The sequence below is a fragment of the Chelonia mydas genome, chromosome 22 (assembly GCF_015237465.2).
Source record: "Chelonia mydas isolate rCheMyd1 chromosome 22, rCheMyd1.pri.v2, whole genome shotgun sequence".
NCBI lineage: Eukaryota > Metazoa > Chordata > Testudines > Cheloniidae > Chelonia > Chelonia mydas.
The window spans coordinates 14,648,340-14,774,704 of record NC_051262.2 but is presented as its reverse complement, the minus strand read 5'-3'; the positions used below and the strand labels follow the sequence as shown (position 1 = coordinate 14,774,704).

The 126,365-nt window shown below is 44.9% G+C and overlaps 1 long non-coding RNA gene across 1 annotated transcript; it reads left to right on the top strand.

Annotated features, from left to right (window-relative positions):
• The first annotated feature begins 12,907 nt into the window (after positions 1 to 12,907).
• LOC122463584 lies at positions 12,908 to 111,621 on the top strand. Its single transcript, XR_006287068.1, has 4 exons — positions 12,908 to 13,130; positions 45,661 to 45,765; positions 111,089 to 111,200; positions 111,542 to 111,621. It is a non-coding gene; the product is annotated as an uncharacterized LOC122463584 (long non-coding RNA).
• The last annotated feature ends 14,744 nt before the right edge of the window (positions 111,622 to 126,365 follow it).

The window sequence follows — 126,365 nt, the reverse complement described above, 5'->3', positions numbered from 1 at the left end:
GCGTCCAGCCATTCTGTGGTTTGTTAGATTTACATCCTCACCGAAGATTGGATCTTTTGTAAATTCTCTGCACATTAGCTAGTAAATGTTACCTTTTAGGCTGCTATGCACCCCTCACTGTACCGTTCAAAATTAAGGGGTTCATATCCTGTCTTTAAACGCTTCCATATTCTCAGGCATCTCAGGGCAATTCCGTATCTCCTAATGAGCATGTAGAAAAGTCTGCTTCCTCCACCTCTGCTGATCTGCACTGTGATTAAGCATCAAAGAGGCAGTCACATGATGGGGAGTAGCTGGGATCCCCAGACTGGCCTGTGTTGCTGTTTGATAGCTTGTTCTGAATAGATAGTCCACTCTGAATTCAGCCATGCCAGAAAGAGGGGCTGCCAAATGTGTTTTGGCTGGGGCATTCAGACATATGTTAAATTAAAATTGAAAATTAGCATTATTGGTCCCTGCATAAATGAGAGGAGGGGGAGAGGACTTTCACTTCTCTATTATGCTGGGCTGGAGGTTGTATAAAAATATTCCAGCAGAGGATAATTGACCAGAGCTACAATCCCAGCATCTAAAAGAATCTGGATTTCAAACTGTGTTTGTGATGGCGATGGGCCTAATCCAGCTCTCAGCGAAGCCAAGAAGAATCTTTCAATTGACTGCAGTGGTTCTAAATTGGATTCTACAGGCCAGAGCCTTAAGTGATGTAAAATAGCACAGCTCTACTGAAATCAACACTGTGCACATTTACACGAGCTAAGGCTCTGGCCCTCTGATAATTCGGAGTAATGCTTAGTTTTGTATTTTCTAAGCAAACATTAGTTAATTAGCAACGTTTGCATTAAAGATGCACTTTTAAAAATTAAGCTTCTTTATATTGTTCCTGTGTGGAAAGGCAGGTGCAGAATGGGAAGGGTAAGAAGGACGATCTAATGGATGGGGCAGTGGATTGGGATTTGTGAACCTTGGACTCAATTTCCGGCTCAGCAACAGGCTGACCCATGCATTGGTTCCTCCTCTGTAAAATGGACAGGGTACTTCCCTACTGCATGGGACTGCTGTTTGGATTAATACCCATTAATGATTGTGAAGAGCTCTGATACAATGGGCCATGTAAATTCCTGGATGGAGAGAACAAGCTTACAGCCAGGTGGTGACAGCACCTTCCACCACGAGAAATCCGACTGACACCAGTGGGGTCAGGCATGGACTAAAGTGCTACTCAGTGTGAGAAAGCATCTCAGTAGTTGGCCGTTATATTGGTTAATTGTGGCATAACTATTCTTATCTCTTCTATCATAAACCCTCTTACAGACTGTTATCCAGTGGCCAACTAGATAAAGATCAAGAAATATTACCCAGTTGGCAGTGGTGATAAAAGCTTCCAGGGTTGTGCAGACTACAAGATTAATAGATTTTTAAGGCCAGGAGAGGGACCGTTATGATGATCTAGTCTGAATCCTGAATGACACAGACCAAAGTTCCTTACCCCTAATTCCTGCATCAAGCTCATAACTTCTGTTTGAGTGATAGCATCTCTTTTAGAAAGACTGCCAGGGATGGAGAATCTGCAACCTCCCTAGGTAACTTGTCCCAACGGTTAATTATGTTCATTGTTAAAGAAGCTATTCACATCCACTGTGCTAGTGGGGCTTGAGCTAGCGTATTAACAATAGCAGCGTGGATATTCCTCTCAAGCCGAGCTTGTTCAAGTCTGTCTATCTGGGTTAGGAGACTCGTTCCCAGCTGCAGTGCAGAAAACCCTTCATGGGCAAAGTTCCGGTCAGAATGAGTAGTTTGAACTTGGCTTTGAAAATGGGCCTTGGTGAGTAAAGAAACTGATCAAAGCAGCTCAGAGAGCTCTCCTGAAAACAAAAAATTAAAGGGAATTAAAGTCAAGACAGGTCCCCTTCCTCAACTCTCATTCCAGAGTCACGTCCATTTTGTAGATCAAAGGGCTCATTTGAAAAGCTGTTCTCCCTCCCAGCCTAATGCGAGTGATTATTTGACAGTGCAGGGTATTTCCTCTGGAGTAAGTTTCAATTTCCATAGAATTAACCTTTGGAAATTTAAACTAACAAAACCCATGTACAAAGATGACATTGTGATTGAATTGGCACTTTGCTGATTAGCTCTTCTTTCTTCTGAGGCCCATGCAGTGATTACGATAGTGGACTTTCATTTCAACCAGACCCCGTCACATGAAGTTGCAGTACCTGAAAATGTTTGCACGGGATGTTCCCTCCTACTTATGCCCCCAAATCATGATCGGGGATGACTGAACCATGCTGCTCACTCCCTCCACTGGAAGACCACTGGCTTCTCCTGTCTCCTTACCCCTTAGCAGGAAATTCACCACTGTGGACAAAGCTTTATGCATCACTTAAGTAGGGCTGAAGTAGGAGCTGAGTGCTCCATATTCCTGGTGTTGGCCCTCTGCATGGGGTTGAATTTCACCCTGAACGAGAGTCTAATTCTTGCATATGCCTCCACAGTTCGCTCTTTGCCTTTTCCATGGGGTGACTGGTCCCAGACTGGCTTTCTCCTTTAGAGATAAACTCTCTAATGAAACTGAGGTTTAGACTTGTGGCTGCTGGTTTGCTTCTTGCCTTGCAAGTTGTTGCTCCATGTCAGCTTGCAGGTGAGGGCCTGAGGCTTTCTCTGGGTAAGTGACATCCTAACTCAAATGCAAACCCCAGGGATTCTGCTGGCCACTTCACTGATGTCTACGAATGAGGGCTCAACTGAGTTATGTTGTTTATACAACGTACGTGGCTTATGCTGTATGGGGAAGTATTGTAAACCTGAGCACTTAGAATAAAAACAGCACGGAGTGCAGGCCTCTGAATAATGCTGCATGAGGAAGCGAGGGCTGTCTGAGTGACTGGGAGTCACAAAACCTTCGTTCTATTCCCAGCTCTCCCACTCATTTGCTCTATGGACCTTGAGCAAGTCATTTAACCGCTCAGTGCCTCAATTTCCACATCTGTCCATAAAATGAGGATAATCCCTACCTCCTAGGGGGTCTCATAGGGTTTAATTAATGTTTGTAAAGAGTTCTGAGATCCTTGGATAAATGGCGCTTTGTGAGTCTGCAGCAGGGTCATTATTTTAAGACTCTGCCTCCCGCTCACTTACTGTCGCTAATCTTGTTGCAGCTAAAAGAGAGAAATTCCTGCTGTTCTTCTAATACATTTCGGCAATGATTTGAGACTGTCCCATAAATTCCACACCTTCTATTCATAGCTCTGATTCTGGAAACGGCAGGAAAATGCCCTCCTGCCCGGACTGTGCCTTGCCTCATGCCACTGATAACAGCTCCATTCAGGCACTCAAATAATTTGTACGCGCTATAAAAATCCTGGCCAGACCCAGCTTCTCACCACTACATAATGACCCGACGTCAAGGAAGGCCAATAATAAATCGGACCCTCCTGGTCCTACACTGGTCAGAAGTGTACTGAAGGCAAGGAAAGCTGTTTCTATTCACAGTAGAGCAGGTCCTTCTTTGAAAGGTAAAACTCCATTTATTAATTTATTTCCCTCAGACGTTTCTGAAGAGCTGGTTGTTAGGAGCTTTAATTCGGGACTTGCTGTCACCTCTTCAACAGTCCTTCCCCTGTTATCCCCAAACACAAAGACACCGTACGCAGCCAAGAGGCAGTCACTGTCCCAGGAGGCTTACAATCTAAACAGAAAGACGGACAAAGGGAACCATGTACACTGGTAGTCTATGCTAAAATTTCCTATTATTTCTGTTTTTCCAACTTCCCTCCTGACTCCCCTCCAATGTGTCTCTTTAGTCCATCCATTTGTTAGCCACTTTGTCTGCTAGACTGCAAACTCTTTGGGGCAAGGCCTGTCGTTTCCTATGGGCCTGACTTTCCAGGGTGCTGCAGATATCAATGGGGCTTTGATGCCAGAAAGCACGTAAGCTCATGAGTTTAAGTCCCATTGACAACAATAGGATTGAAGCATGTGCTTAAAGTTGAGGGCGTGTTTAAGTGCTTTCCTGAATCATTGTACTGAGCACTCAGTACCTCTGAAAATCAGACTCTAAATATCTGTACAGGAAGTTTAGCCTGGTGGGAGACTCCAGATACTACTCCAGTCGTAATGATAATATTTAATAATGGAAGCTTTCATCCCTAGGTGTGAAGTGAACGCAGCTATTGGGTGAAATCTGGGTTCTGCTGAAGCGAATGGCAAAACTCCTCATTGATTTCAAAGGGGCCAGGATTTCACCCAGTGTGTTATTGTCTGTGGTTATTGCAGCAACCATTGATGCTGACAGCATTTGACGTTAATGTCTACTGAGCTTTTATTAAACCCCTTGCAAAGAAAAACAGTGGAAGCAAAGCCTCCAACAGATACATCAGGGTGCTGTTAATACATAGGTCTGCTCATGCGAGATATCATGGAACAATATATTGTTTTAACTGCATAAATTATGAACAAATTCAATGGGAAAAGGAACCTGGCATTCCCTGCTGAGTCTTAGAACTTTCTTTTAAACTGTAATTTACCCATGATTTTCTTTTTGCTGTTAATGGGCAGTATAGTTCTTTCAGGTGCTGTAGGATTTCCTCCCCCCTCTCAGTTTATATTCTCTTGTCATCCCATTATTATTACATTTCTTCACTGCCACTTGAAGACACTCCTTATACACATTTTCCAGTGGCAGATGCATGAAATGGGAGATAAAAGACAATGATTGATATTTTCAAAGCAATGCAGGGGATGTAGCCTTATATGTTCCCTCAGTTTTAAAGGGCAGATGCCTGGCAAAATTCCCCTCCTTTGCAAATCTCAGGTGTACAATCCAGATCACCAGTGGGTAGGTTATTGAATCCACAGCCAGTAATGCAGTGACATTCACAACCAGGACTGGTGGCTTCTGAGCCATGAAGTTTTCATCTACCCGATGCTCTAAGCATTTTAATGAATTGTTGTGCTAAGTCAATTATACAATTGTTATGTTGCTGGCTCTTGGACTCAGGCAGGGTGACATTCAGCCCCGTGCATTGAGCAAGCACGAGACAGTTGTGCTACTGAAATCCCACTTACTCCCTGTGAAGGGGTTGTGAGGGGCAGGCGATGTCACCCAGTAAATAGGGTGTTTGGAGGTTATCTGAATTTCAATGGCACTGAAGCAGCCAGGCTGGTTATTTCCCTCTCTTCTCTTTTCTATTTTTATACTTTGATTCATCGTCTTGATGCAGGCCAGAAATGCACTGCAGTCATAAACCGGCACAAAGCCTTTATTCCAGTCCCCACCCCTGCGTAAGGACATGAACCTTCAAGGTGAAGATGACAGCGTGATGCACAGATTTGTCTCATTTTAAGGTGCGCCACAGAAGCCGTCAAAGTGGGAAGTGAGCGATGCTAATATTGACTTAGGTTTATTTGTATGGAACCTGATCTGAATCCACATGCAAATCCAGCTATTTATCAAGGGGATGGCTATCCCATTATGAGTCCATTCTCCAGAATCAATATTTGAGTTTAATATTCTGTATACAGACATTTGTAAAATAAACAGGCCTGTTTGCCTTGGTCGCCAGACCGTTGGTAACAGTAACAGACTCCCAGTAAATCAGATACATTGTTTGCCTTTTTTATTTGTTTTTATCCTGACCAATCAAGATCATGAAAAACTTTTCAGGAGAGGAAAATAATTGGCTTTAAAAGCCTAGCTCCCCATCTCAAAGCTTGATTTAAGTGAAGACGCGCATATGTGAGAGGTCAGCTGATATGAGAGATAAATGCAAAGTAGCTGCGTTGCTTGTAGAGAAGGAGATGCCAGATTTTATCTCTTGCACTCAGCTGGGCTTGTTAAGTCCCTATGTGAACTGTGCACCCAGGACATTTCTTATAGGAATACCCCTTGGTGGATAAGAGAGTGCTTACCCAGAACATTTGCGGGTAACAGTGGGTGCTGGAGGATTCCAGGCCAGCAGAATAAATCTGTCTGTTCTAGGCACTCCATCACCATGGCATCTGAACCCCTCACAATCTTTACTGTATTTAATCTCACTACACTCTTGTCAGGTAGGGAAGTCAGCTTAGTCCCATTTCACAAAGGCTAGGCATAACTCATCACTATACTAGGCTCTTACCTGGGTTTTTGCCCAAGCCCCCTACCATCCACACAGAAAATCTCTGACCTGGGTTTGGAGGTGCTTTCAGGCCATCTAGCTTACTTGGCTGGGGTGTGGGTGAGAGCCCAGGCTCCACTTCTGCTGAGGCTGGAACTCTCCCACTTCTCAGCAAGGATGCAAGCAAAATCCTTCAAAACTTTGCTCCGTCTGTTGGGAAGGGCAAACAAGTTCTCCTACCATTGACAGGGAAAGAATCCTAGAGCGTCTCAGCACAAAGAACCGGGACATGCCGCCAGACACACACAGGCAAGTGCAGAAACAGCAAGGACATGCTCACGGGGATATGCCTTTGCCGTGGGCATGCTCACACCCTGGGCTAGGCTAACCTAGGAGGCAATCACCTGGATTGACCATGCTAAGGGACTTGTCCCAGGTCACCAGGAATCCTATAGCAAGGCCAGGTTTCCTGGGTCCTAGGAGGATAGAGCTCTAAACACTAGACCAATCTCTCTCCATTTCTGTGCTGACTCCTACATGGCTCTGAGCTCAATTTCATCTCAGATCAAGATTCCCCTCTGGCTCACACAGCCTCGTTACTCCTTCCCTTTTATCCCTGCAATCGGTTTCCATATCCAGCTGTGGTTATCTGGGCCATGAGGAGTCCAGAAGGACCCCTAGTTCCAGTTGTGAAAACATCTAATGAAGAGAAGGTACCTTGCCCAAAGAGCTGACAGTCTAAGTGGAAGACAAGGGACAACAGGTGGATGCAACAAACAGGCAGGGGAGCACAAGGTTACAGTGAGACAGCTTGGGTTACTAGGATAAGCTGTGTCCATAGCGAAACTCATGCTTCAGGTCTTAAACCAACCTCTAACTACTAGAAATCAGGGCAACTTATCCCACAGCTGCTACTGCACCTTCCTCTGAAGCATCTGGTGCTGGCACTGGATACTGGACTAGATGGACCTTGGTTCTGATCCAATCTGGTGATTCCTGGGTTCCACCAGCTGTCTAAGTATTGTCACAGCCTTTCATTATTTAGATTATGAGCTTTCACTAAGTGTTTGTACAGCACCTAGCACAAGGGGGCTTTGATCTCAGCTGTTGCCTCTAAACTCAGCTTTAATACAAATAATTCAAAATAAAACTGTAACAGTTTCCCTCAGTAGAAGAGGATGTTACACAGGAGACAAAATCTTCAAAAGGCTTCTCTTTTCCCACCACCGTCACCTCCATCTAGCCTGGTTTCACCTCAGATGGCTGTTTTCACCATCTGGGTACCATTCTTTATAATATTCCTCCTCTGAGTCTCTGCACAATACACCAGAACTCAGATTACAGAGAGTGGGGTATTTTTTATCTATAAGGGATCCATGAGCACTGTGGTAGTTGCTAAGGTAATGATGCTTTTTCCCCATGGGCAGTGGAGTAAGTCGATAAGGAATCGGGACTGAGTTACAGAGTCTTTGGGCGACAACACCCACTCATCGCTATGGGATGGAGGGATCTTCCTACACATTTAAGTAGTTAAAAAATAAAACTAGTGTAAGTTACTAAAATGCCCTCCAAGAAGATGCCCTCAGATGGACCTCCCCCACACCACTCAGTATTGCAAATCTTGCCTCCACAAATGCCCATTGATCAGAAATATTTTGCTCAGGGCATCTCCATCTGAGCTCTCTAATACCAGTGTGAATCTGGAGTAACTCAACTGAAGCCAGTGGACATATATCGGTGTAGATCTGGGGTCAGAGGAGAATCAGGCCCCAGCTTTTAATTTCTTCCACTGATTTCACTTGCAAATTATATTTATATATATATATATATATATACACATACACACACACACACACTTTTGTTTTTACTTGCAAGCTACAAAGCTGTCTGCTGTCTAGGCAGATGGTGCAGAACATATAAAGGGGGTCAGAAGAGTAAACCAGCCAAGTCCTGCTGGACTCAGAGTCTCCTTTGTGTTGTGTTTCACCCACTGAGTCCCCTGTGGGAATTGATCAGATACTGTTTACTTTGACCAGACAAATGTTTCTTTCCAGGTACCGCGAACTGAGCTATTAGGGGGCCTGTTTAGAACTTTAATGTTTCTGCCAGTTCAATCAAGCAAACAACATGCAGAGTGCGGAGTAACAGGGCCCTGTTCTCCACACCAGCAGCCTTTTCCAGTGCAAAGGAAGATTAAATGGCATTTATGCTCCTCTCAGATCTGCTCTGTGTTTTCCAGTAGCTCCATTGGCATGCTCAAGATTTAAGCATCCCTGCCAATTTCTGTGCAGGATATGAGGCTGCCCCTTCAGGGGACTGCCCTGGCCAACGCTTACAATGTATTGATCTGTGGTTTCCAGCTAGCATGTTGGTGAATCCCTTTCTTTTTTCTGAAGGGGGAGGAATTGCCTTTTTCTGATTTTATTGTTCTAAAAAGCAGCAGGTGTTTTTTGTGTCACTACCTCTTTAGGATAAATGTATCTGCTGTTTCGCCTATAGCTCTCACCTAATAATCCTATGAGTTTATACTGTAGCGTCTCTGCCTTCGTTTCCAGGCTTTATGCTGCTTTCTTATGCAAAGAAGAGCCAATAAATCCCATTTTATCACCGAGTGCATTGACAATGAATTCACATCCAGGCGTCTTTACAGGCTGTTGGCTTTAATTTATTGCATTTACTCTGGGAAATAAATAACATTTTCCAATGTTGACTTTCTCTTGTGCAAAAATAACATCATTTTCAGAAGGGCTAGAGCTTGACGTAGAAATCCTTTAACAAGGAGCACTTATTCTTATAATTATATATAGCCCAGTAGCATCTGGAGGCCCTGTGGTGCTATGACTGGACATGCACATAGGCTTGTCTATAAGGAGAATAGCCTGCAGTGGCTATGCCTTTCTAACTCTCCATGTGGACGCTGTTTGAGTCCCTTTGTGTGTATTAGCTTAAGGCAGTTTGGAAGTTATCTTGTTCCTGTATGCAAGCCAGACCAGTGAGGGGTTTTGCCACCATGTGCCATGCAACCTGGAGTGCCTCACAATGCTTTGCTGTTGTAGCTCCTAACTTGGGTCGCTCACAGTCAGCCTGCCAGCATGCAAGTCAGACCCTGAGTGTCTGTCTGGAGCCACAGCCCTGGTCCAGCAATTCTGACCCCAGCAGCCTGTCAGTTGCACACCAGCCAGACTCTGACTTCCAGCAGCTTTAGTTACTACTTGCAGGGTAACCCCAAAACACTCCCAGTCCTGAATTTTCCCAAAAATGTGTGTTCTGCACTGTCCAGCCCTCTTCTGGACAGTTCAGATATTATAGGTCTGTTGCCCCTGTAATGGGTGAAGCTAAATCTGTCTGCTACTTAACTGGAGTTACCAAACAATTCAGTTTAAACACAACCCTGGGTTAGTTTTCATTAAAGAATAAAACAAGGGTTTTTTTAATGACAAGAGATAGATTGTAAGTGAGTACAATTATAAGGCATTAAAGTCAGAAATGGGTACCAGAGAAATAAAGATAAAACAAACACTTAACAAAGTAGACTTAGTTCAAGGTAAAATCCTTACCACATGATCCCAGCAACAGGGCTGGCCAAATTCTCAGGTCAGAACCCCACCCCAAGTCCAAAGACTGGTTCCCCTTTTTTTCCCTTTGGGAAAGGGAAAGATAGATAGGGAGAGAAAGATAGATAGAATCCTGGGGTGGTTTTGACCCTCACTTTTATAGTCCAGTCACCCTTTGACATGCATTTTCCTGAGGGTTACCTTCCCACTGTAAGGACAGAGACATGGAGTATAGTGGTGAAAGAGGGTCCATGTTGTTGTTTGTTGCAATGCAGATTGATCTGTTCCTGCCCCCTATCACTGCCAAAGAACTGCCATTTGACAGGTGACTGCCAATCAACTTTGATGACACCTGGCTAGAGGCCTTAGCTTGTCCTTTGTCTCTGAGGAATAGGGTCACTCCTTGCTCAGACTTGTCTGGAAAACACACTTCAGTCATAATTTCACTTTATGTCCATAATCTTACCTGTAATGTTGCTACACACATTTCACCATGATATTGCTGACCAGCAGGTTATTAGTTTTCAAATGCTACCTCACAAGGCATATTGTGTACAAAGATTATTACAGTGGTGTGTAGGGTGTGAATACAGGGTGCATTTGGTCACAGAGGTGCATTAAGCTAAGCTGCCGGAGGGCATTCTTGTGCACAGTAAGTGTGTCCCTGCAGGGAGTTAGTGTGGAGTAGCTAGTGCACTTTAAGTTCACACCCTCACTCACAGACAAATGGTGGAAGAAAGGAAGGATTCGATCCCCATTTGATGGCTGGAGAACCTGAGGCATGGAAAGATGAAGTGTCTATCTCAAGGTCATACACTGAGTCTGTGGCAGAGTTGGGAAGCGGACTTAGTTCTCTTAAATTCTAACCAGTGCCCTAACCATGAGACCATTACACTTCCTCAGTGTGCCAGGACTGGGAATTTGCCTCTCTCTTGCTAGGCAGGGTCAGGGCGCCAGAGTTGAGACTCTGGCCCTTCCCCTCTTTGGGTAGTCTGCGATTTTATGAAAGACCCTTGTCGGTCCTCAGGTCCCAGATCATGAATTCCAATTGATACTTGTTGCTCTTCTTGACGATTTATTTGCTGATGATAGAAAACTCCAGCAACTCTCCAGCTATCATGTGAACAGTGTAAGTGAGTCCATGAACACTGAACTCTTTATATACCAACTTCTTAATTGAGACTCAGGAATTAGACCCAGACACCTTCCACTGGAAGGTTTAAAACTTTTTCAAATTGCAAAATCTCCTGTGACCCAGCTGTGACTGCTCCTGTCAGAGTCTCCATTCAAAGCCCCTTTATCAAGAGGAGTAAGGTTTGCCCCTTGGTCTGGCTGGGCATGGGTTTTGTTTGTTTCACGGCTGAGAAGGGGAATAGAGTCAATTTGAAAGTGGTGGAAGGTGACAGAGTATCATCATCCTAATAATTACTAGTATTTCTGTAATGCTTAGGAGCCCCAGGCAGAGATCAGGACCCCAGCGTGTGAGGTGCTGTACAGCTACAGAAGAAAAAGAGGGTCCCTGCACCAGAGAGCTTATGGTCTTGCTAATAATGAAGAGTTACTTCATAAGTAGCAGCAGGGCTGTCAAAGTTCCTTCCCCACTCTGAACTCTAGGGTACAGCTGTAGGACCTGCATGAAAGACCCCCTAAGCTTATTCTTACCAGCTTAGGATAAAAACTTCCTCAAGGTACAAACTTTGCCTTGTCCTTGAACCCTATGCTGCCACCACTAAGCGTGTTAAACAAAGAACAGGGAAAGAGCCCACTTTGGGGGGGAGACTTCCCCCCCAAAATATCCCCCCAAGCCCTACACCCCCTTTCCTGGGGAAGGCTTGATAAAAATCCTCACCAATTTGCATAGGTGAACACAGACACAGACCCAAACCCTTGGATCTTAAGAACAATGAAAAAGCAATCAGGTTCTTAAAAGAAGAATTTTAATTAAAGAAAAAGTAAAAGAATCACCTCTGTAAAATCAGGATGATAAATACCTTACAGGGTAATCAGATTTAAAACATAGAGAATCCCTCTAGGCAAAACCTTAAGTTACAAAAAGACACAAAAACAGGAATATACATTCCATTCAGCACAGCATATTTTACCAGCCATTTAACAAAAGGAAATCTACTGCATTTCTAGCTTGATTACTTACTAACTTAACAGATGTTCTGTAGAGCATTCCTGATCTGTTCCCAGCAAAAGCATCACACAGACAGACCCTTTATCCCCCCCCACACGCTTTGAAAGTAACTTGTCTCCTCATTGGTCATTTTGGTCAGGTGCCAGCGAGGTTATCTTAGCTTCTTAACCCTTTACAGGTGAAAGGGTTTTGCCTTTGGCCAGGAGAGATTTCATAGTTCTGTATACAGAAGGGTGGTTACCCTTCCCTTTATATTTATGACAAGGGCAAACTCCCCTCACCAAATATATACCAGCCCTGACCCACAGAGACAAAATCTAGTGGTAAGAGGCCTGTCCAGTCCTATGGTGCATTCAGTCATTGGCTTCTTTAATGAAATTTCCAGCAGCAGGACCCGTGAGTGATAATTGCAAGGATACACTTGGTCATCCAGCCTCTAGGAAGTGAACTGTGGCCTGCCAAGTCACTCCACATTGACTAACAAGCAGCCATCAGATTACTACAGCATGAGGATGCTACTGCCTAAGGCCGGTTTGACCATGCTGCATACAGCTGAAGGTTTTATATCCCATTCCCTATCTCCTGGGACCTCCAGTCCTGCCCACAACCAGGGCTGGATTACAGCTGGCAGCCTAGAGATGAAAGACTCCCAATATTTCATTTGTAGCCCCCTGAGCCCATCCCGGCCTTCCTTCTCCTCAATCACTCTTTCATGTGCAATAGTGTGCCTGTCTGAGTTAAAAGTGCAGCTGGAAAGGTTGTTGTTTCTCTGCTTTTAGATGCTTTTTTCCCTTTTATGCTTTAGCAAAGAAAATAGATTGCTTCAAAGGGACAGGAAGAAAACTCTGTATCACATAGGGGTAAATATTGAGTGTGAGCTGCTGCTAATTAGCCACACAGAGTCCATTAGCATTAATGGGACTTGTCTGTGTGGTTAATTCCCTCTGCAGTGCTCAGGCTGACTATTTAGCCCTTAGTCCTTACTGAGGACAGGTGCATCTTGTTTACAACAAATCTTATCTATCTATCTGTATCTGTAGTATTTCTACAGAGAATTTTGAAAGGGTGCTTCAGACCCCAAACCAGTGAGAGATCTAGAGAGCCTTTCTCTATCCCACAAAGCATCATGCACCAAGTTCATCTCACGGTTACATTAGAAATGCAACCCCAGGGGAGGTAATGAAAGAGAAGATAGATTAGTCCTTCATGAAACTCTTTCTCCATGACTTGTTACCCAGTTCCCAGTCCTGGGCTCTGTCCCCTTCCCCCTGCTGCAGCTGATGACTTTCTGAGCACTTAAGGCAGTGCAAGGAGCATAAGAAAAAGTGGCAAGGATGAAAGGTAAGTTGTGTTTTCAAGGATTCTGTTTCCAAATGCATTTATGTCCCCTGAGAGTCAGTACTTTCCTTCAGCTGACATTTCTGTCTTTACCATGGTGCTTTACTGCATCCAACTGCATGGAGACGTACAGTGTGGGAATAGTGTTTGGGACACACACCTGGGAATACTGGTCTGGGATGAACAGACTGGGGATATTTTTACTGCTAATAACATATTTGTCTCTAGTCCTTTCAGAAACCAAACTCCTTAGCTCACTCTTCTAACACAATCCACACATTCAGCCAAATTCACAGCTGGTATAATTCTACTGATTTTGTTGCTAGCAGAGAAATAGGCCCAATAACGTACCTTAGTAGCATGGCCCATGTAAGCCAATTAATGCTGTGCATTGACATGAAGTAATTAGGAGTCCTGAGTTTTGTCAAAGAAAGGGCTATTCTCCTTCCATCCATTGTGTTATAGCAGTGAGACTGGGCATCATTCATGAAAATACATGGGCTGGGGAGAGAAGCTGTTTCTTTGCTTTTGCCAGGCTAGGTGTGACCCGCTTTTTCTTCTTGCACTGGACAGATTCAGTGCTGTTTTTCCTAACGACTCTCTGTGCAGCTTGAATTGTTTAATGTTTTTAGTAATACACAAGATCATCTAACAAAGAAAGTAATTAGAAGAAAATCAATAGTTTCAATGCCTAACGGGAACCTACAAATGCAGGGACCCCTCACGGACACAGCTTTGCTCCCAAGGCTCTCTTTTTACCACACAGCAGTTACTTGGAGCATCTCTGCTCGTTCTCTTGTGTGGCGCTGCATTCCGTGACTCCGGCGGGAGGCATGTCTTTGTTCACGAGTCAGGAACCTTGGGCTGAGAACATGTTCGCAAAGGACATAGAGCAGAGTCCAGGCCTTAGAACCATGGCACTTTGCACACGTTCATTAGTGCTGAATAGCCTCGGCACTAGAGATGCATCCACTAGTGCAGCTTGCATGACTGTGATTTACGGGGATGACCGAACGGGAAGTGATGCTACCCTGGTCCCGGAATCCAGGTGATTGATTAATTAGGATCATGCTTTGTGAAGCCATTGCTAACTCCCTTGTCTTTGCTCACTCATGATTGTAAACCAGGGCGGAGGGTGTGGGGGATGGGACAAAACCCCCCTCCAGCTGATTTCACTTGCTTTGCCCTATAAAACGTGCACTCTGCAGGCAGCAGAGGTGAAAAGCGTGACCCAGATGCAACTGGCAAAAACTTCACAGTACAGGATAAATCATTTATTCATTCCTTTGGTAGCCACAGTAATCGCATTAATCGTGGTGGATTCGGGTGGTGCCCGCTCTGTAATTCCTATTGCTGTTCAGCATTAGTCCACTTAGTGTCCATTTACTGTAGTGTTTCCAAGCAATCGGTATTCTTGTCTTCCGTGTAAAAGGTCATGGGTTAGCACACATTGCTGAGAAAGAATGGGCCAGGAGGGGCACTAGCATTCTGCTTTCCCCTGGGATCTCTGCATTTCTCGTCACAGGGAAGGGGGAACAAGCCCCCGTCTTGGCTCATTGTAGAGAATGTAGCATAGGCTACTGAGGTCTGTCAAGGTGAGATACTGGTTCTGAAGCCTGTCCATCTAGCTGAGGTGAAACCCTGGAACCAGTTCAAAGCTCCTCCTCCTGACACTGCCGGGAAAGCGGGATTCCAAAGCAAAGTGGGATCCTGCCTGCTGCTCATTTGCCAATCATTAGCCAGAGCGCTATTCCCAGCTCACATCTTGGCTCTTAGACATCTGATCTGTGTGGGTGCAGGCCAGAAGACCGAGCTGAGATGGTCCATGCACAGGGGGTGATTCCGCTTTACACGAGGGTGACGCCACTGACATCAATGGAACTATTTTTGGTTTACCCCAGTGTGAGCGAGGGGAGGATCAGATATTACAGGGTTTATTTAGTACCTAGGGGCTTTGGAGGAGGGAGGTTCCAGGTCTGAGGGTTCTTTGCAGGGGGCCTGCCTAACAATTGCAGATGACCCACAGAAGGAAGAGTCTCTGGCCTATGGTTACAGGCTGTCCTCATTTCACACACAGCCCCTAGAACCAAAAGAACCTCTCTGCTCCCACCAAAGTGGACATACTCATAAAACAGAGGGAGACCCCCCGCCAGACAGGTCCATATTTAAAAGCCATCTGCTCCCACTGATGGCTGAGGGCAGAGTCCAGCCCTCAGGATATGACTAAGCAATGGAAGTAGGGTGTGATGATGCTATGTTTGCACCTGCTGGGAAAGGCTGGCAGGTGGCGTTTCGTCTGTGGGTCCTGATAGAACCAGAATTCTCCTTCCCCAGCCTCTGTGTGCCAGCTCAGTCTAACTATAGACATAGGCGCTTAATGTTTTTCAGCCCCAGCTTTGACCCTCTGGGCCTATGTCTCCAAGCACAGCGTCCCCACCCGCGGTGTCTCCCGCTGCATATGTTCCCGGCCACTCAGAAGCAACTTGGTTTGTTGCTGTCCTTGGCGTGCTGGGTTATCCCAACTCCAAGACCCCATGTAAGCAGGTTGTCTGTTCCCAGGTGTACCACCCCAGGCACACAATTGCTGCGGGTGACAGTGGTGTGGGAGGAAGCTGACATTGATAACTCAGCATTGACACTGGACAGGGAAGGCGATTCTCTGACCTCCTGCCCCCAGTCACCAGCAGCTGCTGCGAGGTGGTTTCCTATCAGAGAGGAGACGGGCAGTAAAACTGGCATGCCCTAAGTTCAAGTGCCGCTCTGAACAGATGGCTTCTCTGCAGCATCCTCTCCAGGGCCCACCCTGACAGACATTTTGTGAGTGTACTCTTCCCCCTTTGGGACTGCACCACCCTGGCATCTCCCAGGAGCTTCCTTGGGCTGCATACAGGATTCGGTCAGGGCATTTAGAGTAAGCTATGAGCTCTGCACACCTCGCCCGCCCTGTCTTCCTTGGCACCTGGTTTAATTCCTTGCTGTGTATTCCTGATCCGCTCTCCACAGCGGGAAGGATAGAGGCTCCCTGGAGTGAGGGCTGAGCTGGAGTTCCTGCCAGGGGGAAGGTTGCATTAGGAGCAAGGCTTGTATAGCGGACTGGATGCCTGTGAAAGGCAACAGCCCTGGAGATTGGAGCCCTGTCTCCAGAGCACAAGCAGAGGCAGTGCAAGCCTCTCTCAGTGCTAGCCCGCATCAGCCAGACACAGAGGCCTCCTCTCGGGCAAGAGTGGGAGCTCAGCCTCCATTCATGTCCTCACTGCCATGCCATGCTCAGCCTCCATTGTAAACCCTTGTCCTTGGGGACTTTTCTGTGGAGGAAATGTATAAAATGAATGCTATGGTTGTAGGCTGGCTGCAAATTGAATTAAACCTCCTTCTGATCTGTGTAGGTGGTTAGCACCAGGATGTAAAATTGACTAACAAGCCACCCTAATAGTAGGCATTAGCTTTCCTAACAGGTTATTATTTGACCATGGGGTGCTGTGTGCGAACACCCACAGCTTTCTCAGGAATTAGGAGCGTTTTAGGGTCTACAGCTGCATCTCAGCTTGCTGATTGCAGAGCCCTGCACGGGCTGCTGACAATGACTTTGTAACCACTTGTGTCCCATGGGGGCTGAGATAATCCGAGCTGCCTTTGGGATTTGGACACACAATTCCCATTCAAATGCACAGGCCTCCATTTCTCCTCTGCAGCTTTGCATCTCTCAGCTGGGATGTTAGTTGACTATCCCTGCTCTAAAGCAATTCATGTCCTCACTACAAGGGAGCAGAGCGGCGGCTGGTGGCGATTTTCGTGCCCTGGACACTTGTCTGTTAAGAACCAGACTGAGACTTCAGACAGGTCACCGATTTGCACCAGCTTAGTATCTGGCCCTATGTCTTAAAAATCATGTTTAGAAGCCGGGGTTTTGTCCAACTCCTTATGTTGACTCTAACGAGACACTTTCCGGCTCGTTAGAACATTAAAAGGTGGCTCTGCTTGGTGCTGCCCAGATACAGAGTTACAGGCCACGACAGCTAACGAGGTGATTTCACCGTTCCCCTCACCCTCCGTCCTTTGGAGCATCACTAGTAATGGCTTTCATTGCATACACAAAATGGTGAGCTGGGATTCTCAAAGGGAGTTAGGTGCCCAAATCCCATGGGATACCTAACTCCCCTAAAACCCTTTGAAAAAAACCTCAGCCTTAATCTTTTGATTCCCTGCTCCATTCCTCTGAAATGGAGACCCATGTGAGATACCAGGCTTCTTGTGACGATCGTATGTACCAGGACCTGGAGGTGCAAAGCGTGAAGCATGAAGAGACAGTATCCCTGCGGTTCTCCATGCAGTGAGGGTGGGAAACTAAAAGCAGCTACAGCATGCCAGCAGGGGGACCACGGTCCTGGGGATGATCTTTTCTTTTGGGTGGGGGACGAGGACTCAGGAGATCTGGGTTCTTTTCTCAGAGCCCCTGACTGCCCAAAAGCAGAAGGCTGCTCTAGGGATCAGCACTGCTGTAGTCGGCTCCTGTAGGCAGGAGGGTAGATGTTTGCTGCAGCAGCTTGCTGATTGCAGAGCCCTGCACGGGCTGCTGACAATGACTTTGTAACCACTTGTGTCCCATGGGGGCTGAGATAATCCGAGCTGCCTTTGGGATTTGGACACACAATTCCCATTCAAATGCACAGGCCTCCATTTCTCCTCTGCAGCTTTGCATCTCTCAGCTGGGATGTTAGTTGACTATCCCTGCTCTAAAGCAAAAGGAGCCTTTATCTGAGATGCAGCTGTAGACCCTAAAACGCTCCTAATTCCTGAGAAAGCTGTGGGTGTTCGCACACAGCACCCCATGGTCAAATAATAACCTGTTAGGAAAGCTAATGCCTACTATTAGGGTGGCTTGTTAGTCAATTTTACATCCTGGTGCTAACCACCTACACAGATCAGAAGGAGGTTTAATTCAATTTGCAGCCAGCCTACAACCATAGCATTCATTTTATACATTTCCTCCACAGAAAAGTCCCCAAGGACAAGGGTTTACAATGAAAGCGAAGCTCGTCATGGGGCGGTACTTCATATACCTGTTGTGAGGTGAGCAGGCTGCCCGCATGCAGCTTACGGAGGTGTGTGACACTTAAACAGAGCTGGTTCTACAGGTGTTGCCACCTATGTCCTATTCCAATAGACCTGAGCACAAAGTCTGCAGACTCTAGACATCCAGGCAGGACAGAGTTTCCTTTCAGGGGGATGAAAGGCAACAAGGAGGTCTGAGAAGGAAACAAGGGAAGGATAATGGAAATGTAGACATGCCCTAAAAGCCTACTGCACAACTTCCTCTTCTCACGTTCCGCCTGCCTCCAAGGCTGAAGCTGGCTCCTGCGTCTGTGTTGCTGATGGGATGGCAGCTGGTGGAGGAAGGCAACGTGGCCTGGCTCAGGGAAGTAATAGGATCACCCTTACTTGGATGTTAGAGCAGTCTGGAAAATGTCTCCCACTTGCCTGTGAGCAGCAAACGTGTCGCCCTGCTAAAGAATGAGGGAGCTGTCCCAGTGCCTGGTGAGGCCTGGCAGCATGGCTGGGTGTGCAGTTGGGGCTGACAGTTCCATGCCTGTGATTTATCCATTCCCAAGTGCACTGGGGTGACCCATGTCGTTCTTTTATAAACATGGCAATTTAGAAATATTCAAACGCACAGAGATCTGCACCTACAACCCTGAAAGGGGGTACGTGGAAGCAGATGCATGTCTTGCCCTAAGCAAGGGCTGAAAATGCAGAGCTTTCATTAAGGTCTCTGATAATTAGCTGCACTTTCATTTCAGGTTCCCTCTCGCTTAGGAGGTAACACATGACCGGCTTGCCATCCAAATGTCACAGGCCTATGGGAGGCAGGGGACTCCCTAATGACAGCTCTGACAAAGACACAGATGTTGGATAAGTGTCAGTGCCTTGTCTGAATAAGGAACAAGGTGAGCAAAATGTCAGGGAGAAGCGAAGACACAGTTTTGCTGTTTTTCAGTGGGAGCAGCCCTGGAGAGTGAGCGGGGTGTCAAAAACCCCGGAGAGGCTTGTGCACAATTTTGCTGCTTGCTCGCTCTCTGGTTCTCCCTGAGGCACCAGAGTGATGGAGCAGCGTTGAATGTGCTGCGGTATGCAGAATACATTTGAATTGCCAAGCACCATGCAAGCCTTCCTCCATTAAGCACTGCTTCCACCCCCTCCCCGCATCTATGTAAGGACTAAACCTGCCATCAATGATATGGTGGCTGCCACAATGAGGTTGGAGGGGAAGGGGTTGTTCTCACATCAGTGCACATGCACCTGCCATGAATGTTAATGATCGTTACATGCACAGCTGACAGGATGCAACCTGCTGGGGTTGGGAACAGAGGACTGTGCAATTCACATTCATTGTGCAAAAGGAATCTGATCTACGGGACTGGTTTGCAGAAGGGCTTAGCATCACCAACTCCAACTAAACTCCATGGGAGCTGCTGGACTCCAATCAGTTCCATAAAAATCAGGCCCTAGGTGTATTACTGCTATGGGAACGTATTTAGCCATTGGAATTGACCAGATTGCCCTGGATTTTGAGTATTTTTTTTTAAAAAAAAACTTTCTAGGGGAAGATACCCCCACAGCCCGTTCCCCTAAATAGTCTTCACCTCTTTCCACTTCATATTAAACTGTGCTATGTTAACATACACTCTGTGTATATTTCAGAGGAAAAGCAGGAACATCTCCAGCAAAATGCAGCTTGATGTGTTTGTTTGCCAAATGGTGTTCGCTTCTCTGCTGAGATGTGGTTATGAGAAAGTTATTTTGTTTAAATAGGAAAAGGCTAGAGCAAGCCGGAAAAAAGCATTTCTATTCCATGGGAAAGTCAAACACTGGGGGCTAGGGATAACTCAGTGGTTTGAGCATTGGCCTGCTAAACCCAGGGTTGTGAGTTCAATCCTTGAGGGGGCCATTTAGGGATCTGGGGCAAAAATTGGGGGATTGGTCCTGCTTTGAGCAGGGGGTTGGACTAGATGACCTCCTGAGCTCCCTTCCAACCCTGATAATCTATGATTCTAATTATTATTTTTTGTTCTAAATTGCAATGGAAAAAATAGAACCAAAATTCTGAATGTTTTTTTTTTTTTTTTTTGGATTCAGGACCACTGAAACATTACATTGTAAAATATTGACAGTATATAAATATAAAATATACTATAACATTAAACTTAATCTTTTAATATGATGGAACAGTTTGAGTTGAAACACAATGTTTTTACCTTTATCAAAACCTAATGTTTTGACACTATTGAAACAAGAAAGACACTATTCATTTAAACATTTTCCCCTGCTCTGATTTAGATGGAACAAAAGTTCCATTGAAAACTATTCATTTGTTTTCAAGAGCTGGTTGAAAGAGACTTTCCTGCCCTGCCCTCCTTTCCCCCCTCACCCTCCCCGAGCAACACACCCTCATGTGGTTATGGCAGGCTGAGAGAGAGAGAGAGTCTGTGAAGGCACCTGTGTTACAGTACGAGCAGCATATTGTGTCTGACAAGCACATCCCACCTGTGCTGCGGGTCCCTTTTCGGAACCAGGTACCAGTGACTGGGAAGGGACTTTTTTTCAAAATTCCATTGTGTAAAATACCTCTTTTTTTTTCAGAGCAAAGTTGCTTAAAAAACCCACCTTTTTGCTTAAAGTAGCCGATGGCCCAATCTAAGGTGCTGCACGTGACACTGTGATAGAGGAACGCTGTGAATATTTCACTGTGTGCGCTTGCAGAAAGCTGAAATGCAACCCATTTTCAAACTTCCCCTCTTTCTCCACCTCTTCCCCCCCCCCCTCCCCCCCCGGAATGCGACTTGCTTGTCCCTCAGCACCCAGTGGTGAGACATGCTGCCTTCTTAATCTGTGAAGCTTTCGAACAGTGGCGGCCAGGGAAATCTGCTTGCCAGAAACATGGTTAAGGGAAGTGTCCATTAATCTGAGAGCCTGCTGTGCCAGATCCGTGTGAGCATGTGCTGGCCACATGGTCTCGTTTCACGGTGGAGACATTGGAATGTATGTGCCAGATGGGTCACTAGAGACCAGTCGGGGCTCTATGAGTGTTGGTGTTTCCCTGGGATCGACATCCTCTAGTTCTGGGGGACCCCTATCCCACCTTTCCCTGCTTTATGCACTTGTTTCCTCCAAGATCTCATGTCACCATGACCTTCCTGAGGCTGAGAAGGGCAGAAAATGAACGGAGGGGGCCCCAAACGCTAGGGAGCTGGGTTAACAGTCACTCCATTCCCCTTTTCAGTTGGAGATGGCTCAGAAGAACCGATTACTCAGGGATCAAACAGTTTTAGTGAACCCTAAATCTCCCATGGCAGTGCCGCCCTTACTGTCAGTCAGCCACAGGGGTCACTGCAGAAAGACAAGATGTCCTGGGCATGTAGCATACGTAGCATTTCATGGCTCTGTTAGCAGCTCAGCCAGCCATTGCCTGGATCTGACTCTCTGGTGCGCTATGGAATGCTGCACCCCAAACTGCATCCAGCCCCAGAAGCTGTCGTCTAGGCAAATACTGAAGCCCTTTTGCTGACAGTCCTGCTGGTACATTGGACGTATCTTAGATTTGTAAGCATTCATCTGAGTCCATCACTTCAGCTTCCTCATGTAAAAGCCAACCCTATTGCACATCTCTCTAAAAGAGTTTTCCCCAAGCTGTTCTGCAGCTTCCTTAGCAAGCTGCAATGTGATTTCTCCCCCCCCTCCCGGGTGAACATTGTTTCTTCTCAATGGAGCTGTGTGCCCTGGCCGAATGGTGCATTAAACAATGTTTTCGGGCAGCTATTGGATTTATTGGATTAGGCCACCAACAGGTGTTATAGCCATTTGAGATGAGAAACAATCCTAGCAGGAACAAGGTTACCTAAAATTCCCATTAAACTGGGGCAAAGAAAAACACAGCACTCGAAATTGCTTTGCAATCTGCAGAATGTCAGACTAATCAATATCAACTGAATGCTACTTCATTGTATGAATTCCTTTGTCATGTTTGTTTTAGACACGAGAGGGTAATTAATATTGATTTTGCTTCCTGACACAAAAAGTTTTCTTTATATTCACTGGATGGATTTCTTTTGTCTACTCCCCAAATTTAGGAGATCAAAATATAGAAATTTAGGATTGACTTTTCTCCAGACAGCTGCAAAAAGCCCTCCCATAATCCCATTGTTAGGAAAGAAAACAGGGTTTATAAATTAGTACCATGGGTTCACCCAGCCTGCAGAGGGTTGGGGATTTAGGACCAGATTTTTAAAGGAATTTAGGTGCCTAAAGATGCAGATAGGTGCTTAGTGGGATGTTCAAAACCACCAAGGTACCTAACTCCCATTGCTGTCATTGGGGTTCATGCCCATCCCCCCCGACTAATCAGCTGCCTCCCTGATGGTGAGATAAAAGGCCAATATGCAGCTTAATGTAAAGAGCTGTAAGGTGGAAAGGGACAGACCTGGAAGGGGGTTTGCCATATCAGCTGGGTGAGAATCCTGACTCGGGATGCCTACTGTGGAGGTGGTAGCAGAGGAAGCTGGCTGAGGCCGTAGGAGGGGCCAGGCAGCAGGACATAGGTTAGCTGGTTTGATTGGCTTTGAATTGTGTTTGAATAATGAATGCATCCCTGGGAAAAGAGACTGAAATGCAGGGGGAGTTTCACCAATGTGCTGGCTAGTGATTTGGCCTGCTGGCTTACATGAGTGGGGAAACTGAGGCAGAGGCAAGGCCTGATTCTGAGTTTGGGGAGAGGCTGTTACAGAGCCTTTCAAAGGGATTTGGATCAAGCCCATAGGGAATATGCTTTTGGCAACATTTGGCCAGGTAAAATTTGAAGCAATTTCTTTTGCTCGTAGGGGATCTAGGTCCGAGGTAGTGAGATGACCATGCTTGGATCTGTTTAGATGCAGCTGGATTATAAACCACCAGGAACCTATTGCTTGCTAAGGTCCTGATCCAAAGCCTGTGGAAGACAATGGGATTTGGCTCCGGCCCCAAACCCAGCACAGAGATCCTGGGAGCATGCGCTGGTCATTTCTCTTTGGAATGACCCACCAATAGAGTGGGTGGGCCATATTCTCTTTCCCTTTGCTGGATGCAGGAGTGGTATAAAAGTGCCTTTGTGTCTCCCCAATTCTGGTGCAATGTAGAGCCTACACTCTGTGCATCATGGCGCTGGCTGACAACAGCTCAGTGAACTCCAGCCATGCCAGTGCCTCCTGCTACCTATGCTGCAGGCTGTGCCAATCCCGTTTTACCACCTTACAATGGAGGTCTCCTCCAGGGGGCATGTCCTGGCCTCTTCATGCTGCTGTAGTGACATAAAGGAGCCACAGGGAAGAATCAGGACCGGTATCCGAAAAGAAATTAGGAGATCGCTTCTTGTTTGTGTGCAATTCCAAGGCGGCATTTTACTCAGTGCTGCTGAAAGAAGATGCTTCACTCCCACCTATGCATATTCCCTTCCCTGCTGTGACTGACAGGGTTAACACAGCCTGATTAGCAGTTTGATGGCACAGAAATGTGAGTAGCAAGAGAAACTTCTGCACTTTCTTAGTGTCACGATTCATATTCTAATGTCGAAGAGTTTTCTCACCTGGCAACGCAGCCAGGTTGTGTGACCTGATTTCTAATCATGGATGTCAAGGTTGCTGGGAGCTCCTGTTGCCTCTACCAATACATATCTGTGGAAGAAGAATTTCCTATGCTACCTACTGAGGGGGATAAACACAGATCTCTGCTGGGCATTAATCCTGTAGATAGAAAAATGTGTGCTCGGTTCTTAAAGTGGAGCAGCAGAAAGGTCTTAGCTTTGCACTAAGAGTGTAATTGTCACCATAAAACAGTGCCCTGGGGTGGAGGTGACTGGGAAGATCCTAAGGTTCTAAGAAGATGAATTTTGCCTAGGACATCCTTTGGGATCCTATGTTCTCCTTTTCATAACACAGAAGCAGAACCCATGACCAGTATTTTGGTGGCCTGAGTCAAACAGACACTGCTATCGTGGTGCTAAATCTGGCTCATTCATCCAGATCTGTGGTTGCGTCCTTGAACATAAGGCAGGGGTGAAAGTAATATTAAATTCTTACTGTTACAGGGGCCCGACTCCGGGCCTTGGGCGGAAGGGGCGGGTCTGGGGTCAGCCTCCCCCAGCCAGCCCATCCACACTGCCTGGCCTGCGTCGTACTGGCCCATACCGGCCTACTTTCATCCCTGACATAAGGCCTGACTGTAATGGGGGATGGTGGTGTCCACTGGACATTATCACCTTTCACAGGTTGGAACCTCAGTGGGGAGTGGGTTCACCTCGTGTTTGGATCCTTGCCAGTGGTCCAGGGAGCAGATTAAGTTTTGTTCCTGCATTAGCGGTGCTGTGACTCTTCTCCACTGAGTCTGCCACCCTTGCCAGGGAGTGGAGCCTGGAACCAAAGCCAGGTTGTGCCGATCCCTAAGCATGGAGCTTCCAGCCGTCTTCGGATTTTCAATGCGTTCAGAATGGAACTCCTGATGAAGCCGCCTGTCGTAACTTTCTGGCAGCTGCCTAACCTATAGAAGTTGTCAGAAGGAGATGAAATAAACTTGCTTGCTGCAGACTGTCCTGCCTCCCTTCATTTTAACTCAGAGTGATGGATGATTTGGTACCTGTTGGTACCTTTTGGTACCAAGAAGCAGCTGTAACTTTCAGAAGCTTAAATACGATGAGAACCTGGAAATGCCACGTCGTCCCACCCACAGAGCTGCCAGTAACCGATAATCTTAGTATCGTGCAAAACATGATACCAAGATGAACTGATTCAAGTTTCCAGATGAGCATGTGAGATAGGTAAGTGTTAGCTTCCCCAGCTGTAAAGTGGGAATAACATGATGCATGATGCGTAAATATGGCCATGTAGCAAGGCTGGCATTTTCAGAGGCAAAAAAGAGCAACTGGGGGCCTAACTCCCATGGGTAAAGGGGCCCCTTTCTCTTTGTTGTTCTCCGTCCAAGTAAAGCGGCACAATGGGATAAAAGCCCACCGTGCCCCTCCATTATGTCTCGTACCTCTGCTTAGGGACAACAGGACAGTGTGAAGCAATATTGATGGCCATGAGTACAGGTGACTGCAGTGCTGCAGTGACACAGAAAGAGCTGGAAGCTGGCATGGAGGTTACTGGGCTGGAACTATGCAGGCTGACACCAGAGAGCTGGGATGTGGGAATCGCCAGATCTTCATAGACATGCCTGGGGGATTAGCAGAAACCTAGGGGGAGACAAAGGCTGAAGGCAAAAGAAAAACAGGAAGCAGAGTAGACTGTAGCTTATCCCTCACTTTGCTGATCACTCCCAGAGAGCACTGCATGTTCAACAAAATGTAAATTAGAGACACTGCAGAGACAGAGCATGAAAGTGTAAACAGGGGGCTGAGACAGGGACATTTGAATATGCAGGTGATGTTGCTATACTGTCTCAGTCTTCACCTGGGGACCTGATTCTCCATTGCTTTGCACCTTTAGACCAGGCATTTCTACCAGTGCACAGTGAGGGTAGAATGCTACTATTCTGACTGAGGAGCATTTTATACTCACTCTGCACTGGTGTAAATGGTTTCTCTGTTGCCTTGCACCTTGTGTATTAGGCCCAACGGGGGTGGGTGTGTGTGTGTGTGGAATGAGAGTGTGGGGGGCAACATGTGAAGGAAGGGGTTGGGTGTATAAATAGTGCGTGTGCTGGAGGGGGAGGGAAGGAGGTGTTTCTCTGTGTTTTTACAGCACGTAGTACAACGGGATCCTGATCCAGGCCTGGAGCTCCTAGGCATTACCCCAATACAAATCATTATAAAAGATGTTTGTGTGCGAATTAAACATCTGCTACATAAAGCCCAGCTGTGTATGGAACAGCACAAAGTGACTCAAGGAAGTGGATTTGGATGATAAAGAGCTGGAAGGGAGTGGGAGGTTTATACCTGACAACTAGGGAGAGCAGGAATTAAAATGCCAGCACTGGCCTGGAATGGCTTGCTTCTGTGCAGTAATATAGAGTATTACAGATGAGAGCGGTAACAAGAGCATCACTGTACCCAGAAGAGAGAGACCTTTCAGACGTAGACTTGGCTGCTAACCATGGGGCTCATGCAGTCACCAAAGGAAGTGAGAGAACCCTGCCAGGTGAAGGGATGTCAAGCACTGTGTCGGAGATGAATCACACACAGTGTGCATATCGTCACTGTGTTTTCAGTGCAGGACTCTCCAGTGGGCATGCGGGTTACCCGCTTCAGCTCCGCATCCATGAGAAGTGATTACAGCCTCTTCCTGCGACAGGGACTCAGGAGGGGGTGAACATGCTGGTTATGCCCTGGATGGATTTCAAGAAACCGCAGGGAGAGGAAGGATAATCCAGTGGTACTGGCCTGCAGCTTGGGAGATTCAAGTTCAATTCCTTGCTCCGGCACAGACTTCCTGTGTATCCATGGGCAAGTCACTTCGTTTTTCTGTGACTCAGTTCCCCATTGCTAAATAGGGGTAATAGTACTGCCCTGGCACACATTAAAGATCATAAGGCACTCAGTTACTATAGTATTGTGGATCATACAGGTACCTGAGAGAGAGAGAGAGACAACTTCATAGGCTTCGCTAGGCAAAGCTGGCTGGCTGGTTGCTTGATGTTTATGGCACAAGTGGAAGACCTTATTACTCTCCTGCTCATTGCAGGCCCACGTTACCATGATGATGTGCCAGCCACACCCCTCATCTCCTCTAAGGTGGTGACTCCTTTGCCACACAGCCCGACAAGGCTCTGAACAGTCGGAAAGCAGAACAGCCAACGGGATGGGCAGCCACAGGAATCAGTGGCAGCATGAGTTCTGAGGAAGGTTTGTGAAAAACGGCAACCCAGGTCCACATGCTGCATCCACAGGGCCAAGCTGGTGTTGGAGGTGCTGAAACTGGGTGGGTGGGTGCTGGACTTGTTCTTCACGGATACTCTACCCGATACTTCCAGTTGCCTTGGAGCAGAGAACTCTAGTGGTTGCACTCGCTCCTGGCCCCCTGCCTTGTTATTGGGAAGGGCACTGAGCTGGGGGTATCTTTGGATCAGTCTTGCCAGGATGATTCTACATCACTACTAGATCACCAACTGAGATGCGTCTCCCGTGCCCAGAAGACTCCTATATCTCAACCACAGGGCTCTGTTCTTGGCCCAGCGCCATTCAATATCTTTATCAATGGTCTGGAAGAAAATATAAATTCTGGTAAAATGTGCAGATGACACAGAAATTGATAGAGTGGTTAGTAACGGTGGGGTCAGGTCAGTTATACAGAGCAACCTGGATCACTTGCTGAGACGGGTTCATTTAGACAACATGCATTTTAACATGGCCAAATGCAAGGTTATACATCTAGGAACCAAAAATGCAATTCATGCTTACAAGATGGGAATGCAGGGGCACTGAAAAGGACTTAGTAGGTATGGTGTATAACCAACTGAACATGCGCTCCCAATGTGGTGCTTTAGCGAACAGGGTGAGTGTGATCCTTGGCTGTATAAGCCAAGGGATATCAAGTAGGAGCAGGGAAGTGGTATTGCTTCTTTCTATGGCATTAGTGAGACCATTACTGGAATACTCTGTCCAGTGCTGATATCCACGTTTTGAAAAGGATTTTGAAAAATTGGTGAGGGTTCAGAGAAGGGCTAAAAGGAGGATTTGAGGTCTAGAAAACATGCCTTAGAGCTAAGAAACTCAATCTATTTAGTTTATCCAAGAGGAAGGTAAGAGGTGACATAATCACAGTCCAAAAGTACCTACAGGGGTAAAAAGATTTCCAGTAGTAGATAGCTCTTTTGTCTAGCGGAGGAAGACAAGGAGATCCAATGGTCTGAAGCTGACGAAACACAAATTCAGACTAGAGATAAGGTACAATTTTTTTTTTTTATTTGACTGTAATTAACTGTTAGAACAATGGATGTGATAGGTTGCCCATCACTTGGAGTGTCTAAGACAAAACTGGGTGTTGTTGTTAAAAGAGATGCTGTAGCTCAAACAGAAGTTATGGACATGGTGCAAGAATTACTGGGTGGGGTTCTCTGGTGTGTGCTACGCAGGAGATCCGATTAGATGATCTGTTTATGCACCTATGAATCTGCCTTGTGGCACCCCCTCACTCGGCTCTATATTTCAGGTCCTGTAAGAGATGCTTTTCTTTTAACAGTAAAGTCTGAGCCCTGCCCTGTAGGCATGTGCAAGGATCCCTTTCCCCCACAATGTGTTTCCTAAAGCAGGGCCTGGGTATATTTCCTGGAGAGTGTGGGCCCTATTTCCTGCTAGCACCAGTGCAGATGTTAGCTACTGACAGGGAATGATCGGGTGAGGGTAGGGCCTTGGCCTTCCCTGCCTTTGCAAGAGTCCCCAGGTAGGGAGTCTCGCTAAGTCAGCCAGGATTCCGCTATGGGTTACCCCTCCTGGGATGCTTCTGGCTGTGTAGGTCTGATTTGAGCTCTGCATATGTAAATCCTTGCCTCCTAGGGGATGGATGGATGGATGTGATGTAAATTCCTTCAGCAGAAAGCATGATGGGAGGGCAGGGGTTATGTTAGCAGCTCAGCTATGTCAATCTTTTGCTCCTCTCATTGAAGATGAAATGACTGCTGCTTTTTCAGGACATATGTCTCTGACAACACTTCGACTTCACTATCTGTAAAGCCAGAAGCAACCTGGGGCCCTTGCCCCATCGCTCCCTGTGGTGGAGAGTAAAACCAACCACTGCAAAGAAGCCTTTTAGCTTTACTGGCCTTATTCTCTCTGATGGGTCTCTCTGCACCTTGATGTAGGCAGCTCCCTACTTCTGAGGCCCTTTCTCAGAAATTCTTCATATAGATGTGTACCAGATCTCCACGCCCTATCTTCTCCCTTCCACCTGGCAAGGTGACGCTCCTGTGACATTTAATCATGTCATATGCAGCTGGACTTCCATTTTTGGAACATAATGTTTTTGCCAGAACCCCTGGTTGGCCATACTTTCTATTTAGGGTCTGTTAATAAGTGGCTCTTAAAGGTTCAATAAATGATGAATAACTGTTATAAGCATGTTACAGGCGCTTATTATAGCCAGTTATAGGTCATGGGCTAGATCACCAGATTCTAGAACAACAATTAACCATTTCTTAAAGCATCTATTATTCAATTTATTAACTCTTTCTAAACTGTTCATGAAGGGGCCTTTTCATATTTCTGTCCTGTTTCCTTTTCTCAGAGCCTTGGTTTGCAGACCTTTCTGGGACTTAACACAAGAGTGTTAAGCCTGCTCTAGGCTGCGCCTGTGAATTTCACTTCCAGTGTTTCCCTGGAGGAAAAATATCCCGCCTCAAAAATAAAAATAATAATCATAATAAAAAAACGTCCTTGTTGTTGCATGTCCCCAAGTGACCTCTTGGCATGATCCCCAGCTTGGCACTCATAGAAATCATCTATTCATATGTACAAGGTACAAAAGGTAGAGCCTAGAAACAAGTACAAGAGGAAAAGAGGACGGGGGGCTAATGAAAAAGTATTCTCTTTTGTTTCTAAACATCGTTTTCATTGTGTATCTGAATGGACATTTATTGTCTGTTTCCATAGCTACATGTAGCAAAACAGAGGGAAAGCAAAAGTAATTGAAAATGCTGGCGCTGGCATCAAAGAAAATATCAAGATAAAAGCTGTGCTAAAAATGGGGACAAAGAGAAAATGAGGGAGAGAAAATGGAAGAATAAACAAAAGCTGATGTTACATTTATCTCCATGATACTGTTAGCCTTTTGGTTGGGAACAGCACCTGTAGTAGGCAAGAATTCACACCTACCATATACATTTGTTGCTGTTAAAAGATTAGTACCCCAGCTGGGTGCTCTTCAGAGATGCCAGGAGAGCCAGGCCCTGACCTGGAGAGCGTACAATCTCCAATATGCAAGGCAGACAAAGGCAGGAGTATGATCCCCATTTTACAAATGGAGAAACTGAACCCAGTGAGATTTAAGTAACTTGCCCAAAGTCCTGCAGGTAATCTGTCTCAGAGCCATGGATTGAACCTTAGTGCCTTGACTCCAGTGCCCTAACCACAAGATCATATTTTTCCATGCTCTAGTGCGTGCATGTGACCTGTTGCAAGAGCATACTTATCCCAAAGGCTTATGTCTGGACCTGGTTCTGCAGGGAGGACAGCATAGCAGCAGAAGAGCTAGACCCTGAGCTTTGTCAGAAAGGACCCCCCCAAAGAGGCAACAGCACCTGCCAGCTCTCAGACTAATCCTCTTGCATTGCCTAAACAATGCAGCAAAGGTACTGAAGGCAGCTCTCATTTGGAGCACATCCTCTTGCCTAAGACAGGGCAGACTTACGCATGGGTGAATGAACAAGGAGCAGAAGCCAGCTGGATCCAGAGAGCCTGGCTGACCTTTGCCCTGCACCGAGTGTAGTCATTTACAGGAGGGCAAGGTGAGTGTGAAAAGCTAGTATGGGTGTCCCCCTTAAGATTTATCTGTTGTTGTTGTTAATTATTTGTATTACAGTCGCACCTGAAGGCCTCAGCCAAAATCAGAGCTCCATCGTGCTAGGTGCTGCACAAACACACAGTAAAAGACGGAAGAGCTTGCAGTCTAAATAGACAAGACCGACAAAGGGCAGGAGGAGAAACAGAGGCACAGAGCAGAAGTGATTTGCCCAAGGTCACACAGAAGGGCAGTGGCAGAGTTACTGGTCTCCTTTCTCTATTCTAAATTTAACAAGTGTTTTGAACAACAAACCACTCCTCCACTCTTTTCCCCCCAAAATCAACCCACCCCAGTTTAGTAGAAAATCTTTTAGTCTCTCATTTCTATATATTTTGAATGGCTGGCCAAAGAAGGCAGGGTATATGGGTAAATACTGTGCAGCCAGGATTTAATTTCAGATGCAATGAGTTGAAAAATATTGTATAATGAGTTATAGATCTGCTTTCACTGAGCCCCGAATGTGCTGGCTAATGAGTTATTCCTATTTATTGCACAGTTGTGCCTGTGCTATATAGCACAGTTTGTTTAATGCATTACTGCTGCCTTTGTGCTAACGCATCAGGAGAGAATGCAGATGATCACAGGCTGCTAAATCTTTCCATTCCGTGTCAAATAAAAGCCAAAGATCATGCTGCAGCTAATATTTCAAATAATGAATCCAACAAGCTGAAAGTGCTCTATTGTCCCTGGGGTATCATCTCTATATTTCTTACCCTGGAAATGCAAATTGCCTATACCAGGCTCTTCTGTCATGACTCTGTCATTTCAAAGTTTACTGTAAATGCAGCGTGCAGAACCTGTAACTTTTCAATGATTCCCAGAAAAGTGATTCCCTTCTCTTCTAATCCCTTTGGGGCATAGCTGTCTTTCTGAAGGTGCTTATGGCCCTCCTCACCCTAGGATCTGAGTATTGTAGTGCTGAGAGCAGAAAGTGCAGAGGGGGCAGGTTTGTTTCTAAAATAACATTATTTGATGAGGCGGGTTGCTGGGGGCTTTACCAATATTCTGTGCAGATTTTTAACAGCAAGGGTGATTAATCATTGGAACAAATTCCCAAGGGAAGTGGTAGATTCTTTTATCTCTTGCTGTATTCAGATCAGACAATATGCCTTTCTGGAAGATGTATTTAGTGAAGTACAAGTTATTTGGCTCAGGCCTGGTCTACACTTGGGGGCGGGGGGGGGGAGGTGATCTAAGTTATGCAACTTCAGCTACGTTCAACATACTTACCATGGTGTCTTCACTGCGGTAAGTCGATGGCTGACACTCACCTGTCAACTCTGCCTGTGCATACTCACCCTGGTGGAGTACCAGAGTTGACAGGAGAATGTTCGGCAGCTGATTTATCGCGTCTAGACTAGACGCGATAAATCGGCCCCCCCGCCGCTGGATCAATCGCTGCTTGTGGATCCAGCGGGTAATGGAGACAAGCCCTCAGTATAGGGGTAAGTGGGTGGAATGCTCTGCTCCAAAGTCAGACTAGACGAGTTAATGATCTCTTCTGGCCTTCAACTCAGTGAAACTGGTTGAGGTCCTCTGCCATATGGTTTATCAGCTCTTTTGGGGGTAGGGACCATCTTTTTGTTCTGTGCTGGTACAACACTAGCCCAGTGGGGTCCTGGGCCTTGACTGGAGCTCGTAGACCCACCAAACTGCCATACAAATATTACATCATAATAGTAATTAATAATAAAGGTGGCTGTGTTTCAGAGATGCTGCGTGCCCAGCGCACAGCTTCCTGGGTGAAAGGGGCTACACGTATGGAAGACGTTTACAGGATAGTAGTGGAAGATGCATTGGCTTTGGTCTTCCCTCCTCTGCGTTCCCATTAATACGTTTTTATCCACCCGCCCCAAGAACTAGAGACTTAAACGTGCTGCTTGACAGTACAGAGAAATCCTGCCCAGGTACTATCCTCCCTTCTAACTCCTTACAAAGAAGCCATAAATTAGCTATGTGGCTGCTTGCTTAATCTGTGGAATATAAGGCCACTCTGCTGATCTCCAGATGGGATCACTAAAATTAACAAAGCTTTTCTAAGCCAGGCTGACCTTACTGCAATGATCTGCTCGAAAGGTCATATGCTGACTCACAGGGTGGTCACCTCTAGGTCACACTTAATAGCAATACTTTCCCCTTATCTAGTGCCTTCCGTCTGATCCCAGATTTTCTGACATAAATAGGTTGACTTTCAGTCTCCCCTCTACGGGAAGGTCAGGATTATTACTGTTTTATGTATGGGGAAACTAAGGCAAAGAGCGGACAAGTGATTCACCTAAGCCAGTGGCAGAGCCAGGAAGAGAGCCTTGACCCTGCTATGGCCTAGCTCTGTGCTTTAACCGCTGAACCCTGCTTCCTCCAGTTGGAGACATGGCTAAGAATTCTATATAACGCCCTATTGTTTGATCATAGCAATCCTTTTCTTGAGTGGCTTGTTGTCCCCTCAGCCCCCTTCTGACTTCAGTCCCTCAGGATTTGAGAGCGCCCCATGTATGTTCTTAGGCAGAGAGCTCATGTCAATGTTTCCTTTGGGCAGTATGCACACTGGAGGGAGGGAAAGGACACCTCAGATTCCCCCGGCCATCTCCTGAACAGGGGACCTGAATGTGTTTTGCGGACCAAACCCACCACAGCAGAAAGACATGAAGGAAGCAGCAGCCCTAGTCCAGGGGAATGAAGCGATCCACAAAATACGCTTGCCTTGAATTTTCAAATCTAGGTTTTCCAGTTGTCCTGGCAGGCAGAGAACATGGTGCTCTATCTTATCTCTGCAGCAAGGAAAGAGAATATTAACCTCTCCTACTTCATATTGTTGGGCCAGATCATCCAGTGGAGTAAACCAGCATTGCTTCGTTGTTTTCAACTAATCAACAGTGGTTTACACCAGAGGGGGGTCTGGTCTTTTTTTTTTTTTTTCTATGATCAAAGGAAACTACTACCTTTTCCTTCCCACAGTTGGTAATTTCTGAGCAATCCAAATGGAAGCCCGGAGAAGATTACCAGCTGAGCTCACTAACCTTCTGGTACCTCCTCTTCTGTTCAGTGCCTCGAGGGAAAGAGCATGCCTTAGCAGAAGTGCTATATAGACTGTAATTTAAAATCTATTAACTCTGAACACCGGTATGGCACATAAACTTAACTGGCCCTTGCAGTACTGCATCAAGTTCCCATTCCTAGTTATTCCTATAAATCACACCCGATAAGCTGGGATCTAATCGATGGGGGAAAAAGTATACCACAGCATTAGATTTCATCACACATGACTTGAACTATTACTTATCTGTCTTGTGTCATGAAAATTAATAATCTCCTTCTGCCCAATGCAAGGGTGTGTGGGGCAATGTTACCTAGACTGTATTTCTTGCTTTAAATGATCGATTAATGGTTTTTGAACTTACAAATGGTCAATTGCTTTTTAAAATTGCTATAATACTAAAAATACTGAAACTTAATGGGATTTCTTTTCTTTTTACAGTCTGCTTCTCCAGAACCCTTCTCTTAATGTCCTTTTCCTCAAAGATTTCTGCCTTTATTAGACCTCTTCCTGTGTCTTCATACACAAATGGCGAGCTCTTGGTTCTGACCAAAATTCAGAACTTGGACCAGTTCTAACATGTGTGCTCTGTTTTGAAAGGACCAGACTGAAACCCAATATTAGGATGTAGTTTCTCAGACAACATACAGTTGGCCTGTGGAATTCCCTGCCATGGGTTGTTGTAGAGGCCAATAACGGTTTAAAAAGAGTGTGAGGCCGTGTGCATGTTTGGGGGGTGGGGGGCTTAGCACAGTGGTGTCCTGGTTTATGATAAAGATGCCTACACACTACAGGAATACTACTAATAGTTAATAATTAGCTTTCTGCTATTTTTCATGTTAAAAATTAACAGGAAACTGTGACATATGCTGTATAAATCATCATGATAAGTTATTTCTATGTGACATTTATTGAGTGCAGAGCTTCCGGTTCCGTAAGCGTACAGGTGGGCAGCAATGAAAAACCAATTTCAAAATTACTCTCACTAAACTTTTTCAAACTTGGGGAAAAAAAAAAAGTTCGGCTCCTTTTTGGATGAAGGTCTGTCTCCAGCTATTGTCTCTTGTCTTAGATTTGTAAGCTTCTTGGGGCAATGTTATATGAATAATTCAGGCCTACCTCAGTTGTGAGCTGAACTGCTGGAAAGTGGGTGGAAGTTTAGACCTGTTCCAATCACCTGTCACAAATGTTGCTGAGGAGAGCTGCAAAAGGGAGATAGACTTGTGTTTGAACTTATCCAGTCTGTTGATCAATTCTGGCTTCAAGAGGAGAATGAGATCAGAAACTGGGCGTCCTTGGTTGAAAAAATAATGAGAGTGGAATATTCTGCCTGTCCCGCCCTCTTTTGAGGCCTTTTAAAAAGAGACTTCGGAGGGAATCCGATGGGGAATGGACTCTGGTGACATTCCTGGGGGAAAGGTCGAGGGGCTTCTAATTTGCTCCGGAGACCCTGTCCTATATTTGTGAGCATCCAAGGTATTGTAGCATTGTAACACTCAGCGCACTAATGGGACTTCAATGAGTTTTGATGAGCTAGTTATGTGGAACTAACATAATTTCAAAATGTTTTAGGTCTCATGTCTGTTGATTCTATCTCTTGTGTATCCTAACTTAATGAATACATTTTTAAACTTTGCACGAACTTTCTAGTTTTTGCCATGGGCCTAAGCAGGCTGAGGTCTCTGTACTCAGTACCCCATTCCAGGCTGGACTTTTCAGTGTTGTACAGTGACCGGGACATGTTAACCCCTTTGACAATCTGGGCCCATTTATGCCATCAAAATGAACCCAACATTAAGGACTGTGTTCTGTGTTTGTACAGTGTCTGGCACAATGGGGTCCTGGTCTGTGACTGGGGAATCATAAGTGCTACTGTAACCCACACGCTTTCTGGGTGTGATGCCCTCTGTCTCATCTAATGGCACTGAGACCACTTAGAGAGAAGACAGAGATTAATGAGTCTGCTCTACAGCCTTAGCTAAGGGTCATCTGGCTTTTAGCTCATGAGGTAGAGTCTCATGCACGAAGCTCCAGAGGTCCCAGATTCGATCCCGCCCGCTGATGACCGGGGTCTGTCAACGTTGCACTACCACAATCCAAATACTGAACATCAATAACAGCTATTGTTATCAACCTTACTTCCATTGTTTTTCATCAGTTCATCCTACTTGGTCCATCTTTCCTCAGACAGCTCCGCTGCCAATGTGATACGGTCAGCAAGTCTCTCCATTTCTCTTAATTCTTTTATCCCTGTCACCTAAGTTTCTGTTGAGAAGCCTTCTATCAGCTTGCAGTCCCGCGCAATTCATCAATTTAGACTCTACAGGAAATCCATAGGCCCAGACTCTAAAGTCAATGAGGCTATGTGAGATGTAAGGCACTATGCAATGGGAGGGGGGCAGAATCCAGCCTACGGTATTAAGAAGGATTAGCCTCATCAGCAACGTTCCTATAACCTGGCACTTGAAGAGTATGCAGGAAACTCATGAAGTGCATCTGAGAAATCAAAGCTGGGTGGGTGACTGGGTAGTTTGGGGGATTGGGACGGTGCGATGCAGCCTTTCCCTGCTAGGTCACACTAGTTCAAAGCTGATCTAGAAAAACAGCAAGTGGAAACTGTTGCATTTAGTGACTGAACGGTGGCCTCTGTGAAAAGAGCTGGACCCTCAGCCTGGTTGCATGCTAGGCCCTTGTCCTCCATCATTAAAACTGGCCTAGATTGATGTTTTGGTAGGCTCAGCAGGGAAAACAAAAAGGGAATGTGCCTGGGGACCAAACCCCTTTCTAACCCTTAGAGGGAGCTCTTCCAGAAAAGATGTGATAGTCATAGGCCCAGGCAGTCTGGGGACTTACTGTCCTAGGCTGTAAGTGTTCTGGGGACAAATGAAGGTCTCCAGTTGTCTGTTAGGCACCACCTAATAGAGAATGTCTCGTTAGCCACGTAAAGGTCATTGGGCTTAAGTAGATTTTATTAAACGTGTCAATCCCCTGGCTTTGGTGATAAAGCAAATTAAGGTCTCGAGCTGTGGTTTTATATTGCAAATATTTATCACATAAAATGCTTTTGACAATGCGTGCCGAGTAACTGGGTGTTTGCAGCCTTGTAAAAGAGAAACCAGATGTCCTGTTTTGTTCCTCAGCCCTTCTAGTCTAGCACAGGTTGGCATGATTAAAACTAACCCAGCTGTGAGTTTGTATTTAATGGACCATTATATACAGCTACAGAAGAGGAGATGCTATTTCACCTCTGGTTTTTTTTTTTTAATACTTTGTTTTAAAGCCAAATCCATATCAGTGCAGCTCAGGGGGGCCAGGAGACTTCTACTAACATAAAGAATAATTACAGCTATATAGCAGCTAGGGTGCAGGCACTTACAATGTGATCCCATGTCTGCACATCTCCAGAAGACACTGAGGCCAGATTCTCAGCTGCTGTGAATTGCCAGAGCTCCTTCCTTTTGCTGGAGCGACATCAATTTACACCTACTAAGGATCTGGCCCCTTGCGCCTCCCTCTAAACATCTCACACAAGCTTTGTTATGGATGAAAGGCAGCAATGAGCCCCGAAGAAGCTGTGCTTTCTACATGGGCACATTGTGGGGTTTCTGTAAACCAGGCTGCTGGCAAGAAGGAATGGAAAGGAACCCCTCCCTACGCTATGGTTTCCACAGCAGACTTGGCTAGACTGAGACAATCGGCTCAACTTCACTTAGCACTCATGATTGGTCTGGAGTGCTATATAGGTTTACACTTTAATCCTGTAGCTCTAGAGACCATGACACATGCAAACCAGTGATGAAGGAGTCTTGTGGTTACGATATTGTACTAGGATCCAGATGATCTATGTTCAATTCTTGGCTCTGGTCTAGATTTCTGAGGTGACTATGGGAAAGTTGTTTGGGGCCATATTTGTAAAGATATGTAGGCATTCCCATTGGCCTAGCACTCTTCTAAATTCCATTAGGTGCCTATCTGCATTGTGAGGCACCAAAATAACTTTAAAAAAAAATCAGGCCTTTAATTTCTCTGTGCCTCAGTCTTCCCACCTGTAAAATATTTCTCTACCTCATGGAGGCTTGTGAGGCCAAACCGTTAATAGATGTGATGTGTTCAGTAGCTGAGGGGGTTATGGCTCTCTTCAGACAGTGTTAGATGACAAATGAGTTACTCATGGGTTAGGAGATACAAGAAGGGCCTTCTCGTGCAGGCCTGTCTAGAGAAATTTGGGGGCCTGTTATGTCACGTTCACTGGGACCCCACCCCCTCCCACTTCACCCTATTTCAGATATTTTGGGGGGCCCTGAGCTCATTCTCCTTTGCCCCCCATCTCGCCAGCCCTGACCATACATAAAAGTGAGGAACCTTCAAGGAAGCAGAGACATGGAACTCTGGTGGCTGGGAAGATCATTCAAAAGTCTCTCTATCTTCCCTCCCCAGCATTTACTTTCTGTTAACGGCCCCATGACTTCATTAGCATGCACAGGACCCCTGGGGAACCCCCCAGTAACTTTAGAGACAACAAAAATAATAAAGACAAATGCAGCTTCTTAGGATGGTTGTGGATGCAGGAATGGACTAAAGGTGAAAATGTGGCCAGGGAAAGACCCCTTGTATCTGTGCAGTTGGGAAAGTGAGAGGAAAAAGCTGGGTGAAGGGAATGACCTGAGCTGTCTGAGCCACAGGGGCGTTACTGATGGGCTGGGGCGTGGTCTACACCAAAAAATTAGATTGGCATAACTACATTGCTCAGGAGTGTGAAAAATTCACACTCCCTGAGCAGCGTTGTTAAGCTGACCTAAGTCCCCATGTGGACGGCACAAGGTCAGTGGAAGAATTCTTCGCTACCGCCTGTCGGGGGTGGGGGTGGATTACCTACGCCTACAGGAGAACACCTCCCAGTGGCATAGGTAGCGTCTACACGGAAGCGGTACACCATCACAGCTGTGCCGCTGCAGCATTTGAAGTGTAGACAAGCCCTCAGAAATGAGCCTCGCCTCCTTCTAAGGGTCTCTCTACACTGCAGTTGGAGGTGTGATTGCAGCTTGTGTGGACAGACCCGAGCTAGCTCTGATCCAGCTAGATCAAAGCTAGCTCCAGTAACAATAGCAGGGTAGCTGGAGCATTACAACCCTGCCCAGGACACTGGGCACACACTTGAGTGGCTGGTGACTGGCAGTGAGGGGGGTGTCAGCGTGGGCAGGAGGAGATCACTACGGAAGTTCTGACGCTTCCCAGACTCCGTCTAGTCCCTCCTTCCCGTTAACCCCATTATGTCAGCATCTCTGAGCAAACGGAGTTAACCGAGGCTGTGCTGATTCCAATTAGCAGCTGCATGTGAGGCAGTCGATCAATCTGAGCCGCTCTAAGTGGCCTAAAGAGAACCATGTCATGCTCACGGCACTGTTACTTAGTCCCTCCACTTCACCCCTGACAGGAAAGAGAGGCAATCCCCTTTCCTGTGCTTAGCACTCGTGATAGGAGTAGACCTGTTATTTCAGAGACAACACCTTTTTGCACCATGGCAGCTGGCAGACGCCCTGGGCGGGTTTTACAAACCAAGCGGTCTGTAATTAACGACACTCCTGAAGCAGAGTGTTCATGGCCAGAGGAAATCAACTGGGGGAAATGGGACAAAACGGAACATATTACAGTACGTTCGTCATTTTGTTGCCTTCGGTGCAAGGTTTAAAACCTCCAGACTCCAGGTCCTAACATATCGTGATCAGGAAAGTCCATTTATCTTAGTCTCTCACCCTGGACCCTTCCGCATGGGCTGCTCATCCTTAAAGCTCACATGAATGCAGAGAGCACAGGCGAATGGGAAGAGAAATGGGACGTGGGTCAGGCAAACAGATACCTGGAATTTGGGGCTGGATTGTGCCTTTAGAGCCAGAGGCAGTGCATAATTGCATCACTCCAGAAGTAGCTGTGGGGAAGTGCTGTGACTCGGACACCACCCTAACGTAAAATTCCTCTCCTGCTTCCTCCTTGCTCCGGGGAGGGCTAATGGCTTATACCAGCAGCAAATCACAACACTCCTCACACCGGCTGCCCTGTCCTGGCGAGTGAATAGAAGGGGTAGAGCCCAGGCACCACCCATTCCTCACCAGAGCATTCTGGGGATGTGGTAAGTGGTCCTACGACACCGGCTCATTCCGACATGCCTGCTTCCAAGGTCTGGGTAGCACACAAAGGGTCATACAGGGAGTTCTCATTCCCCTGTGTGTTATCAAAGTCACAAGCCAGCCCTTGCAATTGTCTCTCTCATGAGCAGTGAATGTATAAGCTTTGGTCTCTCTCCTAAGAACCTTCTCGTTCCCTTTGGATCTCTACATTTCCCCTAATGAGATTACAAGTCTGGTTGATGTAGGTAATAGTGTTGATATAATACACTTGGACTTCGGTAAAATGGGGTATCAAATGACATTTTGATTAAAAATCTAGAACAGTATAAAATCAACATGGAACACATTAAATGGATTAAAAACTATCAGTGAGGAATCATCACTGAGTGGGTGTGTTTCTAGTCCTGCAGGGATTGGTTTTTGGCACTACGCTATGTAAAATGTTTGTCAATGACCTGGAAGAAAACATAAAATCATCATTGATAAAGTTTTCATATGATACACAGATTGGGGGAGTGGTGAATAATGGAGAGGACAGGTCACTGATACAAAACAATCTGGATTGCTTGGTAAACTGGGCAAAAACAAACAATGTGTGTTTTAATACAGCTAAATGTAAATGTATGCATTTGGAACACAGAATGCTGGTTGCACTTATGGGATGGGGCACTCTATCCTGGGAAGCTGTGATTCTGAAAAGGATTTGGGGGTAGGGGTGGATAATCAGCTAAATATGACCTTTCACCTTGATCCTGTGGCCAAGAGGGCTAATGCAATCCTTGGATAAACAACCCAGAGAATTTCGAGCAGGAGAAGAGAGGTTATTTTACCTCTATATTTAGCTCTGGTGTGAATGCTGCTGAAATACTGTGTCTTGCTCTGGTGTCAACAATTCAAGAAAGATGTTGATAAATTGGAAGGGAGGCAGAAAAGAGCCCCAAGAATGATCAAAGGATTAGAAAACCTGCTTTAGAGAGATGGAGCTCTGTGAGTCTATCAATCTAGTTTAACAAAGCAAAGGTTAAGGGGTGACTTGATCACAATCTATAGGTACCTACATGGGGAACAAATATTTAATAATGGTCTCCTCAGTCTAGTAGTGAAAGGTCTAACGTGATCCAGTGGCTGGGAGTTGAAGCTAGACAAATTCAGACTGGAAGTAAGGCATCAATTTCTAACAATGAGAATAATTAATCATTGGAACAATTTACCAATGGCTGTGGTGGATTTTCCGTCACTGAGCATTTTTAAATCAAGACTGGACGTTTTTCTAAAAGCTCTGCTTTAGGAATTATTGTGAGGAGGTTCAATGGCCTATGTTATTCGGGAGTCGGACTAGATGAGCATAATGGTCCCTTCTGGCCTTTTGAATTTTGGAATCTATAGATTGATGTTCCCATCCATTTGGGCTTCACCCTTGTCTCCATAGATGTCTCACGGTGGGCAGGAGTTCTGTTATTTCGGACTCCTCATCCAAATGCACCATCAATCATGCCTGATCTGCACCCGCTCTTGGAAATCTGGTATTTTTGTTCATTGCTTTTAGTTGCCCTCCCCAAGCATCTGAGGTTGTGTCTACGCTATGGAGGCTATATCGGCATAGCTCTGTTGGTGTAGCTGTGCGGGCATAACCCCGAAGCGTACGTGCAGCCTGCACCGACAGAAGGGGCTTTTCCACCTCCCTGGACAATGTTATCTCTGTTGATGGAAGCATTCTTCCATTGACATAGCACAGAAGCTGCTTCTCTGTAGCAGGAGTTCCTTACCCTTGCAAAAGCATACACAGAACATTTGCACACGTTTTCCTGGCCAAACTAATATTAGAACATCAAATGTATTAAGGGATGTTGAGAAAATAGAATGTGACACCACCACTAATTTCTTTCATGTGGCCCAACATGATTTTGCTTTTCTTCTGCAGTAGGGTGACAGTTTGCTATTCTAAAGAGATACTGAAATTGTAGCCAGCATCAATGATTCCAATTTAATAAGGGAACACAGTCCAGCCAGCACCTGGTCTAGTACCACACTCTTCTACTATCAAGGGCAAGATTTTCTAGGCAGATTTTAAACTGAGGGGTTAATGATTGCTAAAACAGAATTCTCAGCAAATCAGATCTCAGATGTGTTACCGTTTTTGACCACACATTTCCAAGCTTTTATTCTTTTCAATTTAACTGACCAAAGGCGGTGAGGGTGAGGGTGTGCGTGTGTGTGGGTGTGTGTGTGTCTTTACATAACTGATATCGCCATTTTTCAATACCACAACATACAAATCCATGTACTGACTGGTAGATATTATTAGGCAGTCAGAGCATATGGACTTTTGTACTCACTGAAGTCACCTCTCCACTTTATCCCATCATTCCACGTGACCTAACCCCTGTTTGCCAGAAGCTAGGAATAGGTGACAGGGGATGGAACACTTGGTGATTACCTGTTCTGTTTATTCCCTCTGAAGCATCTGGCATTGGCCACTGTTGGAAGACAGGATACTGAGCTAGATGGACCTTTGGTCTGACCCAGTATGGCCATTCTTATGTTCTATATAGACCTAACTTTTAAGTGTAGACCAAGCCTAAGAGTCTGCATTTGTGTGGGGGAGGAAATATGGGTGGTTTAAAAAGCGTAATCTGTTTCTCTTCATATAAAATTGTTAATTTCTCCAACTGTCCATGAAACTGCCTATTCTTTTTAATTTTAAACCAAATGTGAACCCTATATGCATGACTGACAGTTCACATTACAGACTTTTCATAAAATTCAAAGCGTTGGCCCAACTCTAATGACCTAAAATCATTCATCCAGGTTTCCCTTATTCCTATTCCAATATTTTTAAATAATGGCTTCTCACTATTATGTTAAAGTCCAGAGACCCCAATCACATCCCATTGTGCTAGGTGCTATACAAGGAGATAGGGTCCTTTGACCTGAAGAGCTAACAATCTAAGGACCCAAATGTTAAGCTGTCAACCTCTAGGCCCTCTCTCTTCTGTAAATGGCCATAACTGCTGTAAGTCTTTTTCTAAAAGTTTGTGCTAAACCCTTATCTGTTTCTACTTCATTTCCTAACATCTCCACCCACTCCTTCACGCTCTTTGGGTCAGATTTAAGTTTAGGTGCTAGTGAAATTTCAAGTTTTTCAAATGAAATAACAAGTTCCTGTCTCGGATTTTTGAGTCTCCCTTGGCAACTGTCTCAGCTCCGGGATTCAAATATGACCATTCATGGCCTCTTAATGGGGAGGAGGCAGTAGCTGTAACGCAGATGAAATGGGTGCTACCCCATCTAAGAACTCACTTGAAGTAAATTAGCTCATTTACTCTCCCCCAGCAAACAGTGTAATGTTCTCCCATGGGCATCACAGGACCAACAGGATTGCATCAGGAATGGGCCCAGGGAACAACAGCAGTGACTTAGTGGCTCACATACAGCATTATACATCCTCCAAACAGAGCAACAGTGTCCTGCTTTGAATGGGGTGTGCTGTGCATTCCCTTATTCCACAGGAATTGCAGAAGTGGATGGACAGCTTTAGTTAAGCCAAATGAGCTCTGTGGGCTTGATCCAAAATCCACTGGAGTCAGTGGGATACTTTCCAGTGACTTTTAAAGGGCTGTGGATTTGATTGTACATGCAAGGCTAGGTTAAGGTGCTGTGATGTTCCAGGCACATTGTGACATGAGATCCTCTGTGGCTCCCATTGCATTTAGAGTGGTGATGGCAGGGGGGAACCCTCCCCTCTAAGAGAAGCAAAGGCAGCATCATGGGCCACCTCTTCCCTGGTGAGGCTGGGGTGAAAGCCAAGCTGTATCTATTTGGATGCATGAACTGGGCCAGGTGCACTCTCTCCTCCTGCAATGCGCACAGCCTCCTGCTGGGGTGGTGGTGGCAGACGCCTCCTCCCTCCACAGGAGCAGTGGGATTGGAGTTAACACCGCATTGAGGTGAATGGGGCAGTTCATACCTCTCAGGGCTCTTTTTTTTTTTTTTTTTTTTTCAGGCTGTCTGCAGACTGGCAGAGGCATCATTTTATTTATTATTCCGCAGTCATATTTTAAAGCTTTTCTTCACAACCATGAAAGTTAGAAACTTCCTATTTTTCTAAAAATGAAAACTTACATTCTGATGTAATCACATGACTCCAGTAGCTCAGACTCTAGACATGGGCCTGTAGCATGTAAACCTCAATCTGACCCTGCCTGTATAGGGATATGCTCCCATGCCTGCAGTCTTCTTGCCTCGGAGCGCAGCAACCCTAACTGTCATTTCAGCACAGGTTTTGTACCCTCTTCTTCACCAATAGATTTGCCCAAATACGTGTCTCCTGGTGGGTTTGGGAATAACAAGAACTGCACAAACATTGCCCATCACTTTCCAAACATGCATTAGGGTTGGACTGCTGCCTTTGTGACTAGAGATCCGTGTTGATGCTGTTGCCAGGAGTGGTGGGACAGAAAACTTACTTGGAAAACTTCCTGACTGTGAAGTCCCACTGATGCTATCAACCTCTTTCTGTCGACTGGTGAAACATCTCGAAGTCAGCCATGGGCAATGCACTCAGGTGGGGCGGGGCAGGGTGGAGGGTGGAAGCAGCTATTACAGTAATGGTTAGACACACATTAAACGTAAAGAAGGAAACACCCCAGCATTCACCAGGATAAATCCACCCTCATCCCAAGGAGTCTCATTTGGGTGCTGAAGACAGCAGAGCATTCAGAGAGGCAGGATTTTTCATTTGTGCTGAAAAATCTAGCCCAGCAATCAGGACCTAACTAGGATTCATCTTGCCATAAAATGCATGCTCTCTTTGGTTGCAAATCAAACAAGTAGATCATTTAAATAGGAGCCAAAAGACTGGGGGGAGAGAGAGAGAATGGTACAGCAAGAGAGGTAGATCCTTGCCATGTGGCAAATCCCACCCGTTGCTACCTGAGTGCCATTGCACTGGTAGTCCTTTCCAGTGTGGTATCCAAAGGTAGTGGCATAAAAACCTACTATTGCAAACAGTTATAGGAGTTTCACCTTAAGCACAAGGGGTTGAGATCTGGGCTGATGGTCCCAGGTTCAAACCCTGCTGACCATCTCTGTGTGTGGATCATTTCACACCTGCATGGCAGGAAATGGTTAAGCAATTAGGACTGATGAGCAGTCACAGCCCAGCCTCAGGTAGGAATATAAGGCTTGAAGGGCGGAACATACTAAGGGATTATAGCCCAGCCTAAAGCATGAGGTCAAAAGCTGAATGACCTCGAGCATTTCATAAATGTCCATAATATAAGCAAAATCTGCTTTCCAAACTGCCAGCTCCTTTTTAAAAATGGGCTGTTTTTACGTCACATCAGCTCAACCCCAGGTGTTGAGCTCTGTTAGGCTATTTTCTTTGCATCTTTATAATGTATAAATAAAGCAGTCAAACAGACGCATTTTGTAATAGAACATCAACTCCCAAGGGCAGACCTGGGCTCTCCAGTTAGAGCTGGAAATACAAAACAGTGCAGGGCTGTTTTTTTGTTTCCAGTCTGACTGCAAATCCCAAAGAAATTGTCGACCCAACTGCGATGATGGCGTAATATTAAGAAAGTGGCATTCAACTATGACAGCATTTCAAAATGGAAAAAAACAACCCCTCCGCCTGCCCCCACCTTTTTCACTGGGGGCAAAGGCTTGGGGTGTGCAGTAGACACATTCGACGCTACACACATTTTGTTGCTGTTTCCTCTGGAATAACAAACCTTCATGTTGATAGATGGCTGCAAAGAGAACATTTTAAGCTGTCAGTTGATGGTTTTAAAAATTATTTTGATTATACAGAATTTATTTTTGAGACGAAAACTCAACTTTATTTTTTTTTGCAGCATTGTCAAGTTCTCAACAGACACCACGGCGCTGGTGTTAGCAATTGCTTTTCCTGGAAGGCCCAGGAGACAGGCAGAATTTGAACAGGACTGTGTACTAGGAGGGTAAGTTTCAAGATGAGAGCTCAGACTGAACACCCCCATTTCTGGCTGATAAATTCCAGCACTTGAGCTGGATTGAAGTGACAAGCGACTGATGATTCATTCCCTACAATAATATATTGCGTGCATGTCAGTAAAGGGGTGTGTGTATGTGGAAGGGGGGTGTTCGTGAACCATACAGTACATCCATGCTTATAGTATACAATAAGGAGGTTAGAATATACTAAATGTACTTTGTTATACTGTGCAACACAGAGGAGCTTGCCGTGCAGAACAGGAGAATTTCGAGGCGATATAAATATTTCAGATTGCTGTGCAGTAGTGTACACGTTTTCAGTACCTAACATACTATTTCTAGACTTTACTAGATCAGGAGCCTGCCTTCATATTTGTGGAGAAGTTGGGCCAGATTATCAGCTAGTGTCAATCACTGTAGCTCATTTGAAGTCAGAGATCTACACCAGCTGAGGATCTAATCCACGGAGTATAATCCACTGTTGTGTCTCTGGTCATGGTAAGTGGCAAGAGTTTCCTCACTGTCAAGGACGAATGAGCTGGATAGAAATGGGAGAGGTATCTTTTCACGATTAGATCGCCTGATCGAATTCTTCCCAGGGCAACGGTGGTGACTGTCTGTTGTGTATTTGGTGGTTTATGGTGTTTCCTGGTGTCCACATAACAAAAATACCATCACTGCTGGAAATAACGGGGAATGTGGCAGTGCCCCTGACACACAACCCAGCTACTGAATAGCTGTATCCCTAGAGGTGGTAGTTGTATGTTAGGGTCAAGGCGCACTGACAAACGTCGGCTGACAGGAAGAGAAGCTTGCACTATTGCTATCCTTTGCTGGATGAATAGAGGGCTTCAGTGTAGAGAGCTGTTAATCCAGCACCTTTCACTAGCACAAAATTGGAACAACAAAGGAGATGCAGGAGACTGAGTGTTCTGTGTGGATTTCTGACTGTATGCTATGGCTTTCGCCATGGCCCATGAAGAGAATTTACAGAGCAACGTGTGTGAGAATTCAAACCTGATTTGATTCCCCAACGCTCATTTCAGAGTAGCAGCCGTGTTAGTCTGTATTCGCAAAAAGAAAAGGAGTACTTGTGGCACCTTAGAGACTAACCAATTTATTTGAGCATAAAGCTTTCGTGAGCTACAGTTCACTTCATCTGTAGCTCACGAAAGCTTATGCTCAAATAAATTGGTTAGTCTCTAAGGTGCCACAAGTCCTCCTTTTCTTTTTCCCAACACTCATGAGACTGGAGAGCAGCACTTTACTCCTATATTCCTGCATCTGGAAATATTGCAAATTTTGCTTCCTTGTTAAACTGCTTCACGTGGCAGGAATCTACAGAGGAGATGAAAGCGCTACTGCTAACAGACAAGTACTTTAGTTATTGCCAGAAGGAAGCCGCCGGTGCTCAGACTAAAGAATCAGAGCCTGGGAAGACAGCAGTAGGACTATGACTGGGACTTCAGGATGGTGTGTGTTTGTTTGATTATAAGCATTAAGTAATAATGTAAAAATTACACTGGCTGTGACTGGGCAAACTGTGAAGGGTATTTCCTTGAGATGATTGTTGGGCTCATTACACCATTGATTTCAGTGGAGTAAAAATGGTTTAAAACCAGTGTAATGCAGCCAAGAATCTGGCCTATGGTCTTTTGCAGAAGGCTCTTGCTTTCTCCTTTAGTAGGTGCCAGTTTAGCCTGCTACAGTCCATGCAACAGAAACTTGGCCACAAGAAGAACTTAGAGAAACCAAAAGGAAAAGATTCCTGGATTTCAAGGCCATAAGGGACCATCATGTCCATTTGCTCTGACCCCCTCCATAGTGCACAAAAGAGGTTTAGAGGCAACTTCCAGATGGGATATGAACTTCTCTCACCTAGCAGAAAGATGTGAGGCAAGCTGACTACTAGGGTCTTCCGCAAGCTTAGATTGAAATCAGAACTGATGCTCGAATGCATCTTGTCACTTTTCCTTTGTGTCTTCATGTCCCAGCAGCTGTCTTGCATTTCACTACTCAACAGGTGTCACTGCCAAAGGTATTCCAGTGTGTGCACTCTAGATGAGGTACCGGGTTGCATGGATCTTCTATCCTACAGCTCCAAAGGTATCCTGCTGGTGTACGGCTCTCCTAACACATGCCTTAAATGTCCTCTGTGTTTATGAAGCTTTTAGTTGATTTGGACTAAGAAAAAGAAGACAGTGGGTGGCTAACGTTTTCTTATCGCTAGTCTGTTCTGGCAGCTCTGGGCTGTAGTGAACATTTGCACCAGTTGTGGAGAATGGATGGGAAAAGCCCTTGAGTAAAGAAACTTTGCCTACAGAATGTATATATGGAAACTCAGTTGTGGCAAATCACCCCCTGGAGTCCTGGCAATTCTCCACCTGTTTGGCATAAGATGACTAATGCATCATATGGCTGACACAGGAACTACAAAGCAATTTGGTCTTGGGCTCTGTGTGTATGGGGCTGGAGCATTGGGGATTTCTAAAAGTCAGTTTGAGGGAGAGGGAGGCAGAAGAATATTTATTCCCCAAATGCTTTCTTTTTAAAAGGGAGTGCTGGTGATACAGTAACAGATCCCCCAAATCTCGGCACTTTAGGTGGTCTTTTAGATACCATGGAGCCAGGCCATGGAGTGCCTTGAACTTGATTTGAACAGGACAGGTGGAATATGCTGCTGGTACCTGCGTAGCTGAGGAGACGCTCTGTACCAGTTGGAGTTTCCTAAGGGCTGAAGAATTCATAGCCAGTCCTCTTATTTATTTTCAAAGTACATTAGCAAACCTGTGGCGCTATAGAAATAACAGAATAACGGCCCACTGTCAGACTGGAGACTTGTTAGATGCCAAGAAATAAATACATGATAAAAATCGTGTGGGGGAAAAATGGGAGCTCACACTGCTGGCTGCTTACAAAGGCAGTCTTGCTGTGAGAAGAAGTGCTGTAACCCTGGAGGTTATGAATCAATCATAATTGCAATGCTCAGCGCAAGGTTTGTGATCAAAATCACACGTGTCTAGGATCTCTGGGTTTAGCTCACCATAGCAACCCAAGCCTGGGAGGGTTGCAGCTGGTCCAAGTTATCTTTCCCATTGATCCTTGGATCATCGTGAGCAGGGTTTGCTTTGCACTTTGCAATGGATGAATCTTGAGCATGCCGAGCGTTCGTTCCTGGGGCGATGAAACATAATCCCTCCATGTCTGCACCTCTTCTTCTGACTGCAGATGCAACCAGGCCCAGGTATGAGTAGACTGTATGGAACTGTCCCATTCTTAGCTTAATCTGGCTCTTTTTATTTAGGGACATCGTTCAATAGGTGCATCTTTAAAAATATAATAATTTGCACTTTTACAGCACCTTTGATGCCAAGATCACAAAGTGCTTTATGCATATTAATTAAGCTTAATAACAAACCTGATGAGGAGGACTCATTATTATTTATTATTTGTATTGTCATGGTGCCTCGGAGCCATTGTCATGGGCCAGGACCCCCATGTGCTGAACAAACACAGAACACGCTGTCTAGAGTGGTTCATGACCATGACTGCCAACCTCAGGGCAGACTATCAGAAAGCAGGGCAGACGCTCCAGGCCGATGTTACGATCAATAATTAGATTTCACCAACCCAGTACCAAATGTGAATCCCTGAAGCACTGTAACAATCTTACCATAGAGTCACAGTCAGTCACCTTGGGCACTCTAGTCTATCTTGCCATCCCGACAAGCTTGATTTAGGGATAAATGTCTCCTACACCAAAGATCACAGAACATTCACATTGCTCCCAGTCCAAAGAGACCTCTCACTTACCCCAGGTCAATTTGAACCTTAGCTCTCACATCAGAAACAACACTTGTGGCCAGTTCTGTAATAAACTAACTGAGGATTTATAACTAGGAAAAATAAATGAGTTATTTTACAGATTAAAGCAGGCAACATATATATGCAAATGAGTTACAGACTATGGTTCCAAAAGGGACAAAGATGTAGAAATCTGTCCACACTGAATGCCTTGACCCTGGCGTCTCTGCTTTTGTTTCCTAGCTCCAGCCCCGTGAGAGCCCAAACAGCAAAGAAATGAAGAATTTTCTTGTCCACGATCTTTATTTCTTTCTTCCAGAATTCAAGCTGAAGGGATGAGCTTTCTTGCATGTTGCACCTTCATGGGTAGTAGGACTATCAACCCAGTCTTTATATCGTGATGTTTCATGATGGGCCACTCAGTTTTGATAGTCCTTCTTGAAGGGCTGGGGAACCATTCCTCCTGCCTGGGTTCACAAGTTCAGAGCAGGCATTTTTACAGTTATAAAGCAAATCTTACATTTTATCTTATAGCATGGGATATAGACATTACAAGTAAGATGAATGCATGCAGCAATTTACAAGCATTTTGTAGAATCTAAACATAGGCTTTCAAGTCTAACAGCTATCGTGAACAATACTAACAAATAGGTGAGCCTGTCTGGTTTCAGCTCTGAATTTGTCAGTGGTCAGCTGACACCTACAACCTTGGCAAGAGCTGGCACCTGGTCTACCAGCATCACACCCTGCTCCAAAGAGTTTTTCCAGATGGAGAAACTGAAGCATGGAGAGGTGACTTGCCGAAGATCACACTGTGAGTCAGTGGCAGAACGGGGAATAGAATTCAGGATTCTTACTCCTGGCCCCATATCACTAGAGAGCATCCTGTCCGTTTACTGCGCAAGTGTGACTTACCATTCCTTGCTGCTTGTTGCCAACCACACAATGATACATTTCTATGTAGCTGGCATTGGGCATTAGGGCTATCTTGCAATTTCAATGCGTGTGTTTGTTTACATCTGCTGATTCCCCAGTCAGCTTTTCAGTTGGTTGGGGAACCTGGACTACGTTTATGCTTTTGTTGAGGCATGAACATGTTGGGAAAACATCAGCTGGGCTTCTCCAGGAGTGCCAGGAAAAGGGGTGAGCCTAGAAGAATTGATTTGTCTTTCAAAGGACAGGGAGCGAGGTGGCAGGAGAGAAGTGAAGCCTGCATACTTATTTAATTCTTCTGCCACTGGTGGGAACTTTTAGCTAATTGTGCCTAAGAGCTTATTAAAACATATCTGGCACTGAATTCTCCTTTGTGGAATTGGGACTAGGGCCATCTGCAAATGAAATCTGCCTTCCCTTTGATGTAATATGACTCCTTGGGATGCATTTCTTTTGAAATGTGCTACCCTGATGAGCTGTGTGTTTGGCTTGATTATTTTTTAATTGGGAAGAAAGAACTATTATAGTAGCAAAGAGAAGAATGGAATAAGTATGGCTTGCTAATGCACGTCAGAAGGCTAGCAAGGTAAAGAATTACAATGGACTGGACTGCTAAAATGATACTCATTCCAGGACTCTTCCTTGATATTCCTTGTAATAAGGTCTGTCTCTTGACTATTGACTGAGAGTCTTCAATAATCATACTAGAGAGACCTGTCTCCTCAGCTGCTGTTTAGTAGTGGATTAGCCAGAACATTTTAAAGGATCTGGCTGAAACCAACAGAAGTGGGTTGTGAAGCTGAGATGCTTCAGGGCATGAGCCAACCTCTAAATTTTGGGATTCAGGAAGAAACGTCACCTGGGGGACATCCCAGAACTGCAGCATTTCTTCCACCTTTCTCTGAGGCAGCTGGTGCTGGCCACTGTTGGTGACAGGATGCTGGGCGAGATGGACCCTAGGTCTGATCCAGTTTGGCGATGCCTATAGAAATCCAGGATTTATGGATGTATCCTTGGGCATGAGTCTCTTGTGCCTCATGCTGCTTTCACACGGCCCTAGTGTCAGTGTGGCATTGGTATGGATAGGAGCAGAACCACGCCCACTGTTTTTAACTAATCCTGTCATGTATAGGCTTTGCAGTTGGTGATTTTTCCAGGCCATACTCACTGCAGTGCTTAGACCCAGGGATTGGTATTTGTGCACACCTCCAGGGTAGCGAGCCACTCTCCATTAGGTCTCTGATGGGACTCCACCTTGGCAGCAATTATATAAGGGCTGCTCAATGGAACCATCAGAGCTATCACAAACTGGCTTCCTTAATGGTGTAGTATATACCAAGGGCCTGAATTCAAAGCCCGCCTTAGGCAATGGGAAAGACTCCCTCGGGCTGCAGTAGGCTGTGGATCAGGCCCCAAGGGAACAGGAAACAGACTCAGGGAGATGGTCTCTCCTGGTTTGGTCTGATGTACGGTGACGGGGTTTGGTGATGTTTCAGCTGCTGCTGTCCATGCTGTGGCATTCTGTGGAGAGAGGACTCAGGGGCAAGAGAGGACCCCAGTCTCCAGAGATCTCACCATTGCTGTTGTGATCAGCTTGGCAAAAACACACCCACCCACCTTTCAGTGAGTCCAGGTGGCCGGCTTCAGTGCCTATGGATGCAGCAAAGGCTCGCCTTAGCCTGCCACGTTCAGGCAATTTCATTTCCAATCTTTAAAGGAATTGTTGTGAACATTTCTTTAAAACATTCTGAGGAAATCTAACAACTTTTCAAAGTAATCTCTGGTTTACATCCGGCTGGTAATTCTAATAAATGTTAGAGACATTTGCTGGCATTTTCCACTATGGAGTTCTTTTTTTTCTCTCTCCTTCATAGCGGTGTCTTTAACTGCCCATTCCACACAGCTGAAAGCTATGTTTTTAGGTAATTTTTAAAAGTTCAGTATAAATACTTTAAAAATAAACACGAGCGCTCCATGTACATATCTTGGTTGTTCACACACTTAAAGTGGATGCCTTCCATCTCCATCAGGTACATATCACTGAGAAGTCTCAGAAAGATGCTCTTGTTTTTACCATAGCTTTTCCTTCATGTGTCATGGGGCAAATGCCAGTGGATAGGAAGAGGGATCATTTTCTCCACCTGAGTTATGTGACGTTCTCCTTGTGATAAACATTGGTCTAGCGGGAGGTTAGTCTTGTTGACCAGGCATTACCATGAGGTGTGGTAGGGCTGGGTTCAATTCCTGGCTGTCACAGATGCCCTGTGTGCCCTTTGGTGAGTTACTTAGTCTCTCTGGGTATGTCGCACTGCAATGAAACACCCGTGGCTGGGCTGCACTAGCTGACTGGCACTTGCGCTGGAGAGCTGTAAAATCGCATTGTAGCTGTTCGGGCTCAGGCAAGAACCTAAGCTGTGGGACCTCCGCAGCTCACCTGGAGGGTCCAGAAAGCTCAGGCCTGAACCAGAATGTCTACACCACACTTTTACAGCCCCAAGTCTGCTGACACAGGCCAGCTGTGGGTGTTTAACTGCAGTGGAGACATACCCTCTGTGTCTCGGGTCCCTAGCTATAAAACGGGGTTCACAATCCTTCTTCTCTCCCACCCTGTGTCTGTCTTGCCTAGTCAGATTGGAAGCTCTTTGGGGCCGGGACTATCTCTTCCTGAATGTATTAAAGCGCCTAGCTAATGGGGCCCTTATCTCAATTGGTGCCTCTGTGCATTACCATAACACAAATAATAAAGAGTCAAGAAACCGGCTTCTTGCATTTGGTTATTGTACTCTAGGCTGCTACTGAGTTGGCTAATTTACGCCAGGGTAATTATGTCCGTGCATAAGGGGCTATGTAGAATGTATGAATGCAGCTGCATATGAGACAGACAAATGGATGGAGGTGTGTGGGCGATGGGAAGCTTGACAAGTGACTGGCCAGCTTAGAGAGAGTTTGTGAGCTGCCAACAGGACAGGGTGAGAAAAGGAGCAGCAGGGGCAGAGAAAAATCCAGTGAAAATTGGAGCAGAGAGAAACAAATGCAGAAGAGAGTGTGCAGAACATGGAGCAGAGAGGGCAAAGAGAGAAGAACTCTAGGGAAGAGAGAAGCGTGGGCCTAGGGTAGTGGAGATAGCACAGATGCAAGGTCTTTGTGCACATCACTGTAGAGAGCTCTCAGCTCTATGTCTGAGCAGCTCTCCAAAGAGTCATGTATTCAGCACTTGCTCTCCCATGGGTTTTTGCTGACTCTCCTTCAACTCACTGGAGCAATTAACCTCTATGAGAATATAATTAGCTACAATTAGAAATTAAAACTCAGGGTATTAAAGCAACAGAGAGGCAAGCGATACAGAAAAGGTGCCAGGAAAAGGGGGAAGGTCATTCTTCTTCAGGGATTTGCTCCTTTTCTGGGGAAAGAATTAGCTATTGGAGAACAAACCAATGCAACTTAAGCCCAGTTCCCAAAGTATTTGTGACTTCTGGGCTGCTGCTTACATAACCAATGCATGGAGCCATTAGGTTCAGCAGATAACAAACAGCAGTTTTCATTTGCAAAAGCTGAGCAAACACCTGCCCCCGGGTTCAGTGGGAACAAACGTGGCTTAGCCAATATACCTTCTTCAAAGCTCACGGAGGAGAGCTTCACTCTTCTAGGAATAGTCCAGTCAATAACATTGCATGGTGCCATTTGATTTAGATCAGAGGTAGGCAAACTATGGCCCGCGGGCCACATCCGGCCCATGGGACTGTCCTGCCCGGCCCCTGAGCTCCTGGCCCAGGAGGCTTGCCCCTGGTCTCTCCCCTGCAGCTTTACCTTGCCGCGCCGCTGGCCCAATGCTCTGTGCTGCGCGGCTGCCTGTCTTGGTTGGATAGAGGGCAGGAGAGTTTGGGGGGTGGTCAGGGGTGTGGATAGGGGTCGGGGTGGTCAGAGGGCGGGGAATGGGGGGGTTGATTGGGGGCAGGGTCCCAGGGGGCAGTCAGGAAGGAGAGGAGGGGTTGGATGGGGTAGCGGGGGACAGTCAGGGGCGTGGGTCCCGGGGGTGGTCATGGGGCAGGGCTCCTGGGGGGGGCAGTCAGAAAGGAGATGGGGGGGTTGGATGGGGCAATGGGGGGCAGTTAGGGGCGGGGGGGTCCAGGGGCAGTTAGGGGACCAAGAGCAGGGGGAGTGGATGGGGCAGGGGTCCCTAGGAGGCTGTCAGGGAACGGGGGGGGGGGGGAGGGGGGGTTGGATGGGGCAGGAGTTTCGGAGGGGGGGGCTGTGGGGGGGGGTGAGAAGCAGGGCGGGTCAGATAGCAGGCAGGATCTGGGCCATGCCTGGCTTTTTGGGGAGGCACAGCCTCCCCTAACTGGCCCTCCATACAAATTCAGAAACCCAATGCGGCTCTCAGGCCAAAAAGTTTGCCCGCCCATGATTTAGATAATGGCATAGACAGTACACTTATAAAGTTTATGGACAATACCAAGCTGGGATGGGTTGCAAGTGCCTTGGAGGGTAGGATTAAAATTTCAAAAGGATCTGTACAAACTGGAAAAATGGTCTGAAGTAAATAGGATGAAATTCAATAAGGACAAATGCAAAGTACTCCGCTTAGGAAGGAACAATCAGTTGCACACGTGTAGGCACATGTAACTGTTGCAAAAAAAGTGAACTTCATTCTGGGATGTATTAGCAGGATTATTGTGAGCAAGGCACGAGAAGTAATTCCTCCGCTCTCCTCCGTGCTGATTAGGCCTCAGCTGTAGTATTGTGCCCAGTTCTGGGCGCAACATTTCAGGAAAGATGAGGACAAACTGGAGAAAGTCCAGAGAAGAGCAACAAAAATGATTAAAAGTCTAGGAAACATGACGTATGAGGGAAGATTGGAAAAAATTGGGTTTGTTTAGTCTGGAGAAGAGAAGACTGAGAGGGGACATAACAGTTTTCAAGTACATAAAAGGTTGTTACAAGGAAGAGGGAGAAAAATTGTTCTTGTTAACCTCTGAGGATAGGACAAGAAGCAATGGGCTTAAATTGCAGCAAGGGAGGTTTAGGTTGGACATAAGGGTGCTTAAGCACTGGAATAAATTGCCTTGGGAGGTGGTGGAATCTCCATCATTGGAGATTTTAAAGAGCAGGTTAGACAAACACCTGTCAGGGATAGTCTAGATAATACTTAGTCCTGCCATGACTGCAGGGGACTGGACTAGATGACCTCTCGAGGTTCCTTCCCGTCCTATGATTCTATGTGTTACGGATGGCTGCATGCACATCAGTAGAAATGGTTATGAGCAATCTACTAAAGTGGTGCAGAGAAAGGTAGAGGATTTTGATGTTTGGTTTTGTGATGATTTGGAACAAAAGCCCCAAATGTTGAAATTGCCAATGAATGCAAGTTGAAATGAAAACTGAAGCTAGGCAGAAACCAGTTTCAGGCCTTTGTTATAAATTTTCAGTCCTGGCTCCACTTTGAAGTTATTTTGGTGAAGAAGAAAAAAAGGGACAACGGCTTGGCAACTTTCTGCCAATATGGAGAATATGGAGCTTTTTGGTCCCTCAGCTGCTCTGAAAAACCTACGCCGGACCCACAAGAGAGAGCTGAATGCCTGCCAGTTCTGAAAGGGAACATAGAGTATCTGAGAAAACAAGGGGGTATTTTTGTTTTGCCTTGACAGGGACATGCTAGTGAATAGAATCACTCTGCCCTGAGTTGTCCACCCGTCATTTGAGAAACACAATTGCTTCTATCAGATCCTCTCTGAGCACCATTTTAATTTTTGCAAATTACTGTCAGCTGGTTTTCAAAGCACTCTTTAAAAAGGAAAGTATTTGGCAGAATGCAGACCCGTGCCAGTGTCCATCTCATAAAATGCATCCAAACTTTGAAGTGAAATTCACTAGTTTGCATGTACATCACATAACACATTTTAAAGCAAAGGTGGAGAGGGAGACTTTTACTGGCAGAGAAATGCAAGGGGCTGGATTCTGCAATCCTGGACTCCTGATGAGAAGTACTCATCCTCTATAATAGTCGTGTACCTCTCAAATGTTCTGTATTTCAAAGGAAATTACTCATGTTAGTCCCAAAGACCTAGATCCTCAAAGATATTTAGATGCCAAACTCCCATTGAAATCAAGATATTTAGACAACTAAATATCTTTGAGAACGTGGGCCTAAAGTTACCTACGTTCTGCACCAACCTGGTGTTTCACCCTACCCTTTATTGTTGAAAATTACTTATCTCTGAAAGAGAAGAATCATGCTACTGAGTTTGTGTGAAGTTTCCTGCACGGGTAATGTTTTGTCTCTCTCATTTTTTGGTCTTCATCAAACATTGCATCCCGCATTTGGCTCTTGGCGGACGGAGAATCATGAATAAACTCACTGCTGCCACTTATCTACTTAGTCAGCTCTTTAGCGCAGGGACTGCCTCTGTTTGTATAACACCTGCCACATTGGGGTCCTAAGCATTTCAGTAATAAATAATGATAAAATAAGATACATACTACTACTGATGAGGATGATAAGTCTGTACTTGTTGGTATGTAACTGACACTGGTTGATAAGCCAGTTATCCTCTGCTTGTTGTCTTTTCCTTTGCACAGCGCCAATCACAATGAAACCCTCGTCCATAATTGGGACCTCTGGGTTCTGCTGCAATGCAAATAATAAATAATAACAATAAATGACTGAGCTGATTCTATACTTCATGCACTATTCAGCAGGGGCAGGGGGTACGGAATCCAGTCTCTTTTGACATTACTTTACTTGAAATTCCACGTAACATTCTCTGCAGCTGGATTTTATTAAACATGTGAAGATAAAGTGAAGCACCTTCATGTATGCAAATGCCAAAAAACAATTTTAAACAAATTATTACAGAAGCGTCTTTGGAAACATAAGAAGCGAGTGGCGGGCTACATGCCTTGTGTGTTGATTACTGGTTTGGTTAAAAAAGAGCATGAGTAATGTTTTAATTTCCATATCATCATCCGGAGAATGAAACATTTTTAAAGTTGCCTTTGACAATGCAGGTCCATTCCTGTTATCAGCTTTCTGAATTTTAATTCTCTTCGGGGAATTTAGCCTTTTATTTCCTTGAGCTGCCAAGGAATAAGATATTGCAAAATAAATAAATACAATTATGAACCTCAATAAAATAAAAATTCTGTGGTGCAATGTGTATAATGCTTAACGTTTCTAGGGGGTCTTATACTGGAGGATCTCAAAGCACTTTGCAAAGACTAACAGAGGCCTGGTGTATCTCTGAAATTGCACCAGTTTAACTAAAGATGTAATGGTGCTCTGGTTTAAACAGGTGCAACTTTGTGTGTGGACACGGCATAGATTTAAACTTGACTTACATGAGTTTAATTTATTGAACGAGCTCAATCTAAACTGCTGTAAGACAGGTTTAAATTGGCATCAGTGTCCACTCATTTAATTAAACTGGCACAGCATTGCACCCAGTGCTTAATTTGTGCCAGGGCTTGCCAAGGCTGAACGCTGGCACCTCTAGGCTTGCTGCATCAGTGTAAAAAATTGCTTGAACCCCGGCACCTCTTTCATTACAAATTAAGCACTGCTTGCACCTTTAGTTAAACTGTGCAATGTCTGTGTCCTGACAAGTCCGCAGTCTCACAAAACCCTGCGGAGGGAGGCTTGGTAGATGAAATTCACCCCTTTGCAGAGGGACAGCACTAAGACTATTCTGAGGGGTTCAGCTGGGTTTGTCCTGTGCCCTCTGCATGGAGGTGAATTTCACGCAGCATTCTCTCTTCTGAACAGATGTGGAAATGGAGATATTGCGACCTGTCTGTGATATTTAAATTGACTGGATTTTTTTTTTAAATAAAGCTTTAGTTCAAACAGGAATTGTCTGGCAGAAATGCCATGTCCTGTGTTCCTTTCTCATCTTGGAATTGATGATTATCTCACAACCGGTCAGTGGCAGAGCTGCAAATGGAACTCAGGCATCCTGTCTCAAAGTCCTCTGCTGTAACCACACTTCCATTCTTCCCATGTTGCTGGGGAGTTAGTTCGTTGTGGTCAATTCTTGGCGTGGAGACACACCTCTGTGTATAACCTATAGGTCACCTTTGAAGCGCTGTCCATTTGATCCAAAAGAGAGACAAATACTATTGCACAGAGTTCCCAGCGTGTGCAGAAAATTCTCCAGGTCTTATCAAGCAAGCAAAGGATAATAAAAAAAGAGTAGGGCAAAGTCCTAATGGGATCACTGAAGACTATTTCTCAGAACCAATTAAGTGTGTGAATTCCTTTCCTGAGCAGATAGGTATTTTATTAGAAAACAGTTTTTATGAAGATCATGAAGTTTTCCTTGCTAGTGAATATTTTTAAGAAGATTTTGCTGGGGATGCAGCCATCACGCTCGAAAGAGGAGATTCTTGGAGGGTATTTTTCCAGAGCAGCAATTCAGTGAAATTGCAGGAAATGGAAGAAATCATAGTGGTGCGTGAGGAGGGGGATGAGGGACTGAAACATAAAGGCTGATTCAGGGTGCAGGGATAACACTTATTTGCATTAAAAAAGAAAAATAGCTGCTCTTTAGTTCTAAAAATATTGCTTAATTTTGTTTCGCAAGCCCAAAGGGCCTGATTCTCCCACTGCTCTGTGCCATGTGCAGTCCCTTACACCAGTGGACGGTGAGTGTGAAATGCTATTGGATCAGAATGGCTGAACAAGGGGCAGGACAATGGGGAATCAGAGCACAGAGGGAGGCCTGACCTGGGTCCTATCTATCGCTGAAAAGTACAGAGCCTCAGTTCTCACAGGGACTGATACACCATTGCTCTGCTCCTTGTGTCATCGTTTTCACTTGCGCAGAGCACAAGTAGGACATTGCAATTTGGCAGAGTCTTATATCCACTTTGCACTGATGACCTTTACCAACAGAAGTGCAGGGCAATGGTGAATAGGGTGTGTGATATCTGGGCCCTACCATGGGCTCAGGATAGCAAAATCAGGATCCTGGCTCACACACTGATTAGCTGAAAGAAAGAAAACTGCCCAAGCTTCAGGGCTCTCTTTACTTTAGCTGTTCTGTTTCTCTGGTTGGACCAACTCATCTGTTCACAACAGCAAAGTACACAGGTAGAGTGTGTTACTTCGGAGACCAGTGTCAGGTCCCAGTGCATTCAGGGGTATACACTGCCTTCCTTTCCCTCAGAATTCCAGATTGCTGGCTGCTCTCCAAGCACACTCCGCTGAGCAACCTACCATGGAACTCTGCACTCCCCTCCCCAAGGAGGAGAATCGATGCCTTTTTAAAAAAGTGAATGTTACATGACTGTGTAATGTGGTATTGCGGTATTGCAACCATTGTTAGCCTATCTCTTGGCATCTAAACCGAGAAGTTGTCCAGAAAGAAAGAAACGGCTTATCAGGGGAATTTAACCCAGATCCTCTGGCTTCTGGCCAAGGTTCGTTTTCAACTGAGCTCTGCTGGCTGCAATCCAGGGATCTCTTGGCCTCATGCACAGCTCGGGGCTTTATTTCCTTTTTCACTAAACATACAATAATTCCACATTTCTCCAAGGAGCTGTGGAAAACATGCATTGAACCAAGAAAGAGATCCATTGGGGAAGGTGGAATGAGGTGCAGGGGTGGTACCTCAGTTAAGATCTTCCTTCTCCCAAAACAGAAGGGCAAGGTGGGGTGACTTCCCTGCCTCTGATGGTGTGTCATTGTCTCCCCCCACCCTCCACTTTTCTGGAAACTGCAGACAGGAATTGTAGCCGCTGCCTTCCTTGCCTGAAAAACTGTCATGGAGCACGTTTGCTGCTCTTCATTCATATATTCAGTGGGGGTGGGGGTGGTGTTTAAAATATGTTTAGAAGCTTCAGAGTGCCCTTAACTGCGTTGTCAACTTATTTCTAAGTGCACTGAGTTGGTCCCCATTCTATTAATCTTCTAATGTCCCTATTCAGCCACCTGGGAAAATCCAGAAATGCGCCACTTAGCGAATAGTCTCCTCTGTAGGCACAGGCATATAAGACACAAGATCAAAGAGGCATAGGAGATGGTTTCTCCAGAGTTGAATAATTCTTCACTGGAGTATACATAGTCACCTACCAGTGGTGTGAAGCCGAGACCTCTTTGTCCATCCGTCAGAGGGACTTTTTCCAGAGCATGAAAGATGAACCGTGTGTAGGTCATACAAGGGAACCGCTTTCTCGTTGTTCTTCTCCCCAAGAGCTTCAGAGTTTGGTTGCAAATTACTATAGTTTTGATCATAGAGAAATGAATGTGTTAGGGAATCTCAGGTGAGTAACACATTGGAGATGGCTTCTTTTCCCGTTGTTACAATTAAATGTGTGGTAGCCTGACCCCAGCCTGGTGGGGGTCTGTACAGTGTAGAACTCCAATAAATGTTTCTTCCAAACCCTCAGCTATAAACACATGGCAATTCAAATGGAACACCAGGCACAATCTCATGCTGATTAGCGTCTTGCCCAGAAAAGAAAAGATCCTGGGGAAAACGGCAGTGGCACCTCTGTTGGTAACTGCTGACAGTGTTTGAAATGGAATTGTGTCTTTTATACAGTTCCAGAGAGCTCCTTTGCAATGTGGTGGCAAGATTCTCCAGATGCTGGAACCCTGCAGCGTAATTACTGCTGATTCACATGGGCAGGTGGTGTTGATTAGACTGAATATAAGCAGGGTGTGCAGAGGATGTAGAGTGAGGAAACTAGGTGGGGTATATAGAGACAGAGTGAAGCTAAGGGAAGAGAGCAGCTAAACCTAGGACTGGTATAGTTTTATTTTTGGTTTGCCCAGGCAGCTGAAAGGGGGGTGACTTTTGGCTCTTGTGCTGGAGTTGGAGCTTGCATCATGTTCATGTGCACTTTAGGGCTCTTCTTCCTAAAATGGATTGTATGAGGGACAGGCCTGGGAGCTTCCTGCCTTCCAGTCTCAGCTATGATGCTAATTCTTGGCCTAGGAAAAACTATTTAATTTCTCAGTGCCTTAGCTTCAACCTGTGGTGAACTGGGGGGGGAGGGATGATTCTTCTCTAGCATGCAGAGAAGTGGGTGAAAAGCAATTGTGTGTGTGTGTGTGTGTGTGTGAAATACTCCAAAGATACCAACTGCCATTCACAGGTAGATTATCTTATCAAAGGCAAGACTAAAACAGTGATGACAAATAATAAAGCGTCTGTCATATTCTTGAGGAAAACATGATGAAACTGTCTGAATCTGAAATAATCTGGAGCTTTTTGGTGGTTCATTGGAGCAAAGTTGTATTTTATACTTTAGCTAAAAAATATTTTTCCTTTCTTCCATAGTAGATCATTACCTGCAGGAGTTTGGGGGCCAGGGGAAACTTTAATAGATCTAATTGGAGCCATTTGGATTTTCCTCTGCCCTTGTCAGTCTTCTACACTTTCAGGATAAACTCTGTGTAGCTCCTTTCTTCAACTATCTGAAGTTATTAGATGACAAACTCAGTACATAAGGCTCCCATACCAGTCAATGGAAAGATGCCCCCTGACTTCAATGGGCTTTGGGTCAGGCACTTTACAGTGTGTCTGGGAGTAGTGGGGCATGATCTCAGTTCAGTTTATGTCCAGCCTATTAGGAGGTATTTAGCCAAATGACCTTTTTTAGTCCTTCATGACTGACCCCTTCTCAGCAAGGCCCTGCTGGAGAAAATCCACCCCAATGGATGCACACAGAGCAGATTGGCATGTGCTAACAGACAGCTAAGCACTCAGTTAAATAGCTTGAGCTGAACTATGAACTTGCATTGGAAAATGACCAATACAAAGAGCAGAGACATGTTTTACTTCACACTTACAGACCAGCGGAAGTTTTTGGTAAATTTTACCACAATGAGGAATTCATGGGGAAACCTGTGACATCAACAACATTATAATGAGGGATCTGTGGGTACTTCCAAACAGTCAAGGTCTTCTCCCAAACAGGATTAGAAAATTACTTTGCATATTTCCAGCCCACATGTTTGTTTTTCTGAGGTGGTTAGCACAGGTCAGTAATAGGCGGGCTACATTCATAAAAGGAAAAAACCCAGTGACCTTCAGTTTGAGGCAGAAATTCTGGATGAACTCCTCCTGATTCCTCCTGTTCCTTAATGCACACTGATCCTTATACACAGCACCGTACTACAACCAGCACTTCCAAAGCACTCAGTGCTTATCAGTTCAATAAAACGTTCCCATTTTGCTAACTTCCCATCAGCTCGCTCTGAAGGCAGACACATTTTTATTTTTCAGTTGTTTTGCAGCAGCGTAGAAGGAACGTACTTAATGAAAAGAGGTAAGAGAAAAAAGCCAATGTTCAGTGTGCTGGCCAGAGTAGTTTTTTGGCTTTGTTGCCTTGACCATACGATACAGCCAGGTGTTTATGTGATGGGTTTGATCCTGATAGCAAAAGTTTCAATGGGAGCTATCGATCCTCAGCAACTTTCAGAAGCAGCCCTTATGCTGCTAGTGTCAGAGAGTCAGCAGAGTTGGAGGGAGAACATAGGACAGGAAGGTATTTCCTGGGTCATCAAGTCCTTCTCGTGCTGTCACAGCTCATCTTGTCATAGAATCCCAGTCATAAATATGTCAAGCTTCATCTTAAAACTAGTGAGGTTGTTTTCCTTCGGGGCTGTTCCAAAAACTCCTTCCTGTGGTAATGGGAAAGCTTCTTTTAATTTCCAGCCTAAATTCATTCATGGCTAGTTTCTGTCCATTTGTTCTTTTGTGAACTTTGTCCTTTAGCTTTAATTTATTGAATTTAAAATTAATAGACCTTCTCCCTCCTTGGTATTCATTCTCCCCCTATGGCCCACTGTATTTATAGAGAGCAATCAGATCCCCTCTCAGCCTTCAATTTGTTAGGCTAAACAAGCCAAGTTCCCCAGCTGCCTTTCATAACATAGGCTCTGCATTTCCTGATCAACCCTATAGCCCATCTCTGCACCTGGTTCAGTTTGAATTCATCTTTCTCAAACATGAGCGATCAGAATTTTATACAGCATTCCAGAAGCACAGGGCTTTTGGTTCTCAAACGGAGCATCACTCTTGTTTACCAGGATGTCTTTTTGGAGAGCATCTCCCATCATAAAGAACCTGCAGGAAATGCATTTCCAAAGAACTTGACCCCCATGTGCTGGGAGTCTGATGATGATATGGTTTATTACTTATGTTGAAAAAAGAATTATATTTATATAGAAGAAACTTGAGCAATGCTGACCCTAATAAATTTAAATCTTTTTAGTTAGTGACCCCATATTCTGGCCCCAGCATTCTGCAATGCTGGGCTACTTATTCACCTAGTGGGCAAAGGGAGCTTGCACATGGAAGAATTGAAAACTATTTATTATTAATTCTCAGAAATGATTCTAGAATGGTCGTTATGATTTTTGCCTTTAATAAAAGTACATGAACCAAAGGGCACTTGGATGGTTTCCTTGGGGTTATGCATTTTAGGTGCAATTTTCCAGGCATCTCTTTGCATAACTGGTTCAAACCTACCTGGTTCAAACCTTTTGAATATTCTTGGAAGCTTTGGCAAAAGGCTTAAATCAGAAACCAGCTCATCTCTTCCTTCTACTTACCTGCAGTATTTATAGTGCATCAGTCACCAGAGCAAATGCCTAAGAGTTACACCTTCATCTGTTCACTTGGTCCCCAGGATCTGTTCTCTGTTGTGTGCTCTTGGACTCTCATTCTACAACTTTCTTATGAAAATTTACAATTTCTGTAGTATTAAAAATTTCACTGATCCCTAGTTTTTCATTCCTTGAACAAATGGATACAAACAGAAGTGGTTACAGTCCAATGATGACTCAATTTTCAAACAAGAAAAGCCTCTTTCTGTAGCTTTGATTTGTATCCACCTATTGCTAAACTAGAGAATGGCAGTTTTGCCTTGCGCATGACCATATTTCCTTTCGGGCCTACCTTTGCAAAGTTTGTGCCTGTTGAGTTTTACTCCAGGTTCAAAGAATGTCAAACTCTCAAAGTAAAACTATTTTTTTGACACGTTCTTGCAGTAAAACCACTTGGCCAAGAGAACTCTAAAGGCTGGTGAACCTCCGTGAACTTCTTCACAAACCTGGCCTGGAGTTTGAGGTTATAACAAAACCTGAAAATCATGGAATTTCCTGTGATATTTGGGTTCCATTGCAAACCTCTTGCCCAGCTATACCTTGAGCAAACACCTTAGGGAGACCAATAAGTACATTTCTACAGAGTGATACTGCTTCCTAATGGGCAGATGCTTCATGTCCTTCCACATGTCCTTAGGTTTGAGGCAAAGTTGTGATCTATGGCCGCAAGAAGAATATGAACATGTGGCATTGAGACAACACAATTTTGGAAGGAGTGAGAGAGTTCTGGCTCCTCTTTGGCAGTTTTTGGCCAGTCCAGGAGCAATGCTGAAGAATCTAGTCTTGGTTCATCCCTCTGTGATGGACCAAAGCTAACGCTACAGAAAGAGGAGGTGAAATCTAATGTCTAAGCCTCATGTAAGGGCATTGGGCAAAAGAAAGTCCACTCCAAAAGTCTGAGAGGGGACTAACAAAAGGAACTGGTACAAAGATGCACCTTATAAATAGGACACAAGTTGATGGATCATTTCCCTGCAGTCAGTCCCCTTGGGTTTTTTCTTTTCTTGCTTTAATAACTTTCCCCTGAGCCTCACTAAGTCCTTCCAGCTCCCCAGTAGGCCAAGTTTGTTGACAGACACATTGTGACAGATGCTCATTCTAACCTGACACTTGTAATCCTCTGTGCATTAATTCACTAGGTTTTCCCAGCAGCCTCACTTGCTGGCTTAGCTGAGACTGTTAAAACCAGAGCTTGCTGAATTGCCTTCCGTTCTTTAGCTGGAAAAGTGAACTCAACCACAGGAGGAGCAGCAGCAGCAATAAAAACATCTCCTACTTTGCAGCAAATCTAGGAGGCAAACATCCCCAGCCAAAGCTATTCCTGAGTGCATAGGCTCATTGCTGCTTTTCATTTCGATCCCTGGGAACATTGCTGTCTGCAAATGAAAAGGCAGAAGACTGGACACAGCAGCAGGGAGCTGCCCGTTTTAATGCACACACAAGGGGCTCGAGGAGACGTTCAGTTTTTCTGGCAGCTCACAGGGCGTGGGTGGGTCCAGAAGACCCAGCATCTTAAATGCATGGTACATTTAAACAGTTTACAAAAATATGGTCCTTGTTTGTTGTTGTAGTTCTCATGGTTTGTCACTTAGATGGGACTGTATAAAATTTATACCCACTTAATATCATTTTTATTACATGGTTAATCACAAGGAAGAATAAAAAGGGATAGAGCCAGAATGCCTCTGTTTCATTTGCTTAATGGAGCGCTCAGAGTGGAAGAGAAAGCGTTTGCTAATCATTTATTTTAGCAATCTGAGTTATGTTTGATGGTTTCTGACAATGTCACCAAGGAATGTTACGCTGAAAGGTTTTAATCTTTCCTTTCGCTAAATATGAACAGAAAAAGGAATAGCGTGACAGATGCTGTGTCTGCCTCTTAATGGACACAACTCATAGCCATCTTGCACACTTACATAGCCCTGGTGGTCTTGAACTAAAAGCCATTTATACGCATAGCTCGACCCAGCGTGATCAGGCCCTAATGTTGAATCAAGACCTGTAGGTGCTATTGTAATACAAATAATAATAATGATTTGGCCTATGATTTTAGGGTGATTCTGGAGAGGTTTCCAGTGTTTCTGGCCTGCTCAGAATGGAGATATATAAAAATAGAGAGGAGATGGAGCAAAATGTGGTGTTTCTTCTAACCCTTAGAAAACAGGGAGAGAGAGAGAGACCATGATTTTTGATATCTGGAATCTCTGTCCTTTCTAACCAGCTTTTCTTTTATCTTTATTTTTTATCTCTTTTCTTTAATTAGATTGTCCAAACCCTTTAAAACTTTGGGAGGGAAGTTTATAAAGTAATAGGTTCTTTTTTTAACTACACCTTTGATTAAACAGTTTTTGCTGATCGAGACCGTAGGTCCTGACACACATTCTGCACCTCCAAGGAAAGTGGACTGCAGCATTTACCAGTCGATTCTGCTCTGAGCCCACTTCTTGAACGTCCCAGGTATTACTGTATCCCATTGATTATCCTCATTCCACCAAGTTTCTGTGATGCCTCTTATATCAATATCCTCATTTAATATGAGGCAATCTAGTTCACCCATCTCATTATTTAGACTTCTAGCATTGGTATATAAGCACTTTAAAAACTTGTCACTTTTTAGCTGTCTGTCATTACATGATGTAATTGAATGAGACTTTTTTTCATTTGACTGTTTCTCATCAGATCCTACCCATATTTTATCATCTTCCATCCTCTCCTCCTTATTAGAACATGGGGAATCTCCATTTATAGATCCTTCCCTAAGGGATGTCCAAACCACGTGCTCCTGTGCACCTGTCGGCTTTCCCCCAGCCCTTAGTTTAAAAACTGCTCTACGACCTTTTTAATTTAAGTGCCAGCAACCTGGTTCCATTTTGGTTTAGGTGGAGCCCATCCTTCCTGTATAAGCTCCCCGTTTCCCAAAAGTTTTCCCCAGTTCCTAATAAATATAAATCCATAGTGCCATAGTTTAGCAGGAGCAGGTATCCCGGAAATCCCATTCCAACTCCGCACAGGGGGATTAGGAACTATTTCCTTCCTCTTTCCTCTGCAGAAAGTGAAAGCTTCCAGCGGCAACTTCAAAGTTTGTACATGCTGCTCATTATCTCTTTATGAAGAAGCATTTGACATCTGCTTCTAATTCTTGACAGCAGCTTGTTCCTTGTGATCCGTCTGACTTTCTAAACTTGTGCAAGAGCCTGTTTGTACTCTCCTCCATATTTTTTCTCAGTCAAAAATATGTCCTGTAATATCAATTGTTTTCCTGAATCAGTAACATGTTCTGTGATACGTTCTTACTGTTTGGGCCCCAGGGATTACTCCTGGTTAGGGAAGTGCAAAAGGCAGCCCAGCTGGTAGCCAAGATGGAGAGATTCCAGGCAAACATAAGCTAGAGAGAATTTGGACGAACCTGCTACTTTTGTTGAATGCTGATTTATTGACAGTACCCTCTGCCTATTTTGAAAAACATGCCCTGACTTCCTTTTTTATTCTTTTATCTTAAATCATGTTTGGAAAGGGGGAAATGCTGCAGGGAAACCTCTGCACCTCATAGCTCATTACCAGGATGCAGGGAGAGTATCTATGCCAGCAAAAGGATCATTTATTCCCAAAGACATTTTAGAACCCTGATATCTGGGCTCACTCTTTGCACACTGTGATAAGTTATACTGCTCCTTCACAGGTTAACCTTTGATGGCTCCAAACAGCCATGTATCACTATTGAAATGGTTCTTTCTTGTGCTTACCAACTAAGGAATTTGCAGATTGGATCACAACAGGGGTCCATCTAATCCACTATCCCCTCTCTGACAATGGCCAGCAACAGATGCTTCTGAGACAAGTGCAAGAAACCTGCAAGGGGCAGTTCTGGAATAACTGTCCTAGGGAGGCTTCTATGGTGCAAACCCTGTGAAGGATACAAATTCCCTGGTGTTAGCGACTCAGTCCATGAGGTTCTCGTTTTCCCTCCATAAAGAAGTGAGCTGAGACAGCCAAGCTCGGTTCGCTTCGGCACACTTCAGTCTCATTTTCCCCTGCTTTCTTTGGCAACAGCTAAAGTTATTTTTTGTTGCTGGGCCTAAGTCATTCCAGTTCCAAACCTGGGCAGCAGGTGGAGAGGGGAGGAATCCAGCATCAGAGGCTGTAAACAAGAGTCTCTCCAGCTTACCATACCAGCTGGATGGCTCAAAAGACAAAATTAACATTAAGTATTTTAACTCCATGTTGAATTGTGTGTTGTTACCATCCTGTCAGTATTAATGCTGGATGTAAATTTGGTCTGCCAGTGGGCTCCTTCTAAGATGTCACTGGCTTAAATGAGGTTACCCATCTGCAAACTGGCTGCTGCTTAGAAGGAAACTCAAACAAGCTGATTGTTGGGAGGAATTGCAGGCAGCTGGGAAGGAACAAAACAGGCACCCATATACCGTGGTGATGGGTGCATAATTAGAAACTGAAGCAGAATGGGATAACAAATTAGAAAGAGGAGATGAATGTAACAAAGCTTCAGGTATATAAAAGTTAAAGTAACTACTGCATCATTTTCCCTATGGGCATCCACAGATATAGGCAGAATAGCAGCCGTGCCTATATAGTGAGCATACAGGCACTGGTAACCGCAATACTGTCTCTGCGTGTAGCTAATGGTGTCAAATTCAAAGTGAAGAGTATATTAGTACTACTCAGTGTAATGATTTTATGTTGTGTTTCCCAAGAGAAAATGTCTGGTATTAAAAGTGCTATTCAATATGAAGCTTGTATCACTGAGCTTCAATTATTCTGTACTGACGGAGAAGGGAGCAGCTCATTATAATGTTTCACCCGAGAAAAAAATAAACATTAGAGTAAATTACCTCCATAGTGTGAAATAGGAGATGGGCGTATGGTGGGCTCTGCCAAAGATGATTGACTTGCCACAGTCCTTATATCCTATTCCCACTCTCTCCTTTGACCCTTCTTCCATACAGTCTCCTCTACCCAGAATCCCCCTCCCCACCCTCTCTTTGGTCCTCCATCATCTCCTCCTTCAAACACACATCTTTCAGCAAGCCTCCATATCCTGAGAGGGAGGATGGTGCAGTGTGTGACAAACAGGGAGCGGCTCTGTAATGATCAATATTGTATGTTGATCTGGTTATTGGTGTAGAGCAGCCTGAATGGAACCTTGTGGGAGGAGCACAGGTTACAGGAGGCACAATTTTGGACAAGGCACTGGGAAGTCAGTCTGTGTGCACATGGCTGGAAGGGTAGCTGCAGTTGCAACACCTCTATAAATAGTTTGCTTCATAAAGAGCCAGTTTCATTCTAGAAACGTGGAGTCTTCTCACATTATTACCCAGGACAAGGTACATGAAACAACTGGGAAGTTTAATGTGACTAAATTGGGTTAAATCAACAATGTTGTTAGAAAACAAGCAGGAAAGTGAAACAATGTCTTGAGATAAGACACCCCTCAGCAAACACTTGGGGGTTGTTAAAGGACAGCGGGAGAGCCAGTGGCCTGGCTTGGCCTCCCGCTGAGCCCCGCCAAACTGGTTGTTGTTTGAAGAAGCTAGGCCTGCCTGGCTCCCCATTGCAGCATGGTAGGGCTTTAGGCAAGATAGACGTGTGTAAAATGTTTCTTTTAAAAATCCTTTTCTCTAAATGCTTTATTCCTATTGGTGTGATTAAACTATATTTTGGTTTAAGAAAGCAGTCACGCTCTATTTACCACAGGTCACAGTTGGACCTGCTGGGTAAGCATGGTAGATGGACCCAGGGCCCTGTCTACAAGTGGGAGACACATTTGGTTTTACCTCAGGAGAGATAAAGGCAAGAATCTTGACCCCTGAGTGAGGTGCACTCCGAGAAACCACGAAGGAGACTAAGGTTCAGGTATCCCTGAAACCAGGGCACTGTTTAAAGCAGTGCCTTGGGATTCAGGTGATCTGGGTACAATTTCCAGCTTTGACACGGACTCCCAGTGTGACCTGGGCCAAGTCACTTAACGTCTCAGTCCTGCAAACATGTAAGCAAGATGGAAGCCTTAATGTCTCTGTGCCTCAGTTCTCCCTCTGAATAATGGAGATAATGGTACTAACCGTCTCCCACCCTTCTTTTCTGCTGTGTACGTTGTGTGATTCAGGAGCTGTCTCTTACCATGTGCATGTACAGCAGGGCCCTGATCTCAGCTGAGAGTCGTGCAATACAAATAAATTACGGATCCAAGTATCCCTCAGGGAAATGCCTATGATTCTCATTTATAACAGAATAAATTGAAACAAGAAAGTAAATAAAGTAAAGCAGCCACCTCGTACTGACCGGGAAACATGGCCTATCTCACTGCTCAGTTACACAGTTTGCTGGTTTCAGAGTAGCAGCCGTGTTAGTCTGTATTCGCAAAAAGAAAAGGAGGACTTGTGGCACCTTAGAGACTAACAAATTTATTTGAGCATAAGCTTTCGTGAGCTACAGCTCACTTCATCGGATGCATTTTACACATGTCTTTAACTTTACTCATATACGTAAAATCCAGCATGTCTTCACAGGAGCTGGGACCTGTGTCTATAATGTCCTGTTTGTCTAGATCATAAACTCTTTGGGATAGGATCTGTGCCTTTTTATTTGTCTTTAGAGCACCCAGCATATTGCTACCACCTTGCAAATAAGCAATAAGGATAAGAAAGGAAATATGTACTTGACTTTCTTGGGTAGCTGGAGATAAACTGGCTGAGGTTTTATCCTTCCACCCATAATAAACATGGTAATAATTTTTACTTTCTGCTTTATTTCGGTTGGGAGCCGTGTACAATTGTCAATAAAAATAGACGCTATTAATCATGGAAGATAATGTCTCAGAGCAGATGTAACTGACAGCAAGGAACATGGGGGAGGGTTTGGGGGAGTCAGTAGTGGAGAGATGATTTAATGCTTGTGGTTTCAGAAGTATTAGTGGATTTCTAGCAGATAACTTCTACAGGCTCCTTTAATTTGGTATCATGCCCTTCTATGTATTGAAATACTTAGCGGTCTCCACCATAGTATCTGAGCGTCTCTCATGCATGAATTAATTTATGCTCAATATGTCTCTGTGAGGGAAGTACTATCCCCATTTTACAGATGGGGAACTGAGCCCCAGAGGTACAATCAGAACTGGAACAAGCCATTTTTATTTTGTCAAAATGAAATATTTTGTTCTATCAGAAACTGATTTTTTTTTCAACTTTTTGATTCACCAAAATTTTTGGCTTGACCCAAAATGATTTTCTCCCATCTGGAATTACCAATGAACCAAAAAATTCTGTACTCCTGAGTCCCAGCCCAGCACCTTAGCCACCACCAGCAAGTCCAGTGTCTTGGTGGAAGACTAATGCCCCTTCTAACTGAGTAGCATACTAGAATGCGACCTTATTTGAAAGTCAGCAAGAACAGGAGCCTTTGCAGTCCTCACCCCCGCAAGCCAATCCAAAGAGTTAAAGGGAGAAGGAAATGCTGAAATGACGCTGACTTCCTTGCAAAGGGGCAACAAAAACTATTCTCTGCAGCTGTTGGGCAACTGAAGTAGGTAACAAATATGATGTAGAGGTCAAATGTGTATAGCTCTTCCCCTACAGCCTTAATTCTATGAATGCAATAAATGATGGTTTAAAAATGCATTTAAATATCTTTCTTACTGTTGGCACTGGAAACAAACCAATGCTAGTAACAGCGCTAAACTAACCAGAGCAATTGCAGTGCAAACTTAACGTTGTCTCTTAGATTTGCAAAAGATGTTTTTCTCTTACGACATTGTTTGTCTCCATTTTAAAATATAATAGCCTGGCCTCATAGTCTGAACCCTGTGCACTGTTGGGGCTGAGAGATTAATCCAGGCCCTTTTGCTTTTTAATGCTGCTATATTGTTTCTGGAATATTCATGTGTCCCAATAGCCGGCTCCCACAGAACTTCTATACAGATGAATATGATATTGGAGCATACTGCTAAGGCAAGAGGAGCCTGACTGAGTTTTGCTTCCTGCAGAACATTATTCAAGTCTAGCGTGGGCAGCGGTTAGGTGGGGAGTATCTGAGTTTTGGTGCTAGAACCTTACACCCACTTCTAGCTGGAACAATTCTTTAGCATCTCTCAAGAGGTTAAAAAACTCACCTGAGCACATTGTGGTGTCGTCATTGGTTGCTATGGCAATGCTTGTGAGGTCACAAATAGTAGTTTACAAAGGACACCACAGGGACTTGATCCATATCTCATTAGAGTCACCAGCAATACTCCCACCGACATTAATAGGAGTTGGATCAAGGACCAAGACGAGAGAGAGCCTGCAAAGAAACAAAGATAGTGGATGGGATTCATCACTGCATTACTCTGAAGCCAGTGGAGTAAGACCACTGTCAGACGACAGCAGCCCAGCAGGGAGTCAGGCTCCTTGTTTCATGAAAATATGCCACAGTCCTAAGCAATGAAGGAAGTGAACAGAAAATGCACGAACATAAGAATGGCCATACTGAGTCAGACCAATGATCCATCTAGCCCAGTGTCCCATCTCTAACAATGGCCAGTGCCAGATGCATCTGGCAGTTGGAGATTTAGGGACACCTGGGACATGTGGGAAGAACTGCCTGCAAATTAAACAGTTCCTCAAAGTTTTCTATAAAGTTCTGGTGACTCTTTAATGCAGCACGATGAGTACAAGACACCCTCAGCACAGTGCAAAGCATCCTGGAAGAAAAATACAATAATAATTTGCATTTTATTCTTTCCCATCCTCTGCTTTTATATTGGATACATCTTTTATGAGAATTCTGTGATAATGAAATTTTGCTTTGGGAAAATTAATTTTCGCTATTAAAAAGTGACCAGGATTTGGAACTGTAATGGGTGTGAAAGACCAAAGCAGAAAATAAAATGTATCTGAATGTAATCATATTATGGCTTTCTATTAGAACTTAAATTATACAGTAAATAAAGTGCTTTGAAGGATGTAGTTCCCAATCCTTGAACTGAAAAGGATCATTGTGTCGAAGCATGATATTTAATGAACTGCTTTAATGGCTTGGAACTTTTGTGTTCATAAGCTGACAACTAAAATCTTAGACCCAGCATCTTCCAAGTATTAATTTTAAATGAATGTTAATAAAACTCCTGAGGATTCAAAGCTCACAAAGGAACAATCATATGTGCCTGTGGGGGAAGAGTTCCTGCGCTCTCATTCACAAAACAAACCCAGCCCACAGACCATGCCATCTGTGAATCACCTGGCAGCATCCAGAAATTAATTCCTTACAGGATTTAAAAAACAGCAGAGGGATAAAAAGAAAAAAATTCTCCCAAAGTTTGTTAACAAAACAACTCAATAGATTTCAATGCCACACGCTCAGGAAACGGCTGCCCTGGGAGAGACAGGAAAAAGAATCTGTAAGGTAGCTGTTGAGGTTCTGATATGTTCTCATCACTGTAGCATTTGAGCACCTTGAAAGCATCCTCTGTGAGATAGGAATTATCCCCATCGAGAACTGAGGAACAGGGCAGATTGACTTGCCCACAGTCATGCGACAGATCTGTGGCAGAGACCGGAACTGAACCCCAATCTCTGGAGTCCCAGTTTATGATCTTAACCCCAAGATCATCCCATCTTGTGAGCTGGGCTTTTTCTGCTCATATCAGTGATGTTCTTCCTGGTCAGTGTATGGGCGTGGGCACTCCATGGTACTATAGTAAATACTTGTAGTTCAATCACATATCATTATTGCACCCTTAAACAATCAGTCCCCTACTCATTTGCCACCCATGCAGCCCCCCTCCCTGTAGCACTGAGTCTGTGTCCAATGCCCTGCCTGGGTAGCCTGCAATGCCTTGCCTTGCCTTTGGTGCCAGGGAGTAGGGGGATGCATATTTCTCTGAGCCGAGTGATTTCAATACCAGCGTTCATTCTACTGTCTGCTTTATATCCCTTCAAACTCCAGCGTGTGGGCACAAGTGAGTGTGAAATAATATGTCCCGAGGGAGGCTGTGGAAGTTAAGTCTGTGCAGTTACTGTGACACAGGATGAGGCAACAAATCTGATACAGTGACCAACCTCCAGGAAGCCTCACTTCCCCATACGGGAAGATACAGCTTGGAATTAATGCCAACAAACCAGCACTGCTAGATCAGCCTGGAATCAAACACCATAAGGATAAAAAAATTACCACTCTGCTGAACAGTTATTCATCCAAACAAAAGCACCTTAATTCTGTACATAGAAAAAATAACATTGTATTCATCTGTGATGAATGTTTCTGAGATATTTCTGTCTAGTTCCCTTCAGCAACTGTACTGGCATCAGAATCCCAGCTCCGGAGAAAGGATGGGACAAGCCTGGTCAGTCTGTCGTGTTTGCAAAGCCCACTGGCCTAGCAAGTGCCATTTTGTCCTAGGAGAAGACCCTTTGCGTCTTTCTCTTTCCTCGACTCCATCTTCTTCTCTGTGGTTAGATCCAGGGTTTTGAACATCATGATCTTCTTGTGGTCTCCGTAAAGCTTTTCTGCAACAGGAGCTCCCATCTCCTCTTTCCCAAAGGCAGACAATGGGTGCACGGTCGTCTTTTTGCCATGGCAGGCAGAGGCATGGATGGCCCTGTCAGGTTGGAAGTTCCAGGCCTGTGGGCAGCATGGCAGAAGGCCTGGAGATGAGGCTGGGAGGGCAGGAGCACAGCAAGGGTGGGGAAGTTAATCAGTTTTGCATTTCTGTGTCACCTTTCCCCCAAGGATATCAAAGCCTTTGCAGACATCATCTTTTCTCAGAGTAGTGATGAATACAGGGATAAGATGGCAATAGGCAAACCCTGCCAGGTATGGTCTGTCTCATAGGTCTCTGGCTTGGGTTTGGAAATCAGGGTGTTTTCTAACATGTCCAGTACACTATCTAGACTGCTGTGGCTTTAGCTCCTCCATGGGTGGCAGGTTTCTCTCCTGAATTCCCTTGTCTCTTGTTCCATGCCACTGCACTTCCTGCTTCCTGATTATGCTCTTGTATTTACGACCAGGATCTGCTTCTCCAGCAAGGTTGGATGGGAACCTTAAGTGTTTCCTTTCGTCCTCTGCTCAGTCTCTGCATGTCACCTGCATGGGTGCTTGGCCGCATCCAGCATGCTGGTGTGCTGCACAAAGGGTGAGAGAAGTGGGTAGGTGATCCCAAGAGCAGGGGAGGCACAGAGAAACCCCAAGACTTTCCTAATGTGCCGGGGGGCGGGGGAAACCCAGCCTTTTATGGTTTGCAAGGTACAAAATGTGACATGCAGGTGAAGACCTGGCATTGCACCCGGCTGCCATGTAGGGAATGGTGATGCTGTCAGGCTGGTAGAGAATCAGACAGGTTCTTCACCTGGTCAGTTACAAACACATACTGCCCACACGGGCTCCTTTATAGCATAGATCTCTGTAACGGTGATTTAACCATGTGCTGTGGTAACGGCAGTTGTCTCGGTTTTCTCTCTCTTCGGGAAGTTGACATGTATCCTGGCCTCTTTCCCAGCATGCCCTATCATAGCCTACAACTCCCCGGCATTCTTTTGGATTACAAATCCCAGTGTGCTTTGCTGCCAAGGAAGTATAGGACATGAAAGCCTCCTCGAACCCTTCTCGCTTGCAGGTGTGGTGAGTTGCCCTCTTTTTGTCTTCCCACCTCAGAGATCCACCTTAGCTCGTGTTCTTTTGGACACAGATGCTCACATCTGCTTCAGTGGTTCCCAAGACATTACTGATCAGTGGTTCCCAAGACATTACTGATCAGTGAAGATGACTCCCTGGGAGCAGATGTTCCCTTGCCCATATTCCTCTTGTTATTTTCTGCAGTGAGGTGGTTGGTGGCTGTCGGCTGTTCCAAACTGAAGGGCTGTCAGCTAAATGAGTGCAGACACGCACACATATCCCTAAAAATAGCATGCAGCTCACCAGCCCCTGCATCTGTTCTGGCAACAATATACTCTTCACCTTCTCTCAGGTCTCCTCTTCTTCAGTTTCTCCATTGCTATTCTCCCTTCCCACCCACTTCTGGAAATCAATGCTTTGGGTGGGAAATAAACATGTGCCATTTATCTAAGGAGCATTGCCAACATATTCCTTGTAACGATTCCAATAGATTTGTAAACCCATGGGATTATTGGTGTAGACAACCACATAAATGAAATCTTATTTTAGTAGAAACTGCTCTGAGAACATAGATGGATTTCTGCACTGTAAAATGATATGATCAAACATGATTTAGTCACAGAAAGCGGAGCCTTGTTGGTCCATTATTAGAAAGGCTTTTTAAGCAATTACCTTCGAGCTAAAAGGTGGTGGGTTTGGAACTCCTGCTGTAAATGGCTTTCCAGACCCATTAGGGCAGGGGTTCTCAACCTGGGAGTCGGGACCCCTGAGGGGGTCGTGAGGTTATTACATGGGGGATGACGATCTGTCAGCCTCCACCCCAAACCCCGCTTTGCCTCCAGCATTTATAATGGTGTTTATATTGAAAAGTGTTTTTTATTTATAAGGGGGGTCGCACTCAGAGGCTTGGTATGTGAAAGGGGTCACCAGTACAAAAGTTTGAGAACCACTGCATTAGGGGCTAGCTCCCTCCAGAAGTAGCTCTGTTTTCAGTGCTGAGGCGGGAGGCAGCCCGGTGGATAATTTACAGATTGGTGAGGAATGTGTTTGTCATCTTCTAGTGGCTGGAGTAGAGAACAGGGAATCCACCTGCGATGGCCTCCAGCTAATGGGTGTAGTCCTATAGCTCAGTGGTAGAGGCCCGTCCTTTGGAACTAGGCCCTGTGAGTTAAGACCCTAGTGAACACCTCACTAGGGAGTGGATACATGTGTGTGTCAGTCTGATAGAGTTGTAAAGTTGCTTTGGGATATATGGGATGAAAGAGACTATTATTAATTGCCGATCAAAAGGAGAAAAGAACCCTAAGATGATGGCCGCTTCCCCCTTCTCGCTCATCCTAAGTGTGGAAGCAGCTTAGCTCTCACAGAAATCATTCTGAGATGAGGCTTTTGCAACGTGTGGCAGGAGCACATCTCAGGCCTGGAGCTCTCCAGCTTGTGAAGAAGGCTGAGTCCCAATGACATAGATTGTCAAGCTCTTTGTAAATCATCTCTACCTAATGGGAGTCAACAGTGCTATGTCTTCTTACGCCAGCTGAGGATCTGGCTTGTTGCTCTTCGTCCTGCCCTCCTTCCATCTCTTATTGTAAAGTTTTGACCGGGTGAACTTGGAAATGATTGAGTATCACAAGAGCCCAGGGTGCAAATCACTGAAATCACACGCAGGTCAGGGGAGATGTCAAGGCCCAATTCTTGGACTCCTCCAAAGGTCAGACTCTGCAAGCTGTGGTGTAAATGGCTAAGGCTGAGAACAAACAGACAACCCACTTGGCAATCCAAGTTCTTCCTCCGCTGGAGCTAAGGGAAAAAAGCTTTCTTCCAGTGCTGTACGTGAAGTAGCTGGACTTGGTGCTACCAGAGAATAATGCCCTAAACTCAGGCTATTGTTTTCTTCTGGGACACCAATGCCAATCAGTCTCAATGACTGGCATTTGGTTTTGTGGCCCCGGAGACAGAGACTGGTATATTTAAATCAGTCACACAGAACACTTTTCACCCCCTCTCACGACCCGACAGCAGTACATTTATGGGCTAATATATTATTGACAAGGCTGACTTTTATAAAAGTGTTCTGGCATAAGTGGTAATAAATGTGTATCATCTGCTCTTTATAATCCATTAACTCATTAAAATAATTGTCTTAATTTGATTGTTAAAGTGATTAATAGGGTAAGTGTTAAAGGAAATTAATACTCAAAGTGAAGCATAACTGCAGCCGAAAAATAACTCCCCGGAATTGGCGTGGAGGCAAGGTAGAGGCTTGTGGTTAATGAGCCTTGGGAAGTTAAATATAGCACAGTGCAGGGGGAGCTGGGCCAGTCTATGGAGCAGGCATGGGATAGCAAGGTGACTTTAACCTGGGACTTTTGAATCCCGTGCAGACCATGGTTCAAGCCCACTCAGAGCTGTGTGTATTGCCGACTTTGGCCAAAGGCCAATTTGCTTGGGAAGAATGATAGAGCCGGATTCTGTCCCCCTGCTACCCCTTACAGCTGCTCCTATAGAATGGCCTTGTTTGGTTCCCCCAGTACAAGGGTGGTGTGTAGGTCCAGTGTAGGAAGCTCTATCCTGCTTTTCTGTACAGCCTCTGGTGTAGGCACAGGATGGAGTTGCAAGGGAATGTCTCTGGAGTATAAAGGGGTCTTGCTGTTCCAGGCAGTGGAGCAGTCCATAGGCAACTGTGAAATTAGAGCAGCTCCCAGGCTTCTCTGACTTATACATGGGACACATCAGCCCCCAGAGCAGCCCATAATTAGGGAGAAAGAGGAGGCATATAGGCCAGGAGATGGGGTGGTAAAAAATGACTGAAATTCCTGAGCAATGCAACACAGTACCAGGTTCATTTCTTTCATGGTGGAAGGCAGCAATTAGAGCTGGGTGGGAGTTGCCGGGGGGTGGGAGGAATCACAAAAGATGCAGATTCAGGCCCAACCGAACATTTTGCAAATGTGTGTGTCATTCGCCAAATTATTTCAGTTGGTAAAAAATAACAACTAATCCAAACAAATCCAAATGTTAGGTTTTAACATTTTTGAAATGAAACCTTTAGCTTTTTCAACTTGAAATGACTATGTTTTGAAGCTTACAATGCCGTTTAAAAAAAAAGTAAAAAACATTTTTAAAAGCTCAAAAATGAAACAACAGGTTTTGTTTCACGTTGAACAAAATGTTTTATTCGTCTCAATTTTTTTAAAAAAATTTTTCAGAAAGGCCAGCAAATCAAACAATCACTTATTTGCACAGCTCCAGCTGAGACAATGTCCTTGGGTTCCCAAGGGCAAATCCTGCAATATGTCCATATGTGCTGATGGGTAAATTTGTTCTGAACATCCCCACAGAGTCACTCATTGAACCAGAGACAAACTGCTGGAGCGGGTTGTTGAAAAATTCCTTGATTTGTTACTTTCTGAAGCTTTCCACCCTTATATACCCCCACACACACTTTGCACAGCGTCTTCTACTGCAGTTGAATGCTGCTACTCTGAGCTATCGTTGTATTTAGAAATATATGAGCTCTCGCACATCTGTTAAATCAATTGTATTTTATTCTTATCTGTCACTTCTGGTTTTTTGGGTTACCCTCACATGAGAAAAGGCAACTTCAAAAGCAATTCCTTTTTGGCAAAACAGCCACGTCTACTCATTCGAAATCTACCATGGTCTCGTGGTAAATTCTGCTCCTGTTCACAGGCTAATAACAGTAGAGTCTTTGTGTTCAACATGCTATTTTATCCATGCAAAATGATGATATATATTAATGTATACTCATTTTTCCCTGATTACCACTTGTCAGTCAATGTCTCCAGCAAACCACTGACAGTGACAGAGATCAGCGCCTTGTGGAAATTAGCCTTCCACATATATTACACTTTGGAAGCACGCCACAGCCTCATGCTTTGAGTAACTGAGTTGTACGGTTAGTACTGTAATATCAAGCCATATATAGAAACATTGAGCAATGTCAAGCAGCCATTCATTCCTGGGGTAATAGAAATCAGAGCCTGTGTCTCCCCATGTGTCAGTGTCCACTTTTGCCTGTCTCCCCTACTTGCATGGAACTCACTCCCCTCTCTTACGCTAGGCAATTACTCATATTAAGGCTCATTATATGCTAGCTTCATCTGGAAATGGATTTATATTCCGACTAAGAAATTAAGGGAACCATTCAGCCGCAGATTTGGTAACAGGGCCGCTTAAGATTCTCTAAATGGTGAAGATAGAATTGTCCTGTGGAGGGAACTGTAGAAATGGAAGCAGCTGGGTTACTGAGCCTGTGAGAATCTGCATTCATCACCTCTCCATGGGCTAGCTTCCCCGTGATTGATACTGTGCCAGCACCTAGATATTATGGTGACCAGTGCCCCACAGCTATAGTCAAAGTGTGACAGACTCTCTGCTGTGGTTGCGATCCACTCAGTGCAGCAGAGAACAGGAGCTGGTTACAATTCACCCTTTCTCTGCCCAGCTAAGAATAGAGACACCTATGTCATCTGACAGAGATCCCAGCTGTCATCTGAGAATAGCAGAGTGCAGCAGAAATTTGGCCCTGCCCCCTCTGCAGAGGTTGGGATGGGACGGCTGACAAAGCAGGCTTCTCTGGTTTTATACCAGCTGAGAACACCCCCATGCTGGGTGGATTTCCAGTTGGTTAGGCATGGCCAGATTCTAGTCCCGTTACAGAGAGTGCAGCTCCAAGAGGCCAGAAGAAGGCAAAGAAGCTGGCTCCGATAGTTAAGTAGCACAAAAGGGCTAACAGCTCTGTGTGCTCACATCTGTTTCAGTCTTGGGTGTTAATTAGAGGGAATCATTAAAAGGAAACTGTCCAGTTATTTTGGTTGAAGCTTCAAATCTCCCTCCTCCCCATTTACTGTTATTTACAGTAATAATAAACATCGAGGAATCATGACACTGAAATCTTTCTCCCCGCTTACCCATGCTGCCCCTTGAAGAAGCACTCAGCCTGTCGGGCTGCTAAGAGGAAGTCTGAAGAATGAGGAATGCAGCGTACTCTGAGAAGTACAATGTGCAAAGGATAAAGGCCTGCACAGACCAGCAGAGCTAGGGAGGGGAAAGCTACGTTGCATTTTGGACTTCCTAGCTTTGACAGCTGCATCTCTCCAAGTGCACAACCTCTGTCATTGAAATATATTATGTGCTGCGCTGCCAGAGAATATGCAATGTGCAGCAGAATTCAGCGCTGGTCCGAGACAGACGCCAGGGTGGACCATGTACCGGATTAGGTTCTGTGTGCTGCAGAGCACATGGGCCCCTGCAGAAACGATATCTCCATTAGCGTGAACTTTCGTCAGAAAGCTGTGCAGTGTAACTGAGACCAGACTGCACCTTGACCAAAAGTAGAGGGAGGGAAGAAGGAAAAATGGACACATTTCCAGCACACTGCTACAGAAGAGACATGGATTTGTGGTTTTCCTGAAGTATCAGCATCTGGGAGAAAGAAAGTGACCCAGGCACATAAAATACTCTTAGAAGACTCAAACAAGGCCACCAGGTCCTCTCTGGACTAGTAAACTCCAGCAGCTGGGGCATGGGAAGAAACATTCTTTGTGGGCAGGTTATTGCATCCCTGTCTATTGTACAGTGCTTTGCACCTTCCTCTAAAACAGCTGGTGTTGGCCACTATAGGACACAGAATGCTGGGCGAGATGGACCCCTGGGCTGACCCAGACTGGCAATTGCTCTGGCCCTAAGGAAGAAGGTCATTTTCCATGCTGCTGATTGCCTGTCTGAGACTCCCTTTCTGGCAAGTCTCGTTCTGTGGCTATGTCTGGAGTGCGCGAGGAGCGTGATTCCCAGCTCATGGCACACTGGCAGGGGTAGCAAAAGCAGGGATAGCGCAGCATGGCTTAGCCGTGCAGAGAACGTACTCACTGGTTGCAGGTGGGTTTGTCTTTACCACGGCTGCTGCCCAGGCTACCAGAGCTACGCTGCTATTTATACTCATGGTAACTCTCCTCGAGCTGGCTGGGTATGTTGATGCAAGCTGGGGAATCAAAACCCTGCATCTTCGCAGGGGGTAAGACTAGATGACCCTGGCGGTCCCTTCTGACCCTACGGTTCCATGATTCTAGCCCTAGCTCGACGTGTGGATGTAGCCTGGAAGAGGGGTATCGCTTTAGCATACACATGGTATATGTTCTAGTCAGAGCGTGACACTACCACCAGTGTTAGATAGACTTGTGAAAATTAATGTGCGAAAACTGACGTTTCCACTAATTTAATACTAAGTGAAATTTTGCTTTATTTATTTCTCAGCTCGGTGCAACCAAACTAGTGACATTTTTCTGCTGGGTCCGACTGTGAATTTGCCCTGGATGGACATTTGCCATTATGCATAGCAAAGGCAGCTTTTTACGGCAATATCAGTATGCCACTAATGCAAACCCCACCACTTGGGTAGGTGGAAACACTCAGGGCCTGCATGAAAATTATTTTACTTTATTTTTTTTTTACTTAGGTATGAATTCCCCTCCCCATGTCCAGGGCTCTTGTCTCCAGCACCACTTTCCCATGACTCATTTACCTGTGCAGATTGTCCTCCTGGTTGTTCTAGGGTCAGTAGAGCTGACAGCGAGAAGAGGAAGGTTTAATACCTACTTGCTCTTAATTTTCAGGAGATATGGAAATGAGCAGACAAATGCTTGTGATTGAAGGACCATTGCATGTTACCATAAGTGGTAAATTCATAGGAAAGTAGGTCTGAATACTGATCATAATTCCAGCTGCAAGAGGTAAAGTTTCTGGAATAAAAATGAGAGGTTCATGCTGGAGTTTTATACAGTTTACTTTCAATGCCATTTACAGTTATTTCTTGTTTTTATATCATGTTTTATTGAAATCCATTTTTTACTTTAATGTTTCTGACTCAGGGATAGATTTTTGCCTTCGGAGCATGGATGAAATGCCAAACCGTAAAGTGCTGCTTAAAATTATCAATGCAAATACTGCAGATATGGGTTTTATGAGTCTCGGCATTTTTTTCCTCGAAGTGTTTCTAGGTGAAGAGTATTTATTCTGCTGAGCTCAAACGCAGACTCATGCCTCATAATTTGATTCGTATATCAAAGGTATTCACTGGTTTTGCACCTGTCTGCAGTGCCATTCCTGCTGTTTACTTGCTTCTGAGAGTTTCCCTTATTAGTTTCTTTTAGGTAAATTTTGTGCTGGTGAAAGGTGCTGGCTTAATGGGCCCTGCAGAGTGAAGATCTCCGCTTGACTCTAGAATAGTGCAATACCAGTGCAAGCTTCCCATAGGAGCATATCCGACTAACCCCACCACCGCATATCGGCTGTGTCCTGGAGCCATTGCCTCTAGGTAAAGGATTTCCATTTTTGTGCCTTTTGTCCCCTTGTGTTTCTGCTGAGACTGCCAATAAAGGGTCCAGCTAGCATCATTTATGGTGTTAACTATAATGTGGATAGAGACCAGTGACTTATAGACACAGAAATGCAACCACCAAACTGAGTCCCCAAAGGTCACTGAATAGATGTCACATGGTAACAATGATGTCCCTCGCTGGAACTTTGGGGTCAGTAGCTGTCAACTTGATAGATTTAATGGAGGATGATCCCAAATCCATTTATTCAGGATACTCAAATAAAGGGGCCAGCAAATGACTTGGAAAGAACTTTCCTGCACTGAGAAATACCACATTTAAAGCACCTGACTCTGGTATGATACTGGGCAAGTTCTCTGATGTTAAAAAAAGCCAGGGAGTCTGAGTGAGACTAAGCTCTGAGTTTCTATGTTAGATAATTAACCAAATTAGCAGCTTAACAAGGATCCATTATCTGCACTAATCGGAAGAATATTATTATTATTTGCATTACAGAAGCAAGATTGGAGTCCTGGTGTGCTAAGCATTGTACAGACATATAGGAAGGTACAGTCACTGCCTTGAAGAGCTTACAGAGTAAGGCCCTCAATCTTATCCAATTTGTCCTTCTGTTGGCCCCTCTGAGGTGTAGTTTAAGGCGTCTTTATTCCCCCAGAGTTTGCATTAGGAAACCAATAGCAAGATAATTAATTGGAATATTTATCTTCGTGACACACAGGCTTGGGCATCATCATCAGAGTGAACCAAGCCTAACTTTTGCTAAGGAATTCCATTAGCTAGATGCCAGGGACAGTCTCTTTGTTACCCACTTGCATATTCTTGATCACTAAGTGAAGGTGTGGTTGTCTGAGCACCTAGCATCCTGCGGGCAATTTATGCAGCTAACCTGACGTGTCAAACCCCATTTTCATGCAGCCACAGTTGCATCAGGTGAAGGCCTGTGCGCCCCTCCTTATTAAGCACTAAAAAGCATCATTCAGCACGAAGAACTCAGGGGGCCTAATTCGCTCATCGTTATGGGAATGGAATGCCCATTGGCAGTAATAGAGAGCTGTGCATGTTACCAGTTCAAGTGCATGCAACAGGTGGTCTCTAGAACTGAAATGAAATGCGTTTTAAAATCAATGGTGCATTTACTCTTAAAAGCAACTTTGCATCTTCTCTCTCTAATTCCCTTGTGGCTTATGATATGGCTACTGCAGTACAGTGGTTCTTTCCCACTCACAAATAGCTCTAAAAGAGCAGTGCTCACACTGTGTGTCGTTTTGCTCACCGTGCTGCTGTATTAAGCCCCAAGACGGCTTAAGAGGGCAGAACAACTGGAACACACTAGGAAATATTAGCTTAATTGAACGTTTGGAGAGAGTGCTCTACACGGATACATTCTGATAAGGTGGACTGCAGTTTTGCAGCTAGTTCCTAATGGAGCAGAAGATATTACATAGCTCATCGCCTATAAACATACATTAACCCTAAAGCAATTGGACAGCCGACAGTCTAGTCTGGGCAAATCCACCAGAGTAAGCTCATTGGGGTCTAAAGGGCAGGGTCAACACTAGGATGAGTGGGATACAATAGGCCATAATAAATAATAGTAAAACAGCATTAAATCGTATTATTATTATTATTATTTATATGTGATAGTGCCACGAGGCGCCAGTCAGAGGTCAAGGCCTCATGCTAGGCACTGTATGAATGACTAACAAAAAAGAGCAGAAATAAGTTATACACTCCCACTGTGTACAAGCCTCTGCTCACTGGTGAGTCAGATCGGCCCCTTGATATTACTGTCACAAGCCAGGGCAGCCAGACCAGTATTCCCCTTCTGTGGTCCACCAAGGGCATTCACTCTAGGCTCCTCGCTGACAACTCTGTTGGGTGGAGAGCTTCATTATATACCTAACAATGAACTCACTGGCTGGTATCTTGGGGCCATTCCAGGGCCAGAAGATAGTGCTGGGAAGCTAGGAATTTCTTTTTCCCAGTGGCATAAGGCTCCTATTTCTAACTCTGCTGCAGGATTGCAAGGCACAGGGCTTGAGAGTGATGACCTGACAGCAGTGACCCAGGTCTGAATCTTACTTGCCCCGGCTGTTGGACAGAAGAACTTTTAGGGAGGAGAATCTACCTTTCAGGGAGGAAGGAGTAAATGCTTTTCTCTGGCAGGTTGATTTCTTTTTTAATGTAATCTTTCTGATAGCAAGAGAGAGTGTGTGTGTTTCAATGGGGATTGTGTGTGTTGTGTTTCAATAGGAATACTCTTTGTTTGTTTGTTTTGTTTCAAGCTCAGCCCAGCTAGAGTGTGGGATCTAACTAACCCCCAGCCTGAGGTGGGATGGCATTGTAAAGGTTGAGAGGATTTAAAAAAAATGATTCTGTAGCATCAAGGGCTTTCAATTTAGAAAGTGACTGCAGCACACGGACAGTGGCCACACTTTGGAGAGGGCGTGAGAAGGTACCGTGGAAGGAGTGACAGCAGACAGTCCTGGGATGGGTGGAGAGGAATGGTATAGCTTCAGGCCATGTTGCAACTTGCTCTCACAGCCACAATGACATTAACTTTGCAACATGAGTCTCTGACCCCCTACCCCTGGAAATTTGATTTAGTTTGTCTCAAGCATCTGTACTTTAAATACATCCTCCGACACACAAATTCCTACGTGCAATCAGGCCATTGACAGCGTAAGATTTAAAGCAATTGCATTTCCCTGGTAGCCCTAAACTAATGAAAAGAAAAATAACTATGGAGTGGCCTGAAACAGGCAGCTGGGATGTGTGAGCATCAAAGCCTCTTTTCCCTGTCTCTAAGTCACTGCTCTGAAATGGGGTAGATGAAGTGGCCTGAGAGTGCTTGGGGGTGCCAGCATCTGAACCACAGAGCCTGGGCTGGGGCCGCGTGCTCATGTGTAATTGTGGAGTTGCGCTGTGTATCCATTTGTTTTTCACAGTCCCTGAAGCCACATTTTTCTGAACACAAAGGAGACAGAGAGAAATTTTGACCTCAAAATGATGAAGTGTTAAAGCTTCCTTGGTGTGGACGATAGGAGTGGAAGCAAACTACAGGCAGCATCAGGAATCCCATTTTCAATCCAGCTGCAGAGACAGAGGCTGTAACAAATGCTGCAGAGGAGACAAATCTCTGCATACATGCCCCCTTTCAGAAGCACAAACACCCAGGAGAAAAATAGTAGACATTTGAGGCTAAACGATAGCATTTATTAAACTACTATTGTATTAGGTAAGCATCAGTGTCCAGTGGTTAGAACAGGGCATTAACAGCGAAGGCCTTCTGGGTTCTATTTTTAGCTCTGGGAGAGCAGTGTGGTTTATTGTTTTTAAAGCACAGGAATGAGGGCCAGGATTCCTGGGTGCTGTTCCCAGTTATGTCACTGACTCTCTGGGCAACATTGAGTAAGTCACTTAAAGCTTCTGGTGCCTCAGTTTACCATGCCTTTCTGTGAAACTGAGATAATGAGGGCTGTTTGGGGCCTTCAGTAATATTTGCAAAGTGCTTTGAAGTGCTGCAAAAGTGCTAAGAATCCTAGCCAAGCCATTCAGGGCACTGGACGCAAGGAGCAATCCATTTGGTGCTGACCCCATCATCAGTCATACACCAGCTTATTTGCTGCTGCATAAAGCTCTGTGGGCCAAAATCTGTAAAACCCATTGAAGCCAGAGGGCTGACGGGGGTTGAATCTGTAGCTTGCAGACTTTCACAGTGCATGGTCCTGCTGTTGCTGCCTTATTTGAGTCCAATCTGCAGAAATGTTTTTAATCGTTTTCGATGCCTATGGCTCTGGGAAACTCGGCTGGAGAATAGGATTTAAATTGGAAAAAGCAAGAGTTGTGGTCTGAGCACTGAAGACTCTGTGGTGATGGGAATAAGCCCATCAGCAAAGAAAACACAGATAAATCCACTGAGCCAGCTGCTGGGACCAAAGTCATTTACACCTGGCTGCAGTGCTGTGGCCTCAGGCAATAACTTTGGGTAGAGCTGAAGGTAGCCAGATCGGGAAAGGTCTGATGCAGTGAGGAATCAGAAGATGCTGACACACTGCAAATCAGAATAACAAAATCTGGACTCCCAGCACCGGGAGGAGAGGCTGGGGGATGGAGAAAAAGGGTTATTAGAAGGGCTCCATGTTCCACTCATGCAGACCTTTTAAATCAAGGCGTCAGGCTTCCAGAGAATCACAGGCAATGACTGGGTGTGCAAAGGAGTCCTTGTTCTGCTTCTCTCTCGCTGGAGTCTCGGCTTCTCTGGTGGCTTCTCCCCGGTTTGCTGGCAGGAGCTTCTCTCCATGGTCACTGTGGGTACAACTGCACTGTGTTAAAACACTCACAGCACCGTGTTTCACAGCCCGCCCAGGTTAGCTTCCTTGGGCTCATGGCACTAAAAATTGCAGTGTAGACATTTGGGTTAGGGCTGAGGTTCAGGCTCTGAGATCCACCTCGTCCTGAGGTCTCAGAGCCCAGGTTCCAGCCTGATTCTGAACATCTACACTGCAATTTTACAGCCGCCCGCCCGGAGCTCTGCGAGCCCAAGTCAGCTGACATGTGCCAACCCCAGATGTGCCGTGGGTCTTTCATCATAGTGTAGGCATATCCTCTGTCTCTGACAGCCACCCACCCACCTACTTTGTAGCCCTCTTATTCTCACAGCTACCAATCAGCTCTGGGGTGAACCCTTTAGTTCCCAAACCAGCATGGGGTGTATAGGCCCCATGACTGGAAGGTAGCTAGACTGAGCAGTTAAGGCACTGGACTGGGACACCTGGGTTCAATTCCTGGCTCTGGCACAGGCTGCCTGTGTACCCTTGGGTGAATCACTTGATCTCTCTGTGTTTCCGTTCTCTATCTGTGAATTAGCAATCCTTTCTTTCTCCCATCCTATGTATGTTTTGTCTATTTAGATTATAATTTCTTTGGGGCAGAGGCTGTACAGCACCTAGTCCAATGGGCCTTTGAGTGCTACTGTAATAAAAATAATTAATGATAATAAAGGGTTGGGTGGTGTCTGGTTCAGAGGAAACTTCTGGGTTCAGACTACTTGGTGGTTTTTAAGTTGTCTGAATCATTTTGCCAATTGCTAATGAAAATGCAACTTGTAAAAGATTCCCAAACTCATTGTTTTTTTTAAAAGAAAGAAAAGAAAAAAACACAGAGTAAATGCAGAGAATTGAGCTGAACATAACAATTATTTCCAAACTTGAGCTTTCACAATAGAGACAAATTGTAATCATACCCTTTGAAAACTGCAATTAGAACTACGTCCCGGTAACCTTTAGTCCCCCTGCATGATACATATCAAAGGAGCTATAAAGCACTAGTTTTTGTTTCTCCTTTTGTTCTTGCCATGAAATGCACCAGAACTTTCCTGAAGTTGCCCGTACGGTAATTTTCCTTTATGAAGTGCCCAATGACCATACAAAAATGCGGGGGGAGGAATACTTCCTTAATTTAGGGGTTACAGCACATGGTTGGATAAAAGATGGTACTTTTGGAAATGGAAGATGTAACAGGATCAAAGCTCCCAGCTATAGCAGATCTGTGGAGGCGGAGGGACCATATCACCTCCTTATCATGTTGCCCTGGACAGCTTATAGTTTAGCATAGACAAGGACCAAAGAGGTCTTTGCAGAAAAGACAGGTTACGTTGACAGCCACTGTAGTGCAGGACGAACGGTGCAGGAGAAACTCATATGGAGCCCCAAATAGACCTCCCCTCCTCCACAAACCCCATCCTTCTCAGGGATTTCCCTAAAATAAGGAAGTGTTTCACTAGGAGGGTGGTGAAGCACTGGAATGGGTTACCTAGGGAGGTGATGGAATCTCCATCCTTAGAGGTTTTTAAGGCCTGACTTGACTAAGGGCATGGCTACACTGGAAACTTCAAAGCGCTGTAAAACACCCTTTACAATAAGAGGCTAAAGGAACTCAGACTTTTCAAAGAAAACATTAAGAGGCAGTTGAATTACAGTCTTGCAGTACCTACACAGGGAGAAGATTTGATACGAAAGGGCTTTTTAATCTAACAGACAAAGGGCCAGCAATTTTTAACTGTGAGCATAATTAAACAACTGGAACAGATTAGCAAGGGATGTGGTAAATTCTACATCTCTGGGAGTTTTTAAATCAAGATGGGATGTCTTCCTAAAAGATATGCTCTAGTTCAACCAAAAGTCGCTGGGCTACATTCAGGAATCCAGGGGTGGAATTCAATGGCCTATGGTATGCAAAGGTTGGAGTAGATAATCATTACAGTCCCTTCTCGCCTTTAAAAGCGATGAAACTCCAAATCCATGCAAGATCCTCCCTGTAGTTTCTGTTTTCCGACTGGGGTTTGCTGACGTAGAAATGGATAATGTATTACTGCAGGAGAATGCATGAGCTATCCCTAGATCTGTCTTCCTGTAATTGCAGATAATGAAAAATTGAATGTGTCAGTAATGAATTCCAAGTGCCAGTAATGTAGTTGGGCATTAGCTTCCTGAAGGCAAGCTTTGTGAATATCATCAGGTTTATTTATTTTTTGGATAGTGCATAACATCCTTTCAGTGGCTCATGTGTTTGGAGCTTTCAAAAACACTTATTGCTTAGTACAATGAATAGGAACAAGGGAGAGAGAGTCTTCGAACAGCTTCCTTGAACCTGTAGACTCTTACAAGCTGCCCCAAATACAACCACAGCAGGAATTCAGCTGTCAGTTCAGAAGGTCCTGGGTTCATGTCATGAGGCGGGACAGCAGCTTTGGTGATCACAGCAGGCTAGTCCTCCAAGGACAGTTAGCTACCTCTGATAAACTTTCATGTTGAGAAGGACAAGTTATTAGCACTCCCAGATGAGAGTCACTATTAAAGGCAAAGCAGGTGGAGTTTGTCGCTGAGAATCTGTCCCTGTTGGGCTGATGTAGCCACAACTAAAAGGGCATGATCAGATTGCTATGGCACAGTTCATACACCCACCTTTAATGCAACAGGCATGGCTCACCAGTCAGGGCCAGGAAAAGTCCTTAACTCCCTCTGCCCTGAAATTGGTGCTCACTGGTTTCTGAGCAGTAGTTCATAAAACCATATAAACTGCTGGAATTCTTTTCTCTAACACATTCAGTCTGACACGCATGAATGATGAAACGGAATTCTGCTTTTCGTGGTGGGAGTTCTGGAACATCTCTGTAGTCCCACCTGTCGTAATTCTTACAGACTGTATTTAACCGGATTGCAGCACTGAAAAGGCTCAGGACTGCAGTGAGAACAGTCAAAACTTGGAGGAAATCTATGAAATGTTTGGCGCAGTGGCATCTGATCTGGATTGCTCTGATTCAGAAGGCTGCAGATAATTAACTCTCTGTGTGTGGCTAGAGTAGGAGTCAGTCTTACAAGACCCCAGTGCTGAAAAACAATTAAGCATGTGTTTAACTCCTGCAGGGCTATTCATATTCTTGCATTTTTGTGTGTATTCATGAACTATCCATAGAAAATACATTTGAGCTCTTTTTGCTCTACTTGGAGATCAGGAAATATTACCAGGCTGCTATTTGAGTTGCAGCCTCCTTCGATGCAGTGGTGCCCAGATGGCCAGTCACAGGACATTTATCTTAGCCTCAGCCAACCAGGACTATATCCAATGTGTGAGGTGGGTCAGCCCAGCTGAAGAGAAGTCACTTGCATTTGATTTCTTTTTCCACCTAGATCAGAGAGCGTCCTTGATCTTTGAGAAACCATTCTCTGCTGACCTCGATGTGTGTCTGACTTCAGCAAGCAGTGGCCTTGAATTTTCTCACCTGTATCCTCTGCACATACTGGCGATGGTCTTATGGCTATTTGAGAGTTTGGCTCCCATAATTATAAACTGATTTGAAGGTGGAGGAGAAGTATAGGGCCTTGGGATAAGAGTTAGTGTCCATGTCATACCTAAGAACATATGAACATAAGCGTGGCCATACGGGGTCAGACCAAAGGTCCATCTAGCCCAGTATCCTGTCTGCCGACAGTAGCCAATGCCAGGTGCCCCAGAGGGAATGAACAGAACAGGAAATCATCAAGTGATCCATCCCCTGTCGCCCATTCCCAGCTTCTGGCAAACAAAGGCTTGGGACACCATCCCTGCCCATCCTTCCCGTTGGCCTTGGGAAAATCAGCCTTGGGAAAACTGGGTTCATTTGAACTCAGGGCCTGCACAGACCTATGTTAACAGGTTCTTGCGCAGAAAAATAAAGGGTTTGTCCCACTCTGTTTCTGATTAGCAGCACTCTGCTCTCGCCACTAACCCCCTGGCTCTGTTGAGTGTGGAGGAGAGCTCTCTCTGGACAATGGCAAAGGCAGAGGGACAGTGTCTGAGACCAAAGCAGCCAGCAGCCCAGAACACTTGCTTGTTAGTTGATGGCAGCACTTGAATATCTGCACTCTCCTTGAGAAGAGAGTTATTGCAGCATTGGGGTTTGAAAGTGGCCACTGGTGAAGATGTAAATAGAAGGAATAAAAATCCTCCAGTACATACTGAGCCACGCTAGCTTTTAAACGTCTCTTCCTAAATAAACAATGCCAATAAATTCAGCTCATGTTCCTCTAAGCTTTCATCGCCAAGCAAAACAACTCCACTCAGCAGACTAAGCAGTACATCAGGATTCCTTGTGTATCCCAGAGATGGCACTTGGCTCAGCGCACGCTTTCAAATGCTGAACTCTGCTGCCAGAAGCGTCGGATGAGAGGTGCTGTAGAAAGTTGCCCCAGAAGCTTTCATGGGGCATGGAATCTGATGCGTGACCAGCCAGAAACATCATCACATTTTAAACACAAGCCGCCTGTTTTAGTGATGCCTCCAACAGAAACATAGTGTCATAATCCATCCGCTCCTTATTTAAGACTGAAATGGAAAAGTGGGCTGGGCCGGAGGCTTCACCATGGAAGCTGCAGGAGGAAGGACAGTAGGGTGGCTGGTGATTATGGAAGAGTCAAAACAAGGGGTGCACTGAGATGTTCAATGCACAGTTGCAAACAAAACCACTGTGTATAATTGCAGCATCTGGCACTCAGCCTGTGGGCCTCTGAGCTGTGTTTCCTGAGAAATGTAAGAAAGGACTTGATACACAGTGCAAAATCTCCCAGAGTCCGATGCTTGTTGGAGTAGGTGCTGGCTGCTGGGGAAGATGTTTCTGATGTTGATTGCATTTCAGTACAATAAGGGTCCCACTGTGGTAGGCTTTGTACAAATATGTAATAAAGAAGTTCACAGTCTAAGTAAAGCAAAATCTATTTGCAGTGAAACCCTCACTGAAACCGGAGGAGTTGTAGGAAAAGAAGAGAGCTGGGTTCACGTCAGCACCTTCCATACCCGTGTTGCCCCAAAGCGCTTAGCAAAGCAATGGTCAGACACCAAGATTGCAATAGCTGCTTGTGATGGAGTGTTCACCCTACAAAGGACTGGAAAGGGTTAAGGTGGCCAGGCAGGCCTATTAACTCCACAGGTTGCACCTGGAGGAAGAGCCAGGGAGCAGGGAATTGATTGCAAGCAGGTTCAGCTGAGCAGGAATAAAGTCACAAAGCTGGCACCAGATGGGCTGCTGCTGGGAAAGGGTAGTCATTCCCTAAGGGAGAGGGAGGTGGGGTTGGAGCTGGTACCCCCAGAGTAAAGAGAGGAACCAGGAATTGTAGGAAGCAGTCCAGGGAAGGAGCAGTGAGGGCTGGGAGAGAAAATCCCAGAACTGCTGGTCTGAGGGTACCCGGGCTGGAACCTGGAGAAGAAGGCAGGCCTGGGCTCCCCGACCAGGAATGGCACCTGAGGCAGTGAATGGGAAGACTATCTAGGACTGTTGATGGAAAGACTTTGATGTACCCCCAGAAAGGGGGAAAATGCTGAGGGCTGAGTCACACGGAGGAGGGCCAGGAAGGGGTATGATTAGCAGTGAGTGGTGCACCCTGTGACAACGCTGATCATCAATTCCATGGGCCACAACGCTTCCCACAACACCAGGGACATTCCAAAGTGTTCCTTCCTGGAGGAAGTGCTGGCCAGGACCCTGGGGTTGTCCTCCAACCTTTCCCAAAAGTGCCCTAGTGGGAGCAACTTCCACCTGCAACAACAGTCAGAGGCAGCAGGCAGGTGACTCGGGTTTACACCTCTCTCAGAGGATGGCATGCTACTTGGTTCCTTCCTGTAGTAGTTAATGTGAGGAGCCCAGCTCCTGCATGAGTCTAGCCCTGCAATTTAATGTTAGGATTCTACTTACCTGCAATAGTAATTATTATTATTTTATTATTTATTTCTTGTATTACAGTAGCATCCTTAGGCCCAAATTAAGGGTGGTAGGAGCTATACAAACATGTTGTAAAAATGGCCCGAGACCCATTGAGCTTGCAATCCAAACAGAGAATATTTTTTTTCTCCCATCCTTTGTCTTATCATGCTTGTTTTACAGATGGGAAACTGAGGCAGAGTGAGTGACTTGCCCATGGCCACAAAGGGAATCCGTGGCAGAGCTGGGATTTGAACCCATGCTCTAGTGCTGTAACACAAGACTATCCTTCAGTAGAAACAATATAAAATGCAAACACTTCTGAGGGGCCCATTAGTCTTGTGATTATTTCTATAACAGACAAGATATGTCCCAGACGCAGGTTTAAAGCCTTTCCCTTTGGCCTCAGTGTAGTTGATACGCAGCCAAAAGGAGGCAGGGATTTGACAGCACTGGGGTTTCTTTCTGCAGATCTCAGCCTAACCCTGTCCGACCCCCTCCCCACACACATTCTTAAAACAATACCTCCAATTGGCTTTGTTTCCAAGTTCTGGTGGCTGGCCATAAATCTAATAGTTCTTTTGGCCCACATCACAGGAAACCCTTACATAGAGATGTGAAAGCCTGAGGAACCCCAGAGCACACTTTAGATGAAATAAGGGGGAAATTAACTTTGTTAGTCTCCAATTTCTTGGAGCTCTGCTGTTTGATTTAGCTTGGAAAGTGGGTTGTCAACAGAAAGCAGTCACACTGAGAACATTAATTGTGTGTCGAGGAGTTCTGCTTGTACTATAAAAGTATTGTTTGTTTATTTAGACTCAGGAAATCCCTGTGCGAGGTGAAGCTTCCAAACGCTGCACATCTGCAGCGAGCACGGAAGTTATTAACACTGAAGACTTTCCATGAACAACTGACAACAATAATAAAGCACATTCCAAATGGTTTATTAAAAGTCCCAGCATTCTACGCTGTAGAGAGAAGGGGAAGCAACTGCATTGTTGGGGTGCATCTGAGCCCATCCTGGCCTGCTAACATAGTCTGTATCAGATTTCTTTGTGTGTTCCTTTACCTACCTTAACCCTAACAGCAAGACCTCATCCTTAGCAAAGGAGAAAAGTCCTCCTCTTACCTCCCCTTAAGCTTCATCCACACGGCTAGTCATCTGAATAACTCTCACCTCTATTTTAAATCACCCATTATACCTAATGCTCCTGTTCAAGCTTATTCTGAAGCTAACATTTGGCTTGACATTTGAATTTGGCTATAACTGTCTTTCACGCAGGTCCGGGCATCATGGCAGTGACTCATTGCAATTTACTGTGTATTGGTTCTAATGGCCCTAGTATATCATGTTCAGTGGAATACTGACTCGATATGAGAAAGGGAGGAGATGCTGAGTTGGACCGACTGCATTGGCTATAGATCATACTCCACTGGTAATGAGCTAGGTTACCTTGCACAAGGTATAGCTGGAACTCATGCTTTCTGTCTGGCGCATGGATATCGGACATTGTGTGCCTGGTGCTAACTCACATTAATACTGTTGCAACTTCTCAGGGTATTTTTAGTCACAGAAATTCTACTTCAAAAGATACAGGGTGAGATTTTCAGCCAGGGCGAATCTGTTCCATTGATTTCAATTGAGTCAGACCGACTGGTGTCAGCTGAGGATCTGGCCCACAATTTTTACCCTGATCTTATGCTAATGGAAATAGTTTCTTAAAATAGCGTTTTTTAAAACAAAATATTTACAAAACTGCAAATTTTCCACACTGTGCAAGTCTGCTGAGAAATATTTTATTCAGTGCTTTAAATATTATTTGATTTTTTTTTGTTTAAAAGGAAGAGACATCCATTTCAAACTTGCACAAAATTATGCACCCTTCAAGCACTGTTTAACTGAATAGAAAATGTTATGCCCAGTGATGTCAATGCCCTAAAAAACAGTCATTCCCGGGCGACAATGCTACTTCTGCAGGAGGATCCATTCTGATTGGAATGCGCCACTTGTCATTGTTGGTTGTATTTCTGGTTCAATGAATCTAAGTTTGCAAGCACTCAGACGCTCACAAATGAGTCATGAATGTATCAGTGCTCACAAGCCCACATCTGTGCAACTCGCCATTTATTTGTATGTGCATATTTTAACTTGACAGCCTTCTCTGGTTCACATCACACTTGCCTTCCCACTATTGGCTTGATCTAAAGCCTAAGTCCGCGCTTTGGATCAGGACTTTTTTAGATGGTTAAACAATATTGTTGTGAGACTCCTTCAGAGACTGCTGATTGCTAAGGGAAAAGGCGGCTATCGGAGCTGAGTGGCCGGCAACGACCAGGGATAAGTAAGAAAATCAGACTGTTCAGAGAAGCACCATATGTTACAGTCAGACTTTGTTCTGTCTAGGTATTTAAGTGTCCCTCACTCCTATAGTATCTGAGCACCTTGCGCTTAATGGATTTTAGCTTCACACTACATGAGGTATAGGAGGATAGCTCCAATTCACAGATGTGAAACTGAGGCACAGGGTGCCTTGTTTCTTGCCTGATGTCATGTCGGTGGTTTGTGCAATAGCCAATGATTGAACCCAGCTGTCCCGAGTCCTAGTCCAGTGACTTTAATGATTAGACCATTCTTTCCTCCTTCTGGGTCTGGAAATCTGGTGACAACGGACTCTTCTTGAGACTTCCTGTACTTTCTGAGTTGGGCCACATGGACAGCAGTCTAAGAAGCACTTGTCTGCTTCTGATGTCCAAAACTTGGAGTTGAGTGGGTTTTTAAAAAAGCATTAGGTATAATGAGACTCTCCATAGTTGATTAGACTGGACTGGGGAAAACAAACCAAATCTAAAGTTTGGAAAGGATATAAACCTTCCTGCTTCAGCACATAAACCCGGGACTAATAGGGATTAAGAAACTGTCTCTATGGATAGCTTCTTCCATAATTGCCTATTTTAGGGTTTCCTACACTTTGCTCTGAGGCATCTGGTATTACCCAGGTGCACACAATGTTGTTGGTTTTTTAATAACACTCTAACCTCTGGGAAGGTTCAGGTTGATTTGATTCTTATTTCAGAGAAAACAAGTTGTTCCTAGCAGCAAAATTTTAGAGGATAAAGTACCTCTAAGTAAAAATGCTGGGCCACATCCTTGGCTGGTGTAAATCAGAACTGGAGGAGGATCTGGCTTGCTCTCTCAATGTACCTTGGGTGGTGGAAAGATGGTTCCAAACCATGCACCCAACATTGTGCTATAATCAAGCTTTCCAAAGCCAGTAATTTTGTAGAAATGTTCCCATAATAAAACAGGCCACCGAGACCAGAAGCACAGAGAAAGAGAGATGTACTATAGGGACTCACCAGATCCGGAAATGTGTCATCTGTTAATTGGCTCTTGTAAACCATGCCTATCAGCCATGCTGAAGCAAACCAGAATATATGTAATAAAGAGAAATGATGGACTCTTGTTTATACTCTTCATAATTCAAACTGTAAGTGCACAGCTTGACCTCAGTGTTGCGTTTAGACAGCGACTTAGGAGCTAGTTGCTTGTATTGTGGCTGCGGCTGTCCGAGACAGCAAAGGCTGTGTTGTAGTGGCCATTCTGGACCAGGTTAGCTGCAAAAGGAAATGAAAGGCCTGATTTTTTTGCTCTCGTACATGTTCAATGCAAATGTAACCTCCTGGGGAGTCACTCCACTATTACGAGAGAAGAAACTTAGGCCGGAGCTCCGCTCTTCCTATTGTCCACTGTGATCTGTCTTGGAGAAGGGGCTTATGGGATGCAAGCATCAGCTCAGTGCAACCGGATCCCAGGTAGCTTTGGTGATATAAAGCCAACACAATTGACTGAAGGAAATTGTCTGTTGCAAAACACAGGAGGAGATGGGGAAAATGATATCTTGCCTCTAGTTGAAGCAGCATTGTTACATTAGGAGTTACATCCTGTAGCTTTTAAATGTAACTCGATTAGAACCTTATCTTCTATATAATGACTACTGTAACAGACTGCCTTGTACCGTGATTCGATTAGGAGGTGACCTCAGACCATTTACCAGGGATAATGTGGAGTTGGGGTGCAGACAGGAGGCTTTAGACCACCTGTGCTCTGGAGTCTGAATTAGATTTGCCACAACATGATTGCGTTTGTGTCTCGATCCAACTGTGCTTTCAGTAAATTGCTCTTTACTTCCACTACCCCCCTCCCTGAGTTGCTGCTGTTTTACAGTTTCCTCCAGCAGCAGATGGAAGTTCAAGAAGGGGTAAAGGAGAGCTCTGAATTTGGGTTCGATGGTAAGCAATTCAGCACTGAAGGAGCCCCCCCAGCAGGGTACCAGCCAGGAGATGTTGAGAGCAAACATCAAGGAGCTGCCCACTCAGGCATTAAAAAGCCCAGGGCATTTCTGCCCCAAGGATAAGGGTGTTAGCCCTATTGTATTTGAGTACTAAAAGTAAGCATTTTCAATTTAAAACTCAAAAAATCTCAGGTTTTGGATTTTCTTTCTTTTTTTTTTTAGTGAAACCCTATTTATTGACAAAAATACAATTTTTTCACAGAACTCTCCATTTTATTGAGAACCCACTTTCCACCGAGGAAAAACATTTCAACAGAAAATTTTGTCCTGGCTCTAATTATTTGTATTCCAGTAGCCCCAATCTGGGATCAGGGCCCCAGTGTGCTAGATGCTGTACAGACATGTAGTGCAAAATTAGCCCCACTACACGGGTGTTACTGTGATGCTTTTAACTCTGCTTAGCACAAAAACAGACTCTGTGGTGGTGCTACATGATCATCAGGCAGTCCGTGGGCTTTGATAATTGGAGGGACACCAGACAGAGCTGTGCACTGGTGATTTTTGTACAGGATATAGTGTGACTGCAGGGGAAGTGACTGAGTCTTTGCTCACCTGCTAATTGCAAAAATAAATTGCAATAAGCAAGGATGCTTCCTGCACCACAGGAGGCTGGGGGAGCCCTGATGTGAAATGTTCTGTCCCTTCCAGAGCTTAATTTATCAGCGATCAGAGGTCAGGGCTCCCGCTTGCGCAAATCATGCTTTATTCAGGGAAATGCTCTCCGTGACAGCAGGGTGGGACAGCAATATCATACCTCACACAACACGAGAGACAACTTTTCTCAAAGCTGTTGAGGGAAGCAAAGCTCTGCATTTTAGCATGAGAAAGTAGCTGCTGTTTTTCCCAGGACAAAGCTATGAGTTACAAACCATGGTAAGATCCAAGCCACAGGGCTCGCTGATTCAAGCTGCACTCAGCCCTTACTCGGTCAAAGCTCCCGTTGATTTCAAGGGGTTTGCCCGAGTGGATATGGCAGGCTGAATTCGGCCATTGAAGCCTCACACACCAATTCCTATTGCTTTTAATGGGAGTTGCCCACACATACCTGAGGGGACAATTTGCCCTCCAGTAAGGGATGGCCAATCCAACCAGGTGAGCCTTCACCTTAGCTTCAAGTGTACTGTGATCAAAGTGATTTTTGATGAGGGCTACACATAAGGAGCTCAGAACATGGCTTAAGTCTTATATGCAGTTGTCTTGTTGAAGCACTAGACTGGGACTCAGCAGCCATGCAGTCAATCCCTAGCTCTGCCACCGTCTCCCTGTGTGACCATGGGCAAGTCACTTAATCTCTCTGTGCCTCAGTTCTCCATCTGCAAAATGGGGACTCCTCACTCTGTCTTGTTTGTTTAGACTCTTTGGGGCACGGACTGTCACACTGTGTGTTTGTACAGCTCCTAGCACAGTGGTAACCCCATATTGTTTGGGACTTCTGCAATACAAATAACAATAGAGGCGTTTGGAGTGATTTATTATTTTGTAGGATGGTGAGCACTGTGTGATCATCCTTAAGCCCCACACTTGCAGGTAGGATGTGAGCTGAAGCTTACAGCCCAGATGTAATGTTCCTTATTCAATAATACACCTTCTTACATCTTTCCCTACTTGTTTAGATTAGTTAAAAGAAACTGGCTGCATTCAGAGGATAAATACTTTTCCAACGCAGTCGTTCAGTTTCCTTATAGCTGCTATTCTTTTCTTTAAAAAACCACAACCAAAACAAAACAAAAAACCCAACCTCAACCATCACGGCTGCTCTAAACCACTGATTACAGTTTTTAAGTGAAATAATCTCCTTGAAAATCAGTTGAACAAACCAGTCCCATTCAACAGCCAAGAAGAATGGGAACTGTTCCTAGGTTTGCTCCCCAGCAATTTACTAACACACCATAGCTCCAAGCAATAAATTTCTTGGGGATTACTGTTCAGTAAAAACATAACTCAAGGGGAAAATGATCCACTGGAAGAAATATAAATTACAGAAGATGCTGTATATGGCCTTTGTGAGCGTCTACCCTCAGAATACATTTAATTAAAGAAAATGTGGGAGGGCTTTTTTATTTTTTTTTTAAGACTGAAATATAATCAGGCAGTAGAATTTGCTTACCCTGCACTATGCTGTAAGGAAATGCTATTCTCCAGAACAGGGAATAAACAAAAATCCTTTTCCCTGTAATGGAGGTCATATCTCCGGGCATCCGTACAGCATCAATGTTGATCCAATCACCTTCTCTATTTCTCTTAATCAGGGATTTGATTTATCTTTAGTGTTGCATGCATAATGAGGGAAGAGTTATTTTTAAACAACATTCTCCTTATGCCCAACAACATGGCCAGTCTAGTGTGTCTGTTCCCAAACCCCATAGTTACTGCTGGAGGCCGTGCTACTTTAATGAAGATTCATTTGTGTTAAGGTAGTGCTACATACCACAAGTGAGAGGAGGTGCTGTACCTACTGCCCCGCACCAAAAAACATACAGTGTAAACACACAAGACAGACAAATGGTGGCAGGAAGGAAGCAATATGGGTTCATTTCCCAACTCTGCTCCAGCCTCCCTGCGTGACCTGGGCCACGTCACTCAATCTCTCCGAGCCCATGGGCGATTACGTGGGATGGTGATCAATTTCCCAACATCCAAGCAGTGCACACTGTCAAAGAATAACAGCCAGAGCTGAGAGACCTTCAGAACTTTTCTAACCTAGAAAAGGCCTCAGCAAACCTTTTTGGGAGGCACAGGGAAAAGGAACTTGCTCTACAGCTAAACCTGGGTGTGTTGTACTAATCTCCCCTGAAAACAAGAGGCTTATTGTACAGCCCCTTAAACAGATGACTCACCAGAGGAAAATCAATAGGGACTTGCTGATTGAAATCCCACTGGAAGAAACAAAAGACAGCAGATGTGATTCTCCTTTCACCTAGGCTGGCATAAACCAGGAGTAATTCTATTGAAGGCCGTGGAGTTACACAGGGGTAAAACCAATGTGAGAAGTGAACCAGGCCCCGTGCTGGCAGCTCCCAAAGTGGCGCCATCTCTACAAGCTTTACTGCCCCTTTCAAGAAGCGATTTATTGCATGACATAAAAACAAAACATTAGCTCTAAATTTCATAGAAAATTGAGTCCAGAGGGAAGGTCATTCCTGGCTTCCATTAAAGATGATTGTTTTAGCGTTTCTCTGGCAGTTTTGTGACACCCCGTGTCATATTAGCAAAGCCAATTTGTTAATCTGCTAGTGCCAGCATTAAATATCCCCTTTTGTGCACCGACACCAGATTAATGAGAAGTCAAAACCTAGCTACTGTTTTCCTACTGAAGCCATAAAATTTTGTGTATAATTCATTTGCCCATGTAATGGAAGCTTAGTGGCGTATGAAAAGCATAAAATAGAATTTTGCAGTAATGTCTTCTTTAAGTCTTAAAGATATACTTGTACCGTCTCAAAGCTCAATTCAGGTGTCACATCTATGGTACAAAGCACAACCGCCGAAATGATGCAGTCGCATGAGATCTGCTGTAAGTGAGACCACTGTAAGTCAGATCCAAGTTTAACCCTCTCTCCTTGCCCCATCATAGTGTAACTCCACCCCCGACAACCCGCTCACTCTATTGTAATAGCTCACTGGAATCCAAGTAGGTGTGAAAACCTGGCAGCTTCATCCATCTGGTGTTTCCATTACTCCAGATAACTGAAGATGATGAAATGGTGAGAAGTGGTGTAATGGGAAGAGAGAGCTTCTGTCTTAATGCTATTTCCTAATGGGATGCTGGCTGCAGGCTCTCTGCTTTCCTTGTTGTTCCTGTTAACTTTCTGAAAATCTTGGGGTTGGGATGGACTTTATTTGCAGAGGCTCAGCACCTTTACTGCTTGACGACATGCATATAGTTGTTTTATCAACTAAATAAACCCAGGGTAGACGTAGAACAAAGAGGAGGAGGTATAACGCTGAAGAAACCCTTCAGCAGATTGACCATGGATCGGCTCCCACAGGTTGATGAGTCCACCAGCCCTCTTTGCCGGTGTTTGGCAGAAGGGGCAGTTGTTCTGGGTTTTATAGATTAGCTCAAGATGACTTGACATAGGCAGGCGTGATACCTGCTGCAATATGAAGGCTTAGCTGGCAAACATTTGAAACTCACCCCATCCTTCTTGCACTCAAGCTAGCTATTGAAAACCCGCATGTCGTCTTTCACAAGGAACCCACCCCCACCGCCAGTAGTAAAGTTTCATGTAGTTTTTGTCTATTTTGCCATCTGTCTCTGATGATTGCCAAGATTCTGTGGATAGACTGTAGTCTGAGTGCATATAAAAAAGATCTAACAAGGAAACCCCACCAGGGAACTTTTGTACAGTGTTATTAAAAGGCTAGTTTTCAATATTCTTTCTCTCTTCTCTCATTTAATCACGGAGTATGCTTCATAAATAAAAGTAGGCAATATCCTCATTATTGCCTTGCAAGCCAAATGTTTGATAAATGATATTCTTCCTGCAGATTCCAGGAGGCCCATAAAATAGCCCGACCTTGTATTTATTATGGACCAGATAATCCTATTTCATACAATGGTCAATATTAATGAATCAATGTTTGCATACTATTGATTATGCTAAATTATGGGATACCAAAAGGAAAGCTTGTAAGAACTAAAAGATTCTAGGGGGGAAAGGGAGAACAGGCGTCTGAATCAACAGAACTGGCAATTTTTGTGTGGAAAGATTCCACGATTGAAAAATATGGCTTAATCAAAACCAACATTTTTCATATGAAAACGCCAAATCTGACACCCCACCCCTCACCCCGCTGCCAAAAAAATAAAATTGAATGTCAAAATTAAAACTTCTGTTTTGGATAATCATTTCAAAATTATATTCATTTTCTACTTAAAATGCCACTTTGTTTCAGCTTTTCATTTAAAAAGAAAACTAAATGAGAGAACTTTACGTCCAAATGCTGATTCCAGATTCCAGCTTAATTTTTTACTTGAAATTTGTTTGTTTTTTAAGTTTTAAACTTCCTATGGGAGAAACAAAATATTTATTTCAAAACTTCTTGCAGGAAAAATAATGGTTTTCTGACCAGCTCTAGTAATACGGTCTGTCACTTCTCTTCCTGGCCAGAGATACAATTATTCAGCACAAAAAGGCCCGAAGTGTGATAGGTACAAGAAAACCAGCATTCTGGAATCAGACAGATGAGCCAGGTAATGATGCTGGGAAACACGTATTAGCAATGGGGTCATGTCAACCACTGACAGTTCTGCCCCGTCTTCTCCACTTGGCCAAAATGGTCCTGTAAAAAAACCCCAACATTTCTCTCTTACAGAACAGTCACTCTGATTTAACAACCTGTCTCAGGACCCTGACTGGAAAAAGAGTGATGGGGTATCGAAAAAGCAGTGGGATAGGAATATGTGACCCATCTTTCCTATCAACAGGAGATATAATAGTGCAGCAGTTTGAGAATCTTCATGCTTGATCTTGGTAGATGTGATTCTTTTCTAACTTGATTATTAAACTGTGATTTGTTCTAATTATTGTGGGTAAATAATATGAATAGTTTCAATCCTCCCCATCTTCTTCCTTTTTATTTCTATTTCATTTGATTGAAATCAGCAGCCCTTGACTGACAACAGTGAATCCGACCAGAATTTTTTTTTCAAGTTTGTTTTAATTGAGTTGTCTGAAGCTACCAGCAGACTTTCCTGTTGCAATGCTGGGCAGCGAACCTGAGTGATGGATTGTCAAAGTTCATAAACCAGAGCCTGGATTTCCCTTAAGCAAACAACTTAGAGTCAAAACAATAGCTCTATAGTCTTGAGGGAGCCAAACAAAGATAAATATTACCATGCCACCGTAAAGTACTGAAGCCAAGTCATTCTCAGATGGACAAGGCTACCAGAGGGGCATCTAAGGGCTTGTTCACACTTGAAAAGCTACAGGGGTGCAGCTGCAGCTGCACTGTTGTTCCACGTCAGTGTAGACACTACCTGCACTGATGGGGGAACCCCACGGCACAGGAAAATCCATCTCCCTGAGAGGCAATAGCTAAGTCGGTAGAAGAATTCTTTTGTTGACCTAGCGTTGTCTACACCACGGTGTGAGGTCAGCTTAACTACGTCGCTCGGGAGTGTGGATTTGTCACACCGGTGAGCTATTAGCTGGGTCAAGCTAATTTTACTGTAGACCAGGCCTAACCCTGAAGCTGATCTAACTTGCTGTGTTGGGGGGCTCAGCAAACTCTTGCATAAGACCAAACTACTAGGAGCCCATAGGTGGCTTTAAGTCCCCTTTGCTCCCGTGTCCCCTCCATCTCTGCCCCAAGCACAGGAATGGAGTAACTGAGAATCAAACCCCACATGTTGCCTCTCAGTCTGGGGGGTGGTGAATCAGAGTATCGTGTTTCCAGAGCTCAGGCTAGGGCGAGGTGTGAGGATGATCCCACCAAGCAGAGCGGCACTGCCAATCCCAGTTAAGGTGGTTTGATAATGCTATGGAAGCCTTGACCCTCCTTGCTTTCAATCCATGTTGTGTTGCTTGCTATAGGTAGATACAGTAAGTTTTCATCCCAGTGGATCTCCCTCTGTTCGCTTCTTCCTGAGCGTTCTCTCGGAAATCAGGAATCCAAACATATTTCAGAGCTTTCAAGGACTGTTAACATTGTCACACTTGAACAATTCTCCCCTTCGCGGAGGAAATGGACGGTATTGGTATAGTGAGCAAAGGAAATTGTGCTATTGAGAATGCAAGAGTTGAAGCAGATGAATGTTTCAGAACTGAACTGCACCAGTGACACGTAGAACTCTGTTCTGCATGCATGTGACAAGTGAGACACTACTTTGTGACAGCTACAAAACCATTTAATTTTAGCTCATTGCAAGAGGATCTTTGGTGTAGAGTGAGGAAGGGGCAGAATTTATTGCACGTTCTACATTTTAGCTGTGCATCTGGTCATTTTGGTACTCAGGAAATTGTACCAAACGTAGCACTAGCTCATGCCAGGCAGAATACAGGCCTGGGGTGTGCAAGCTTCCCTTATACAGCCCAGGTACTGATTGCAATTCTGGAAGCTCTGGCCTGTGCCTCAATCCTGACCTGCTGCACCTCCGGCTGTTCCACAGAGCTGGTTGAGATTTTTCTTTTGAAACTTTGATGGCAAAAAATTATATTTTGCCCCCAATATTGAAACCCTGCACAACAATTTTTTGTTTTTTTCAGAGATTTCTGTTTTTTTGCCAAAACCAAAAAATTTGAAATTTTGAATTTTGTGATTTTTCTTTTTGTTGGTCTTTCTCCTACCCCTCACCTCCCTTGTCCTTTTATTCTTTTTTTGCTGCTGAATGCAGTCAAATAAATGAAGGGTTTTTCACTTTTTCCTTTATTCTTTTTGCAATTCTGTAACTCTTCAAAATATCTCCAGCTTTGGGCAAGGTATTTAGACAAAATGAAAAATAAAACTCTGTTACTTTACCACACGGTGACTTGCAAGGTTGGAGAAGTTCTGAATAGTTACAGAATTGCTGGGGAGTGGCCTGGGGAGAAGAAGATAGAAAAAGTGAAGGAAAAAACCGCAGGCCTCACACATCATTCATTCTGTTGCATTCCATGAGAAAAGGGAGTATGAAGGAGATTAAAATTATTATTTTTAAAATCAGTTTTGAAATTGAAACATCAAAATGTCTTGCAAAAATTTTTCCGAATTTTTTTGACCAGTTCTATCATTCCAGTCCACATTCCAGCACCTAGTGTTTTAACAACATGCCCCATTCCAACTTGCTTTATCTCACTGGACTAAAACATGGCTGTATACACAGTCTCATTTTGTCCCAGTGCTGGAGATGGGCTGCATTGTGCTTCCCAGCCTGTGTACCCAGCCTCCTAGATAAACTGAGCGCAAGTTACAAAACAAAAAGTTCTGCAAAGCTCTCTTTGGTGTTGCTTGCTTTGAAATTGTTTGACACTTCACAAGATTTTAGGGGGCTTTAAAAAAAAAACTAATTAGTTTCCTAAATAGCCAATTAGTCTCCTACCTACCTTCCAAGTGCAACCAGCTTTCTTGTCGATGTAATTTTCTACCAAACAATAATCATCATCTGCTTTAAAGTAGAAGCCAAAATGGTTCAATAAACAGCTTTTTCCAATGCTGTTCCCTTTGGACCTGATCCAAAACTCACTTTTGTTAAACAAGACTCCTGTTGATTTCAGTGGACTTTGCATCAGGTCCTTGATTCCCTTTTCTTCTCTGATCACTCTCTACATTTTCTTTTCCGTCTGGACTTTTCCTCCTTCCTCTGCCCCCTCTATGATTATGGCCTGTAGATGTTGGCCTGTATGCAGCAGTCATTATTATTTGTACCATACTGTAAAGCCCCAAGCCGTGATACTTCCGAGCCTGACTAAGCCGGAGTTACCTCTGAGCCGGAGCCTGCTTATGCCTGACAAGTCATCCCTGACCAGAGAGTGTGATGAGTCCTCAGAGGCACTTACTTGCAGGTCTTGTGGTAGGCTCAACACCACTCCATCAGGGTTCAGTCAATCCACAGGCAAGGACCCCCCCCAAGCACTGATTACAACAAAGTCGCATCCTCCACAGTGGCTGTGCTGAGTAAAAGAGTTAATACCAAAAGGAAGCATCTCTATTTTGCCAGCCAGAAATAAAATGCTTGGGTAAAACATAGGGACATTAATCCTAGACATAGACCCCTGTCTCACTAATACTGCTGGGAAGGTTAGCAGTATTTCCTGCCCATTGTGCAGATTGGTTTTGCTGCTTGAAATCAGCTCGTCAGAGAAAAAGAGGCAAAATCTAGAATGGCTGGGGCAGGTGGGTGTGTCCTGCAGGAGCTGGTCTGGAAATGGGTCATGGAAGGCATATTCTTTCCTCTCCCAGGGAGCATATGTGTGTGTTTCTTTAAATTCTGATTCAAGATCATAAGCCGTGCCCCTTCCCCAACCCCAAAAATAAAAAATCAAACTCAGGAAAAAGCAGCCCAGGGGCAGAAATAGACAGAAAAGAAGCAGTTGCTTCAGTTTTTGCTTCCACCTTCATATGTTATCAGTTTCTTCCAGGTATATCTGCAGCCTCCCCAGGGCCATTGCTGGAGCGACATTAATTTAATTTACTCAGATGCTGCAGTCTGTGGTGCGCTCTAATTTTAGACTTTGTCTCTCTGGATTCTGAATTTGAATGTGAAGAAATGACAAGTCTCTCTCTCTCTCTCTCTCCTGTACGTGCAAGGTGGAATCTGCTCAGGTTAGGGACTACGGAAACATGTTTTTGACAGAAGTGAGTGAGTATGAAAAATGCCTTTGTGGGTCACAGTTGCTAACCCAGTGGTAGCAGCAGTTGCTGCTTCAGGAATTGGGACTAGCAGAGCTGAGCTGGGCTGGATTGTCATTGACTCAGACTCTGAGCCAGATCTTGCTCTAGGTCACGTGGATGTAAATCAGGAATAACTCCACCAAAGTCAACAGAGTTTACTCCAGATTTACACATTGAAAATGAAGAGCAGACCCTTGTCCTCTGTGTCACAGGCTGAGAATTTTAAAACCATGTACGATGTAAAAAGTCTGAAGACAAGAGGAAGTGCCTAACTCCCTCAAGGCAAATGCGATCCTTAGTATAAAAAGTTAAACAGCTTAATAAGGCAAATTGTTTCCTGAGAGAGACACCACGTGTTTTAGGAGTGTGTTTGTTTGTGTTTAGGGATGGGGGTGGTTGTGTGTGTGTCTAACTTAGTCTGGAAATCAGAAGGAGTTCAGACTGTGGAGCAAGTGTGCTGAAGACTTTGAAACTTTGTACCAGCCCTTCACACTAAGCCATGCTAACACAAAGCTTATTCTTTGTCAATTCAGAGGCAAATACTTATTTTTCATGGCAATTTTTCAGGTAGGAACTAGGCAGGGAAGATGGGGATTTCCTCTAATGGGTTTTTTTTTTGTACCTAGACAACCACTGGCTTATCTCAGTGATCATGAATTGGCCTGATCTGCACTAACCTCTCGCTGCAGCCCAGCGTGGGCTGTGTCATCAGTAAATGCAATGGACGCAGCAATATATTCATTCAAAGACCATGTTCCATTGGCTAATGCTGCATCTTCATTGCAGAACAGCTGTATTAAGCAAGTTTTCAAGCTGTGATGATTAACAGCCCTGCTGAAAGGGATGGCCAGGGCAGGGACTATACAGATATGGTAGTACGTTTGCAATAAAGACTCTTGTTTCTTCCATCCCCTCTGGATTCAGCTCAGTTCAGTCCAGGCTTCGTCATTCTTGGTTAAGTTCTGTATTGCTCATTTTTCTCCTCTTCCTTCCCAGGGTGCTTGAGAGAGATTGGAAAGGAGCTGATATCATTAGGTGTAATTACAAAGGTGCAAATTTCTATTAGCTATGAGGCCTACTGAAGAATAACCAGTTTCAGGCCTAAGTGAATTATAGCTCTGGAAGCCAACACTTTCCCCAGGTTTGCCGGTTCCACTTAATGTGCGTTTCCAATAACGTTATTCCATTGCAGGGAGCTTGGGTTAGGAGAGCTTTTGTTGACTATGTTACACAAATTCAATTTGTCATAGTGCTTGGTGTATAAATTAGAAATGAGAGATGCTAGCAAAATTAAATGATAAGCCCTGCGCCAGCTCCCTTCATGGCTGATGGGGCTGATAAATCAAACCCCAGAGCAATATCTGCTCAAATAGAATGAAATTGTGATCTAAGTAGGTCAATAAAGAAGCCAATAATCATTGTGTGGATGGGCATGACGATTTTGGGTCTCTTTCTCCTGTGCCCTTGTGTCACCATTTACACGTGAGCAAAGGTGGGTGTAAACTGCCACTAACTCAGAATTCTGCCCTCACTGGTGGGAGCCTTTTACAACACTCTGAGCGCAAGTGGAAGGTATCAATTCGGCAAACTATCCCTGCAGAAATGTACAGTGCCAGCTTGTAATTAAATGCTAACTCAACTCAGGTGAATGCGAAGTAGTGCAGACAAGGCAGCCGACGATGTGATTATCTAACTGGAGCCCACACTAACCAGGTGGAGAAGTTTGATTTCAGGGACACGCTTGTTTTGTACTTAGTGGGTAAATAGCAGTGATTCTTTAGCCATGATGCGATCACGTAAGAGAAGTTGCAAGGGAGGTGGGGATTGGGAATGCACAAGTCCTGCAATGCACTGGTGATAGCATGCCCAGGGTGTTCAGAGAAATATTTCCCCCTTCATCCCTGTTCACACAGTACCCTTATTTATGTTCTCTAGCTAACAGAATGGGCATGTGATCCTCCTTAAAAGACCTAGAACCCTGCAGCTTTTCCCCATCTGCACGCTGTGCACCTCGGAAGGGAAGGGTCAGCTTTCTAGGACCCCTCTGGGGTCCATAAGGAGCTGCCTGATTCCTGGCTAAGGTATAAACTATGATGTCACAGTGGGAAGCTGAATAATGCAGTATGATCAAAGCCCTGGAGGAAGAAACACTCAGCCCTGGAGGAGTTCAGCTGTTGCATCACCCCTGTACAACAGTAATTGGCGTTTATATATTTACATATTCAAAGCTCTGGATGGACATTGACTGGTTATTAATCCTCCAAATACCCCAATGAGACATTTATTCTAGCTGGGTTCAATTGGCAGAAGTGCCAGCTGCGGGGGCGATAAGAAGGTTTTGCTACTGGAGATTTTCAGCAAAGGTTGGATAGGTGGCTGATGGATGGACTGAGCTGCATTCTTGGAGGTTAGCACATCACTAGGGTGAGTGAGGCTGAGAAGGAATCTTGCATTCTTACCAGGGTCAGAGAGATTTGGTTTGGATTCACTAAGGAAATGTTCTCTTAAAATGGGTTTCTTTCTAGAATGACCTTTGGTCCCTGGCTAGTGAACAGTACTTGGGGGTCTTTCTCTTCTGCCCAGATGTCCTCATGCATCCCTCATTAGTGTTTAGAAGAGTGATGGGCACTGAATGGAGAACAAGCTCCGGATGCTGTGTGTGACAAAGCCTCTTTTTAACCACTGCGGCATCCTATGTCTAATATGCTGGCACGTTATAAGACCATATGGAGTCGCTAGATAAACCGAGCATTGCACTGTAATCACACAGCAACGTGGGAGAATTCTGAAGCGCCCACCATCGGTAGCACTCAGAACAACTATCCACCTTTCCAAAGCTGTCTTCTAGTATGGGCAGCTTTGCTGAGTCCTGAAATGCTCAGTCGAGGTGGGGATCGGTCAGAGCATGGGAGAGCAAAGGAAAGGGACTTAATTCTGTAACACAAGACGTGGTGCAAATGTGCATTCCTTATAACAGGAGAGGTACAAGAGTTTGCCAGCAGGGTCTAGGCCGTGAATAGATTTGTCATACACACTTAATATCTGCAGTGTGGTTTAGCTGTGTTGGTCCCACGATATTAGAGCGACTAGGTGGATGAGGTAATATTTATTGGACCAATTTCTGTTGGTGAAAGAGACAAGCTTTTGAGCTTCCACAGAGCTCTTCTTCAGGACTGTGACCTCACCCCTCTTGTCTCTCTACCATACGCTTAATGACTCCCAGACACACTGGATAATGCAAAGCAGCGGTGGTGTCACAGATACCCATACGTCGTGGTTTTGCTTGTTGCAAAGTGGAAAACTGAGCAGCAGGATTGAAAGCTCTTTGTCCACAGAAAGCAGTTATCTCTCCTGCCCTCCCCTGGCCCTGGGGAAATTTAGACAGAGAAGAACATGTTCAGATGTTAGCGTCAGCAGAATGGGAATAATGGAGAACTATTTACCTGTACCTGGCCATTATATTCTCTGCGAGCTCAATCCTGCAGCAGTCAATGAGAGGTTTTATCCATTCCGAATCCTGGGAGTTGAAGGCACTCAGGGCCTTGCATGAGCAAAGACCCACCTTCACAGGGAAGGTATTTGCTCTCAGCTTGTCCTCTCTCTTTCTGCCCATCAGAATTCCCTGAGTATGATACAGGCCTACTACCACAGAAATTACTGTAATGTAATAAACCCACCCTGATGACTTCATGCTAGAGGCAAAGTAGGAGGAGTTTACTGGCAAACAGGGAAGGAAAAAAGTATGGAATAGCTGTAATTGGGTCTGTTGGATTCAATAAGACAATCTATGACAGATGCCTATAGCATGGGAGCAGTGTCTTTGGTGTGGAAGAACGGCCTTGTGGCTAAGGCCCTAGACTAAGACTGGACAGGTCTGCATTCAGTTACTTGCTCTGCTGCTGACTCCCTGAGTGACTGTGGGCAATCCCTTCGCCTCTCAGTTCACCTGGCTGTAAAATGGGGCCAGAAACATCTCTGTAAAACAGGTCGATATTGTGAAGCTAAATTAACTACTGATTGTGAGGTGCTCAGCTACTGTGGTACCTAGTCTGAGATGATTGCATTACAGAAGTGTGGCTATGTGTTGCTTTTTGTTCTTCCTAGGAATAGGAGAGGACAGCATGACTGACCCGGGGTCTCCAATTTCCTCATGGACCTGATGAGGTTACTGTGGCTATAGATGACTCTGGAGACGAGCAAATTCATCTGTAAAAAGGTCTTACAGATTTTTTTTTCCTCTCTCAATATTTTTCAATCACATAAAGGATGAGAAGTCACTTTAAACTCTGGGACACTGAGACCTAGCAGAGAACACAGCATTACATTTACAAAGGACGTGATAAATTATTCAGTCATTGTTACATTATGGTGTGGGGGGAGGCCGTGCCAGCTTCACGCAAGAGTGGATGAAGAAGTTTTCCTAATTGACAGTTTATGTAAGGCTTGCAGTAGTTTCTTATGCAGAGTGACACACACACAGGCTCACACAATGCTTTCAATCAAAGCCAGGCTGGGAAACCCAACCCCACAGACACCTTTCATTTCATGTTTTCTTAGGTTCTTTCAGAGAGAGAGTGATTGACACACAAGCTGAACCCTAGAAGAGGGAGAAAACAGAACCGTCGTCTTTGACTTCAATGCAAAAAGATTAGAGTAAGTAATTTTCTCTTTTATAACCTGGAAGAAAATGGGGAAGGATATCTCTGAGGCTGGATATCTGTTATGAAGACTCTGGCAGACAGATGTTTAAAAAAAAAAATCCCCAAACCCGGAGACAAAAACTATGACAGAAAGGAAAGTTACCTGAGAGAGTTACCTGAAGGGTCAAATCCAACAGCTTCATTTTCAAAAGTAGCTGTGAGTAGTTTGAGGGAGTTCCCATTTATTCCACAGCATTCGTCTGCTCTGGTACCTGGTGTTACTCCAGACCTTTGGCCTCATTTCCAAATTGGGTTGTAATGATCCATGTCTCTCCTCTCTCACGCACACATATGCGTGCACAATGCTTGCCAGCTAACCAATCTATAAGTGGTGATAAGCCATAGAGAGGATGCCTGGCCATTAGCTCCAGCAACACACACCTCTGTGTTTAGATTATGCCTTTTGGCTCAGCCCTGAGGAAGGCACTGTGTAAAATCTGCACCAACTCGGGAGTAGCCTTCAGAAGCAAAAGCTGCAACCTCCCCTGCTTCCCTCTTGCCCCAGGAGGATGATAGTAATTGACTGCAGCAAATTATGATACACTCTGCAATGACTGGGGCTTAGAAGGAGGACCAAGGCTCCCACCTGTCTCATGTACCATACATTGGATAGTAACATGAAAGGACTCCACGCTTGTAAAACTAAAGTGGCTCTTTATTAAGAGAAGAGTTTAGAGGGTGCTGCATCTGCCGCTAGCATTCCAGCCATGTTCACACAGACTGACTTGCTGGTGACTCCTCCAAACTCTCCCTCCTGCACCCTGAGCTTCTCTTTCCAAGTTCCATGCAGATTTCTAAAATCACCAATTCCCCACCCAGCTGCTCTGGGGAAGGAATAAATGTGTTATTATTGTGGGAGCACCTAGAGGCTCTGAACAAGATCAGCAAGGTGCTGTGCAGACATACAGGGAGAGGGAAGAGCTAAGAGTCCAAATAGACAAAGGCGGGTGAGGTAATACCAGCACAGCGAGGGGAAGTGACTTGCCCAAGGTCACATAGGAGATCAGCAAATAGAACCCAGGTTTCCTGACTTCCAGTCCAGTGCCCTAGCTATTAAACCATCCTGCCTATCACTAGCCACTAAACAGTGCTTAATCCCATTCATTCCTGCACACTCAGACCCATGGGCTGGGTAGTCCATGTAACGGTTTAAGGAGGGATTGTGAATCCCCTTTCCTTCCTCCATTCCACAGACACCCAGTCCAAGTCCCAGCCTAGCCCCAAAGAAGCAGCTGCTCTAATGCGGTCCCCGAAGCCAGCATTCAGAATCAGAGATGCAGTTCTAGAGCTCCGTTCAGTTTAAAGCCCAGCTGCAGCATCTCGCTACTCTGCTGTTTCCAGCCACCATGGAGGGGCTGAGATGAAGTACTTAGTGAGATAAAGGGGAATTCTGTTCTCCCCTGCATCCCTTGCAGTGACTAGAGACCCCCGAGGGGCGTGGTAGTGAGCTGCCGGGGTGTTCTCTTGTCATTTGAGCTCTGCCTCCAAGTGTATCTATTGTAGCTCATGATGCTTCTCATAGATGTTGTTTTGCCATGAGAAGGAAATGAGAGGAGAGGCCTTAATTTGATAACCTACAGATAAATCTAGAAAACTCTCAAGGCTGTGAAAGCTCCAGAAGATTAAGAAAGCCCTTTGCATACTGCATGCATTACAAGGAGAGGAAAAAAACCGAGAAAACAGGAGTCACACAGAAGGAAACATTAAGATGTATTTGTCCAAGACAGCTTGGGAGAGGGGAAAAAAAAAAGCCAAAGGCAGATTAATGCGCAGGGCAAAGAGGGGATTTGGGAACAGCATTGGAGCTGGGAATAACAATGAGAACAGATTGAGCTGAGGACGTAAGGGGAATGGAGGATGCCAGTAAGATGAACCAACTTTACTCTGGCCACACCAGAGTGCACAACTGCTCAGTTTCTGCAGCTATAGCTGTTATATTTGCCTGACATGACTAGTCCCTGGCTTGAAGCTGGGCAGAAAGAGCACTGCTTTGTTCAGTGGCCTGTTTTACTGGAGGTCAGATTAGATGATCTAATCAGTTCTAAGGCCGGAGGGGACTTATCTAATATTTCATGTCTCATCATGGTTTGAAGAAAAGGACAGATTCTGCCCTAACCTGGGGAAAGAACTACTAGTTGTGACCTAATCAGCTTTGGGTGGACCATGGAGCTGGGCATCTCAGTTGTCCTACCAGTCAGAAGTTTCAGAGTAACAGCCGTGTTAGTCTGTATTTGCAAAAAGAAAAGGAGTACTTGTGGCACCTTAGAGACTAACCAATTTATTTGAGCATAAGCTTTCGTGAGCTACAGCTCACTTCATCGGATGCAACGATGAAGTGAGCTGTAGCTCACGAAAGCTTATGCTCAAATAAATTGGTTAGTCTCTAAGGTGCCACAAGTACTCCTTTTCAGTCAGAAGTTGACTCTTCAGCTTCTTGAAATCAGAGAGAGAGAGGCTCTGACCTGGATCATTCGTGCATGTTGGGCGTGAGGTTTTTGTCATATTTCAAACGAAGATTGAGGGGTTTGCGTGGTCCGGGAAGGAAGGGATGTACCCCTCAGCTCTGGAGATGTTTGCTCAACACCAGATTTATGGCACAAGTTGAAAGGGAGCGTCTCATGCTCCTAACTCTCATTTGTGGGCATTACAAAATTCATCAGCAGCATGACCACTGTGTGTTAGGGTCCCAGGACAGAGCTGCATTGGCAGAACTGTGTAGGGCCCAGGACTGGGATAGCAGGGGTTGCCATGGGTCAGGATGGAGGTGCACTGGCAGAACTGTGTGTGATAAATTAGAGCACAGTGTAGCTGGATGAAGCCAGCCCTTTATATTTCTCATGCTCATCAGCACTCCATTTCCCCACAAGCTTAACAAGTAAATGACATGCAGATTGAAATCACTGCTGCTCCCTGCCCCAGCCAGAGCTGGGAGAAGAATCCGATCTGCCAGAGAGCATTGTATCCCCTAAGCAGAGACTGATATGACTCTTCCTGTTGATGGATGGCAGAGTTTCTAATGTGAACTAAAATCCATTCAGGGCTAAATGAGAGTGTGAAAGTTACCATCTCTCTGCAGCCAAGCAGGTGCTCCAAAGGCAAATGCTCAGAGCCATTAGCTTCCGGCTGCTTGGGCACTTTGATTATACAGGAGTGTTTATATCCCCCAGCCCCCCACTTCTCTGCCTCCCTTTTTTCTCGTTGCTGAGACTGGCACCTCCTTGCAAACTGGCTCAGTGTGCTTTTCTCTGCATATCCATCCTCATTTTGCCTTTTCATATCCCAATCCTCCTCTGTTGCAACTGCAATGGAGGCTGAGCACACGGAGCCTTTGCTCCAGGGTGCTGTCCCTGCCCCTTGGCAAAGCCTGTACCTTACCCAGGAATGCTGGGCAGGTGCCTCTGCAGCATTCACTGGGCTCTTGCAATCTTGGAGTGGGGGGTGGCGTGGGGCGGCAAGCAGTTCACTGAAGGCTGGATCATACACCTTGCTGCCTGCTGCAGCTAAAGAGAAACCCAAGCTGCTGCTTTGCTGACCTGGTTTTTGCTTCAGCTTACTTTCACCATTTTAAAGAGACAGTCACACCACAGCAGCTTCATGTAGGTGAGAAGCAGTGTGTGATTATGTGAATATTTGCTGCAAAAGATTTTTTTTTTTAAATCCAGACACAAAAAACCTTTTTCCCACCACCTTAGCAATTACTAATGAATTGCTGCTACTGTTTGCCTCTGTGGACACTCCAAAGAGCTAGGCGTTGGTGTGTGAAGCGTTTGGGATACCTGGGGTATGAAAGCTGCTCTAAAAAAACTCAGTGGCATCTGAAGTGTCAAGATACCCCTGAGAAGGAAGTTGGAGGCTTATAGCCTCTTGCTTGTTGCAGCAGCTATGGTGCATCATGATGGAAATGCCAGTGGAGACCGCAGAAGACCACACATCTCTGTCCCAATTTTTTTTCCTTCCTGGCAGTGACATTCAGAAATAAAAAGGCAAGAGAAGAGACCAAATGAGAGGGGAGAGATTGTATTAGATTTCGGGGGAGGTTTTTTTAAATCATTGTCTCTAGTAATGTTACAGATGGAAATATTCTAGGGGCCCTACAGGAACACTTCACATAGCAAACTTCCCATGTGCATTATTCCATTCGTTTAAAAGGTTCTTTTTGCTTCAGCAGAATAAACTGAAGATGTCACACTGTTCCATGCAGCAGAGAGCAAGAAGAGATCCTCACACCCACGATGCAAATCACTTACAAGTACTTAGGATATGCCTTCCTTTCAGCAGTCCTGCTGGGATTACTCACCCACTTGAAGTGGGGCACGTGCTTATGGAGCTTACTGAATGGGGCCCTTAATCATTGCAGGTTTCTTAGATTTTCATAAAGCAAGTGATGTAAATTTCACCTGGCTTGAATAATACTGAAATAAGCTGGTTAAATGAATAGCTGCAAAGTGGCGTCTCCCTGAAAACCCTGTGGGTGCTTCAGAGGGAAGCTCTTCTAGATGATCAGCAGCTTTCATTCAAAGGAGTAAAAACCCCACCGTAGCTAACAGGATAGACATACCAGCTGCATAACATGCTGGGTTAGATTTGCCACAAGGGCTTGTGAAATCGCTGGCTAGAATGGAATCAGATAGGTCAAGTCTCTTGTGTATGGATGCTGTGTATATTAGCAGGTCTGCCCATTTGATTAATCAGTCTAATTAATTTAAAAGCCATTTCCTAATACTCCGCTCACTGCAGTTGGAGTTGAATGTGCTTCAGACTGACACTGCATTCCAGAATGTATGCACAGAAAGAAACATAGGTGTAGATTGAGATGCTAAGATTTTCCAAGGAGCCTACGGTAAAAATAAATTAATCTCCCAACTCCCATTGCCTTTCAGTGGGAAATGGGTTCCCAACTCATTTAAACCTTTTTGCCTAACCCCTCTGGGGAGGGATGGTCTTTTCACTGCATGTTTTTACCATGTCAAACACAATTGTCCTTGCTTAGTACCCCTAGTTGCTACTATAATACAAATAACTATTTTTCATCCCATCTGGAATGAGTGTGTTTGTTTGTAGAAGTTATAATAATAATCCCTGTTCTTATATAGCGCTGTTCATCAGTTGCTCTCAACGGACTTTACAAAGGAGGCCATTGTCGTTATACCCATTTTACAGATGGAGAAACTGAGGCACGGAGCAGGGAAGTGATTTGCTCGAGATCACTCAGAGCTGGGAATTGGATGCAGTTCTCCTGAGGCCCAGTCTTGGGCTCTAGCCACTAGACAACTAATGGACACCAAAAACATTCTCAGCAAGCTGCCCAGGATAGGACTCAAACTTGCAGTTCATGGGACCTGTTTGGATTCAAGGGCCACAGCAGATCACTTTGAGAAGCGGAGGACGGCTGAGTTTGAAGGTGTCCAGTTGATCTACACATGGTTAGTATTCTTCCAGTTCTGGCATTGATGATATGTTGGAAAAGTGCCATGTAAGAGAGTCCTACATGTTGTGGGAATGGGGGTAGGGGGTGGGAAAGAAGTACGGACAAGGGGAAATCAGTCCAAGGATATTTGCATTTGACAATAGGTTTTACTGGCATATTTATGATGTCACTTTTGCCTTTCGGTTTCCTTGTAATTTATCTGTTTAATATTGAGTTAAGAAGCCAGGAGGCAGCATCTGTCTGTCTGCAGCTCAGAGTGGGCTGGAGATACACTTCCAGTTGAACAATAAGAGGGGAAACTCCCTGTAGAAACCTGTGTGTGAGAGAGAGAGCTTAAACACCTCGCAAGGTGTTCATTCGAGATGAGCATCTTTCCTAGCAAAGATACATACACCGCAGACAACAAGAGTAGGGTGACCAGATCTCCTGATTTTATAGGGACAGTCCCAATTTTGGGGTCTTTTTCATATATAGCTCCTATTACCCCCCACCCCTGTCCCGATTTTTCACATTTGCTGTCTGGTCACCCTAAGCAAGAGTGTCCAGTGTCCTGATTCAGAAGGGTGATTAAGAAGGCTGAAAACAAAGCTAAATTATTAGTTTTCCATGGGCAGGGCCCTGGACACTGGATGGTCTCTCCAAGAGGAATGGTATCAGTTTGGATGGTATTGTTATAGGACCTTTTACCCAAAAAAACTCCTGCAGGTACCCAGTCAGTGTGATCCCTAGTCAAGCACAGAGCCCCATATTTTCATAAGTGTCTGCTAATTTCGAGCACCTCACTTTATGGAAGCACACGTTGACCAAGATTAAGAGGTGCTGAGTACCCACAAGTCCAATTACGTCAACAGGTGCTAGAAATATTTGCAACCTGTGAAAACCCCAAGCTCCCTCAGGTTGGAGTCCCCAGAAGTTAGCAACCCTAAGGTAGTGGAGACTATTGAACATTTTAGCAAGAGGATTTACTCTTTGCTCCAGTCCAGTAGGAAAGTAATATCTAGTCCCTGATCATAAGAATGGCCGTACTGGGTAAAACCAATGGTTCATGTAGTCCAGTATTCTGCAATTCAGTGGTTCTCAACTAGGGGTAGACATACCCCTGGGGGTATGCAGAGGTCTTCCAGGGGGTACATCAACTCCTCTAGATATTTGTCTAGTTTTATAACAGACTACATAAAAAGCACTAGCAAAGTCAGTACTATCTAAAATTTCATACAGACAATGACTTGTTAAACTGCTCTATATACTATACACTGAAATGTAAGTACAATATTTATATTCCAATTGATTTATTTTATAATTACATTGTAAAAATGAGAATGTAAGCCATTTTTCAGTAATAGTTTGCTGTGACACTTTTGTGTTTTTGTCTGATTTTTGTAAGCAAGTAGTTTTTAAATGAGGTGAAACTTGGGGGTATACAAGACAAATCAGATTCCTGAAAGGGGTACAGTAGTCTGGAAAGGTTGAGAACCACTGCCGTATTCCAACTGTGCCCTATCATCCCCTATCATCCAGTCCCAGCTTCTGGCAATCGGGGGTTAGGGACACCCAGAGCATGGGGTTGTGTCCCTGACCCATTTTGGCTAACAGCCATTAATGGACTTATCTTCCATAAACTTAGCTAATTCTTTTTGGAACCCACTTATACTTTTGAACTTCACAACATCCCCTGGCAATGAGTTCCACAGGTTGACTGTGCATTGTGTGAAGAAGTTCTTCTTTCAGTATGTAAATTTTGCTGGGTGATCCCTGATTCTTGTGTTATGTGAAGGGGTAAATAACACTGCCTTATTGACTTTCTCCACACCATTTAGGATTTTATAGACTTAACAGCTCCACCTCTTTTCTAAACTGATCAGTCCCAGTCTATTTAATCTCCCCTCACATGAAAGTTGTTTGGTGCCCCTAAACATTTTTGTTGCCCATGCCCAATTGTAATATATTTTTGAGGTGGGGAGACCAGATCTGCACACAGTATTCAAGCTGTGGGTATACCGTGGATTTATGTAGTGAAATTACGATATTTTGTCTCATTATCTATCCCTTTCCTAATGCTTCCTAACCTTCTGTTTGCTTTTTTGACTGCTGCTGTACATTACGCGGATATTTTCAGAGTCTTTCTTGAGTGGTAAGAGCTAATTTAGACCCCATCACTTTGTATGTATAGTTGGGATGATGTTTTCCAATGTGCATTGAATTTCATCTGCCATTTTGTGGCCCAGTCACCCCGTTTTGTGGGATCCCTTTGTGACTCTTTGTAGTCAGTGCTGGACTGAACTATCTTGAACTAATTTTGTATCACCTGCAAACTTTTCCACCTCACTGCTTATGCCTTTCTCCATATCATTTACAGGTTGAACAGCACTAGGTCTAATACAGATCCTTGGGGGACCTTGCTATTTACCTCTCTACATTCTGAGAACTGACTCTTTATTCTTACCCTTTGTTCTTTATCTTATAACCAGTTACCAGTCCATGAGAGAACCTTCCCTCTTATCCCATGATAGCTTACTTTGTTTGAGAGCCTTTGGTGTGGGACCTTGTCAAAGGCTTTCTGAAAGTCCAAGTACACACCTCTCTGTCCAAGAACACTGTTTCAGCTCGCTCACCAATAATAGAAGATAGGTTTTAGCCTAGGTACAAAACCCAATTTGAGGGTAAAATTGTATTAAATGTCTTCAAATATGTTCTTTTAAAATATACTTCCATGAGCTAAAACAGCATAAACTACGGTGGAGCTCAGGCTATAACAGAGCTATTTTCATCCAGGAACTGACATCGAACGACCTTAACAATGCAGTTCCAGACACCTAATTAAAAGTAAAATTAAAAACATGGAACGTACAGCTCTAATCACATTTTTTTTAAAAAGAAAGGCATTGAGAGGAAGGGGTAGAATAAATGATTTACAAATTTTGCTGGTGATGACTATGAAGTTAAAGCAGAGATATTCCCTGGAGGATTTCTGAGCTACTTAATATTCTGCTTCCCTTATATGGACTCCATTATGCTCGGCGTTTGTACAGAGAGGTGTGTGCGCGGGGGAAGCAGATGTCCAGACAAAACACCAAGAAAGAGAAAATTAAATGATCTGTGTAATTCCCAAATGACTTCCTCTAAAAAGGAAACCAATGTTATCTTCAGAAAGCCAAAGGAGGCACTGCCTTTATGTCCTCATGCAGCCCTGTTTGAATGGCTGCAAAGACGAAATGCACTCGGCTATCTCTTCCGCTTAGGAAGAGGGCGTTGCAACTGCAGCGCGGTTTAAATGCTGGAGTGTGGGTTTGATAAGGGAGAGGCAGACAGAGCTGGGTTATCCTGACAGTTACTAAAACACCTGATAAGAGAGGAGTAAATAATGGCTGGAGGTTTGGTTAAAACAAGGAATAGTCTTGTTTGGGTTTGAACCTGGCTGAACTGGATAAAATGTGACAGCTGTTATTGCTGAGGCCCGATGAACTAAGCTCTGGAATCAAACAGGCTTAATTTGGGCATAAAAGGAAACTGAGTAGGAATCTTAATCCAGATGTTTTAGTTTCCTAAAGGGATGTATCAATGTACGGTACATTGAAGGCCAGGTCCTCAGCAGATGTAAAAGGGCATTGATCAATGGAAATCAACGGAACTGGCTGAAGATCTGAGTGTGGAATTCATACTTTGTGCAAAGGGCTGGTATAAGGCCTATCCACCACCTTGAGCCAGCCAAACAGCCTCTGAGAATTTGACCCTTATGCCATATTCCTCGCCACCGTATTGTATCACCTTTGATGTGACAGCCTTAGACATGGAATGCGGGAAAAGCTTGGCCAGTTATTAGCATGGGCTGCTTCCCCCAGGACTGTATGAAGTGCAGTCTGTGGGAGCAGAGATTAAGGCAAAAGTAGAATAAAAAGAAGGGCTTCCGCTGGCTTCCTAGGTGCATAGGTCCTGTGGAGATGGGCAAGGAGGGGCGTTTGGTTCCATCCCGTCCAGCTGCCTGCAGTGTTCTGAGATACTGAGCCGGGGGCGGGGGCGGGGGGGGGAGGAGAAAGACCCAGGGGCATTCTAGACTCTCGGCCTGGACTCCTAACCTAACAATAGCCCATAGACATCCGACTCTACAATTTAGCAGGACCCAATCCAGGGAGGTGCTCCACCCTTCTCCGGATTGAAACCTCAGTGGGTAATTCTGTGATCTCCAGAGATGCTTGATGGGAAGCAATTCAGATCCTCATCAGATGAACCAAAGGGCTTTGCCCCAAAGGGAAAAAAATAAACAAAAAAACCCAGCTCAGTGTTTTAGCAGGAAAAAAAAATCCGCAGCAACCTGCAGCCAATTTGCAACTCACCTGCCCTGCAAACAGCTTCCTAATTAGGGTTTGTTTGGTTTGTTTCTTAATTGCTGTTAATTCCATGCTGCCAACGCGTGCTTGATTGACATCACCTGGAGAACAACATCCTCTATCTTCACAGCCGTGCAAACGACCTCCATGTTGCCCACCCCTATATTGAGAAAGGGAGATGGGTGTGGGAGAGGAGGAGAAACCTGGCACTATGTCTCTCAGGGGAGGAGGGGTTAGTAGCATTCTCTTTGCTTTACACCCTGTTTATTGTTCCACAACAGGAATTTCTCACTGGAAGGAGACCACCAAGTAGGTCAAAATAAAGCTGGGAACAGGCCTTTTTCAGCAGTTACTGTAAACACTGCAGCCCCGCGGCTATTAACTTTCTGCTCAGGGCTTTGTGAGGCTCTGGGGAGGGCTTTTCCTAACGAGATTCAGCCACTGAACGGATGGAGGCTTTGGCACTTTTTGCAGCGACTTTGTCAGGCACTGAATAAATTGGAAAACTCAGCGAGCGGAGCTTCCAGCTGCTGGCAGCTCTGTCTGCCTCCGGTCCCGGTGGAAACAGGCTAAGCTTCTGCAGTGGGCACGGCCTTGCTGTTGGAGCAGATCAATCTACCTCATTTTCAGCACATTCAGAGTCCTCCAATAAACCACTAGCAGCGCTCCATCCGGCACAGCAAGGAATGTTTGCCCAGTTTCCCTTTCAGCCGTGGGTGATGGGAACTGCTCCTTGCTGGGGGGGCATTTATGGCCTGACTTTCAAGAGTGCTGAGCACTGCTGAATCCCTCTGAAATCAAAGGAGCTGGAGGGGTCAGCTCTTTGGAAGGGGCTAACCCTGCTATGGGTCAGGGCCATGGGATGTAGCACTGTGCTCAGAGCTGTACGGCCTCGAGGGGAAGGCTCAGGTTTTACTCAAAGGAGAATCTTCATTGGCAAGTTCCCAGGAGCCCGAGGGTTGGCCCTAAAATCGTATGAAAGCAGCAGAAGGCTGCAGCAGCCCTTATCATTAATCCAGATGCAGTTCCCAGCATGTAGCCAGGCTACTTGAGAGAAAATGGAGCAGGCTTCACGCCTGTGTTTATAATGGGGAGGGGCAGCCACTGACCCCCTCATAGGACTTGGCAGGCCATATTTGTCCTACAGGGCATGTTTTGTGCAATCCTTGCTTGCCCAGCTGCTGGAACCTGGTCACTCTATGTAGATCATTCTTCTCTACCTTTCACCAGCCCCGACGCTGGGGGAGATGTCTCAGCATTAAACCTCAGAGTAATGCTTCTACTGTGTCTCAGGTCTTTCCTGATACTTCAGTGGAACATTTTAACTTAACAGAGACACCAAGCAGCTTGAGTGTGGGGCTGCGAGAGGCCAGTAGTCAAGAGTACGTGTGGGAGAAGCCAGTGTGAGAATTCAGGAGTGGAGAAGGCAAAGCAGGGAAGCCTTGGGAGATGTGTAGCTGTTTCTTCTTTCCTTAAATTCTTAAATCTCTGAGAAGGACAAACTGCTGTGCATAAGCCCTCTGTGTGCATCCAGCTGAGCATCACCACCATTTTCCAGGAGAGTTACAGCCTGTTTTATCGTGGATAGTCATGGGGCGGCATCCCTTTAAATATTTTGTGAGCCTTCTAGTGGTGCTTGTTGCGTTGTGTGTGTTAGGACTAGCCAGAATCCAGCGCGGTATTATGTGTTTGCATGTATTTAGTAAAAATTTTTATTTGGGACCCACTGAGCCTGTAGGGTTTCTTCATGTTGTTTTTGTTGTGCAAACAGCAAAAGACCCAACAGTGTTTTCGGCAGGTTCTAGGCTTTGCCGGCTTGCCCCAAAGAGCTGAGTGTGAGCAAGGAGGCTCACAGGGCTGGCGGCGGCTTGTCAATAACTGCGACTTGGCAGACAGTGGGTAAATCTTACCGGCGCGCAGCTCCTGTGAATAGCGAATGATGTTATGTACTGCCTCTGCTGTGTAATCATCTATTACAGCTAATTGCCAGCGCCCAGAGCCGATGTAGCCTTTTGCATTAAATAATATATTCATGAATAATACAGATAAAAGATCTGCTAAAGGTCAGCTTTAAGAGAGAGCCCCTCCTTAGTGTGAAATCACTCTCTCCCTGGGGTGGAATTCTATCTGCTCTGTCTGCAGCTCCCATGCAGGCAGACAGCCTGCCGTGAGATGGGAGAGATTTTCTGCACCCTGGAGACGAGCGGGGATTGAAATTTTGTATTTACTTTCCCCCTTGTTCTGACACCAGCCTTAGCTGCATTAGATATGTAGGGATGCCCCACCCTCCCTCCCCATATGCTGCTCTTCCTCAATCCTGGGGTCATCTCTATGTTATATGGAGATCCCGTTCCCCTCTCTGTTTTTGTTAGAAATAAAGTCCACGGATGCCTGGAGCGGGGGGGCCTACAGCACTCTCCTTTCACAGCCAAATAGCCTAATGGAGTTTGAGAAAGGGGATACGTTGGTTTATAGATAGCTCTTAAATGTACCTTGCACGGCAAGGCATGATGCATTACACTGGTATTGTTCTGAGTTGTTTTATGAGGCTCTGATGGGTAGGGAGGGAACTCATCCAATATCTTTCTCTCTCACTGCTTAGCTGTGCTAATGCCAGGGGCGTACACCTGGCTGTTAAACAATCCAGCAGCAGCGGGGCTAGTTTCTGAGCAGTGGCAGAGGCGAGGGGGCGGGGGGCGTGTGATGGGCCATTTGTGGAGCCATGTTCTGTACATACATACACCAAAAGTCAGCCAGGGGGCTGGATGCCCTGCCCTCTGATTAGCTCCAGCACTGAAATCCAGAGGGTGGCAAGTTTGGTGGCTCAAACCGCATTCAGGATTTGTATCCAAGAGGAGGAGGGGGGACAAAAACCTGCTGCCACCATCTGCAAAACAATGAAAGATTTCCTTGAAAAAAAAAGTCTTTAACTCCTGTTACCCCAGCAACCAGAGGGTTCAGATTCCATGGTGATGGGTACCCATCTAAATAGAGGATAGCAATGCACTCATCTGCCCCCTCTCTCCCCAGAAACCATCATCCTCTGTTGCTAACATCACAGTTGGTTGCTGTGGAGATGGTTACAATGGCATAAAGGGCTGGTTGTGGCTCAGGGACCTCTGCCTGCCAGCTGACAGAGGGCATGGGGAGAATGTACTAGGTTCGTACTAGTTCGCCAAAGGGTGTCATGTGAGGTGTCTCCTGAAAGTGTGTCACATGGATCATCCTAATCATTGCAAAATGGATGTACGGATAATATCTAAAGAGTTCTGTTTATATACTGAAAATTATGCTATTTAGGTCTGAGTTGGGGCTGGCCACCAGAAGGGGATACATGGGTTTATTTCAGGCAGGGGACACGTTGTCCGACTATCTGTAAATGGATTATTTTATAGTTCACAAGGAACACTTATTTACAGTCTGAGCAACATGCTAATCAAGAAATTTAAAATCTCCAGGGGAGATTCTAGACAGGAACAAACAAGCAGCCTGGGTTACGCTTTCTACAAGTTGTGATGCTGGCAAACCAGATGCCAGCTTATGCCAAGGTCCCCGAGCCTTGCTTGGATACTGACAAACACATAGCTGGAATCAGTCTAGTTGGCGAAATCGATGCCTAGAACTCACAACTAATCTGGGGTGTGTGCCCTGTTTGCTAAGCGTCTGCCCTGAGGTTGAACATATGCTCCTGTGGCACCTGGGGCAGCTTGACATGGGTGAAGACAATGGTTGGAATGATAGGTGGGGTGCAAAGGTACACCCAGTTATCCTTCACCAAGGGGACAAGCTGCCAACAGGCTTGTCTTGTGAACGTGAGCTTTGGGTGAGCTAACCTTTATGAGACAGGGGAACGTGGCGTTAGTTAAGTTTAGGCTCTAGAAAGCATGTTTTATTTTATATGTAACCATTTGTTTCCATGAATTCGATGTGCTTCTCAAATCTGTTCTCTGGTTAAAAACATCTTGTTTTTAAGGAGCAATATCTGTAAGTGCATTGAGCAGAGTGGTGATCTGAGGTGTGACTGCTGGGCCGTTGTGCACTATTCCTCTGGGAGCAGCAGCTCTGTGAATTGTCTGAGTGTCTAGTGAAATAGGGGCTGGACACTCAGAGGGCTTGGGAGTTACACTATTACCTGTAAGGAGAGAGCAAGGCCTGCGGAGGCCTGGAAAGGCAATGCTTGTGTTGCCAGAGGCTGGTGGAGTTGGGAACCCCATCAGGTCCAGATGAGGCTTCCTTGTGCTAAGGGCAGAGGGTAGCAAGGTGCCTAGGGTGACTAAATGTCCTGTTTTTAAAGGGACAGTCCCGTTTTTGGGGACTTTTTCTTATACAGGCGCCTATTACCCCCCACCCCAGTCCCGTTTTTTCACAGTTGCTATCGGGTCACCCTAAAGGTGCCCCACAAACCTGGCTACCCCTAGGAAGTGTCACACATGTGCAGCGGGCAAAGAATCTGCACGTTAAAGAACGAGGGGAGGAATCGAAACAAAGGTGCTTGACGCCGAGGCAGAGCTGTTTTGCAAGACCAAGTGATCCCAGAGGTGCTGCTTGCCGCACATGCATTGAACTCCAGAGGAAACACAGCGTCCCTGGAATGTCAAGGTCAAACTGAAATTAAAATGGAAACAACTCACCGTGCGAAGCTTCAATTAAGCCCAGGTTTGCAAGAGAGAAGAGTTCAATATTCTGAACAAAATGATATCCAATTACATGCAAAATAGGAAGCTTGATACTTTTAATATAGAAAATGTGACTTCTCTTAATTGAATGACCAAGAGGTTTAAAACCGGCACGTCTCAGTCATGTTCTGAAATTGGAGGTTACAGTTTACTGGGAACCTTTCGTTATGGATTTTTGGTGTGTGTGAGAAATGAACTAGCGCTTCGTTCCTCGGGCTGCTGCCCTTCACCTGGCTGAGAAATCTCAAGCCA